General features: G+C 42.2%; 1 protein-coding gene across 2 annotated transcripts; it reads left to right on the plus strand.

Moving 5' to 3' along the window:
- The first annotated feature begins 10,558 nt into the window (after positions 1-10,558).
- GFRA3 (GDNF family receptor alpha 3) lies at positions 10,559-98,579 on the plus strand. Of its 2 annotated transcripts, none has more exons than XM_082254095.1 (8): positions 10,559-11,028; positions 47,399-47,668; positions 54,833-54,916; positions 79,480-79,825; positions 82,451-82,560; positions 87,461-87,595; positions 90,069-90,184; positions 97,967-98,579. In XM_082254095.1, the coding sequence occupies exons 1-8, from the start codon at positions 10,989-10,991 to the stop codon at positions 98,105-98,107; spliced, it is 1,242 nt and encodes a 413-aa protein (XP_082110221.1). In that variant the 5' UTR covers positions 10,559-10,988; the 3' UTR covers positions 98,108-98,579. The 2 variants fall into 2 exon arrangements, with proteins under 2 accessions (XP_082110221.1, XP_082110220.1); XM_082254094.1 differs by having other exon boundaries at positions 10,561-11,028; positions 97,964-98,579.
- The last annotated feature ends 45,600 nt before the right edge of the window (positions 98,580-144,179 follow it).

Here is a 144,179-nt window from a genome sequence, read left to right on the forward strand (position 1 = left end):
TATTTTTGGATAGAGCAAGGGAGGGTTAAAACCCCTGTCAGATTATTTTTCGGCATCTGTGTCCTATTGGGGAGATTTCCCTTCACTTCCTGTTCCGCAGCCAAACAGGAAGTTAGAGGAAATCCTTGCCAATAAAGGAAATTTCTTGGGGACCCCCAGGTCACCAGAACTAGTGTCCTCGTTGAAAGATTTCCCCTCTATTACTTTTCTGGAGACAACCCAAAATTCTAGATTTTCTTTTACTTTCACTTTGAATGATAATGGTAAACAGGAAAAATAGAGAGGATGAATCTCTCTATCCGGGACCGGGAGCACAGACAGCAATAAAAACCTATAAATATAAAAAATGGAATATCTGCGCTTAGACAAACTTAGAGGTCAAAGGGTTAATCAAGGCCGCCAGCTAGGTAAGTGGATTACAAACTTATATTCATAAAAAAAGGGGTAAAAGCAGCGCCAAGATAAAAGTGTGTGGAACAAAAAGTCCCAAACAATGCAGTCCACAATAGTCCAATATAGAGGAGAAAACCAAAGGCCAGAAGATAGTCCCGGACACCAGTGCCGAAGTCGAGATCAATAGACACCCAGTAGTGATGACAATCCAAACCGTTTACCAGATAACAGGCAAATTGGGCATAAATCACTCTCAGAGAACCCGCACAGGGAAAGCTGGATCAAGGACTGGAGGATGATCAGACCCGGACTTAATGGCTCCTTAAGACACTCCCACACAAACGAATATAGGTGTAATGGACACCTCAAGAGATGGAAAAGACCAATCTACTGCACAAAAACGTTTATTATACTAAAAGAACAATACTCACATTTTCGCAAAAGTGAATAGACATTTCATAAAAACCGTGGCGTAACATGGCGTGCTGGACGTCTGCGTTGCCTTACGCGTGTCGTCAAATGGTTGACATCATCAGAGGCAGGAAATAAATAAAAAAAGCAATAAAAAACTGACAAGCCTTCTAATCCCTCTCCCCTCTATCCAAATAAAAAAAAAGTTTTGCCTTTAGTTACACTTTAATGTGCAAAGATTGAGAATTAAAGCCAGCAGAGGCTGCTTATGATCTCTGTTTCAACTCCTCCATATAACGGAGGACCCTTATATGAGGAGTCTGATGTTAGGGGGACTCTGATGGGGACCCAAATGTAAGGAAGGAATCTGATGGTGGTTTTATTCAACCCACAAATATTTGTAAAATAGACGATGTGGCCCTCATACTGGAGACTCCTGATATAAACAGTGGCAGATACACTTAGCGGCCTCTTTATTAGGTACAACTTGCTAGTACTGGGTTGGACCCCCTTTTGCCTTCAGAACTGCCTTATGTCTTCGTGGCATAGATTCAACAAGGTATTGGAGACATTTCTCAGAGATTTTGGTCCATATTGACATAAACGCAATAACCTTTGCGCAAACCAATCAAAATACGCTTTTTGCGATTTTATTTACCAAACATATGTAGAATAAAACAAATTGGCTGAAAATGTTAAAAAATTTTGATTTTTAAATTTTTTTGGGGGAATTTCATATAAAAAAAGTGAAAAATATTGTTATTTTTGCAAAATTGACGCTCTTTTTTTGTTTATAGCGCATGATCAAAAAATCGCACAGGTGATCAAATACCACCAAAAGAAAGCTCTGTTTGTGGGAAAAAAAGGACGTCAAATTCGTTTAGGTACAGCGTCGCACGACCGCGCAATTGTCCGTTAAAATCATGCAGTGCCGAATCGCAAAATAGGCCCTGGTCAGGAAGGGGGTAAAATCTTCCGGTGCTTAAGTGGTTAAAATCTATAGATTAAAAAATAGACCAATATTAATCAACACCACATCAAAGCATTTTCCTAATTGCCTTTTGAGTAATGCTTTTGTATGTTTCTCCAGTATGCTCTGTGTTATCATAAAGCCAAGTGTATAGTGTGTTCAGTAGGGTGCCAAGTAAAGAATAATGGCTGGTACAATAATTGTTAACAGCCCAGGGTGGAGTCAGAGACTGTTCTATCAATCTGACAACTTAAAAAAGCATTGTTAAAGTGAGGCAATCACAGGGCATAATGGCCATAGAAAAGTCTTTTTTTGTTATTTTACTTCTTTGTTTTACTTTTTTCTGAGCTATGTCTTTTCAAAGTGTAAATGAGAATGAGGGACAATGACCAAACTAACATGGCTTCGAGAAACAACTGACTTTTAAACAGTTTCTGCTGGAAGTGTACCACTGAACTTAATCACTAACACTGAACAATCTGAAGTGTGACATAGAATATATTACCTGTGCAAAACAATGAACATTAACCAGTAGCTTCTGGCCACCAATAACCTAACATGAACCTTTTCTTGTATGAGCACCCTTTAAATCTGAACTACACTAAAATATAAACATATCAGTTAAGGCACTGATATATTTATTAAAATATAAGTACATTTATGTTTTAACTACTTATACCCGATACAGGGCATTTCCACCCCCTTCCTGCCCAGGCCAATTTTCAGCTTTCAGCGCTGTCACACTTTGTTTGACAATTGCACGGTCATGTAACGTTGTACCCAAACTAAATTTTTATTATTTTTTTTCACACAATAGAGCTTTCTTTTGGTGGTATTTAATCACTGTTGTTTTTTTTTTATTTTTTGCTCAACAAATGAAAAAAGACTGAAAATGTTTCTGTTATAAAATTTTGTAAATAAGTAACTTTTCTCCTTCACTAATGTGTGCTGATAAGGCTGCACTGACGGGCACTGATAGGTGGCACTGATAGGCACTAATGAGGTGGCACGGATAGGCACTGATTAGGAGGCACTAATATGCAGCACAGATGGGCACTGATAGGCGGCACAGATATGCAGCACTGATAGGCGCCACTGATGGGCAGCATTTATGGGCACTGATGGGCAGCATTGATGTACACTGATAAGCAGCACTGATGGGGGGAACTGATAGGCGGAACTGCTGAGGAGGCACTGATGGGCACAGACAGGCATCACTGATGGGAACTGAAAGGCAGCACTGATGGGCACTGATTGGCTCCACTGGCAGGCATCAATGGTGGGCATCACTGATGGGGCTGCACTGATAATCATTACACTGATTATCAGAGCAGAAGTCCCCACTAAGAAAAGCTGCTTGTCGGCTCTCCTCTCCTCACACACTGTCAGTGGGAGGAAAGGAATGCCGATAACTGACATTTCCTATTTACACTGTGATCAGCTATGATTGGACATAGCTGATCACATGATAAAGAGCCTAAGGGAAATCAAATTCCTCCTCGGTAGTGGCGCTGTCCCTACACTGCAAGGGTTAAATGCTCTAGGGTCTAGAGTACCAGAAAAAAAACACTTTTACCTACCAAATCTTTCATTCTCATAGAACCCCTCCCCCACTGCTAGACTGAATCCTGCAGCATCTTCTCCACTATGCTGCGGCAGTCGCAGGTCCACTGACCTCATTGAGTATAAAGCAGTGCTCATGGCTGTGCACTGGCCAAGAGCACTGAAGGACAGTCCACAGGCAGAAGCATAAGGGTGATGAGGAGAGCACCCACTACTGGGGCAGCCTGTGAGTGAAACTGCTTTTTTCTGTACCCTAGAGCAGGGGTCTCCAAACAACAAATGACCAGATTACTGCCCTTCAGACTTTAGGGGGGGGGGGGGGGGGGCAGATTGTGGCCAGTGGGAGTAAAAGAGCCGTGGTGTCAATGGGAGTAAACAATGCCTCTGGCTCAGTGGTGAGTGGGGGAAACCGTGTTCCAACATTGGTGTCAGTGTGAGGAATTATACCCCACTGTTCTTGCCAGTCGAAGGAATGGTACCTTATTGTTGGTATCAGTGGGAGAAATAGTGTTCCATCATTGGTGTCAGTGGAAGGAATAGTACCTGATTGTTGGTATCGGTGGAAGGAACAGTGCCTCATTGTTGGTGTCAGTGGGTGTCAGTGGAAGTAATTATTTCCATCTGTTCTTGCCAGTGGAAGGAATGGTGCCTTGTTGTTGGTATCAGTGGGAGAAATAGTGTTCCATCATTGGTGTCAGTGAAAGAATTAGTACCCGATTGTTGGTATCAGTGGAATGAACAGTGCCTCATTGTTGGTGTCAGTGGAAGGAACAGTGCCTCATTGTTGGTGTCAGTGGAATGAATAGTGCCCTATTGTTGGTGTCAGTGGAAGGAATAGTGCCCTATTGTTGGTATCAGTGGAAGGAATAGTGTCCTATTGTTGGTATCAGTGCAATGAACAGTGCCTCATTGTTGGTGTCAGTGGAATGAATAGTGCCCTATTGTTGGTGTCAGTGGAAGGAATAGTGCCCTATTGTTGGTATCAGTGGAAGGAACAGTGCCCTATTGTTGGTATCAGTGGAAGGAACAGTGCCTCATTGTTGGTGTCAGTGGGAGGAATGGTGCCTCATTGTTGGTGTCAGTGGGAGGAATGGTGCCTCATTGTTGGTGTCAGTAGGAGGAATGGTGCCTTATTGTTGGTGTCAGTGGGAGGAATTATACCCTACTGTTCTTGCAAGTGGAAGGAATGGTGCCTTATTGTTGACGTCAGTAGGAGGAATAGTGCCTCGTACCAGTGGGGCCACTGGGCCACAGTTTGAAGACCACTGCTCTAGAACGATTATTTAACTCTTGCAGTGTGGGGGCAGCCCCACTGCAAGGGAGGATTCTTTTTTTCAACTCGAGATAGGTTTTAAACAGTTTAGCAGTTTAGTTAAATAATAAACCTGTTTTCATAGCATTGTATAATCTTCTTAGAAGACAGGTGAAGACGTGCCAGCACTACCCTTGTTAGGTTCTGTTTCATCCTACATGTGCTGACAGCAGGAGAGAGCAAAGTGAGCAGAAAAATCATTTATCAATGTGGTATTACCTTTTCATTGTCTATATATCAGTCTAAATTGTTTTTGACAAACTGTTTAGCTCATGCAGTAATGGTGGTGGAGGACCCATCTGTGCAGTTTTTTTGGGGTGCCTGGATCACAAGGCTGTCTAAAGAAGAGCACTGTGAAATCTGCACTCCCTAATTTAAACATATACATATTTTAAAGCAATGACTTCTAAAGCCCCGTACACACGTACCGATCGTCGGCCAAACGATCGGCCGTCTTTTGTCCAGGGCTGTCGGTGTCTGTTGAAAAGTGCAAAAGACTGCACAAGAATTTTGTCCGCCGACTACAGCCGACTGCAGAAGTGATGTCATGTAATGGTTAACTTTCCCTGTGTTTTTCCTTTTCTGAGCATGCCCAGTCTTGCAAATCTGCTGTCTGTCGGCCGAATTCTGTACTGACTGGCGAACAATCGGCCGTTCTGGTGTCGGCATACAAAAATTTTCATGCTTGCATGACAGATTCTTTTCGGCCGAAAGTGCGCTGTCGGCTGTCGGAAGCATCATACTAACAAGCCGAAAATCGGCCGATCGTTCGGCGGCCGAACATTTTCGGCCGACAATCGGTACGTGTGTACGGGCCTTAAGAATGCTTATATTTCTGAAGTGTTTCCTGTTCTGCGGTGAATCTTAGGACTGGCTGAACATAATTATAAATCATTTTGCAGATGAAACTTAAAGAAATGCTTTATATTTATTATATTACCTTCTCCAAAGTTTAAAATCAGGAATGCACCTCCCAGGTGACCTAAAGGCAGATTCCACTGCATATTCTGCTGTCCTTAGCCCTTTGTACAATATTTCTCTGTCTGAGAGTGAACACAGAGCTAAACACTGAGCCTGCACAAGTATAGGTGACAGTTGAAAAGAAAACAGAATAGAATATAGGAAATGTATTTAACCTGCCCACGTAAGGCATATGTGGTGTGGCAAAGTGGGTGGCCTTTAACACCCACAAGCAGCACATCAGTGTCCATGGACAGCAGAGCTTTCCATTCTGAGAGCGTGCTCACTGTGTGCTCTCACTACAGTGACTGAGCTGACATTGACAGCACTCAATCTCCAAAAAAAAAAAAAAGATTGGAAGCCAGCAGGACCGACTCCTAATAATGTGGCAGCCAATCACAGTAGTCAGATTATTGGCCAATCGCCCCCAGCCGTAATAACCCTGGTAAAGGGCAGCAAGAGGTTAAGAAAAATAAAACTTACACCAGTTTTTTGGGATGGTGGTCCTGGGCATTTAGACATTGAACAGAGTAGGACCTACAGCATAGGCGTGTGCACAGGGTGTGCCAGATGTGCCTGGGCACACCCTAATCACCTTTTGTGGCGCTGAGTCCCCTGATATTTCACTCCAAACAGAACAAGAACACCCAATACTCTCAGTGACTAATTCTTGAAGGACAAACCCAGATGGGAAGAGTCAAGAAATATTAACCACTTTACCACCGGAGGATTTTGCTGTCTTCCGTCCAGGCCACTTTTTGCGATTCGGCACTGTGCGAATTTAACTGACAATTGCGCGGTCGTGCGACGCCGTACCCAAACGAAATTTACGTCCTTTTTTTCCAACAAACAGAGCTTTCTTTTGTTGGTATTTGATCACCTGTGCGATTTTTACTTTTTGCGCTATAAACAAAAAAAGAGCGTTTATTTTGAAAAAATAACAATATTTTTCACATTTTTTTTATATGAAATTCCCCCCCAAAAAAATGTAAAAATCAAATTTTTTTAAAATTTTTGGCCAATTTGTTTTCTGCTACCTATGTTTAGTAAAAAAAATCGCAATAAGCGTATTTTGATTGGTTTGCGCAAAAGTTATTGCATTTACTAACTAAGGGAAAGATTTTTGTCATTTTTGGTGTTTTTTTTTTTAACGCGTAATGGCGGTGATCTGCGATTTTTTTTGCGGGACTGCGACATTGCGGCGGACAGATCGGACCCTTGACTGACATTTTTGACATTTTTGGGGGTACCAGTGACATTTCTACAGTAATCAGTGCTATATATATGCACTGTTACTGTAAAAATGACACTGGCAGGGAAGGGGTTAATTTTATTGGAGAGGGAGGGGTTAATGTATGCCTGGTGCTTACTGACGTGTGGGGGGGGAGGTGACTGTGTGACAGAAGGACAGATCGGATGTCCAGCTATGCTGAACACTCCGATCTGTCAGTCCCTGTCACTATGGAGATCCGCCCGCTCTGTTTACACACAGCGGGCGGATCTCCAGACTCGATCCCCGACGATCGGGGCAGAGCAGCGGCAATCGCCACTGCTCCTCCGCTGGCCCGACTCCCGCTGTGAATGAACGGGGCGGAGTCCAGCGACGTAGGTCTACGTCGCTGGACGGGATCGCGGCACTTTGCCGCAGTAGCCTCCATGTGAGCGGAGGTAAAGTGGTTAATGTCCAGTTTTCATTCTTTTTTTTTTTTTTTTTTTTTTTACTTCACAGAAATGGTTTAACTGCTGAGAAATTTCAAGAACTAACATGTTTTACATAAGCATGGAGCTCTCTCAGTGGTGGAAAAATGTACTATTTCGATTAAAAATGGAACTTCACAATAAAAACTGGCATCTTTGTAAAAAAAAAAAAAAAAAACAAGAGGCGAACATAAGCATATGTTTATGCATTTTAGTCAGGTTTAAAGCATAACTCCACTTTTGTTAAGAAAAAAGCATTCCTCTCTGGGTGATCTATGTACATTACAAGAATTTTAACAAACTTTGTTGCAGATTCCTACCTTTTGTTATTCTGAAGAAATCCCTGTGTGCTTGTTTGTGGGAAAGTGAGTCTAATGGGAGTAGTTTCATAATTATCAATCAGCCGCAGCACCTGCAGGGCACTAATGAGGAAAGCTGCTGGGCCTGCATACCTTTAGACATGATTTACTATTGGGAGTATCTCCCCAAAAATGACATTTTTGTTGCAGGGGATGCCTGAAATCTGACTTTTATCTTAGTGCAGACTTCTGGGAAAATCAGTGAGCCAATCACACAAGCAGGAAATGATGTTTCTGGGGTATGGTCAGTACACATTTTGTGTACAGAACACCTCCAGGTAGCCATATTGCATTGCATTTTCAGAAAATTACAGTGACTGCAGATTGAAAAGGAAAGGTAATGTTTGATAACATCCAATTACAATATGATTTGTGTTGCAGTTGTATACGCTATATTATTATTTTCGCTATTTGCTCCCCCTGCCCCCACAAAAGTGGAGTTACCCTTAAAATAAAAAGTGAACAATAAAGTGATTTCTAAAAATAAATAAATTAAAAATTAAAAAATAGCTTCTGTCCCTTTGGGGCTCATTCATATAGATATAGAGGGCTGTACACTGATAAATGTCAGAATAAAAGAGAGAGGGAGAATGACAAAGAGTCTGAGAGTCAATGAACAAGAGAAGGAGAAACAAGAAAAATGAGAGCCAAGGAGTGTAAGTGTGGGAGAGGAGAGGAGAATAAAAGACAAAATGATGAGAGAATAACAATGAGATAGACAGGAAAACAATAAAAGAAAGAGAGGGAGAAAACGTTAAAAGAGAAGGAGATAAAAGGGTAGATGAGTGGAGAAAAAGAAGAGAGGAGAGAGGAGAAAAACCAAAATGAGGAGAGAGAAAGAATGAGATAGACAAGGGGACAATGATAGAAAAAAGAAAGAGAGAGAGAAGGATAGAAAGGGTAGAAAAAAAAAATAAGGCAAAGGAGAAAGGATAAAAAAAAACAGAATGAGGAGAGAGAAAGAATGGATAGACAAGGGAACAATGATAGAAAAAAAAGAAATAGAGAGAGAGAGAAGAATAAAAAGGGTAGAAAAAAAGAAGAGAAGGGAGAAGAGAAAAGATTAAAAAGACAGAATGAGGAGAGAGAAAGAATAAAATAGAATAAGATAGACAGACAATGAAAGAGAGATAAAGAGAAGGAGAGAAAGGTTGGAAAAGGGAAGGGGAGAGAAGGGGAGAAAAATAATGAAATAGACAAGTAAAGAAAAAAAATGAGAAGAGAAAGGGTGGAAGAGAGCAAGAGAAATAGAGGAGAAAAGAAATGAAGGAAGAGCTGAGAAAAGGACAGAATGAGGAGATAGAAAGAAATAGATACACAGGGAAACAAGGTGAGAGACAATGGGATATAAAAAGGGAATGAGAGAGAAGGATAGAAAAAGTGGAATAGGGGAAAATAAAATAAAATAGAAAATAAAAGAAAATATGAGAGAAGGAAAAAGAAGAACAAGGAGAGAAAAAGAGTGAGATAGGCAGACAGATAATAAAAGAGAGATAAAGAGAAGGAGAGAAAGGGTGGAAAATAGGAAGAGGAGAGGGGGGGGGGGGGGGAAGAAAGAAATATGAAATAGACAAGTAAAGAAAAAAAGATAGAAGAGAAAAAAGGAGGAGAAAAGAAATGAAGGATGAGCTGAGAAAAAGACAGAATGGGAAGATAGAAAGGGAGACAGGGAAACAGAGAGAGAGAGGGAGACATAAAAAGTATAAACGACAGAATGAGGAATTAGAAAGAGATAGACTGGGAAACAAAGAGAGAGAGGGAGATTAAACAAAAGGACACGAGAGAGGATAGAAAGAGGGGAATAGGGGGAAAATAAAAGAAGAGAAGGAATAAGGAGAATGAGGGAAAAATGAATGAGATAGACAGACAATGAAAGATAAATCAAGAGAAGGAGAGAAAGGGTGAAAAAAAGAAGAGAAGGGAGAGGAGAAAGGATAAAAAGAGGAGAGAGAAAGAATGAGATAGACAGACAATGAAAGAGAGATAAAGAGAAGGAGAGAAATGGTAGAAAAGGGGAAGAATGGAGGAGGGAAGAGAAATAAGGAAAAAGACAAGTAAAGAAGAAAAAAGAGAAAGGGTGGAAGAAATCAGGAGGAAAGAAATGAAGGAAGAGCTGAGAAAATGACAGAATGGGAAGATAGAAAGGGAGACAGGGAAACAAAGAGAGAGAGGGAGACAAAAAAGGGAATGAGAGAGAAGGACAGAAAGAGTGGAGTAGGGGAGGATAAGATAAGGGAGAAGAGAAAGGAGAATGAGGAGAGAAAAAGAATGAGATAAACAGTGAGACAATGAAAGAGAGAAAAAAGCAAATGAGAGAGGAGGAGAGAAAGGGGGATACAGAAGGTTTAACTGAGAAAGAAGAGAAACTGCCAGCATAGTATAGGCACTCTAGTGAGGGAGAGGAAAAAAGAAAGAGACAGGTTGAATGAAAGTAGAATAAGAGTGAATGAATACAGAAAAGGAGAGGGATGGACAGACACAAAAATAGAGATACAAAATGTAAGATATAGAGAAGAGAGAAATAAGTGGGGGGAAAAAGAACAAGGCAGTGGAAGACTGTAGAAATGTATAAATGTAGAAATAGACTGTTAACAGTTCCTTTCAATGCTTCGCAGCACAGTTCTTTACCAAAGAAACACATAAAAGCATGAATCTGAACCATCTCTTATTTACTAACAGAGATCAAGCCAAGTTACTAATACTAATCACACACACTAAGAACAATGGTCCACTATTCACATTTATTTGCTACCCCCACACTCCACCTTTCCAAAAAAATAGCAATCAACAGGGGGAAAAAAATCCCTATTGTGTGTGGGAGTTGAGGAGATCATGGTATAACAAAGCTGTCAGGAGTGAAGGCAGCCAAGTCAGGGCTGGGAGGAGCACACAGGGAGTGGAGAAGAGAACACTACTCCCAGTCCTCACCAAACACTGGGACTGCCAACTACAGCGTGCGATCACTGGACTGAGCACAGCACTGAGCACAGCACTGAGCACAGCACTGCTCCCATTCTCATACATCGCTACTCATCACAGCCTGACACTGACAGCAAACTATCGGGGACTGACAGCTCCCTCACACCTACCTTGGATCATTTTTTACCATTACAGATCTGTTGGTCTAAAGCACGGTATATAGTCTTACCATTACTTTGGATTTCTACAGATATCTAGCCTGGATTACTGGGCTTTCCTGTCCTCTCCTACCTCCTAGGAGGACCCCCTGGGACTAAAATCACCTACCAATTCATTGGGGATGAATGATGATCTGCTTGGTGTAACCTGCAAACTATAGAAAACTTACCAGGTACTTCCCATCATGCTCCAAGTGGGGATCATCCTGCTCCTTTCACATGCTGGTAATTCTGTTTTTTATTATTATGAATATTATTATTGTTGTTGTTATTATCCATATAATCCCAGAGTAAACTAAACTGGGTAAAACACTTTTGCATATGACAGTCATGACAGGTGATGATGAACCTGCATAACCTGATCTGCTGGAGTAAAGCCATGGACATGTAATTGAATAAAGGACATTGTAAAGTGGTAATGAGAATTGGGATCTTTATTGTTAATGGGTTTCCAGCATCCTGTGGGGTCTGGTGATTCTGGTTAATCCTCTTAAAACACTCATAAAGGACACCTGTGTATAAGGGAAGCCTTGCTGGGACAATTTGTAGGTTTTATTTTATAACTTAAAGGACTTAAATGCTACTGTTAACTTCAGTGTATGCTAAGATCAATGTACTTGTGTTATTTTTGCTAGGCTCTATGTGTTTGTGTTATTTTTGCTAGGCTCTATGTGTTTGTGTTATTTTTGCCAAGCTCCTGGAGTACACACATATTCTGGGTAAAGGGCCATACACACTATAAGATTTTCTGAAGACTTTTTCCTTCAGATTTACCTTTTCTATGTAGTGCAAGGGCCTGCCAGATTGCATACAATTTGAAAGTGTTTAGGTTTGACCTCATATTATATGGTTTTGGTAAATCTAAAGGAAAAAGTCTTCAGAAAATCTTATAGTGTGTATGGCTCATTAGAGAGACTTGTCAGTCACATTGTATCCCCAGGACTGATCTTCAGTCCTGTAAGTACTGGGATTGACGATTCAATTTATCATACTCAGCACTAAAGGCTGTAAAAAGCCCCCTTGTTTACTTTTCTAATAGGTAAATCCATGCATAATTATGTTCTTGTCTTGTGTATAATTACTGCAAACTTTGGCAAGTCTCCTTAGCACTGCTTTCATCATCAGCTACAAGAAAGTCCTAAAATGTAGAAGGTAGTAATAAACTGACTTTTAGAAACCGGTCACTTTAGGTGTATGGAGACAATGGTTTTTGAATATGATGTCATAGGGCACCTGTTACTGCTATTGTTACAGACCTCACAGATGTATTCTGGCGTTACAGATTTTTTAGGTAATGAGGCTGTCCAGACAGCTTCTAGTTCCTTTTGTGTGAGGCTGATTTCCAATTAATTAAAAATATAATTACAAAAATTAGTCAGAGGTATAGTTCAGTGGTGCCCTTTCTACTCATATAAATACAATGAAGAATTTTGGAATAGTAATTCAATAAATATAAAATAATAAATATACATAGGAATCTTATAAAATAAAAGGTCTCGTTATAAAGGCAGTGAAAAGAGATATGGTGATGTGCAAATGAATCTGCCAAGGTTCAATTCGCAGGAGGGTCATCTAATCCTGCTTGAAGCCCACGAAACCCAAACTTCCAAATGAAGACCACTGAAGCCTATGGGGTGTGAATCTTGATACTACAATCTGGCCATTTTTCAAAAAGGGTATAGTGAGCTAGGCACTGCCATAGGAGACATTTAACAAAGAAAAAAAAAAGGAAATGGTAAAAATACCATACAGCAGAAAGAGGGTCCTCCTTTTGATGTGACTTTGAGTGTGACATGAGATAAACACCAGTCCTTTCAAAAAAACATGGTTAAGAGATGCTTAGGTTGTATGTAGTGTTATGGAACAGTACGATTTTCATTACATTTCATTTCCGTGACATTAAATTCTGGCGCCACATATTTTGGATGTGTAATAGATTTTTTAAACTGCTGTTACTTTACATTTAGCATGGACCTAATTTTTTTAAAGTCATAATAGGCCTCAATTGAATAGTGTAAGTAGTAGCCTCAACAGATCTCAAAGCTATACGTGAGTTTACTTTTATATGTTAGTCCTACACTTAAAATAGCTCCCAACATTGTAGAAATTGGCCTGTAGTACAAACGGCAAATGGTATACTTTGTGAGATTTGTTTATTTTTATTTTTGCATTGTTTTAAAAATGTATTAATATGTCAAATCAAAGTATACAAAAACACTTTAGAATCACAGCCCCACAATCTCAGAATTCCCTTTCATCTATGTATTTAGGGCTCTTTCACACGGCCGCTCCGCTTGTCCGCAAATCAGCCTATTTTTTTGCGGATGATTTGCGGACATAATGCAAGTCTATGGCATTGCGGATGTCAGCGGAATACCATCCGCTGACATCCGATTTTCTTCCTTTCAGTTCTGTTCCGTTTTTTGGAGAAAAGCAGCGGCTGTCTGAAAGAGCCCTAGACTTCACTTTGTGTTTGGTAGAAATTATCTAGATTCAGGACAGTACATGAGCACAGAATAGTATGAATGGATAAGAGACCATGCAGATGTTAACTTGCAATAAAATTAGAGTGTATTATGTGAGACAATACCCAAAACATACTGTTCAGTGGCTGGACAGAATGAAAGCATATTGATTAGGCTGCAATATAAGAGGGAGAGACTAGGCAGGTTTTATCTTGAAATATCTATTATAGTGTATTGTTTGATAGACCATTGCCACATATATTGTACAATGGGTTAACGACATAACAATGCAGCTCCAGATGGAGCTGCAAAAAAAGCTACACTATAATCTCCCCCAAGTTTGACATTCTGAGCCCTACTTTGTCCAAGCTATTTGTGGTGCAACCCTTCCCACAAATTTTAGAGGAAATTTTCTAGCCTGGGTTCAACTAGAGTGGCCGATTTCTAGCCATAAATTCCATTGTTGTTTTTGGTTTTATATTTAGTTGCATATGTATTTACATTTTTTCTATTCTTTTCTATAGTTTGGTATTGGTGTGGGGGTTGGGCTGCTGACATCTGAAGTGAGACATGTCAGCAATTTCTCAGTTTTTCCAGCATAATCTTTTTTTTTTTTTTTTTTCTGGGTATTCAGCATTCAGTTTTTTTTTTTTTTATATTTATTTATTCTGTTATAGTCAGGACACTAGAGCTAAAACTGCAGGGGGAAAGCCTGCAGCCATAGGCTTCCCTACCTTCCACAATGTAGAGGGAATGGCAGACAGCTGCAAACAGAAGGGGGAATTCTATGACCAGTGGCAGCAACAAACTTTGAATGCAGAATCTTGTGTCCAAAATAAAAAAATATCTCCAAAAAAGGACTGTCCCAAAAAAAGTATACAAAAATAAAGGCAAACATAAAAGAAGAGCTAGATCTGCTGTCACATAAAGGTAGAGCTTTTGTAATGTGACCTTTTCCTCCTCCCCTTCCTCTTTTCCTCCATCACCCCTCCATATCCCTTTGCTCCTCCTCCTCTTCCCCTTTCAGAGTGATAATATTAAAAGGAGATGCTCTGGGGAGCCTGTTTTTTTTTTTCACCCCAAAAATGAGGATGAACTGAACAGCAGGTAACGAAGTGACTGAAAAAGCCTTTCTCTTGACTCCTGCCAGGCGTAAAGCAACCACCCACCTGCTGCTAGTGAACCCTTTTTTCTTCTTCTCCTTCTGTACTCCTCAAGGGTGCAGAGTGGTCACTCGCATGCAAGGGTTGCTAGTGTGTCCCTTTTCCTCCTCCACCTGCTTTTCAAAGGTGTAGAGCAGCCCTTTTCCTGCAGGTCCTACACTCTTTTCCTCCTCTCCTCCTCTTCTGCTAATCCCATCATAGTCCTAAATCAAACTCTGTACACAGGACCTGGCCAGCACTGTAAATAAAAACTCTGTTCACAGGACCTGGCCAGGGCTTCCTATATGCCAGAGGCAAACTGCGCCAGAGGAAATATGCGCTTTATACACTAGTCCACTCATTTCAGACCTTTACCAGCACAGGACCTATTACTCCCCAGATCCTGGCTGCCATCTACAATCAGCAGGCCAATAGAGGAAGTTCCTACAAATAACTTCCTACACACCATTCTGCATGAGACCACATTAGCCTGTATTAGATAAAAGGATATTCCTCTCATCAGATAGAGGCTGGCATGATCCCATGGACAGCGCCATACTAAGAGCTAGTAATGTAAGACTTTTCTTAATGCTCAATGCTCAATGATTGCTGATTGCAGCCAGGAGCCAGTACGTAGCGTGACTCACAAGAATAGAGGCCTGCATTGGGAGAAAAAAATTGAAATATTAAACCACAAAAGGCTAGTAACATACTGAAATTGTATATTTGGGGTTTATTATTTCACCTGTTTTTTTTTTGCTGTAGCTTAGACCCTAAACCACATGACTGTGAAAATTAGGGTGTTGTTCAATAGTGTTTTTTTTCTTCTGTTTGTGGAGAGGACCCATTGATGACCCCCTGCCTATGAATGTGCTAGCTGCCTATCTTTTATACTAGTCCACTAGCTCCACTTTAAACACTTAGTAGACTCAAACCCGAACCTTGTCCCTAAAAACCTATAACAGGAGTATGCAAACTTTTTAAACAAAGGGCCAGTTTAAATTCCTTCAAACTTTAAGAGGGCAAGACTGTGGCCAGCGGGAGTAGAAAATGTCCTGGTATCAGTGGGAGTAAATCATGTTCCCATTGTTGGTGTCAGTGGGAGGAACAATGCCCCATCTTTGGTGTCAGTGAGAGGAATTGTGCCCCCATCATTGATGTTCTGTGGGAGGACTTGTGCCCCATCATTGGTGTCAGTGGGGGGAAATAATGCCACAAGGGCTGGATAAAACCAAGCAAAGGGCCACATCCAGCCCCCAGGCCGCAGTTTGGAGACCACTGACCTATAGCAACCAAATCATGCTGAGAAACAAGCACAATCCAAGATGGTGGCTGCTGTGGGTAAATGCACATTATGTTGAACAATTTGCTTTATGTGCAAAGCCTGAATAGTTAAAGAGGAAGTAAACTCAGCCCACAGAATCCACATTTATCATTGAATCAATACTTGCAAACATTACAAAGCACACCGTAATGTCAATTCTCCTGTTCATGTCAGGTTTTTTGTACAATTTTCTTACTTTCTCTGTCTGTCTCCCGACATGAGCCCGCACCATGTCAGCTTCTGGTATCCTGTTCCAGAGCAGAGTATATTTCCGCCCTTCCTGCCGTAATCCCGTGCATATGCGGTATGCCTTATCATTCTGGCCAGACCCAGTGTGTGCATGGCCTGCAAGTGCCTGAGCTTACCCAGGATTAAAATGGATGCTGCCCAGTGCTGATGATGTTGGCACGGCACCTTTGTGAAGGGTTTGACAGCCCACTGAGTGTGCCGTAAATAAGAGCGGAATGGTGCATGCGCAAATGACGTCACTGCAGGGGACAGAGGTTGATTTCTCACAAAGGGTGCAGCTGTAGGGAATATAAAACAGAGCTATGTGTAAGTTAACGCAGTATGCTTTGAATGTAGAAAAGTACTGTAGGAGAGTTTACAACCACTTAAGACATAAGTACACAAAAAATAGCTAATTGTTTCAAAGTTATTCCAACAAGCAAAACAGTTCATTATAGTTTGAACATAGGTGTGCGCAGCCCATTGCATTAGGGTGTGCACCCCAAAGCTCAAATTCACATGCCTGTGTGTGTGTGTGTGTGTATGTATTTGATGTCAGTAGAGCAGTGGATAATATATGTCAGTAGGGCAGAGGTTGGTGTCAGTAGAGCAGTGGATATGTCAGTAGGGAAAAAGTTGGTGTCAGTAGGACATTGGATAGTATCAGTAGGGCATTGGATGGTGTCAGTAGAGCAGTGGATATGTCAGTAGGGCAGAGGTTGGTGTCAGTAGGACATTGGATAGTATCAGTAGGGCATTGGATGGTGTCAGTAGAGCAGTCGATATGTCAGTAGGGCAGAGGTTGGTGTCAGTAGAGCAGTGGATATGTCAGTAGGGCAGAGGTTGGTGTCAGTAGGACATTGGATAGTATCAGTAGGGCATTGGATGGTGTCAGTAGAGCAGTGGATATGTCAGTAGGGCAGAGGTTGGTTTCAGTAGAGCAGTGGATATATCAGTAGGGCAGAGGTTTGTGTCAGTAGGACATTGGATGGTATCAGTAGGGCATTGAATGGTGTAAGTAAAGTAGTGGACATGTCAGTAGCACAGTGGATGGTATCACTAGCGCAGAAGATGGTGTCACTAGGGCAGAGGACGGTGTCAGTAGAGCAGAGATTGGTTGGCAGTAGGGCAATGAATGGTGTCAGTAGTTTTTTATTTTTTAATATTTTATTATTTTTTTACATTTTTTTTTTAATTTTCTGGGGGTTGGCAAAGAAGAATCGCAGTCTACCTGTCCCCTGCCCATGACTGAAGGGTAAATCGTGATCAACGGGTTGTCGAACCCCGGATTAGGGTGTGCCCAGGTACACCCGGCAAACCCTGTGCGCACGCCTATGAGTTTGAATATGTTTGTCTTTAGCCTCTGCAATAAACTACTGAGATTCTTTCTAATGTTTTAGATATTACAGGTATACAGGGCTATTTGCTGAGGAAAAATCTCTGGATCATGGCAAGGTAAGTATTATGCTAGGCTGCATGCACAGCACTGCACAGAGTGATGGGATGGCTGTAATAAAGAAAAATCCTACTAAATGTGAAGTTGCACTTTAAGACTAACATATGCTTTGCCCCTTCAGGACATAGCAAGAGCTTCACTTTAATGGCAGTATATGTAGCTGATTGGTCTAGCATTAAAGTGAACCTGTTTCCTTGACATGGGCAAAACACAGATTAACTTTAGGGTGCCATTGAGCAGCCATGATATAAAGATTCAACATTTTAGCCAGAGTGTGTTTACTACAGACACTTAGTCAGTCTAAAGGAAAAATAAAGTAAACCTCTTACTGAAAATGACTTATTAACATTTATAGACAAAGCTGACAGCAGGCACTGCAAGATGTGTGTACATATCTAGCTCCATTTGAAGCAAATACAGGTTGTTTTCTATGATAAATCTTCCATTCCATTTCTCGCCATTCCAACCATTTTTTTTTTTTTTGCGTTGGGTAAAAAGATTTAAACCTCTATCATGTTTTTTTTTTTTGTTAATTGCCATCTGTGTCTTGTTGGGAAAATTTTCTTTTACTATTGTCACTGAGATAGAAAATAGGGAGAAATCCAAATATCACATTTGTCATCAAAACAGGAGAGTCCTCTCTGTAGAAACATCTGTACTGCTGACAGAGTTTGATTTTTATTATTTTTTTTTTTTTTGTACCTTTAGGAAGGATTCTTTTCAGTTCCTTTCATGTTTCTGGGGGCAAAAAGTAAAGATAAACCTCAACAATGGAATCAGACAGAAATAAAAATATGATAGGTGGAGCTTCCAATCTTTCTATTCCATTCTATTCTTAATCTGGTACATAGAATCACAAATTTCTTCTTTTACTTCAAACTGCATATAAAAACATAAAAGCTCTCCAATCCTTGATTGAACATTTTTAACGTGGGTTTATGAGGCTGGAATAAAACTTTCACCCTCTAGTAAACCTCAGTCTATGTATTATACATACAGTTACCAGAAGCATACTGGATAAGAATAGTACTGACTGTAATTATCTTTACCACCTTGACTTTTCAATGACTGTCTGATGTTAATATGAAGAAAGAATTCATATCACATACTAAATGACATCATCACCTATTAAACATGAAGGGCAAAGTAAAATGTTCTTGGAAAAACCACTTTGCATCCTCATAGTGCTGGATAATGTAATATTGATGATTGTTTGCAGCATATGTACCATTATGATTAGCTTACCAGACAAAGAACGCAAAATTTTCACAGCAGTTAAAAAAAACGACAAAGCTGGATGCTACATGACCTGCTTTACCATGAATTCTCATCCAAGTTCATTAATCAAACCATTATAATAAAATTGGTATATATAAATATCATTTGCCAGTGGTAATAGGCTATAGTGATTGTATGTTTTCCGTTTTGAGGTGTTTTCCCCCATCCACTGTGAGCGTATCTTTGTTTCATCGGTTTAATGTGTGTACATTGGCATCACAGCAATACTGATAATAGCCTCAAAACATGGATCACTGTGCTGGGTAGATCAGTGATGTGCAGAAAGTTACATTTTGGGATGGCTAAATAGCCTGCAGTAAAAACATTTTGCATATCAGTTCAAATATTAAGAAACAGGCAAAATGTTCACTTACATTTTCCACTCCCCAGAGCCAAATACGTCACCCAATCACTAAAGGCATTCCACTGCATGTAACTGAACGGTTCGGCTTGCTTTTGCGCTTTTCCACTGCATGGTACCGCATGGTACGGTGTTGGAACGGTTCGGTACAGTACGGTACGGCAGCGCTTTTCCACTACATGGAACCGAACGGTACGGCTCGCTTAAACAGTACCACCTCGGTTGTGGTTCCAAGAGGGCCATACCGGTATCATATCCCACAATCCTTTGCATGCAGCATTGACTGCATTGACTCACTAGCCACTGATTGGTCAGAGAATCGTTGTTATCCCACCCACTTACTACTTAAGTGGAAAAGCAAACCGTACCAAACCGTACCGAACCGTTCCATCTCAGTACCATGCGGTACCATGCAGTGGAAAACCAAACCGAGCCAAGCAGGGCCGAGTGGAGCCGAGCCGGTACTTGCAGTGGAAAAGTGCCATAAGAACCAGAGCTGTTATATGGAAGAGAGGTGAATGAGTCACATGCTTCCCAATATTTGGAAGTACCAATTTTTTCTGTTCATTCCTGGTGGTTAAATGGAACAACATGGTAAGAAATGAAGGTGCTGATTCGTGGTGAGTGAAGATAATCCTGCTTAGGAGGAAAGTTAGATTTTTAGATTTGAGTAAGTGCTGACTTTAGCGCAAAACGCTTTACCTTTTATGTTCCTGTCATACATGTGATGTGATTTTAATACTTCAATAAAGTTACCAAGGAGTGCAGCAATATTCCAGATTTTTGAATGTCTAGGAGGAAAGTTACGTGAACCTGTTGTTTTGTCCTGTGTGGCCAGTTTGCTTTAAGGAGTAGTAAGCAAAAAAGGAAGCAATGCTCTCAATTTGAGCATCATTTGTGGTAATAGGTTTTTTTTGCTCATGTTTTGTGGGGTGATATCAAGCATCTTTGGTGGTTGTAGGCACTCATCACACATGGAGATTTTCCAACTCTTCTGTAAAGCAAAGGAAAGAATCAAGGGACCACTGAGTGCTGCTGACAATGGGTCTTAAACACAATGGGGTAATTAGCTAACAAAAAAAATAAATACATAATCTGGTGTAGCTGTGCATAATAACCAATTAGCTTCAAGTTTTTTTTTTTTTTGTTTTCCAAATAACAATTTTATTAATCATTTTTTGTTAAGAACAAAGAAAAAGACATTTGAGGACATAATCACTATGTTCATAATGGGTAGAAAACACTCAAAAATATAGTAAAAACAGTTGAAACAGCCAAAACAGTGGCTACCATCATAAATTAATATAATAAGTTTCAGAGAGAAAGGAAAAGAAAAAGAAGAAAAAAAGAAAAAGAAGAAGAAAAGAAAAGTCAGATTAACGGGTTCTCAGAACTCCTCTCTCTCTCTCTCATCCTCCCTCCCATAAACCACTAGGGCTATATAGTGCCAGATATCTTCGTTAAAAGAAGAAGTGATAATACTCAGAGAAGAACATAAAAGGAAAGAATTAAATGAAAAGAACTATAGAGAAAGGGGAAAAAGAAAGAAGAGGAAAAAAAGAAGGGAAAATTAGGGGCCATCGCAACAGCTCGAGAGAAGGGGGGGAAGGGGTCTCAGGGTGGGTCCTCCTGAAGATGCCATAGTTCCCAAACACAGTTGTGAATTTCCAGTCTGTCCTGTATTCTAGCAGTCAGTTTCTCCATTGGTTCCACATCCTTGATCCTGGCAAAGCATCGGGGGAAGGGGGAGAATGCTTTTTCCAATTAAGGGCTATAAGGCAGCATGCAGCCCTAAGAATATGGCGCAGCAGCGTCTTATAGGGTTTTGAGATTTTTAGGGGGGATAGACCCAAAAGGAAACATTTTGGTGTCAGTGGAATAGGTATACAAAAAGGCGTCCCAGCAGTTGTACTGAGGTCCCAATGTACTGTATATGGAAGAGGGTTCCTTTATCCTTGTAGCAACGCCAACAGTGGTCAGTGGTCAGAGCTAGTAGGATAGATGGCGTGGAGCACGTTCAGTGTCAGGTACCAAAAGTAGAGAATTTTTTAAGTATTTTACCTATAGAGGGTACATAGGGAACTTTTTAGCTGCCTGAGACCAGACTGTCTGCCACGTCTTGAGAGGAATTTCCTTACCGAGGATTCTCTCCCATTGGAGCATGAAGGAGTGTTTACCTTGATCTTGAATGTAACATAAATTCAGTATACAGTGAATGTCGAAGATCAGGCCTCTCCGCGCAGTGCCTTCCAGGATCAAGTGTTCAAAGGGGGAAAGAGAGGAGAATTGCAGAGTTGGAGTTATGGTTTGAACATAGTGGCAAATCTGCAGATATCCAAAAAAACTCCTGGTGGGGCAGATCAAATTTATTCTGAAGTTCATTAAATGGCAATAATTTACAAGTGGCCAAAATGGAATAGGTTCCTTGAAGCCCAAGGAGAGGACATCGGAAACGTAAGGCTGTACGGCACCTTGGGGTTATAGAGGAAGGAGGTCATGAATGATGCTTCAGACCTAAGGGGTATTGGCAAAATAATGCACGCCAAATCGTCCTAAGCTGGGACATGGCCCCTAGCAGTCGTCTTGGATCTACCTTCACATTCGCATTCCAAAAAAGATTATTAGGGTGCATAGGTGCTAGCCAAAGTTTTTCTATTTCAGTCCATAGCAGGAGTGCTGAGTGAACCAAGAGGCAACCCTGCATAACTGGGCTGCTTGGTAGTATTTTATACGTTTAGGAAAGGCTAGACTGCCATCTGTTCACGAGGCCATCAGTACCGAGCGGGGATTTCTATGCCGTTTGTAGTTCCAAACAAATTGCAGAAGATCTGCTTGCAATTTTCTAATGTGTGCAGGCGGAAAAGGAATAGGTAGCATTTGGAACAGGTACAGAAGCTTGGGGAGAATGGACATCTTAATCGAAGCGATACGTCCCAGTAGGGAGATATGATGTTTCTTCTACTGCTGTGTTGTTAATCTGATCTGTTGATAAAGAGGGGTAAAGTTTTCTTTATACAGTGTAGCGAAAGTTGGGGTAATGTGAACCCCCAAATATTTTAGGGCAGTGGATTTCCAAGAGTAAGGGAAACAGGATGCTAAGTGTCCAATTTCATCCCCAGAGATGTTAACGGGGAGGGCCTCAGACTTTGCATTTATTTTGTATCCTGACAGGGCTCAATAGCAATCTAGTTCAGCATGCAGATTTAGTAGGGATGTCCTAGGGTGGGTCAGTGTAAGGATAATGTCACTTGCAAACAGTGAGGTTTTCTAATTCCCTCCTTCTGATTGATATGTCCCGAATGTCTACGGATAGATGCAAATAGGTGTTCGACACATATTGCAAATAATAAAGGAGAAAGCGGGCATGCACTGTCGGGTGCCATTAGTTACTTGTAATGAGGAGGAGAGGGCGTAAGGGGTTTCCACCTGAGACTTTGGGCTGCAATATAGATGTTTAATTACTTGTAAGGAGGCCCATTTAAATCCAATTTGACATAATGTAGTGAACAGGAAGGGCCAGCCAAGGCGACCAAAGGCCTTTTCTGCGTCCAAACTAAGTAAGCTTCAAGGTTTTATTTTCAAAGCTTAATTGTACAAGCTGAAGTTAGAAGCTGATTGGTTACTATACATATTGATCTATACACAGCTGCACCAGATTCTGTGTGCACTGCTTTTAGTGTATCTCCCCCACTGCCCTTTACCCAAGAAAAGGCTAGACTCTGCCAAGTGTGACAGCAGTTATGCCCAGTAATATGTGTTGTGTAATTTAGTTTTAGCCACTGGTTTCCTTTTTAATTTCATACCAAAATACATTTTAAATAGAAGTACATGTACACAACAGCAGAGAAATTTAAAACCAGACTTTTGACATTGATTTTGAAAATGAGTTAAACATCTGGTCCACAAAGCATCCTTGTACCATTATTCAATACTGAAATAAGAATCAGATCCAACAAATGATAGAGTTCATGTTATACAAGAGAGGCATTGAGAAGCACAAGAAGTCTCACAAGAAGTCTTCAATGTGTCGGAATCAGATTACTTTACCCGGTTTGACCAAGCTTACAGTGATTGTCTTGTTTTGACTTGTACATTTTTTAGGCTTTCATGATGTTTGTGAATTTTAGCTTTAATACATGAGAAGATTGTAATGAAGTGAGTGGGAGTAGCAAGCCAGAAGACCTGACCTTGGCAAATGCATGTACCAAATAAATATTGGAAAAGCGGAATGGCAAGCAACTCACTGGACAAGAAGATTCCTTAGGAATGGCTAACATCACAAAGAATGCCTTCATTGAAGCAACATCTTTTAATAAGGAACTGAGGCCATGTGTTTCGGGGATGAGAACCCCTATTTTCAGGACTATTGCCAGTTGGAACTCTCTAGACCTCCATGAGTTCACTATTTATGTCCAATGAGGCAGCATAATAAAACTTTTACTGTCAAATCTCCATATTGCTTTATCCCCAGATAGCAAGCAATTGAGCTGCAAGTTTAAAAACGACTTGCTAGACTTGCCAAGTTCCACAAGTTTGTTGCACAATTTCAGCAAATCTGCATTGCATGACTCCAGATAAACTATATTTGCAAACATTCTGCTGCAAGTTCTGGTTCAGTTATGTTGTGCAATAGTCATCCCACCACAGGGGTCACTGTGACTTGTAGAGCTCTTGCTGTAGACTCACCACTGCAACTTTGCTCTTGCTAGAGACTTTCCATGCAAATTTGCCACAAATTGGAAATGTGTCAACTAGAACTTGTGCTTCAAGTGTTCTGCAAGTGTACAACTTGCCAGTAAAAATGTGCAGCAAGTTAACAAGACCTACAATTCAACTGCCAACAATTTGTGGCTAGTTATCATCGCTATTTGGGTCTCTGTTGCCAAAAAAAGCCCTGAGGAAGGGGGTGCTCCCCTCAACATGAGTTGGCTGAGTTCTTATTAAAGAATTTCGTTTCTACAGATGCTGTTTTTTTGACTTCTTACACCCTTCCTAAACAACTTCATTGTCTAGTAGGGCGCTTACCATTGTAATTTTCCTCTATGGATTAGAGAGACTTTGTTCATTTTGACCTTATTTGTATGACTTCAAGTCTAAACTGATTCACAAGCCTGGTGTCTCAACAAACTGTTTAAACAAGTTTTCAAGTGTACCCAAGACAATTTTTTAGTTTTGTATAGAGTGGGAAAGGAATAGAACTGCAATCAGAGGATATATTAAAGAAATTCCTTAACTTACTGTATGGTAAAAAGGTTGTCCCATGGAAAAATAGTGAGAGTAAACCTTTCTAACAGCTGCACAAGAAAGTAAAAACTTTGTTTTTTTTCTATTAAATTAAAGCGGAATTCCAGTCTGCTGTAGAAAAAATAAAAGTCAGCAGCTACAAAAACTGCCACTCACCTGTCCCACGATCCAGCCGTGTGTTCACGTTAGTCATTCTCACCTGCTGTCTTCTTTCCTCTGAGCCGGCATCTTCACTATGGGTGACAGCTTGTGGCTTCACAGCCAGGTGTCCACTGCACATGCGCAAGCAGTGCTGCGCATAATAAATGGTGGATGCAGTCGTCTGGGACCTGTTACATCTCCCAGAAGACTGCAGAGGGGAAGGGAGGGAGGCAAACTTCTGCTCCGATCGCCTAGCCTCAAAACTGCCAATTGTTTAAGAGGAGTGGGGGGTGAGTCCTTAAAGCGGAACTTCCCTTTGTGGGTAGAGTTATGCTTTAAGCAGGAGAATGCTAGAAATTCTGTCAACTTTGTATTGTTGTCTGTTTCCCTCTTGCTGATTTTTCCCTCACTCCCTGTCTGGTAGTAGATTGTCCCCAGAAGAAAAAATGAGGGGAAATCCCTCTATCGGGGCAGAGGTTCTGACCTTTCCCTATTGTATCCAAAACAAAAAAAAGTATTGGGTATACATACACTTTAATAACCTTTCTTTCTGAACAATATGTCTATAGTTCTCTGCATAGGATCTTGATGTCACCAGCTTAAGCTATTAAGAAGAACACCTCTCGACAGTTTATACATGAAGAGTAACAGTCAGGGCTTATTGACTTATTTTTTGCATAGTGGCATGTAAACTCGATGTAATATAATGTATAGGCTATCATTGTGTTCTTTGTTTCGCTGTGAAATACTTTTGTACTGTTTAACAATGTTTACATTTGGCCCAAAGATGACAAATGTATTCCTGTATATTGTCCATCATTTATACTAATAGTACTTGCAAGATGGAGAACTTAAAATGGTTGCAAAGGCTAAAGGTTTTTTTTTTCAACTTAATGCATTCTCTACATTAAGGGAAAATACCTTTTAGGTGCAGCTCCCTCCACGCCCCCCCCCCTCCCCCAAAATTTTAACTTGAGCCCAATCTCAATCAAATGCTGTGCTCAAGAGCAGAAGCACTGCTCAACCCCTCTCCCTCCTCACTGAAGTCAGTGAGAGTAGCGAGAGTCATTGGCTCCTGCTGCTGTCAATCAAAAATCCAGTAACGAGGGAGCAGGGGGCCGAGCCACACTGTGTCAATAGATGCATGCAGCGTGGCTTGGGATCAAGCCCACACAAAAACCCCCCTTCTCTAGCAAGTGGCTTGATGGGGGAGTACTTAGAGGGCAGGAGGAGCCATGAGCACCTGCAGGGGACCCCAGAAGAGGAGGATCTAGGCTGTAAAACCATTGAACAGAGCAGGTGAGTATACCATGTTTGTTATTAGAAAGAGAGAAAACAACGATCCTTTAGGCTCCGTTCACATCTAGGCGTTTTGGGGCGTTTTTGGGGCGTTTTTCTGCTCTAGGATCAGCTCTCAAAACGCCCAACAAGACAAATCCTATTCATTTCAATGGCCCCTGTTCACATCTGAGCGTTTTGACGCTGTATACAAAACGCCCAACGCTCAAAAAAGTACATGAGCTTCTTTTTGGGCAGATTACAGGCATTTTCCATTGATCTCTATTCAATCTAAAAACGCCTGCACAAAAATCGCGGTAAAATCGCGGTAAAAAACGCCGCAAAAATCGCGGTAAAATCGCGGTAAAAACGCGCGAAAAACGCTATGCTCAGGTGTGAATGTAGCCTTACATTCAGAAGATGATTTAATCACTTACTGAGTATGCAGCTTCTTTATCTTTTAATCCTTGCCTATATTCCAGTTAGGGTGATACAATGACAACAGCCCAAGGTTTCCTGTTTTAGGGTGACTTCTTTCACTTGCAGCATCCTTCAGAGTCACCCTTGCTTACAGGGACTAGAGTTGTGTCTCCCCATTGTGTGCATCAATAGAAACACACAACCGCATAGCATAGGATGGTAAGGCACTGCCCTACTCCTAACTCCTCTGTGCACATTCCTTCTCCAATTTAACAGACTGGCTGGAGACTGCACTGTCTACTGTTAACTCTTTCCTATATAGACCAGGAGTTCAGGGAAGTAGCACGAAGAGCTGGAGCCCACAGCGTTGAAAGTTGTAAACGATAAGTGCTTGGGTAGGAATTTTAACAGATAGTTTACTGGGAAATGTTTATTTTCTTGTCCTCAACGTGTTAAGCTAAAAAAAAACATTGTGGGTTTAATACTACTTTAAAATAGTTCCAAAGGCATGAATTCTCTGAGTGCAGCCCCCCTAAGCTCTCCCTTATATTTACCTAGGTCCCATTTCGATCCAGCGATGTGCGCAAGAGCAACAGCTCTCTCGGCTCTGTCCCCACTCAAAGGCTCAGACATAGAAGAAGGAGCCATTGGGGAGAAAGCGGGGGGCGGGGCAGAGCCAGGCTCTCTGTGTCAATGGACACACAGAGCGTAGTTTAGGAGTGAGCCCACAAGAGTGCCTTCCATAGCAAGTGGTCTGCTGTGGGGACACTCAGCAGGGGGAACGAGCCATAAATGCAGGCGGGGGACCTAGAAAGAGGAGGACAGGACTGCTCTGTGCAAAGCCATTGCACGTAGCAGGTAAGTATAACATGTTTGTAAACCCTGATTTTTTTATTTTTTTTAATAGTGATCGTTTTAGGCTAGTCAAGAAAATAATTGCTAACACACTACATCGTGAAGGACTGAAATACTGCAGCGCCCGCATTGTCCCTCTGCTCAAGAAAGCAAATGTACAGGCCCGTCTAAAGCTTGCTAATGAATATCTGAATGATTCAGAGGACAACTGGGCGAAAGTGTTTTGGTCAGATGAGACCAAAATCAAGCTCTTTGGCATCAACCTAACTAGCCGTCTTTGGAGGAGGAATGCTGCCTATGACCCCAAGAACACCATCCCCACCGTCAAACACGGAGGTGGAAACATTATGCTTTGGGGGTGTTTTTCTGCTAAGAGGACAGAACAACTTCACCGCATCAATTGAGCCATGTACAGTCAAATCTTGGGTGAGAACCTCCTTACCTCAGCCAGGGCATTAAAAATGGGTCATGGATGGGTATTCCAGCATGACAATGACCCAAAACACACAGCCAAGGCAGCAAAGGAGTGTCTCAAGAATAAACACATTAGGGTCCTGGAGTGGCCTAGCCAGTCTCCAGACCTTAAAGCGGAGTTCCACCCTGGTTATACATTTTTTTACAAAAATACCCCCGGGACAGTCAGGGCTAGCACATTCCACAATGGCTAGCCTCTGATCTGTCCCGGGTTGCACTTACCTTTCAGGAGAAATACTTACCTTGAAATTGTCTTCTCCAGCGCTGCCATCTCAGGTGTGAGCAGCTTGAAGCCAGCACGATCCTCTTCCGCGTCCTCTTCGGTCCTCTTCCTCCTTCTTCGGTCCCACGATGCACTGCACCGGCCCCGACGTCACTTCCGGGTCGCGCGCGTCATCCCTCCACAGCTTCTGGGCATGCCCAGAAGCTGTTTAGAAGGGAATGACGCGCGCGCCCCGGAACTGACGTCGGGGCCGGTGCAGGCGCAATGATTCCTGGGAGCGATGACGTTCAGCTCCCAGGAATCATTGCAAAAGCCAGGAAGTGACGAATCGCCGTGGCCGCCGAGGGGAGGAAGAAGGAAGTAAGGTGAGTATATTTTCTCTAAAAGGTAAGTGAAAAAAAAAAAAAAATTGCGATTATCCATTTGTTTTTCAGGTGACCGGGAGCGAGAAGATGGAGGTAAGTATAAATTTCGGGTGGAACTCCGCTTTAATCCCATAGAAAGTATGTGAAGGGAGCTGAAAGTTCGATTTAACCTCCCTGGCGGTATGATTCTTTTGGATTTTAGGTGCTAAAAGCGGTACCATTATTTTGCATGTAATTCTTGTGAATGAGCAGCCCAAACCAACTGTATACATTTATTATATATATTATATATATATATATGTATGTATACATATATTATGTATACATATATTATATATATATACGTATATATATATATATATATATATATATATATACGTAATTCTTGTGAATGAGCAGCCCAAACCAACTGTATACATTATATACATATATATATATATATATATATATATATATATATATACGTGTGTATATATATATATATATATATATATATGTATATATATATATATATATGTATACATATATATGTATATGTATGTGTATATATATATATATATACAGTGGGTACGGAAAGTATTCAGACCCCCTTAAATTTTTCACTCTTTGTTATATTGCAGCCATTTGCTAAAATCATTTAAGTTCATTCTTCTTCCTCATGAATGTACACATAGCACCCCATACTGACAGAAAAACACAGAATTGTTGACATTGTTGCAGATTTATTAAAAAAGAAAAACTGAAATATCACATGGTCCTAAGTATTCAGACCCTTTGCTGTGACACTCATATATTTAACTCAGGTGCTTTCCATTTCTTCTGATCATCCTTGAGATGGTTCTACACCTTCATTTGAGTCCAGCTGTGTTTGATTATACTGATTGGACTTGATTAGGAAAGCCACACACCTGTCTATATAAGACCTTCCAGATCACAATGCATGTCAGAGCAAATGAGAATCATGAGGTCAAAGGAACTGCCTGAAGAGCTCAGAGACAGAATTGTGGCAAGGCACAGATCTGGCCAAGGTTACAAAAAGATTTCTGCTGCACTTAAGGTTCCTAAGAGCACAGTGGCCTCCATAATTCTCAAATGGAAGACGTTTGGGACAACCAGAACCCTTCCTAGAGCTGGCCGTCCGGCCAAACTGAGCTATCGGGGGAGAAGAGCCTTGGTGAGAGAGGTAAAGAAGAACCCAAAGATCACTGTGGCTGAGCTCCAGAGATGCAGTCAGGAGATGGGAGAAAGTTGTAGAAAGTCAACCATCACTGCAGCCCTCCACCAGTCGGGGCTTTATGGCAGAGTGGCCAGACGGAAGCCTCTCCTCAGTGTAAGACACATGAAAGCCCGCATGGAGTTTGCTAAAAAACACCTGAAGGACTCCAAGATGGTGAGAAATAAGATTCTCTGGTCTGATGAGACCAAAATAGAACTTTTTGGCCTTAATTCTAAGCGGTATGTGTGGAGAAAACCAGGCACTGCTCATCACCTGTCCAATACAGTCCCAACAGTGAAGCATGGTGGTGGCAGCATCATGCTGTGGGGGTGTTTTTCAGCTGCAGGGACAGGACAACTGGTTGCAATCGAGGGAAAGATGAATGCGGCCAAGTACAGGGATATCCTGGACAAAAACCTTCTCCAAAGTGCTCTGGACCTCAGACTGGGCCGAAGGTTTACCTTCCAACAAGACAATGACCCTAAGCACACAGCTAAAATAACGAAGGAGTGGCTTCACAACAACTCCGTGACTGTTCTTGAATGGCCCAGCCAGAGCCCTGACTTAAACCCAATTGAGCATCTCTGGAGAGACCTAAAAATGGCTGTCCACCAACGTTTACCATCCAACCTGACAGAACTGGAGAGGATCTGCAAGGAGGAATGGCAGAGGATCCCAAAATCCAGGTGTGAAAGACTTGTTGCATCTTTCCCAAAAAGACTCCTGGCTGTATTAGATCAAAAGGGGGCTTCTACTAAATACTGAGCAAAGGGTCTGAATACTTAGGACCATGTGATATTTCAGTTTTTCTTTTTTAATAAATCTGCAACAATGTCAACAATTCTGTGTTTTTCTGTCAGTATGGGGTGCTATGTGTACATTCATGAGGAAGAAGAATGAACCTAAATGATTTTAGCAAATGGCTGCAATATAACAAAGAGTGAAAAATGTAAGGGGGTCTGAATACTTTCCGTACCCACTGTATATATACTGTATATGTATATATATATATATATATATGTATATATATATATATATACATATATTTACATAAAAAGTACAGTAAAACTGCAGGAAAGGGCACTGGGTGGCAATGTAATGTGATTTTATTTTATTTTGAACGGTATCAGTGTGTTTGGTGCATTTTACATTTGAATTTGCCGCCGGTTCCACCCCCCGGCGGACGTCACGTCGCCGGAGACGGAAGCCGGGGCTCGCAGACGATCGGGAGGAAGCTCCGCCGCCGCACACCGCTCGCAGTCTTCGCTGGATCCCGGAGAAAAGGTAAGTAAAACCTCCTCCAGCATCCAGCGATCTTCTTAGCGCTACCCCGAGTGTGACTCGGGGTTACCGCTTTTGGCACTAAAATCTTACTCCGAGTCACACTCGGGAATACCGCTAGGAAGGTTAACAAATGTTAGTCTCGAAACCTTAATGACTTGGAGAGGATCTGCAAAAGGGAGCGGGACAAAATCCCTCCTGAGATGCGTGAAAGCTTGGTGGCCAACTACAAGAAACGTCTGACCTCTGTGATTGCCAACAAGAGTTTTGCCACCGAGTACTAAGTCATGTTTTGCAAAGGGTCAAATATTTATTTCACCCATTAAAATGCAAATCAATTTATAACTTTTTTTGAAATGCATTTTTCTGGATTTTTGTTGTTATTCTGTCTCTCACTGTTAAAATAAACCTACCATTAAAATTATAGCCTGGTCAAACGTAAAAAATCAGAAGGGGATCTAATACTTTTTTCCCCTCACTGTATATACTAAAACTTGTTTTGTTCATAACTCAGATTTAGTAAAACCTGTTTTGCTGATAACTTACCATTTATACCTGAGATAAGTTTGTATAAAGAATACTAAATGTGGGTATATTTTCTACATTTAAGGGATACTTCCAACAGATTCTTCTAGTGGTAGGGAATGCTGTATACTAGCTAACATGGAGAGCTTTACATACCGGTGTAATACAGGTCCTTCTCAAAAAATCAGCATATTGTGATAAAGTTCATTATTTTCTGTAATGTACTGATAAACATTAGACTTTCATATATTTTAGATTCATTACACACAACTGAAGTAGTGCAAGCCTTTTATTGTTTTAATATTGATGATTTTGGCATAAAGCTCATGAAAAACTAAAATTCCTATCTCAAAAAATTAGCATATCATGAAAAGGTTCTCTAAACGAGCTATTAACCTAATCATCTGAATCAACTAATTAACTCTAAACACCTGCAAAAGATTCCTGAGGCTTTTAAAAACTCCCAGCCTGGTTCATTACTCAAAACCGCAATCATGGGTAAGACTGCCGACCTGACTGCTGTCCAGAAGGCCATCATTGACACCCTCAAGCAAGAGGGTAAGTCACAGAAAAAAATTTGTGAACGAATAGGCTGTTCCCAGAGTGCTGTATCAAGGCACCTCAGTGGGAAGTCTGTGGGAAGGAAAAAGTGTGGCAGAAAATGCTGCACAACGAGAAGAGGTGACCGGACCCTGAGGAAGATTGTGGAGAAGGACCAATTCCAGACCTTGGGGGACCTGCGGAAGCAGTGGACTGAGTCTGGAGTAGAAACATCTAGAGCCACCGTGTACAGGCGTGTGCAGGAAATGGGCTACAGGTGCCGCATTCCCCAGGTCAAGCCACTTTTGAACCAGAAACAGCGGCAGAAGCGCCTGACCTGGCCTACAGAGAAGCAGCACTGGACTGTTGCTCAGTGGTCCAAAGTACTTTTTTGGATGAAAGCAAATTTTGCATGTCATTCGGAAATCAAGGTGCCAGAGTCTGGAGGAAGACTGGGGAGAGGGAAATGCCAAAATGCCTGAAGTCCAGTGTCAAGTACCCACAGTCAGTGATGGTCTGGGGTGCCATGTCAGCTGCTGGTGTTGGTCCACTGTGTTTTATCAAGGGCAGGGTCAATGCAGCTAGCTATCAGGAGATTTTTGGAGCACTTCATGCTTCCATCTGCTGAAAAGCTTTATGGAGATGAAGATTTAATTTTTCAGCACGACCTGGCACCTGCTCACAGTGCCAAAACCACTGGTAAAAGGTTTACTGACCATGGTATTACTGTGCTCAATTGGCCTGCCAACTCTCCTGACCTGAACCCCATAGAGAATCTGTGGGATGTTGTGAAGAGAAAGTTGAGAGACGCAAGACCCAACACTCTGGATGAGCTCAGGGCCGCTATCGAAGCATCCTGGGCCTCCATAACACCTCAGCGCAGTGCCACAGGCTGATTGCCTCCATGCCACGCCGCATTGAAGCAGTCATTTCTGCAAAAGGATTCACGACCAAGTATTGAGTGCATAACTGAACATAATTATTTGAAGGTTGACTTTTTTTGTATTAAAAACACTTTTTTTATTGGTCGGATGAAATATGCTAATTTTTTGAGATAGGAATTTTGGTTTTTCATGAGCTGTATGCCAAAATCATCAATATTAAAACAATAAAAGGCTTGCACTACTTCAGTTGTGTGTAATGAATCTAAAATATATGAAAGTCTAATGTTTATCAGTACATTACAGAAAATAATGAACTTTATCACAATATGCTAATTTTTTGAGAAGGACCTGTATGATCGATTAAAAGAGGTTCTGGGATTTTCCATCTTTGACTGTTTCAAAAAGATCGAGAAGTTCTTTGATTTGACAATGGTGGAAATGAGATATTATATTCCTTTTCCCTTTTTACAAAAAGCATTTGACTTTTTAGACAGATTGCAAACAACATTGTAACAGATGGAAATTGTTTTTTTATTTGTTGAACAGATAGGTTAGCCAAACAAGGAATAGACGCTTCTGAGCATGTATACTGTAGTATATTTTTAGTTTTTTTTTTTTTTGTTATTGCAATTGTAAAAAAGGAAAGTGTTGAAATAAAAGTGTGCTTAAAGTGCATGTCTGGTCCTTTTAAAGACCATGCTAGTACAAAAAAATACTGATTGCTCTGCCAGAAATAGACTCTGCTTCTATGGACTCAGCTTCTAAGTCCTGTATGATCCTTTTGTGAACAGAGTAGTGTCAGCTCTGGCTAAAGTTGAATAATGCCCTTGCTATAGGTGTAGGCCATTTACATACTTACCAAAACCTGGCTGGAATACTCTCAGGCTCCTCCCTCCCTGCCCAGTTGTCTTTTGCTAAACTACTCAAACACCCCAACTGTCCTAATCTCTAAAACATAGAAACAAACTATTCTGTAGTTCAATATTATAGCTAGGAGGGCTAATTAGATTCAATGAGATAGCACAGAAACACTGGAAAGCTCTGAGTTTCTAACAAGATCAACAGGTATTTTTTGCACTTATAAACCAGGTGTAAAGAAATGTTTTTATTGGTATATTTAACATACCAAAACTGAGCATATTAGAGATGTTCATTGCTAGGGGTTTCATACACTTTCAAGCTTTTTTGGCCATACTTCTTCTTGTGAGTCACAGAGTGCACTTCTTTTTGTTCTCCAGTGACCCAGAATCAGCTGACATCAAGCTATAGCCCGCTATCAGCTGACATGGCATAGCTGCTCTAGATTTTATCAGGATCCACCCAGCTTCCTGATTGACAGATGGCTCTCAATGCATGGCTGAGAGCCAAAGCCAGCTGCACCCCCCTCCTCTGCTGCTTGGCGCTACCCGTATAGTCACTGCAATCTGCTCTGAGCACATTGAGCACTGAGTGATCAATGGTCATGTGATTGCTCGTTTCTCAGTCTGGGACTGGTGCAGCATCACTACTAATGCCGCAGCCTAGAAGTTAGTATACAGTATATGTTTATTTTTTATGCTGACTCAGACCTCTCCTTTAAACTATTAATATATATAAATCATGTGTTAAGTTGCTAAGTGAGGTCTAGTTGTTACTGTTCACCTCCACCATCACAGGAGAGAGCTTTTTCTCTGATTCAAACCCCTTCACATGTTCTTTTTTCTCCCATGATTAGGTAGTTCTGAGCTCAGCATTTGAGAGCTCACTCCTGTGCTCTACTACCTGGAAGTGTTAAACTTACAGATTACTTTGCAGGCATGTACTTAACATGAAAAACTGTATATGACAGCCCTCATTTTTCCACTCACCTGCTCGCATTTTGCGAGTGGAAAATTATGTAGGGCGAGCTCCGGGAGCCGCTCAGGGGAAGAGAGGAGAGGAAAGCCGGCCAGCCGACGGATTGGATAATGTCAGAGCAGCGGATCATCCCACTGTAAGAGCTTTAAAAAAAAAACATTGTTATTAATATTTATTTTTGTAACTTCTGCATTAATGCAAAAACATGTAACAGTGTAATTTTATGAGATAATTTATGAGGGCGTGTTTAGGGGCGGAATTAGGGTGATGGGGCAGGGTAGGAGTTGGGTGGGGCAACTGGTGGCGAGTAACCCTTAAGGCCTGGCTAGTAGCTCAGGACTTTAAATTTTGAGCCCTGGTATATGATGATCGGTCCACTTTAAATCCTGTGGGTATCCTATGCAAACCCATGAACTGTCAGCCCAAGTCAGATAAGTAACACCCCCTTTTCTTGGTTTAGTGCCATGCTGCCCAACTGCTTTGTCCTCTGATAGTGCTTGGCAAGGCTCAATTGGACATAAATACATAAAAATATTCTTTGATCCAACCACAAATCTGAACTTTGAAAGTTATCTTATGTCTGTAGTCACCTTTACACTTTAACAACATTGTGATCACATCATCTACTGCTCCTCCAAAGTCTGTGCATACCTTTGTATCAACTGAGAATGTGTAATAACGAGAATGGGTGCAGCTATAACATGGCTGGCATCACAGCTGCAAACTGAAACATTTGAAATGTGAGATTTATCATCTGAACTACTTTTATTTTCTAGAACCTAATGATAATCTTAAGGTTTTAAGGGACATATGGGGTGATTGGCTAGGATCTCTAGATTCATAAGGTTGGTAGCTTCTTAATGCCAAAGGACTTCCACTGTCTCCTTGAATTTTAACTGAAGGTACCTTAGGTTGAAGCATCATAAAAAAATATAGTTGTCCAGACAGATTTATTCCAAGGCATGATTAAATAAACTAAGGGTTTCGGGCTCAACACTCCCCCTTCGATGAGGCTTAAAGTGGTTGTAAAGGACCACCTCGTAAAATAACCCATTCAGTTTAAAATTAAAATGAAAGGCCAACATTTGTGTATATGCAAGATGGGTCACATATTCTGGTGAGAATCCATCTGCAAGAGGTTTCAGCACAGTGGTGGTTGTGGAGTGGATTTGCATAAGCACATGTAGCACTATTTTGGGAGCACTGTGTTTATGAGTAATGGCCGCTTGTTTTCCCCTGACTTTATGGTAGAACACTCTTGGAGTTTACATCTGATTGGAGTAGATCGCCAGTGGGGAGCATAAGTTATATGAGAGTGCATCGCTCAACATATCCTATATGCGCTTTATATTCTTGAGTCTGGTGAGTAGGAATTTTATCTGATGGTGGTGGAAGAGAGAACCAACCATGAATTATTGTATAGAGGAAACAGAGAAGATCTCTAAAAATTCCAATCTTTGCACATTTTGGAGCACCTTTGGTGTAATATGGACAATTTGCTCTTGTGTTATTTTTAAAGGGAACACGATTTTTATATTGTTTATTTACACATTTTAGGTTTGCATTGCCTTAGCTGCTTTACAATCAAAATATAATTCAATAAATTATTTTATAATTAATATTTTCACAAGTATTGGTTTATTTGAGTTTGAATAAAATGGTGAGTTAATTCATTTTATTTTTGTTGGATTCATCCAGAGTGCGCAGGTAGAGGGTAAAGTCATACTCCCTTTTTTATTGTTAAAATTGAAGGCCATTAACTGACTCAGAGCACTTCAATCTCAATCTTCAGTGCACTCATTGGTTGGTGTTGTTAGCCACATCTCAATCTAACAGACAAGCACCATTGTCTTTAGAAATGCCTCTATGGTGCTTGATGTTATTTATCAATCACTATCTGCAGTATTTAACCAACCTTTTAATGATTTACAACCATACTAATTAACATAATGGTATGACTTGCACATTGACCTCTCTGCCTAAATAACCTTTTGAATAATTATGAAGCAATAGTACCTGCTTTTTCATGTTCATATTAGGGGTATGTCATATATTCTGCCTAAACTACTGAGTTCTTGGGCAGGCTTTTCATCATTTCCCCTCTCATATTTGTCTATCAAATGCCACGGCAACTGGTCTGGACTGAGATTTGGCAGAGTTGGAACTGAAATCAGCCGATATTTAGCCTTGACAAATAATACCCTGTTTACATGTGTTTTCACAGTTTACCTCTTTTTGAAACACAGCTATTATTATTATTGGCTATTGAAGCCAAAAGGGTTGAACATGTCTGAAAGGAGAATGCCTGCTCTAACGACAGCAAGTATTCAAATTCTTTGTTTCATACAATTGATACATAAGGAAAGTTGAGATAAAATTGCTGAATATGATTCATACTGACTAGAAGAAGGGAGCTGGTAAAAAAAAAGTATAGAGAACATAATGTCCCTGTTTGGATAACCATAAATTTGCCTGTCCAAACAACCTGATTATCCACACTGGTTACAGATGTGTAACATCCTGGCCAGTAAAGATAACTGTGTAGAAACATAAAACTAAACAGCGGGAAGAACATTTGCTTTGTTTTGAATAGAGTGAGAAAAGTTGGATCCCCTATCAGGTTTTTTTTTTTCTGCCCATGTCTCCTGTTGGAGGATTTCCTCCCGTGAATAGAAATCCCTCCACATTGAGGGGGGAATTCCACCCCAATTGAAGCCCCAGCTTACCCTCCTGTTATGATGTCAACTGTCAAACTGCAGATTTGCCCCCTTCTATCTTGGTGCCAGCTTTACCTAGGACAGGATGAGGGGTTGACTCTCCCTAATGTGGACACACCGCAATAAAGACCATCAGAAGTTCTAACTCTTTTCCGGTCTATTCATAATTAAATATAAAACAGCTTTGAATTCCATGTTAATTCTACTACATTTACCCATAGACATCACGTGATAACCTTCAAAGTCAACTGTTTTTGTCCCAAATCAAACAATATTATCATGTCTGTGGAGTGAGACAGACACCAATTCTATTGGAGGAACATTGATTAGATACATGAACATGGCTCCATTCCTACTGCTGACCTCCAGTTTAAGTAGAGCAAGCAGAATTTACATGAGGTGACATGTTGTAGACAGATATTGCCTGTGTTTTCGACTACAGTCTAGTGTCCATGGGCCAATTCATAGATCCAATTTTCATACAACTGAATCTAAAGCTGAATATATCTCCATCATAGGAAATATACAGGACCTGCCATTACTAACTTTCTTCTGAAAAATACTTGTTGCTTACCTATTATTTTGACCCACTAGTTTCTGAGTCAGTTACTCCGAACAATTATGCCGACTAGGAATCAGGCCAAGTTAAAGGGAAGCTGGTGTTTTTCCCTTGCGTGGTCAAAGCATAGCCTAGCAAGCATAGGTTCTCTTTAAGTAGGTCTTGGTACTGACTGTTTTTGGACCTTTTGCATTAGCCAGGTGTGTGTGTGCGTGTGCATGTGTGTGTGTGAATAGAGGAAAGAAATCAAAATGACTGTAGCCATCACATCTAGGAATTGGTATAATAAATGTTTGCTTATGAGTTTAGTACTGCTTTAACTCTTCCCTACTCCATTCAAAACTGGAATTAGGTTTCAAACTAAAATATACAGACTAAAATCACAAACATCAATACCTATTTGTATTCATCATCTAGTGCTGATGTGCAACAAACCCTATGTGAAGGCATTGATTGAGGAAACAAACTATAATGTATAAGGAGCAGGGGAGGACTGGGCTACAGGACAATTGACCCTGTGCCTGTACTAGTAAGATACTGTATGATAGGGTAGTAGGCCTGAGTAGAGATACTTCACCATTTAGACACCAATCAGAGTGGAACCAGCAGTTAGTGACCCGTACTTAGCATTATATAACTACCTACTTCCTGTTCAGGACTGCAATCGCAGCTTCTAGCAGAGGGAAGCCTCCAGCACCAACTTCCTTTGAGGCTTTTAGAAGTCATATGACCAAATGATGAGAGACACAAAGGAAGTTGATGAGTGATGATGAGTGAAAAGATGTGTGCTGTAAACCATGTCCTTTACAATTACCTAGCCATTAAGAGAAATCCAGCACACAGTTGATTCTAAAGCAAGATTTACTGATGGTCCTATATCAGCAAAAAAGTTACACCTTTTTCAAAGGTGACTAACAAAGCCTTTTGCATTCTGGCCACGGACATTCTGTGGATCGCAATGTAACAAGTCATAGAGCTAAAGGATAACCTGTTACACAGAAATCCATGGGAATGTCCACAGCCAGGACCCTGGTGGTATTTCAGCACTCTTTCAGCATTCCATTACTTATGATGCTTCACAGCTGTCAGCCGTTTCACACATACTGTGTACCTTGTCGTAGACATGTGCAATTAATTTTGGTCCGAGTATAAATTCGGACATCTTTTTGGTTATTGGGAGATTCAGATGTATTCGAAACTCTCAATGAAATAGTAATGAACCCCCACACCCCCCCCCCCCACCCCGGAAGAATTTTTGTTTTAATCTGATATTTGGATGTATCTAAATCTCTGAATGAAACAGTAACCCCCCCCTGCCTGAAAGCACCCCCACGTTGAGGGCATGTGGCCCGGTATGGTTCCGGAGGGGGGGCACTCGCTCGTCCCCCTCTTTCTTGGCCTGCTGGGTTGCATGCTCACATAAGGGTTTGGTATGGATTTTGGGGGGGACCCCATGCCCTTTTTGTTTTTTTGGCATGGTGTTCCCCTCAAAATCTATACCAGGATTGTGGGGGGGGGGGCCACGCTGTTTTTTTCAACCTTTTGTTTACATTCAGCTGTCAGTGGGGAAGCCACTAACAGCTGATGAGTCATCGGTTGCTAAGGACGCAGTGGCCGGCTTCCCGGTCAGCTCCTTAACAACCAGCTATTCTTCACACAGAATTCAAATTGGTCTATCATTTTTCGACTGATCCAAATTCGAATCATTCAGAAAATTTGGAATTCATTAGCAAATGAATAAATGATACAAAATTAAAGGAAACAAAATGAATTCTGAAAAAAAAATTAACCACTTGCCGACCGCTCACTAAAGCTCTACTGCGGCAAAGTGGTTAGTTCCCGTCCAGCGACGTAGACCTACGTCGCTGGACTCCTCCCCTTGTGGGTGGCGCACGCGTGCCGCCGGAGGCTCTCTCCCGCTGTATTCAGTCACAGCGGGAGTCGGGCCAGGGGAGGAGCAGCGGTGATCACCACCGCTCCTCCCCGATCGTCGGGGAATCGAGTTTGGAGATCCGCCCGCTTGTGTAAACAAAGCGGGCAGATCTCCAAAGTGACAGACAGTGACAGATTGCAGGGTTCAGCATAGCTGAACCTGCGATCTGTCCCTTTGTCACTCAGTCACCTCTCCCCACACACGTTTGTAAGCACCAGGCATACATTAACCCCTCCCTCTCCAATAAAATTAACCCCTTCCCTGCCAGTGTCATTTTTACAGTAACAGTGCATATTTATAGCACTGATTACTGTAGTAATGTCACTGGTACCCCCAAAAGTGTCAAAAATGTCAGTCAAGGGTCCGATCTGTCCGCCGCAATGTCGCAGTCCCGCAAATAAAATCGCAGATCGCCGCCATTACAAAAATCTTTCCCTTAGTTAGTAAACGCAATAACTTTTGCGCAAACCAATCAAAATACGCTTATTGTGATTTTTTTTTTTTTTTACCAAACAAATTGGCCAAAAATTTAAAAAAATTTGGTTTTTACATTTTTTTTGGGGGGGGGGGGGGATTTCATATAAAAAAATGTGAAAAATATTGTTATTTTTTCAAAATTTACGCTCTTTTTTTGTTTATAGCGCAAAAAGTAAAAATCGCACAGGTGATCAAATACCACCAAAAGAAAGCTCTGTTTGTGGGAAAAAAAGACATAAATTTCATTTGGGTACGGCGTCGCACAACCGCGCAATTGTCAGTTAAAGTTGCACAGTGCCGAATCGCAAAAAGTGGCCTGGACGTAAGACAGCAAAATCCTCCGGTGGTAAAGTGGTTAAAGAAACAAAATTATTTACTCACCAAATCTATCCAAAACGAAACAAATTTTTTCGTTCTGCACATGTCTACCTTGTAGGACTACAGATCGACGTTTCTAGCTTCACTGATGCCGAGACTTGAGTGAGTCAATGTTGTGCTTTTGTTGACAGTATTACACATATGGTTTATTACCTACATTCTGTTCATTTGTATTTTGTGCAAGTGCTACCTGAGGTTTATTCATTCTGATTGTTGGAGTCCCTTGGAGGATTTAGGCTTTTTTAGGTCAGCTGCTGCCCAGATTTGTATTCTTTACTCTCCTGAGTTGCACCATTGGACTTGGTTGTTTAGTTTACAAAAAATGAAATCCTCCATTCAGAATTAGACAGGAACAGAGAACTGATACTCTGCAGATGTTCATGCATAAAAACGCAACACAGAAATATAGATGTAATATAAGTTGTGTATAAAAAAAAATTCAACAGTTCACCAATCCTTAATTATCCTGTACACAATACATAAGAATGTGTACATTGGCTAGTGAATGTTTTGAATAAAGATGAGCATTTAAAAGTACATTGGAACAGCTTGACAAACAATGAAGTAAAAAAAAAAAAACATTAAAATATCTCTTAATAAAAAGAATAAGAACCACCTGGAGATTTTATATTAACCTTAACATTTCTGATGAACAGCTGCAGTCAAATTTGTGCAAACAAGAGGCTTGTTATACAATAAGCAATCTTTTCTATTTTTGTCAGATGAATGAAAAACGAGCACAAGTTAAATAAACTCTATAGCTCAGCAGTTAACACTTTGGCAACAGCAGACATTTGGATCAGAAATACAAACTGTCACCTGGTGTTAAAATGGCAATATCAGCAAAGGTCACTTTTCACAGAATAGTGGACAAATATGTACAAGACACCGATCGCAGGTTATAAATTAACCCTATTGTTTCCTGATAAGGGCAGTTTAACTATGGCATTATGTAAACAAATGCTTTTCCATCTGGAGTGAATATATGGGGAACGATTCTTCCATATGGCCTTCTATGTGTGAGGTTGATGGTTGGAAAGAGCAATGTGCTGTATAGTATAGGGCAGGTGTGTTGTGAGTCAACCAGAATGCAGATGAGAGATTATCTGATTTAAAACTGAGCTCCAAGCAAACCGCTAAACACACAGATGAAGTACATATACCTGCCGAATGATTTGTATTGCTCTCCATCCATTCCTGATATTTGAAAAGCACTGTCCGGAGTGGCAGGGCAGGATACCGGGTTGTTTCTGCTGCAGTAACTTTTACAGGGTTTTTGACTGAACAGTGAAAGAAGAAGCAGCAGACTGTACCTCTCCCTGTTACATTGCTCTCTCTTTCTTTCAGCATGTTCCTTGTTGGCACATAAACACTGCAGAACTAATTAGCCCCTTAAGCTGGCCATACATGCATCGAAATTCAGCTGGACTGGCCAAGATTCAATCCTTCTATGAGCAGGCTGATTGTACCCAGGTCGATCGATGTATCGACTTGGGTACAACCAGCCTGTCGGATTTTTTACATGTGATTACTGCCGTTGGATATAGCTGTCAGCAGTAATCATTGTGTTCTGCTGGCCAGGAAGGCTCCCCGTAAATATCCCACACTATTATGTTTAGCTGGTTAGTTGGCATGGAGGAGGAGGGAGTGAGTACCCTGTCATTTACCACTGTGTATACACCCACATTTGTGACCCTATAGTCACGTGGGCTGCTCAGATGTGATAGGGAGGAATTGCTCAGCACTGAAAACTGAGCATGTGCAGAGCTGCAAAATACCTAGCTGCACTGGGGACTTGGACACAAGGGGGAGATAGAGACCAGGATCAACCAGGCTTTTTGCAGAATACAGAAAACTAATTTTATAGAGTATGAACAGCAGGTAATACAGTATTTATTGATAGTTTTTTTTATATGGGTTTAGTGACATTTTAATTGGCTTTTTTTATCTTATGTGGAGGAGGGGAGGTGGGGCTTTCTCAGCTATGCTTATCCTCTTTCTTGCATGCCTGAGCTAAGGAAAGATGGATATCAGGAAGTAAATACTACATGAATCATCTGTTCCTGCTCAAGATGGCTTCAGCTAGAAATTCTAGGGGGGTGTTTTTCAAACTGATTTATCAACAAAATAAACCATGGAGACATGGATGGATGGGTGATTTTGCTTTGAATATTAAAAATAAATTAAATTAAGTTTTCAGTTCCTGGTGCTCAGATACTATTAGTTCTGCTTTCATTTGTGCATTTTACAACTGTCTAGAATGCAACTTTAACCACTTTACCACCGGAGGATTTTGCTGTCTTCCGTCCAGGCCACTTTTTGCGATTCGGCGCTGTGCGACTTCAACTGACAATTGCGCGGTCGTGCGATGCCGTACCCAAACGAAATTTACGTCCTTTTTTTCCCACAAACAGAGCTTTCTTTTGGTGGTATTTGATCACCTGTACGATTTTTACTTTTTGCGCTATAAACAAAAAAAGAGCGTTTATTTTGAAAAAATAACAATATTTTTAACATTTTTTTATATGAAATTCCCCCCAAAAAAGATGTAAAAACCAATTTTTTAAAAAATTTTTGGCCAATTTGTTTTCTGCTACCTATGTTTGGTAAAAAAAATCACAATAAGCGTATTTTGATTGGTTTGCGCAAAAGTTATTGCGTTTACTAACAAAGGGAAAGATTTCTGTCACTTTTGGTGTTTTTTTTTTTAACGCGTAATGGCGGCGATCTGCGATTTTTTTTGTGGGACTGCGACATTGCGGCGGACAGATCGGACCCTTGACTGACATTTTTGACACTTTTGGGGTTACCAGTGACATTACTGCAGTAATCAGTGCTATATATATGCACTGTTACTGTAAAAATGACACTGGCAGGGAAGGGGTTAATTTTATTGGAGAGGGAGGGGTTAATGTATGCCTGGTGCTTACTGACGTGTAGGGGGGGAGGTGACTGAGTGAGCCAGGGACAGATCGGATGTCCAGCTATGCTGAACAGTCCGATCTGTCACTCCCTGTCACTATGGAGATCCGCCCGCTGTGTTTACACACAGCGGGCGGATCTCCACACTAGATCCCCGGCGATCGGGGCAGAGCAGCGGCGATCGCCGCTGCTCCTCCCCTGGCCCGACTCCCGCTGTGAATGAAAACAGCGGGAGCGAGCCTCCGGCGGCGCGCAGGCGCCGCCCAGAAGGGGGAGTGTCTGACGACGTTAATACTACGTCGTCAGACGATAACGAACCACTTTGCCGCAGTACTATTACCGTACTCGGTCGGCAAGTGGTTAATACTTTCCTGATTTAAAGTCACATCACCACTGTTTATTTGTCTGCTGACATACTGTAAAGATTAAATATTTGGTACATTGTAAAAAATATTTTGGGGGTAGTGGATCTGGTGCTGCTCTTTAATTGTGGTGGGTATGTATTTCAAATTGTATTGTAGGTGCTGTACTTTGCGCTACCTTGTGAACAACACATTCACTTTATTAAATACAAATGCAATCAACAAAGGTATGAAAAAAATATAAAGTGACTGGTGTGCTAATACCCAAAAAGTATAATCAACACTTTCAAATGATTGAAATGTCTAATGCGCTATTAAGCCAAAAATACAAATAAAAACATGAATACTTGAATAAAATATGTAATCATTAAAATGACAGGTGAACAATAGGCACTGTAGTGATAAATGAAGCCTTATGTGAACAATCGAGTCCTTGTATCAATAAACAATCCATATGTGCTAAAAAAAAATCAAAATTCAAAATTCAAAAATTGAAGTGACAGGTGCTGTTCTATCTGTGCTTGTGAACAGATATATACTGGTGCAGGTGCTCCACTCTTTGCTCCCCTTGTGTTATTGCACTCACCAGAGAGCTTTACCCTCAGAGGGATATTAGGCATTCACAGCTATGCTGTTGTATGGCAGGATTCAGAATCACGTAGTTGCAAAACCTTTCTCCTTCACACAGATAGCCCCTTCATATCAGTAGTCTGCAATGCCATAGGGGCCGTACTGTAGGGTACAGAGATGGGAGGTGTCAGGGGCGCACCTGGGACTCCTCACCATATAACAACCAGGTGCACCCCTGACACTTCCCAATGTGGAGGTGGAGTCAGCAGCTCTTACGATAGCATATCATATAACCATCTGTGTACAAAGAAGGGGTGGAGGGCGGGACTTTAAATGAGGTGCCCGGTGGGAATTGCCGTGCGCCTCCATCCCTAACTTCAATTGAAAAATAAAAAGAGTATTGAATGATATCATTTACTTAAGTGGCGAACCTAGTCCATGAAACGCGTCAGTCTAAGGATGTTATGATATCATTCAATACTTTGTTACTATTGTCTCATTGCCATGCTGGTTCTTCTGAATCTGGTTTGGGGGTCATATGTCTGTTTTTATCATTCTATTTTAAACCAACTATACAATATGTTTGGATTTTTAATATCATGTATACTCCCTTTTTTTGCATGTATAAATAAATGTGATATTTTTTTATTGTACCAGCCTTGTCATGTCATGTCTCTCATTCAAAGTCCCAAACTCTTTTTATTTTCAATAACCATCTGTGTAAAACACTCCCAAATATTTCTCTGATTTGGTACATTGTACATATCTTTTTCTAATGTGAAAAATACTCATTTGATTTTTACATTATTGCATTATAAATTGTTTTTCAGGTTCAATTGAAATTAATAAATCGGTTTAGATCTTAAAAAGTGTTTACCCCATTTAAACATTTTTACTCTATACCTAGGGGTTATTTCCAAAAAACTTTGCATACAAGGCATAGACATGCAATCACACATGCACGTCTATTCCCACTAGAGTTTCACTAATTTTTTATTCCAAAGATGGTATGGAATGTATGTTATTTTGAGGTTTTTGTTACATATATACTGTATATACATTTCCAAAAGCTGTTAGCCTTTTTTGGAAGGCGGATTGGAGTTTAAAATACTACCCTTTCAAACAAGGGGGTACTCTATTACAAACATATCCCCAATGGGAACCCAGATCTATGAATTAATTTATGGGTCCCATAAAAAACCTAACTAGTACTTCCAGTAGTACCCTGTTGCTATAGAACTATAGTTCTTGTCCTGCTTATATGACGATCATACTAACTTGCTAGATAGAAAATATTCTTTCATATTATCTCAACTAGCAGTCAAATGTCTTATAATAGAATGTCCTATTGTGGCCTCCAATTATATTCCTCACTATGCATATGTTCCTCAATATCTTTCTCCATGAATCCATTTATGGGTCCCATAAAGAACCTAACTAGGGCTTCCAGTGATATTCCACTCAATTTCTGTAGAACTATAGACCTTGTCTTGCTTAAATGAGGATCATACTGACTTGCTAGTGATACAAAATATTCCTTCATACAACCTCAACTAGCTGTCACATGTCTCATAACAGAATCCCCCTTCTAGCCTCCAATTTTAAAGTCCTCACTAAGGGTAGGTTTTTTTAACGTTGTATATTTACCCCTAGTCACTCCTGAGCTAGCGTGTACCATAGCTAGGACAGAAGGGTATGCAGGGTTAGGTTAGCTAGTACAGAAGGGTATGCAGGGCTAGGTTAGCTAGGACAGATGGGTATGCAGGGTTAGATTAGCTAGGACAGAAGGGTATGCAGGGTTAGATTAGCTAGGACAGAAGGGTATGCAGGGTTAGGTTAGCTAGGACAGAAGGGTATGCATGGTTAGGTTAGCTAAGACAGAAGGGTATGCAGGGTTAGGTTAGCTAGGACAGAAGGGTATGCATGGTTTGGTTAGCTAGGACAGAAGGGTATGCATGGTTAGGTTAGCTAGGACAGAAGGGTATGCAGGGTTAGGTTAGCTAGGACAGAAGGGTATGCATGGTTTGGTTAGCTAGGACAGAAGGGTATGCATGGTTAGGTTAGCTAGGACAGAAGTGTATGCATGGTTAGGTTAGCTAAGACAGAAGGGTATGCAGGGTTAGGTTAGCTAGGACAGAAGGGTATGCAGGGTTAGGTTAGCTAGGACAGAAGGGTATGCAGGGTTAGGTTAGCTAGGACAGAAGGGTATGCAGGGTTAGGTTAGCTAGGACAGAAGGGTATGCAGGGTTAGGTTAGCTAGGACAGAAGGGTATGCAGGGTTAGGTTAGCTAGAACAGAAGGGTATGCAGGGTTAGGTTAGCTAGGACAGAAGGGTATGCAGGGTTAGGTTAGCTAGGACAGAAGGGTATGCAGGGTTAGGTTAGCTAGGACAGAAGGGTATGCAGGGCTAGGTTAGCTAGACAGAAGGGTATGCAGGGTTAGGTTAGCTAGGACAGAAGGGTATGCAGGGTTAGGTTAGCTAGGACAGAAGGGTATGCAGGGTTAGGTTATCTAGGACAGAAGGGTATGCAGGGTTAGGTTAGCTAGGACAGAAGGGTATGCACATTAGAGGGCAGTCAGATGTATAAGTATGGTCTGGTGAATTTTTGGCTAGTATAATTTCTAGGCTACTTTCCATAAACATGCACACTATTACCAGGCAAGTTTATGATACAGAGAGGGAAAGGGCAGCTGTTAACAGCCATCAGTGGCAACTTATTAAGAAGGAAACAACAATTATATTTCCTAATGCAACACATGCTTTTTCCCCAAGGTTTGTTGAGTGGTGGTGTCTGGAAGTACCCATTAGCATAAACACGATACCAGATCCAAACAAAACAATCACTTTAGTCTTAAAATAAGAGGTTTTTGAAACATCCATATTGGTATTATTACTCTGGTACTCCGATGCCTACCCAAGATCCTCTTTTGTGCCTGGAGTAATATTAGAGTCGGTTGCAGATTCAGCCAAAAGCAACAAGATTGGGTAACTGTCTTCTATTGTGCACATATGGTAACTCTGCGATATGCTTATTACAAAGACATTGTAAACAAAACATTCGATTCTAGGCGATGCAGTTTTTACTAACCTGACCGTTTACAGGTAGCTAAGTATATGACCATGAATCATTTTTTTGACAGTTGACTTCCTATCTGCAAACTCTGTGGAACCCATTGATTGCATAATAGCTGAAGAGAAATGTTTGAAAGATTCTCAATGCAGAGCCAGCTACTATGATTACAAGAACTGTTCTGGAACAGATGTGATGGACCAAGTCAATTCTGTAAAGTGTAAAGATGCAGCTGAGGTTCTTTCCCAGAACTCTGTAATGCAATGCAAGTGTCAACGAACGAAGAAGGAAGAGCATTGTTTGATTATTTACTGGGCTCTTCACCCAAATTATGTTCATGGTGAGTCTCTGTTTCATTCAATTTAAGGTGGCAATATATTGTGTTTTTATTAATTAGCAAATCTGTTCAGCAAAGTTAAAGGCTTACATTATGATTATGCAATTAATAATTATTTCATTATAATACAAGATAAATGGTGCACAAATCCCTGTTTTTATTAATACTAGAGCAGCAATTACAACAGTAAATCTGAAAAAAGGTACAACTGTATCAAACATATACACTGGGCAATATGTGAAGCAACTAAAATTCCCAGTATTGAACACAAATATATTAGTCAGTTATTCCAGTATGCAATTCACTTAAGGGTAAGTCCATTTTCCTGGGGGGAAAAAAATAGCAAATAAAGAAAAAACAATATACAATTGCGATACAAATCATATTGTAATTGAATGTTATTAAAATTACCTTTCCTTTTCAATCTGCAGCCGCTGTAATTTTTAGAAAATGCAATGCAATATGGCTACCTGAAGTTGTTTTGTACGCAGAATGTATACTGGCCACACCCCAGAAACATCATTTTCTGCTTGTGTGATTGGCTCACCAATTTTCCCAGAAGTCTGCCTAACCTACAATTTAGGTTTCAGGCATCCCCTGTAACAAAAATGTCATTTTTGGTGAGATACTCCCAATAGGAACAAGTCTAAAGGGATATAGGCCCAGCAAATTTCCTCATTAGTGCTCTGCAGTTGCACAGCTGAATGATAATTATGAAACCACTCCCATTAGACCCACTCAGAACAGGGGCACAGAGAAACAAAACAAACCGAGATTTCTTGAGAATAACAAAAGGTAGGAATTTGCAACAAAGGTTGTTATAATCCTTGCAATGTACATTGATTACCCAGAGGGGAATGTTTTTTTCTCAACAAAAGTGGAGTTACTCTTTAATACTGTGTTGTCAAACCTCAGAAACATCCCAACAGGTAAGACAAAAAGATAGTCAGGTAGATCCTTGGTATGTTTCCTTGTAAGAGCCAGCTTGCTGCTACATCCAATAATATTGTTGCTGGTGTGTATCAGGAGTATTTACATGCATTACACCTCATAACATTATATCTAATGACACCTGCTTTGTACCCCCCCAACGGGGAGGACTGGGCCAGGGGGCAGGGGGGCAATTGCCCCCTGGGCCACTCTGATGTCCTGTAAAAAGGCTGCATCGCTTCTGCCACAGACATGCCCAAAGGATTCATGGTGAAGAGAAGTAAAAATTCCTCGTCACTGACCTACTGAGTGCGGGTTGAAGACAAGGACAGCGCAGACCTTTAGATGGTTTAAACTGTCTGAGCAGAGGCCGGATCCATGCCCCACTGGAGACTCTCCTCCCCTGGCCAGCCCCAACTCAACTGTCCCAGCTCCCCCCAACCACCCTCTGCTGGCCAGGTTGGGAACTTGGATTCAGGATTGAGTAGAGAGTACCTGGAGTAGGGTTTCAGCCTGGAATGGGGGGGGGGGGTCAGGAGGAGGGAGGAGGACGTGAAGAGGAAGAGTGGGAAGGAGGGCGAGATGCTGCACCATGGGCCTTTGGTTTGTACTTTCCCCCTGGGCTGAAAGTTGCCAGTCTGCCCCTGCCCCCCCCCCCCCCCAAAGACAGGAATACCATGTGGAGATACCAAGGCTACCTAACACAAGTCTATGCTGTCTAAAATAAGGGTAAAGTGACTTTAGATGTTGGTCAATAGGCTCCAACACAGCAAATTTCCAAGAAGCACATAATGTATTTTGTTGCTGATTGCTATTAGTGACTGTTTTGCTGAAGTCAGCCAGCAAAGTAATTGGCCACAGGGTTACCATTTTTAAAGCCTCAAATGTTTGTTGTAGAGAGCAGCTAGGGAAGATAGATACCCATGATATACATTGAAATGTCAGAGATTGCAAGAATCCTTGGAGTTCTCTTCGTGATCTGCCCATTACAGTCTTCAGTGGTGGCTGCCCATGAAGTAGACCAATATATCAGAGATCAAACTACAAGCTTCCTTTGTACTAATGCAAGTTCTCTATGCGTTTTCCCCAGAAACATATAATACATGTGGCAATGTACAGGCCTTAAATGTCACACTGGAAAGAACCACATATGAACTGTATGTGTTTTGGAGGACAACACTGCTATAAAGCATACCTATGGCATGGCATTACAACTTTTTAGACAGCAGGGGCAGGCATTTTATGTCTAGGCTTTGAAGAATCGTTAGTGGAATATTAAAGTGTATCTAAACGAAACAAAAAACACGTATTGCTGCTCACTAGTCCTTAGATGCAGTAGCCGCACTATTATTTTTTATTATTTTCACCTGGTATTGGTGCAAATAACACACTCCCGGGTAGCTATATTTTCTCATCAACTTTATCCATGGAGAAAAGCCATGGTTGTCATCCAGAATGGACTGCAAAAATGTCTTCCTTTCTCTTTTACAGAAGCAAAGCTTACAGAAGATAGCAAAGACACTTCATTTCTGGAATAACCAACAGATATTTTCTGTACTTGCTGAAAATCTAAGGACTGGCAAGCTGCAATATATTACATTTTTGTTCTTGGGAAAAGATATTCTTTAATAGTTACAGCCTAATTCAGCACCATATTTTATCAGCCCCGGTAGATAAAGTATGGTAAGATTATACTGTAGTGATGTTTGATTGAAAAAACAACTCTTTTCAACATCAACTTATCCCCAGAATTACTGTTAAATCTGGTTAAACCCAGACACACTATCACTTAATCTTATCACCTTATCACTTTCCTTATTGCAGATGCAAATCTGTTTTTCCTGAAATACTGGAATTAATCATAATCTTTCTGCATTGCTAAACAGATTAGCGAAGTTCATTTTGAATCACTGCCTGTGCCCTACTTTCTGAAATAAAGATGGACATATTTTAGCACACAGTGAAGTTGGTTTCCTAAAACTGAAGAGTGCAAAATCTGATGCAGCTGTACGTGGCAGCCAATTAGCTTCTAAGGCCAGCCATACATGGAGCAAATTTACAAATTTTATTTCCTGCAACCAAGGGTTGCAAGAAAGACATTTGCATGATTCCCCTCAACACAGACAGCACTGACAGAGGAATCAGCAATTTTCTTCTCCTGGCAGGGGGAGCCTTCCACGCCGGGAGAAGACAATGATTATCGATAGGGGCTATTGCAACCTCTAGCAATAATCGGAAGAGAATTTGGCAGGCTGGTTGCACCCAACTTGATTGCGCGTTCAACTTGGTACATTCAGTCTGCCCGTTAATGGTTTGATTCTCGGCCAGTTCCTGCTGAACCGACCAGTATTCGAACCATGTACTTCAGCTTTTTCAATTAAGCTTTGACAAAAAAAAAAAAACTAGAAGCTGATTGGTTTCTATGTAGAGCTGCACCAGATTTTGTACTCTCCAGTTTTTGTAAATCAACCCCAGTATGTGGGCAAAGGACACATCCCTGCCTTGGCCACTGTTATATGTACCACAAAGATCTAATATGCAGAAAATGATTGGCTAAACCACACAAGTGGATTTTTTACCTCTGAATTGGCTTTTCAAAATAACAAATGCAGTAATAAAGAGCTTGGATAAAAAGTTTAGTGCAGCATAACACCTTTGGTAGTAAAATTTTGCATAGAGATATAGAGTCAGACCAAAAAGAGGAACAAACGTGTAGTTTGTTGTTTTCTTGGATTATCAATAAAGGTTACATTTTAAGTAGAGTGATCCTTAGGTTATCATATAATTTGAAATCATGATGCTCATGCTGAAGCCTGATGAACATGCACTCTATTTTAAATGTTTGAAAAATTAAAAATTTTATTTAACCACTTGCCGGCCAACGATATACCGTGCGTTGCTGAACTTCAAGTGGTTATGCTGTGATGATGCCTGAAGCTTCAGGCTTTATCCCGGTACCTTTTTTAGAGCTGTGGGTTGGCTGGCTTGTAAAAACAATCCTAGCTGCTAACTAGCTGCTGGATTGCTTTTACATGCAGCAGGAGGGGCCTTACCACAGCTTTACCAGGAGCTACTGTCCCATTGGGAATCCTGATGGGCCAGCCGGTGCTTCTGCTGGTTGATCATAGAGCCCAGTAAGGACCTCATCTCCTTTGTTGGACTGCGCAATTTTAAAGCATGACATGTACTCGATGTAACATCATCTTTTATATTTTACAAAAAGTTGTGTTTTTTTGCATTGAAATTCAAACAAGTGTATTTTTTCTAAACAAATTACATTTGAAAAACCACTGCGCAAAGACCATGTGACATAAAAAAAATTGCAAAACCCACCATTTCATTCTCTAGGGCCTCTGCTTTTAAAAAATCTATAATGTTTTGGGGTTCTAACTAATTTTCTAGCAAAAAATACTGTAAACACAGCCGTCTGTCATTCTCACTAAAGTAATCACAGAGGCTTTGTGATCCTGCTATGTAGGATTGTTTGTCCCCCCCACAGTTAGAATCATGCCCCTAGGGACATACTTAACCCCTTGATAACCAGTAAAGTTAACCCCTTCCCTGCCAGTGTCATTTTTACAGTAACAGTGCATAATTATAGCACTGATTACTGTAGTAATGTCACTGGTATCCCAAAACGTGTCAAAAATGTCAGTCAGGGGTCCGATCTGTCCACCGGAAAGTTGCAGTCCCGCAAAAAAAAAACGCAGATCGCCGCCATTACTAGTTAAAAAAAAAAAACAATAAAAATGACATAAATCTTTCCCGTGGATAGTAAACGCAATAACTTTTGCGCAAACCAATCAAAATACACTTATTGCAATTTTTTTTACCAAAAATATGTAGCAGAAAACAAATTGGCCTATAATGTTAAAAAATTTAGATTTTTACATTTTTTTGGAGAATTTCATATAAAAAAAATGTGAAAAATATAGTTATTTTTTCAAAATTGTCACTCTTTTTTTGTTTATAGCGCAAAAAATAAAAATCGCACAGGTGATCAAATACCACCAAGAGAAAGCTCTGTTTGTGGGAAAAAAGGACGTCAATTTAATTTGGGTACAGCGTCGCACGACCGCGCAATTGTCCATTAAAATCATTAAAATCCATTAAAATTCACTATGTAAACAAGGCAGATCGCCATTCTGTCAGTAGGGAAGGCATGGATCTTGTGTTCCTGCAAAGAAGGGGCAAGGATCCATCTCTTCCCCTAGTAAAAGCACCTCCCCCACAGTACACAAGCACTGACTAGGCTCACAGTTGACCCTTTGATCGTCCCCGATGTTTAACCCCTTCCCAACCAGTGTCATTAGTACAGTGACAGTGCATCTTTTTGCACTGATCACTGTATTGGTGTCACTGGTCCCCAAAAAGTGTCAAAAGTGTCAGTTAGTGTCCGACTGTCCACCTCAATATTGCAGTCCTGCTATAAATTGCTGATCGCTGCCATTACTAGTTATAAAAAGAAAAATTCCATAAATATATCCCATAGTTTGTAGACGCTATAACATTCACATAAACCAATCAATATACGCTTATTGGGATTTTTTTTAATCAAACATATGCAGCAGAATACATACTGGCCTAAATTAATTAAGAAATTCGATTTATAAAAAAAATTATTGGACATGTTTTATAGCAGAAAGTAAAAAATGTTTTTTTTTTTTTCCAAATTGTCAGTCTTTTTTTGTGTATAGCACAAAAAATAAAAAGCAGGGTGATTAAAAACCACCAAAAGAAAGCTCTACTTGTGGGGAAAAAAGGACATACATTTTATTTGGGTACAACATCACACACAACATCACACAACCCCGCAATTGTCAGGTAACGCAGGGCTGTATCACAAAAAATGGCCTTGTCATGATAGGGGGTAAATCTGACCTTGTCATCACAAGGTCACTTTTAAAAGATAGGTCATCTGTAAAAGAAGCATTTATATACTTTTTTGGAGGCCCATGTATGGACTTCCCTGCTCCTCAGCTATTGCAGGTATTCTATATTTCTGAGCATGTAGAATACTTGCTTTTTCTCTGGCCGCCGTGGTTCCTCCTGCTGGCTTATAAAGGACATCTATTGGCGCTTTTCCACTGCATGGAACCGAGCGGTTTGGCTCGCTTTTGCGCTTTTCCACTCACTTAAACAGTACCACCTCGGTTGTGGTTCCAAGAGGGCCGTACTGGTACCATATCCCACAATCCTTTGCATGCAGCCTTGACTGTTTGTCACTACTAGCCACTGATTGGTCAGAGAATCGTTGTTATCCCACTCACTTACTATTAGTGGAAAAGCAAACCATACCAAACCGTACCGAACCGTTCCAACACCGTACCATGTGGTACCATGCAGTTGAAAACCAAACCGAGCCAAGCAGGGCCAAGCAGGGCCAAGTGGAGCCGAGCCGGTACTTGCAGTGGAAAAGTGCCATAAGCCAGAAGGAGGAGCCACAGTGGCTGCCAGTGGAAGCAAGTTTCGACTCATCTAATTTTATTTTTAATGTCAGCACTGCTGTAATTGTTACTATTGTCCACCATAATCCAAACAGCCACCATTCCTGTGTGAGTTGTCTGCCTCATCTGGGGTCCTTAGTGCTGGTAGATGTGCCATTGAACATCCATTGAACACGAGTAGACTGTGCTTCTCCCATTCAACCACTAGATAGTGCTGTGTATAAAACAAATTTATGATCAGCAGCACCAATAGCAGAATACCATTTTAAAGAGCCATGCCCCCCCCCTCCTTTTTCTTCTGAGAGCCCGCATTGACTATACAGACAACTAATTATTGCGGTTGTTTTTTTTTTTTGGTTTTTTTTTCCTGGGGCGTTCACTTTCATTTCTAGGACTTTATGGATCTTTACAGGTACAAAACATTTTTAGTATTATTTATTTGCAGATAATTACTACATGGTCACGCAAATATATTTTGTACTTTTGGTTGAATCAGGAGTTCCTTTATAAACCAGCGCACTGTTGCCTAATTTAAAATGTTTGTCCTTTGCTTTTAATTAGCCATCTGTTATTTTAGGAAGAGAAATGTAAAAAAGCACATTTTGAAGAAAATTAGACTCAGAAGAACCGAATGGATACAATTAGGATTGTGTGAAATGGGAGACATGTTTATTCTAACAATAGAAAGATTTAACAGTAGAGAAATATATTTTAAAATTTTTATTAAGCTTGTTGCAAAATGCTATGTGCAGATTAGAGCCTGTGCTAAACTTTTGTTTCCTCTATGCAGGTTACATGGAATCGTATGACTCTCCATATTTAGATGAGAAAGTAGAAAAAAAGGGGGCAAATGAACATGCTCGCCTGGCCGCTGGTATATTTCATCTTTTTTTCTTTATGACAGTTTCAGTGTGTTTCTTTATTTGAATATTGGTGAATATTTTCATGTATATATATACAGTATATTCAACTAGGCTTGTTCATTAATTATAATCCAAAAAGACATGTAACAAAACTAAAACCATTGAGAACAAATCAGAGGTCATCTTATGACAAACTTAAAGCAGTATTAAACCGAAGACCAAAAATGTAATATATTGCAGCTTAGCAATCATTAGATGTGATGGCTGCATTGGGTTTTTTAGGCTTTTTTCCCTCTGTTTTCACCTGGTGATCTGGACAGTAACGCACCTCCTGTATTAAAGTTCCCCCACTCTGAAAAGTAAGGAAGGTTTTTATCTTAACACATTCTATGCATTAAGATAAAAAAAAAACCTTCTGTGGGCAGCAGCCCCCCTAATACTTACCTGAGCCAATCTTTATCCAGCGATGTTGCAGGGATGTCTCAGCTGCCCAGGACTCCCCTTCTTATTGGTTAAGACAGCAGCGCGGCACAATTGGCTCTAGCTGCTGTCAATCAAAGTCAGTCAGCCAATCAGGAGACAGAGAGGGCGGGGCCTGGTCGTGGCTCCGTGTCTGAATGGACACGGGGATCTGTGATTTGGCTCGGGTGCCCCCACAGCAAGCAGCTTGCTGTGGGGGGCACTCAATAGGAGGGAGGAGCCAGGAGCACAGAAGAGGGACCTGAGAAGAGGAGGATCCAGGCCACTCAGTGCAAAACCAACTGCACTGAGCAGGTAAGTATAACATGTTTGTTATTAACCGCTTGCCGACCGCCGAAAGTACATATACTGCGGCGGTCAGCCCCGGCCAGGCAAAGTGACGTATGGGTACGTCACTAGCCTGTGAGCCAATAGCGGGTGAGCGCGTGCCCCGGCTCGTTCCCTAACAAGTCCGCACGTGTGACCGGCGGACCCGATGTCCGCCGGTCACTCGCGATCGTCCGCTGTGAAGGAAGAAAGGCAGGCGTCTAATGTAAACAAAGCCGCCTGTCATTCTTCCCTGTGTAACAGCAGAGATCTAACGGTCCTGCTATGTAGGACCGTAGATCTCTGCTGTTACATGTAAAGCCACATCCCTGCACAGTTAGAAACACGCCCCTAGGGACACACTTAACCCCTCCTTCCCCAATAAAGTTAACCCCTTCACTGCCAGTGTCATTTTTACAGTAACAGTGCATATGTATAGCACTGATTACTGTAGTAATGTCACTGGTAACCCCAAAAGTGTCAAAAATGTCAGTCAAGGGTCCGATCTGTCGGCCGAAATGTCGCAGTCCCGCAAAAAAAATCGCAGATCGCCGCCATTATTCGTTAAAACAACAAAAATGACAAAAATCTTTCCCTTAGTTAGTAAAAGCAAACCAATCAAAATGCGCTTTTTGCGATTTTTTTTACCAAACATATGTAGCATAAAACAAATTGGCCTAAAATGTTAAAAAATTTTGATTTTTAAATTTTTCTTTGGGGAATTTCATATAAAAAATTTAAAAAATATTGTTATAATTGCAAAATTGACGCTCTTTTTTTGTTTATAGCGCATGATCAAAAAATCGCACAGGTGATAAATACCACCAAAAGAAAGCTCTGTTTGTGGGAAAAAAAGGACGACAAATTCATTTAGGTACAGCATCGCACGACCGCGCAATTGTCCGATAAAGTCACGCAGTGCCGAATCGCAAAATAGGCCCTGGTCAGGAAGGGGGTAAAATCTTCCGGGGCTTAAGTGGTTAAACTTTACAATCACTTTAAGGAGCACAGGTGCACATTTGGACAGCAGCGCTGTCTGGGGGGAGGGGAGTGTTAGACGTACTAGCAGATTTAATTGCACTAACAAATTGAAGCAAAACTCCAGCTCACATTTTACAAGCAATTATAACAAACAGTTTTTATTTTCCTTTTGGGATAAAAGTTTTACAGAAATAAATAAAAGCTGACTGTTATATGCACTCCTGTCAGTGTTAAAGACGATGGGGTAAATTCACAAAGGTTTACCGCATGTGGTAAGGATAGAATTTCACTAATTTGCATAAACTATCGCAGGTGGTAAATAAAGTCCAATTCATTAAAAAAAAAAATAGCGATTTTGCGGTAAACAACGAAAAAAAATATTATCGGTAAATATCGCAAAAAATCATGCGGTAATCTGTTAAATCCAATTCACAAACAAAACAAAAACTAAAAAAAAGGTCCCACAGAAAGTTGACACTATTCCATCAGAAGTGGACACACAAAAATGTGGCATTATACATAACAAGAACACAAGTATTTTTTTGTTTTATTAAATCAAAAAGGCATAACATGCAGTGCAAATTAAATACAAACACTGGCTGGAATTTAATATCAAAAACTTTTTTTTTTTTTTAAATTATCATTTATTTTTTAAAGTAAATGTATACAAACGTGCAACAATGGAGTATGTCAACCATGACAATTACTCCATCTAGAAGTGACCTTTTGAAGTGGCCACTGTAATACTTTTGGCTTTATACACCATTACAACAAGTTAAACTTGGATAAGAACATGAAAAATAAATAAAAATGTTTAAAAAAAAATATTTAAAAAATATAGTCAAGTTTTCTTTAGTTTCCACAATATAAACATAGGCAGCAGCCCAGAACTGGACCAATGCCATAGAATAATCTAGTAATGAGCACTTTCAACAGCTCTAGTAGGCCATATAAAAACACATTTTTTGAATGTATGGCATGATGGATATAGTAAAAGAGCGCACCACAGTTTAACAGCTATTTCAGGCAATAGAGTTCCACATGGATTACTATGCATAAGGAGACATAAGTTTGAGATGGGAGTTCAAATTTTAATTCCTCCAAATACAAATTACTGTAAAAAAATTGTTTTTGCAAAAGAAAAATAACAAGCATGCTAAAACATAAAATGTTATAAAAAAAATTACCTTAACCTCCCTAGCGGTATTCCCGAGTGTGGCTCGGGGTTAAATTTCAGTGCCAAAAGCGGTGACCCCGAGCCACACTCGGGGTACCGCCAGAAGCATCGCTGGATCCTGTAAGAGAGGTTACTTACCTTGTCCCCGGGATCCAGCGATGTATCCCGGCGGTGTGTGGCGGCGGATCTTCCTCCCCAGGTCTGTGCCCCGGCTTCCGTCTCCTGCGACGTGACGCTCGCAGGGGGGTGGAACCGGCGGCAAATTCAAATGTAAAACACACCAAACACACTGATACAATGCAAAATAAAATACATTCGCATTAGTTTGCCCCCCCCCCCCTGTGCCCTTTCCTGCAGTTTTACTGTACTTTTTATGTATATATATCTATATATAGATATATATATATATACATACAGTATATATATATATATACACATACATACATACTTTAACTTATTTATAGTTATTATATTATAATTTATGATTTTGTGTTTCAAACTTTATCATACCCGAGATATTATAAAGAAGAACGCCCAGTAAAAAAAAAATGATATGTAAATAGTTGGTTTGAGCTGCTCGTTCTTAAAGCGGAGTTCCAGCCATTCACTCACCTGTCCAACGGTCCAGCAATGCGGCCGCCCGAAGCCTCGATCCTCTCCCTCGGCGCCGGCATCACTGCTGTGGGCACCCGGCTGTGATAGTTTACGGCTTCACAGCCGGGTACCCACTGCGCATGCGCGAGTCGCGCTGCGCATCGTGATTGGCCGGCAATCTTCTGGGACCTCTGACGTGTCCCAGAAGATTGCAGGGAGGGAGGGGGAGAGGAGAACTTCAGTTCAGGGCGCCGCGGCGCTCCGAGCGGAAGTGGGAGCGGGTACCTGTCAAAACTAGGTACCCGCTCCCCCCCCCAAAAAAATGACATGCCAAATGTGGCATGTCAGGGGGTCAGGACTCCCTAAAACGGAAGTTCAACTTTTGGGTGGAACTCCGCTTTAAGAATAAGGGTCCTTTCACACGGCCGCTCCGCTTGTCCACAAATCATCCTATTTTTTTGCGGATGATTTGCGGACATAATGTAAGTCAATGGCATTGCGGATGTCAGCGGAATACCATCCGCTGACATCCGATTTTCTTCCTTTCAGTTCTGTTCCGTTTTTTGGAACGGAACAGAACCCTATTTTTTCATCCGTTGAAAAAACGGAAAGGAAGGAAAATCGGATGTCAGCGGTGTCATCCGCTGACATCCGCAATGCCATAGACTTACATTATGTCCGCATATCATCCGCAAACGGATGGGATGATATGCGGGCATACGGAGCGGCCGTGTGAAAGAAGCCTTACTAGTAAATAATGGTACCGCTTTCAGCACCTAAAACCGGAAAGAATCATACCGCCAGGGAGGTTAAACAACCCATAACCACCGACACATGCGTTAAATTACTGCATGAGAAAATGTGGTAGTTATTGAACAATCGAAAAAAATACCGCATTTGGTATTTAACGCTAAATTCTTAGTAAATTTAACTTTTTTAGCTGATTTACCACATGCGTTATTTTACCGCATTTTATTTACCGTTATTGAACTCTTAGTGAATTGACCCTTTTGTTTCAACCTTCCAACTGCTACATCTGCAGGACAGTTTGGTATGTTGGAAAGCAGCAGACTTACTGGCCAGATCACCAGATGAAAATAAAGGAAAGAAACCCTAACAAGAAAACGAATGCAGCCACCACATCTAAGAAAATTAGTAAGCTGCGATATAATAAATGTTTGCTTTTGGATTTAATACCGCTTAAACTAGCATAGCCAAAAATGTCATTGGTTGCTATAGATTACTGCATTTTACATCGTATTGGCATTCTGCTATTCTGATTCAGTAACCCAGCCATCTTTAATTTATCCGATGACACCAGACTGTTTTTTTTTTTTTAAGCAAATGCTTATTGTCCTCGTACATATTGAATGACTCCAAATATTTAATGAATTTGAAAATTATATAATACATAAAGGCCCTTTACATTCATACATACAGTTAATATAGTTGTCCTGCAGTGAGGTTATTTGGAAAGCAATGTGCTTGTTGATACAGGCTTAGTCAAATGATCCCAATGGATTAATAGACAACTGTTGTAAAATATATTGAATTCTGGTAAAGTAGATATAAACATATAATGTTATAGTCACATTGTAAAGTGCTGCGCAAACTGTTGGCGCTATATAAATCCTGTATAATAATAACAATAATAATAGACATTTTCTAATACAGTTACGGTATAACTATGCAAACACCATAATTGCTTTTTTCTTAGTTTCAAAAGGGATCTTCCTTACCTTTTTAACAAGGTTAAAATAATTCTGTCATGTGACCATGCATCTCTTCTTGCTAATAGTGAAGGGCGGGGTTACAGGACACTGTACGGTCACACAGTGTGTCTATATTTCATAGTCTGTTCAGCTTCAGACAAGGTGCAGGTTGTGCTTGAGCAGGGGGTGTGTTCAAGAGGCAGGTTATGATTGGGAGGGGGTGTATATCAGAGGCACACTGTGATTGGTCAAGGGGGTGTGGTGGCTGAACGAACTACCCAATACAGGCATGCTGTGTGTCTTCACAGTGCCCTGCACCTTTAAAAGGCCAGCCATAGGATAAAAACTGACCATGCTAGCACAGATCAGCTTCTTTGTTTTGTGCGGTCAGTTTACAGCACGGAAGAAAGGTGACTGACAGGATCAACCACATACTTGAGATGGAAGAAGTACATGAAAATGATAGGCATTTGCGGTGCATATATTTTGATTCAGTTTCCTCAAGAGCCACACCTTATGGTTTCTATGCTGCACTACATTCCTCACAGGTTGAAACGTTATGAACTGTTAGGAGAAGGTAGTTCTTGAATATATTAAAGAGGAGCTCCGGGCTCCCCCCCAAGAAAAAATAAGTCAGCAGCAACAAATACTGTAGCTGCTGAATTTTAATACTGGGGCACTTACCTATCCAGGCATCCAGCGGTGTCCTCACCTGAGCTGATTCTTCAATCGGCTATCTGGTGCTGGGGTTACCATCTTCACTAAAGGAAACCGGCAGTGAAGACTGCGCATGTTAAGCGTGCTGCGCTTTATGAATGGGCTGCAGTCTCCTGGGACCCGTGAAGTGCCCTATAAGGCTGCGGGTGAAGGAGGGGGGCCGAACTTCCATTCTAGTTTGCCATGGCAAACTGAGCTGGAAGCAGGAGTGGGTACCTGTCAAATACAGAAAACCATTCCCCCCCAAAAGGGGCCAAATGTGGCAGTGGAGGGAGGAGGAGGCAGACAAGCAGAGCTTCCCCCTTTAAGGTGGAGCTCCACTTTAAGCTAAATAGATAATTCCTGTATGATTCTGTTTCTTTAATGCCAAGAACCATAAATGAAGATTTCTGTGCTGTCATCATAAATAAATCACAAATAATTGAAGTAGTGTTATTTACAGTGTAGTAAACACATGTCAGAAAACCTGACCTGTGAATAAGGAAGATATCTACATATACATTCTGATTTTCACAACTGACCTGTTGAGGTTACTGTGTAATATCTCTTTCACACCCCAATGCACACACAAATACATGAGCCAGTGTAAGTGTCAACCTTAGGTAAATATAGTGTACAAATAATTAATGTAAGCAATGTTGGAAAAAATATGTCAGCGCAAATTTGTACTCCCCTCAGTAGGTGAATAATATTGTCCTTTCATCTAAAGTGCTAATGCATCACAGTGCATCATGAATCTTTTTCAAAACTCATATCCAAAAACAGAAAATATAAGCTTTTTCAAAAAAGTGCTAGTGCAACAAAATCTGTACCGTGCAATCAAAATGAATAATATAAATATATATATATATATATATATATATATATATATATATATATACAGTGCCTTGCGAAAGTATTCGGCCCCCCTGAACTTTTCGACCTTTTGCTAAATTTCAGGCTTCAAACATAAAGATATAAAACTGTAATTTTTTGTGAAGAATCAACAATAAGTGGGACACAATCATGAAGAGGAACGAAATTTATTGGATATTTCAAACGTTTTTAACAAATAAAATACTGAAAAATTGGGTGTGCAAAATTATTCAGCCCCCTTAAGTTAATACTTTGTAGCACCACCTTTTGCTGCGATTACAGCTGTAAGTCGCTTGGGGTATGTCTCTATCAGTTTTGCACATCGAGGGACTGAAATTTTTGCCCATTCCTCCTTGCAAAACAGTTTGAGCTCAGTGAGGTTGGATGGAGAGCATTTGTGAACAGCAGTTTTCAGTTCTTTCCACAGATTCTCAATTGGATTCAGGTCTGGACTTTGACTTGGCCATTCTAACACCTGGATATGTTTATTTGTGAACCATTCCATTGTAGATTTTGCTTTATGTTTTGGATCATTGTCTTGTTGGAAGACAAATCTCCATCCCAGTCTAAGGTCTTTTGCAGACTCCATCAGGTTTTCTTCCAGAATGGTCCTGTCTTTGGCTCCATCCATCTTCCCATCAATTTTAACCATCTTTCCTGTCCCTGCTGAATAAAAGCAGGCCCAAACCATGATGCTGCCACCACCATGTTTGACAGTGGGGATGGTGTGTTCAGGGTGATGAGCTGTGTTGCTTTTACGCCAAACATAACGTTTTGCATTGTTGCCATAAAGTTCGATTTTGGTTTCATCTGACCAGAGCACCTTCTTCCACATGTTTGGTGTGTCTCCCAGGTGGCTCGTGGCAAACTTTAACCGCTTCCATACAGAGCAGTTAGACCCCCTTCCTGCCCAGACCAATTTTCAGCTTTCAGCACTCTCACACTTTGAATGACAATTGCTCAGTCATGCTACACTGTAACCAAACAAAATTTTTATAATTTTTTTCACACAAATAGAGCTTTCTTTTGGTGGTATTTGATCACAACTGGGGTTTTTTTTTTTCGTGATATAAGCAAAAAAAGAGCAAAAATTTTGAAAAAAAAACACTTTTTTTTAGTTTCAATTATAAAATTTTGCAAAAAATTAATTTTTCTTCATACATTTAGGCCAAAATGTATACTGCTACATGTCTCTGGTAAAATTAACCCAAATTAGTGTATATTATTTAGTCTGTGTGAAAGTTATTGAGTCTAGAAGCTATGGTACCAATTACTGAAAATTGATCACACCAGATGTACTGACGGCCTATCTCCTTTCTTGAGGCCCTGAAATGTCAGGACAGTACAAATACCGCCCAAATGACCCCTTTTTGTAAAATAGACAGTCCAAGGTATTTAGTAAGAGGCATGGTGGGTTTTTTGAAGTTGTAATTTTTTTCCCACAATTCTTGGGAAAATGAAGAAAAAATTTTTTTTTACTTTTTTTTCCCACAAAGTTGTCAATTTATAAGCTATTTCTAACACATAGCATGTACACAGCAAAAATTACACCCAAAAATACATTCTGCTACTCCTTCCGAGTATGGCGATACCACATGTGTGAGACTTTTACACAGCCTGGCCACAAAAAGAGACTCCACGTCCAAGAAGCACATTCAGGCGTTCTAGGAGCATAAATACACATAAAACTTTCTTACTACCTATCACACTTTTCAAGGCCCTAGAGCACCAATACAATGGAAAAGTTAACAAAATGACCCCATTTTGGAAAGCAAACACTCCAACGTATATTCTATGAGGCATTATGGGTCGTTTGAACGTGTCATTTTTTTCCATAAGCTTTTGGAAAATGTGGGAAACAAATGAAAACCTTTTTTTTTTACACAAAGTTGTCGATTTATAGGATATTTCTAACACATAGCATGGAAATAGCAAAAATTACACCCCAAAATACATTCTGCTACTCCTTCCGAGTATGGCAATACCACATGTGTGAGACTTTTACACAGCCTGGCCACAAAAAGAGACTCCACGTCCAAGAAGCACATTCAGGCGTTCTAGGAGCATAAATACACATAAAACTTTCTTACTACCTATCACACTTTTCAAGGCCCTAGAGCACCAATACAATGGAAAAGTTAACAAAATGACCCCATTTTGGAAAGCAAACACTCCAACGTATATTCTATGAGGCATTATGGGTCGTTTGAACGTGTCATTTTTTTCCATAAGCTTTTGGAAAATGTGGGAAACAAATGAAAACCTTTTTTTTTTACACAAAGTTGTCGATTTATAGGATATTTCTAACACATAGCATGGAAATAGCAAAAATTACACCCCAAAATACATTCTGCTACTCCTTCCGAGTATGGCGATACCACATGTGTGAGACTTTTACACAGCCTGGCCACAAAAAGAGACTCCACGTCCAAGAAGCACATTCAGGCGTTCTAGGAGCATAAATACACATAAAACTTTCTTACTACCTGTCACACTTTTCAAGGCCCTAGAGCACCAATACAATGGAAAAGTTCACAAAATGACCCCATTTTGGAAAGCAAACACTCCAACGTATATTCTATGAGGCATTATGGGTCGTTTGAACGTGTCATTTTTTTCCATAAGCTTTTGGAAAATGTGGGAAACAAATGAAAACCTTTTTTTTTTACACAAAGTTGTCGATTTATAGGATATTTCTAACACATAGCATGGAAATAGCAAAAATTACACCCCAAAATACATTCTGCTACTCCTTCCGAGTATGGCAATACCACATGTGTGAGACTTTTACACAGCCTGGCCACAAAAAGAGACTCCACGTCCAAGAAGCACATTCAGGCGTTCTAGGAGCATAAATACACATAAAACTTTCTTACTACCTATCACACTTTTCAAGGCCCTAGAGCACCAATACAATGGAAAAGTTAACAAAATGACCCCATTTTGGAAAGCAAACACTCCAACGTATATTCTATGAGGCATTATGGGTCGTTTGAACGTGTCATTTTTTTCCATAAGCTTTTGGAAAATGTGGGAAACAAATGAAAACCTTTTTTTTTTTTACACAAAGTTGTCGATTTATAGGATATTTCTAACACATAGCATGGAAATAGCAAAAATTACACCCCAAAATACATTCTGCTACTCCTCTTGAGTATGGCGATACCACATGTGTGAGACTTTTACACAGCCTGGCCACATAAAGAGACTCCACATTCAAGAAGCACCTTCAGGCGTTCTAGGAGCATAAATTACACACATCATTTTCGGACTACCTATCACACTTCTGAAGGCCCTAGAGCACCAAGACAATGGAAACGCCCACAAAATGACCCCATTTTGGAAAGCAAACACTCCAACATATATTCTATGAGGCATTATGGGTCTTTTGAACGTGTCATTTTTTTCCACAAGTTTTTGGAAAATGTGGGAAAAAAATGAAAACCTTTTTTTTTTACACAAAGTTGTCAATTTATAGGATATTTCTAACACATAGCATGGAAATAGCAAAAATTACACCCCAAAATACATTCTGCTACTCCTCCTGAGTATGGCGATACCACATGTGTGAGACTTTTACACAGCCTGGCCACATAAAGAGACTCCACATTCAAGAAGAACCTTCAGGCGTTCTAGGAGCATAAATGACACACATCATTTTCGGACTACCTATCACACTTCTGAAGGCCCTAGAGCACCAAGACAATGGAAACGCCCACAAAATGACCCCATTTTGGAAAGCAAACACTCCAACGTATATTTTATGAGGCATTATGGGTCTTTTGAACGTGTCATTTTTTTCCACAAGTTTTTGGAAAATGTGGGAAAAAAATTAAAACCTTTTTTTTTTTACACAAAGTTGTCGATTTATTGGATATTCCTAACACATAGCATGTATACAGCAAAAATGACACCCCAAAATACATTCTGCCACTCCTCCTGAGTATGGCGATACTACATGTGTGAGACTTTTTCACAGCCTAGCCATATAGAGGGACCCAACATCCAAGGAGCCCCATCATGCATCCTAGCCACTTGCCTAGGCCTATTTTTGACATTTGGTGTTTACAAGCTAAAATCAGTTGTTTTTACTAGAAAACTACTTAGAACCCCCAAACATTATATATTTTTTTTTAGCAGAGACCCTAGAGAATAAAATAGAGATTATTGCAATATTTTTTATCACACCGTATTTGCGCAGCGGTCTTCCAAACGCAATTTTTTTTAAAAAAAATCACTTTTTTAAATCAAAAAATAAGAAACCAGTAAAATTAGCCCAATTTTTTTCCATAATGTGAAAGATAATGTTACGCCGAGAAAATAGATACCCAACATGTCATGCTTAAAAATTGCGCACGCTCACGGAATGGCGACAAACTTTGGTACTTAAAAATCCCCATAGGCGACATTTTAAAAATTTCTACAGGTTGCCATCTTAGAGTTACAGAGGAGGTCTAGGGCTCAAATTATTGCTCTTGCTCTAACGATCGCGGCGATACCTCACATGTGTGGTTTGAACACCGTTTACATATGTGGGCGGGGTTTCCGTATGCGTCCGCTTCTGCGCGCGAGCTAACGGGGACAGGGTGCTTTAATTTTTTTTTTTTATACTATTTATTTTATTTATTATTTTTTATTTTTACACCGTTTAAAAAAAAAAAAAAATTGATCATTTTTATTTCTATTACAAGGAATGTAAACATTTCTTGTAATAGAAATAGGCACGACAGGACCTCTTTTTTGTAAGATCTGGGGTCAAAAAGTCCTCAGATCTCACAAGTACACTAAAAGATAGAAAAAAAAAATAAATAAATAAATAAATAAATAAAATAAAATGAAAAAAAAAAAAGGGACCTTTAAACTGGTTGCTAGGCAACAACGTTTGCCGTAGCTCCGGTCCTCCAAGACCATAGAGTCGAGTGACGGCAAGCTTGCCCTCACTCAACATCCTGTCCATGAGGATCTGGGACCGGATCGTTTTCCCCGCTGCCGGCGGGTCCGGTTAGCGGGGAAAAGGACCGGGACGCGGCGGGAGGGGGGGGGGGTCACCTCTTCCGCCATCCCGGAAGGGTGATCCCGCGGCGAATCCGCCGCTGGGACCACCCTTATCGGAAAGCCAACTGTCCACCGTTTAAAAAAATACCAGGGTTATGGCAGCTATCTGCTGCCATAACACTGGTTTTTAGGTTTAAACGGAGAACGTATATATACATTGGCCGGTTGGCAAGTGGCTAGGGACATAAATCACACACATAAATTCCTGACAACCTATCACATTGTTGAAGGCCCCTAACACATAGCATAATACATACCAAAATACATTCTGCTGAGCAAAGGATAAACAAAAAAATACCTGTGGTTTTAGCAGTGCAGTGGTTCAGGCAGCAGGCAGGAACGTAGACAGCGACAGTGAAAGGATTGTCCAGGCAGCAGGCAGGAATACTGTCCATAGTCAGTAAAGGCAGCAGGCACAGATATTGTCGGCACAGCCAAATCATTGGTCGAGGTAGCAGGCAGGTCAGCAGCAGAAAAAGGATTGTCCATGCAGCAGGCAGGAATACTGTCCATAATTAGTACAGGCAGCAGGCAGAGATATGGTCAGTACAGCCCAAGTATTGGTTCAGGCAACAGGCACATGTTCCATAAAATGTCCTGGGTCAGTGCAGGCAGGGATATGATCAGCACAGCCAAAGTATTGGTCCAGGCAGCAGGCAGGACCATCAAGCTTAGGGCCTCGGTCGGCAAAGAATGGGGACAGGGGTAGAGGCTTCTCCCACCCAAATCGCTTTGAAGCCTCCGGACTCCAGACCCTGTTCTGAGTTTACAAACCCAGAGAAATCCAAAAACTGGTTTTCTCATATCAGAACGCTATATTCTGAAGCCCCTCACAAAAGTGAGACCCCTGTGTCATTTTGAATCCCACTACTACAGTAGCAGGGCGAAGGATCAGTCTAAGTGGCAGGCAAAAAACATGGTCGTAACAGGCCGAGGTCAGTGCAGGTAAAAGGCAGAAATAGACGGTAGGCTAAGGCAAAATCCATTAACAATCCAGGGTCAGTTCACTTGAAAGGCAGAAACATGGCGGATAAACAATGCAGACGGCAGGCAGAGGCATCGTCGATAAACAGTCCAGGGTCAGTTCACTTGAAAGGCAGAAACATGGTGGATAAACAATGCAGACTGCAGGCAGAGACATAGTCGATATACAGGCCAGGGTCGGTTCACAAGGAAGGCAGTGATATGGTTGGTTGAGGCAGCAGGAAAATATTCAGCAGTGAAATATGGGCTAAAAGTTTAGGGCAGTGTGAAATATTTTGAAGCATTCTCCAATGCAAAGGCCAGGTTGGGAGGGACAATCGGGACAATGGAAACTGGTGTCTTTCCTAATTCCTCTTTTGCCACACACCCGACATCTTTTTTGGCGTCTTCTTCCGGTTTGTGATGGTGGGATATGGAAAGGGAAATGGCGCTCATGAAGTCTGCTGACACAATCCGAACGAATGATTTCTGGGGGGGATCCTTGCTGGTAAATCAGGGCAGTGGCAATATCCTCAATAAACTGGAGGAAGGGGATTGGTGTTGTTGTGGACTTTTTATAGGTGACAAAGGCATTGTACATGGCCAAATGGAAAAAGTACACTGCAACTTTTTTGTACCAAAAGAGGGTCTTTCGTGTCGGTAGATAGGGCTGCAACATTTGATCGTTTAAATCCACCCCCCCCATGTACTTATTGTACTCGTGGATACAAGCAGGCTTTCGAATGGAACTTCTAACGGGACCGCGCCGTCTTCGAATTTCCACTGCGGTGTCATCGTGGATGGTGGACATGAGGTAGACGTCCTTACTATCCCTCCACTTCAAAGCCATTACCTCCTCGTTCCTAAGGCTTGCGGATTCCCCAATTTGTAATTGAGTGGTGACAAGACTCTGCGGGAAGCCCTTCCGGTTTTTCCTTACTGTACCACAGGCCAAGGTTTTCTTCAGGTACAGGTGGCGGAAAAGGGGCAAACTGGTATAATAGTTGTCCATATAAATATGGTACCCCTTTTGCAGCAATGGGAAGGCTAGGTCCCAGACAATCTTCCCACTTACTCCCATGTACGTTGGGCACTCAGGGGGCTGGAGCTGGGAGTCTCTGCCTTCGTACACGCGAAAGGCGTACACATATCCCGTTTGGCTTTCACAGAGCTTGTTTAGTTTTAAGCCGTACTTCGCCCTCTTGCTGGGAATATACTGCTTAAATCCCAGCCGGCCTGTGAAGTGGACCAGTGATTCGTCCACAGCGATCTTTTGGTCAGGGACATAGACTTCGGGGAACCGTCCAGAAAAGTAATCAATTAGGGGGCGAATTTTGTAGAGTTTATCGTAATTGGGATCATCTCGGGGAGGGCACTGGGAATTATCGTTGAAATGCAGGAAGCGCATTATAGCATCATAGCGGGACCTGGGCATGACTGATGAATAAATTGGCATGTGGTGGATGGGTTTGGTGGACCAATAAGAGTGCAGCTCATTTTTTTTTGTAACCCCCATATTGATTGTAAGGCCCAAAAAAACTTTGAACTCTTCTACTGTTATGGGTCTCCATTCAAAAGGACGGGAATGATATGAGATGGGGTTGTTCTCGATAAACTGTTGGGCAAAAAGATTTGTTTGGTCCACGATGTTTTGAAGGAACTCCAAAGGGAAAAATAAATTAAAAAAATCAATCAGAATAAAATTTTCGGTGTTGACCTGCAAACCTGGCTGTGCTGTGAAGGGGGGGGATTGTAGCTGACCCAGAGCTAGAAGGCAGCCACAATGGGTTTGCCAAGGCATCCGGAAGCTGCATTTGGGCTCTTCTTCTTTGGGGCTGGTGTGAAATCCCAGTACTTGTACTGGGCATTTCCTCCTGGGGTCCTGCGCCGTTGGCGTTTGCCGATTGGCCATTGGCGCTGCTGGTGTCTGCCTGATTTTCAGTGCGGCGTCTTTTAGGCCGAACTTCTTCCTCCTCCTCCGATTCAGTGCCGGATGTAAAGCCTTCAAAGGGCTCAAATTCTGAACCGGATTCAGAAATTGTTTCAGCGTCGGAAGGTGAGAGCTCCCTGTCACTCATCATGGATATTATTTCACAGGCCTCTTCGGCAGTGAAAACCCTTTTGGACTGTGACATGGTGGCTGTATGAAGGGTGACAGGTAATCGGGTACTTTGCTGGGCAGGTGACAGGTACTGATGAGCAGGTGGCAGGTACTCGGGTACTCCAATAGGCAGGTGACAGGCAGGTGATAGGTACTGATGGGTACTGATGAGTAGTACTGATTCTGATAGGTGTTACTGATGGGTACTGATGATCAGTACTGATACTGATAGGTACTGATGGGTACTGATGAGCAGGCGGGTACTTCAGGCGTCAGGTACTCTGATGAGCAGTTGGAAGGTACTCGGGTACTCTGATGGGTATGTGGAAGGTACTCGGGTACTCTGATGGGTAGGTGGAAGGTACTCGGGTACTCTGATGGGTAGGTGGAAGGTACTCGGGTATGCTGATGGGTAGGTGACAGGTACTCGGGTACCTTGATGGGCAGGGAAAAGGTACTCAGGTACGCTGATGGGCAGGTGACAGGTACTCAGATGGGCAGGTGACAGGTACTCAGATGGGCAGGTCCTCTTTATTTGATGGGGGCAATCAGGCAATCAGGGCACAGTAATAGTAATGGTACTCTCACTGGTAACTCACTGTTTGCTGATCTCCTCACACTGGATCGGTGTGTGAGGAGAAGAGCCTGGTAACAGTGAGTTACCCTCATCTTTGTTGACATTTGTGACCGGCTGTGATTGGACACAGCCGGTCACGTGGTAAAGAGCCAATTTCATTGGCTCTTTACCAAGATTGGGGATTGGCTCTGTCCGAGGGACGAGCCTCGTCCCCGATCGCTGCTCTGCGCGCCCCCGGGGGCGCGCATTGCAGAGAGAACGAGCGGCTCGCGCTTGAGCCGCTCATGTGATCGGCTGTGATTGACACAGCCGATCATGTGGTAAACAGCCAATTTCTATTGGCTGTTTACCTTGATCAGGGATGGGCTATGTCCAAGGGACGAGCCCCATCCCTGATCGCGGCGCTGCGCGCCGCCGGGGGCGCGCACTGCCAGCTAGAACGGGCCGACGTCATATGACGGCGGCCCGGATCGAGAAAGGAATCATGCCGACGTCATTTTACATGGCGCGGTATGGAATGGGTTAAACAACACTTTTTATGGATATCTTTAAGAAATGGCTTTCTTCTTGCCACTCTTCCATAAAGGCCAGATTTGTGCAGTATACGACTGATTGTTGTCCTATGGACAGAGTCTCCCACCTCAGCTGTAGATCTCTGCAGTTCATCCAGAGTGATCATGGGCCTCTTGGCTGCATCTCTGATCAGTCTTCTCCTTGTATGAGCTGAAAGTTTAGACGGCCAGGTCTTCGTAGATTTGCAGTGGTCTGATACTCCTTCCATTTCAATATTATCGCTTGCACAGTGCTCCTTGGGATGTTTAAAGCTTGGGAAATCTTTTTGGATCCAAATCCGGCTTTAAACTTCTCCACAACAGTATCTCGGACCTGCCTGGTGTGTTCCTTGTTCTTCATGATGCTCTCTGCGCTTTAAACGGACCTCTGAGACTATCACAGTGCAGGTGCATTTATACAGAGGCTTGATTACACACAGGTGGATTCTATTTATCATCATTAGTCATTAAGTCAACATTGGATCATTCAGAGATCCTCACTGAACTTCTGGAGAGAGTTTGCTGCACTGAAAGTAAAGGGGCTGAATAATTTTGCATGCCCAATTTTTCAGTTTTTTATTTGTTAACAAAGTTTGAAATATCCAATAAATTTCGTGCCCACTTCATGATTGTGTCCCACTTGTTGTTGATTCTTCACAAAAAATTACAGTTTTAATTCTTTATGTTTGAAGCCTGAAATGTGGCAAAAGGTCGCAAAGTTCAAGGGGGCCGAATACTTTTGCAAGGCACTGTATATATATATATATATATATATATATATATATATATATATATATATATATATATATATATATATATATATATATATAACAATACCTAATCAATTCATCAAAAAGTGCTAGTGCAAAAATGTGAAAGTCAAAAAATTATCTGTGCAGTGCAATTGGAACAAATAAAAATATATAAAATATATGTGTATAAAAAAATGCCTAATCAACCACATAAAAATGAAAATAAAACAATTATTTTCAAAATAAATGTTTTTTTTAAAAACAATATTCAATCTTCCTTGAAGTCCCAAGTGAATATTAAAAAGTGCAAAAAAGTGTCTATCACATGGTACAATTTCTTCTGTGAAAAAAAAAAAAATGTGCAAAACACCCAACGTGGTCTTTCTACCATATCCCCCAAACTGACTCACCAGATGGGGTAGCTGGTCAAATTAAAAACCAGCAAATGCATATATTTTTTTTCTACTTTTGATTTGGGATCACCTGCAGTTAATTAGCAGCAGTTTATCCAGACCCCTTTGGCCCCTTTCACACGGGCGATCTGATCCGATACGCCTGTCAGTTTTTCAGGCGGATCAGATGCTCCATGCATCCCTATGGGGCAGCGGATGTCAGCGGAGACATCCCCGCTGAAACCCGCTGCTATCCGATTACGATCCTGTCCGTGAAATCCGGATGGATGGAAACCCTATTTTCCATCCGTCTGGCCGATCGGATGAGAATGGACAGGCGGTCCGTTCTCATCCGATCTCCGCATAGGGGAAAGCGGGGATCTGACAGCTCCGTCTCCGCACAAAGAGCGGAGACAGAGCTGTCATCTGCCTGCTCAGTGGGGATCGGCGGATCGATCCCCCCCGCTGAGCAGAACAGACTCGCTTCCGTGTGAAAGGACCCTTTCTGTGGTTTTTTTTCTATTGATTACCTGGGTGCCTTATTCCAAATCTATTCAGTCTTTATTCTTTGTTTTCAAACTTATATAGGCAAGCAAGTGGGCATCTATAATATGGACTTTTAACCAAAAGAAACATTACACGTTTACAAAAGAAGTATACATTTTTAGCATATTCATAAGTCACTAATAACTTATCTAAAACGCTAGCTATAGTTCTAGCTGTTATTGTGGGAAATTGTGCTTTTATCAGAAGTTAGTTGCGTTCCCACAACATGACATGGTTACTATCTAGTTGCATTTATTAAGGACAAAAGCTCAAGCAGAACAGAGAAAGATGCTGGGAAACAGACAAAGAGACAGAGACTCTATCACAGACTAAGAAACAAACAAAGAAGCCTAAAGGGTAACTCTATCAGTACTGTATGTGCACAATGCACCCTAATGTGTGCCCACTGATGTGAACGGGCCCTTAGAAAAAAAACATCACCTCACTACTCACTGGATTATATAAATAAAAACAGAGCATTTTCACAAACTTTAGGTTTCAAGGTAGGATAGTTTTATTGCAGAAGACACGCTGCATGTTTCTTCATTAAAAAGTCTGCCTGTTCACAATTTTCTACCTTTAGTTCAACTTAAAGATGACTTGTCCCTGTGACAATAAATGTTGGGGATAGTTCTTGACACTTATTTGAATTGAAGAAGCCACTTGGATGAGTGGTGAAGCATCTTCAATATTAGAAACCAGGTCAAGTGGAATGCTTTTAGCTACTTTTAGTTATTGCTATGTTTACAGATGACACAAAGCTCTGTAGTGTAATATAATCCATAGAAGATGTTTCCAGCTGATTTTGACTCACTGGTTGCGGGTGTTTGGGCAAGCAAATGGCAAATGAGGTTCGGTGTAAATAAATGTAAGGTTACACATTCTAGGGCTATGAGGTTCCGTGTAAATAAATGTAAGACTACACATTCTAGGACTATGAGGTTCCGTGTAAATAAATGTAAGACTACACATACTAGGGCTATGAGGTTCCGTGTAAATAAATGTAAGACTACACATTCTAGGGCTATGAGGTTCTGTGTAAATAAATGTAAGACTACACATTCTAGGACTATGAGGTTCCGTGTAAATAAATGTAAGACTACACATTCTAGGGCTATAAGGTTCAGTGTAAATAAATGTAAGACTACACATTCTATGACTATGAGGTTCCGTGTAAATAAATGTAAGGTTACACATTCTAGGGCTATGAGGTTCCGTGTAAATAAATGTAAGACTACACATTCTAGGGCTATGAGGTTCCGTGTAAATAAATGTAAGACTACACATTCTAGGACTATGAGGTTCTGTGTAAATAAACGTAAGACTACACATTCTAGGGCTCTGAGGTTCCGTGTAAATAAATGTAAGATTACACATTCTAGGGCTATGAGGTTCTGTGTAAATGTAAGACTACACATTCTATGACTATGAGGTTCCGTGTAAATAAATGTAAGGTTACACATTCTAGGGCTATGAGATTCCGTGTAAATAAATGTAAGGTTACACATTCTAGGGCTATGAGATTCCGTGTAAATAAATGTAAGGTTACACATTCTATGGCTATGAGATTCCGTGTAAATAAATGTAAGATTACACATTCTAGGGCTATGAGGTTCCGTGTCAATGTAAGACTACACATTCTATTACTATGAGGTTCCGTGTAAATAAATGTAAGGTTACATATTCAAGGGCTATGAGATTCCGTGTAAATAAATGTAAGGTTACACACTCTAGGGCAGGCATGTCCAACCTGCGGCCCAGGGGCCACATGCGGCCCGGAACCCCAGGCAATGCGGCCCACTGCCCCCTGACAATTTTTTCTTTCCTGGGGAGGAAGGAAGTTGGGTCGGGGGCATGGCCACAGCAGCTTCCAACTAACGGTAGGCAGAGGCTGTCTCAGAGGGGAGGGGGGGGATGTGAGCATGTGCAGTGTTTCTTACTCCTACCACCATGACCACTTCAAATCACTGAAGTGGTCATGGTGGTTAGAGTGTTCCTTTAATATCTCTCAGAAGAAGTAAACCTCCGTATACTGATTCCATTTCATTTGATCATCCTCTAGTTGTGTTAAATTAGTGCGGGGGGTGCGGCCGCGTGGGAAGGGTGCATTTTATTACTTATATACCTTAACTATAGTATATATTTTATATGCGGCCCGAGAAAATTTCTCTACACTCAATGTGGCCCAGAGAAGCCAAAAGGTTGGACACCCATGCTCTAGGGCTATGAGATTCCGTGTAAATAAATGTAAGGGTACACATTCTAGGGCTATGAGGTTCCGTGTAAATGTAAGACTACACATTCTATGACTATGAGGTTCCGTGTAAATAAATGTAAGGTTACACATTCTAGGGCTATGAGGTTCCGTGTAAATGTAAGACTACACATTCTATGACTATGAGGTTCCGTGTAAATAAATGTAAGGTTACACATTCTAGGGCTATGAGGTTCCGTATAAATAAATGTAAGGTTACACATTCTAGGGCTATGAGATTCCGTGTAAATAAATGTAAGGTTACACACTCTAGGGCTATGAGATTCTATGTAAATAAATGTAAGGTTACACATTCTGGAGCCAAATATTTGATGGAGAAGGATGTTGATGTATGTGCAGATCTTAGACTTACTGTAAATGCCATTATGCCAACATGGCACATCTCATGATACTGAGATACATTTTTGTATATAAAAGAGTAGACTCAAGTCATGGACATTCTTTAGCACCTTTACAAAATATTGGCGTGGCCTCTTCTCGTAAATTTGGTTTACCTTTGGGCACTGGTTTACATAAAGGATGCTTTGGAATTGGAAAGTGTACATAGAAGGGAAACCAAATTAATAAAAACTATGACTTCAGTTGTGACCTAAGGCTAATATAATATATATTAAGACTAATATATATTTATATAAATATAAAAATTGCTCATAAAAAGGTAGTAAAAAATGGTTAATTCTAAGGTTATCTCCAAAAGACAGCTAGAGGAAAAAAAGGGTTATGTCAATCTATCGTTTGTTTTAGTTTAGAACTATCAAAATGGGGAAAAGTCTTCCAGAGACAATGGTTCGAGATATTCCAGTTGATTGGTTTAAAAACTGGAGTGGAAGATTTCTCAGATGAATGACTTTTTAGTCCATGTGTAATTATAAATAGCATTTTTGCTATTTTCCAACCAACACATTACTTTGCTTCATAATTTTTTTCTACTTTGTATTGTGTCCTTAAACGTCCACCCACTTTTTTGTCTAGTTCTTCTCTGCTTCTTTCTGCAAGAGTACGTATCTTCATACATTTTTTTTTAAGTATGAGAGCCAAATCCTATAGAGTTACAAATATTTGTGGACTAAATAAACAGTTTTTAAAATGAATGAATACAATTCAGATGAATGAATAAGTCCCCCTTACATCCGGGAGTGGGCAGCAGAGTCCTCCCTTACATCCAGGAGTGCCTGGCTGGCTGTTAATGCAGTTCTCTGTATTATGACACACAGACAGGTGCATCCATTGCAGCCAGCCAAGGTTGCTGCAGGCTGCATAAAATCTTGTACAGTAGTTGCCCATAGTTTGGAGACCCCTGTGCTCAGGGCTTTTTTTCAGCGGGAATGCGGGGGAACGCAGTTCCGGCACCTCCAGCACTGACTGTATGTAATGGCAAGGGGTTCAAGGTCTATAAATGCTAGCTGTTGGGGGGATCTATTGTTGCTGGAGGAGATCTACTTTTGTGGGGTGGGGAGGGGCGTCTACTGTTGCTCAGGAGGTCTATTGTTGTTGGTGGGGGTTCCACTGTTGCTGGGAGTCACGTGTTGCTGGGAGGGATCTAGTGATGCTGGCTGCAGGGAAATCTGTTGTTGCTGCTGGGGGTCTATTGTTGCTGGCGCTTGTGATCTAGTTTACTGTTTTTCTTGTTAATTATTAACAAATTCCATACAAATTACTTAGTACCACAATTGTTACCTGGTTCTGTATTCTCTAAAAGGAGCAGTACTTAGGGGGTGGAACTAAGGAATGGTGCAGGAGGTGGGTAGGGGGGCGGAGACAAGGGGTGACTGGGAAAAGGGAGTTCCTGCACCTATTGTCTGAGAAAAAAAAGCCCTGCCTGTGCTAGAGAAAGGAAATAAAAGCAGAGAAGGTGACATCACAAAAGGGAAGATGCAGGTAGGGACTGGAAGGAGCTACAATATTCTATGCAGCACCATTCACTGCACATTTTGCAGGGAGCTGAATGTTCTGCACAGAGGAGGGCAGACAAAGCCCCATCCTAGGCAGTTAGAACAGATAGAGAGAAGAGATGAGGCAGAGATCAGCGCAATTCCAGGGTTCCTATTAATGCATCTGCACACCCCCTGACACATTTATGTCATTAAAAAACATTGAAACAAATATTATGATATTACAGTATATAAATGGAAAGTTCATATAGTTTAAGTGCTGGTTCACACTGCCGCTACCACTAAAGTAGCGTCGCTTCCAGCGCGACTTTGACGCGATTTTGACGCGACTTTGGCGCGACTTTGACGCGACTTTGGCGCGACTTAGCGCGACTTTGACGCGACCTAATCGCGAGGCAACTTTTTATTTGGCCAATCACAATCTGATGTCTTGTGACCTAATTTCCTTTTCCTGTGTTTTTTTTTTTACATATTTCCTTTTTCCCATGTGTGCAGTGTTGTGTGTCTCACATAGCTTTGTTTGTCTGTCCAGAAACATAAAAAAAAAAAAAGAGCTTTTTTCCTATAATTTTTAAGAAGCACATGCCTCCAAAGACACCCAAAAAATGCCCGTAAAATGTCTGCAAGAAAAAAAGCCAGCCGCAGAGAAGCCGTATTCCTGAAAATATAGTAAAAATGCTGTTTTTTAGGGGTTCTGGACATGCTACAGAGCTGAAAATTGACAGGTACACTTTTTAGACCCCCCAGACACTAAATAAAAAAAATGACATGCCTGCCTAAAAAAATGCCCGCTAAATGCCTGCAAGAAAAAAAGACAGCTGGTAAGACACTACAAAAAATTATAAGAAAAATGATTTTTTTTAGGGGTTCTGGACATGCTACATAGCTGAAACTTGACAGGGACACTTTTTTGACCCCCCAGACACTAAATCCAGAAAATGACATGCCTGCCTAAAAAAATGCCCGCTAAATGCCTGCAAGAAAAAAAGCCAGCCGCAGAGAAGCCGTATTCCTGAAAATATAGTAAAAATGCTGTTTTTTAGGGGTTCTGGACATGCTACAGAGCTGAAAATTGACAGGTACACTTTTTAGACCCCCCAGACACTAAATAAAAAAAATGACATGCCTGCCTAAAAAAATGCCCGCTAAATGCCTGCAAGAAAAAAAGACAGCTGGTAAGACACTACAAAAAATTAAAAGAAAAATGATTTTTTTTAGGGGTTCTGGACATGCTACATAGCTGAAACTTGACAGGGACACTTTTTTGACCCCCCAGACACTAAATCCAGAAAATGACATGCCTGCCTAAAAAAATGCCCGCTAAATGCCTGCAAGAAAAAAAGCCAGCCGCAGAGAAGCCGTATTCCTGAAAATATAGTAAAAATGCTGTTTTTTAGGGGTTCTGGACATGCTACAGAGCTGAAACTTGACAGGGACACTTTGTAGACCCCCCAGAAACGAAATCCAAAAAATGACATGCCTGCCTAAAAAAATGACCGCTGATGAATGCCTGCAAGTATAAAAGACAGCTGGTAAAGACACTACAAAAAATTAAAAGAAAAATGTTTTTTTTTTAGGGGTTCTGGACATGCTACAGAGCTGAAACTTGACAGGGACACTTTTTAGACCCCCCAGAAACGAAATCCAAAAAATGACATGCCTGCCTAAAAAAATGCCCGCTAAATGCCTGCAAGAAAAAAAGCCAGCCGCAGAGAAGCCGTATTCCTGAAAATATAGTAAAAATGCTGTTTTTTAGGGGTTCTGGACATGCTACAGAGCTGAAACTTGACAGGGACACTTTTTAGACCCCCCAGAAACGAAATCCCAAAAATGACATGCCTGCTTAAAAAAATGCCCGCTAAATGCCTGCAAGAAAAAAAGACAGCTGGTAAGACACTACAAAAAATTAAAAGAAAAATGATTTTTTTTAGGGGTTCTGGACATGCTACAGAGCTGAAACTTGACAGGGACACTTTGTAGACCCCCCAGAAACAAAATCCAAAAAATGACATGCCTGCCTAAAAAAATGACCGCTGATGAATGCCTGCAAGTATAAAAGACAGCTGGTAAAGACACTACAAAAAATTAAAAGAAAAATGTTTTTTTTTTTAGGGGTTCTGGACATGCTACAGAGCTGAAACTTGACAGGGACACTTTTTAGACCCCCCAGAAACGAAATCCAAAAAATGACATGCCTGCCTAAAAAAATGACCGCTAATGCCTGCAAGAAAATTATGCTCTTTTCTTGTTCACTGCCATTTTTTAGCAAAGTCGGATGACAAGTCGGATTACAGGTCGCTTCAATTAAGATAAGGAGGCGACTCCCATTGAAGTATATGGGACAGGTCGGATCACTGGTCGCCTGAAAGTAGTACAGGACCCTTTTCTGAAGTCGGAGCGACCTTAATAGCGGCAATTAAGACGGCACTGATTCATTTACATTGGTTTGGTCATGTCAAGCGACCTGGGGCGACCTGGGGCGACACAAGTCGCCTCGTGAGTCGCCCTAGTGTGAATGGGGGCTAAAATGTTTGCTGTTATAGTTTTGTTTTTTTCTTACACAAATTTTTAAATGAATCTTTGCTGCTTTTAGTATCGTCTTCTCATCCATAATGGTCTACAGCGCTTTTCCCTCTCTCTCTTTCCAGAGTCTGACAAAAACAGCGAGACAAATGATTGTTTAAAAGAAGCAAATATTTGCAGCTCCCATGACAGGTGCTCCAGATACAGGAGTGACTATGTAATGCACTGTGCTAGCATGCATCCTAATGGCTCGTGTGACCAACAAAAATGTCACCATTATCTCAGAGAATTCTTCAAAAAAGTGTCCATGGAATTTACAAAGAGGATTTTATTTTGCCAGTGTAACCAGGAAAGTAGTAACTGTGCAGAACGCAGGCGAAAAAATATTGTACCTAAATGTTCTTTTGAGGAAAAAGTCAAGAAAAATTGCCTGGAGCTCCGTGACACCTGTCTGAGAAATACTTTATGCAAGTAAGTTGAGCATTATATTATTAAAAAACAAATTTCATCCTTAGAACATCTTGTACATTGGAAGCCGGTTGATCGAACTTGAAGGGAGTAGGAAACTTGGGCTTCTACACAAGGACACCTAGAGCCCAGGGCGAACATGCCAAACTGCCCCCCCCCCCCAAGATGTATGAGCATTATGTGCCAGCAAAAAAAGGCACTAATCTGCATGATTACCCCTTAAGCACAAATACTCCCTCCCTACCAGTACAAATCTGCCCCAGTGCTGAATCCCCCCCAGCACAAATCTCTGCCCCCTCCATCCCTCAAATCCCCCCAGCACAAATCCCCCGCCCCCCAAAAAAAGAATCACCCCCCTAGCACAAATCCTCCACCCCTCAAATTTCTCCTCTGAGTGTATACTCTCCCCCCTACTCCAAATCCCCATCCTAGCACAAATATTCCACCTCATTCCACCTCCTAGCACAAACACCCCCCCCCCCAATCATCCCTACTAGCACAAATTTTCCCCCTCCCCAAACAAAAAAAAAAAAATCTCCTTCTAACACAAATCCCCTCCCCCTTATGTCATATCCCCTCTTCTAGCACAAACCCCCAAATCGACTCTCTTAGCACAAATCCTTTTATCCCGTTCCCCTTCCAACATAAATCACCACTCCTAGCACACAGCCCCAAATTTTCCTTCCTAGAACAACTCTTACCCTCTGCTGCCCCCCAAATTCCTTCTTCAAACACAATTCCCCCCCTGAATCTCCTTGTAGTGTCCCCCCCACCTCACATGATACCACAGTGCCCAGGGCAGTCATCCCTCCTGCCCACCCCTTGTCCTGGCCCTGCCTCTCTACACAACTTACTGTCATTCTTCCCTATCAGGTGAGCTCTGGAATCATTCTACACAGACGCTAGTATATTGCGCAAGTGTGCATAATCCTTATAATATACAGACACCCCAAATTTCACTATTGTCCTCGGAGAGCAATGGTAATGAATTGTAAAAATCCAGACTGCCAACTGAATTCCTGCATTTCAGTAGGTGTACTGTTTATTGCCATGTGGCTGATTTTAGCCCGATCGGGTGATCATTTGGCATTTAAATGGTTCCTGAAGGAAATATCTAGTCATTTTTCATACTTTTTAGGTAAACATGTAGGAGAGATCAGTTCAGTGTATATAATCTTATTAAGGTGAATTTATTAAAAAAAAAAGCATGTTCCCATTTGTATATGCTATATATATGTTTATAGGGACGGTTATATTTGCAAATTTTTTTAAAATCCAAACTCTTTTTTATTATTATCAAAAAGCGCCTGTACAACAAAAAACATATCAATCAGTACAAAATACATGTAGTGTACAGAAATCGGATAAGAACCAGTCATGTCACACACAACACACAAAAGAACAGTTGTGAACAGAAATGACACAAGTCAACCAGAGCTCGTTGTTTAGCATCTTACACAGGGAATCATTTCTTTTCTGTTTCCAGAAAAAAATATAGACCACAAGCTCAAAACAAAAGAAAAAACGCTAAAACAGTTGGTGGGATGAGAGACTTGGTCCCCTAGAAAAGGGAGCCAACTAAACTTTGAGAGTTGTAAAAGTCTATCCATGACTAACTGCGGGAGAGCAAGGCCGGGATTGTCCAGCCAGCTCTGCCAGATAAGGTTAAACTTCCGCAATGCATTTTGGTGTTGTTCTCTAAGTAAGAGAGAATTAACATATTCAACCCACTGTGTTCTTGTAAGCACTGTAGATAAAATTCAGAATCGCTTTCTAGCTAAGTATAATTAACTGGTGATTATAATGTAAACACCCAGTGGGTACAAATTTAAAATCTACTGCTCCAAGTAGACACACTAATGAAGTCAGAGGTACGGGTACTTGAGCTAGAGAAGAAATAGTCTGTAGGACCTCAGTCCAATCTCGTGTGAGTTTTGGGCATCGCTAGATCGTTGGATTTGCTTATTACTCGGTAACAATGGTTGTGGCTTACTGCTGCTTCTCCCAATACAAGTTTATGAGTCAATTGACTTTGTGAAAGCAAAGAACTATGGTACTAAAAGTGGATCTCAGCAGTCAATAAAGTCGCCAGTCCTCATCTAGTCGCCAGTCCTCAGAAGGGATGTATTGGAGCTTGAGAGAGTACAGAGAAGGGCAACAAAACTTATTAGGGGATTAGAGGACCTTAATTAGGAAGAGCGTTTAGAAGCACTAGATTTATTCTCCCTGGAGAAGAGACGCGTGAGAGGGGACATGATAGCGATTTACAAATACTATTCAAAACAGCGCAGCTGTATTAAGAAAAATGGTTGTAAATGTGTTTTTTTAGGACCGCACAAATGAAGCCCAATCTGCATGTAATACACAAATAGGATGAGAACATTTGTAAAATGGAAACATCTCACACATTACATTAAGGTAAACATTGCAATAATAGCTCCATATATGTGCACACTGAAATTACACAATTTCCACCTAAATCACACAGACTTGGAAGAATTTAGCTGTCTTCAGATTTTTTGTGTACAACTAGCAAGGCATACCGTTGTATTGTCATCTTTTCTGTTGGATACTTTATGTAAGATACAGCTGACATTTCTATATATTCTTCACTTAACTCTTTTTCAGATCACGTTTTATTGACTACCAAAAGCGCTGTCAGCTCTTTAACAAAAAGAATGACAGATGCCCTCAAGAAAATCACAGTCAATGCATACAGTCTTACATCAGAATGATAGGTGAGATAATATTATATTTGCTAAAATATTTTTTTATTTCAGGTGTCATATAATTACCTGTCATAACTGTTATTATTCCTCTTTTGTCAGATGGCTTTTTCTGTCATTTAGAGGATGCATAATTAAAAAGGGGGTCCAAAGAACAGTCTACTAAGGCCCCATGCACACGGGGCGTTTTTAACGCCGCTGTAAGCAGCGTCAGGCATTTTCTTTTTGCAGCCTAAAAACGCCCCTCCATGTTATTCTATGGCCTCATGCACACTCAGACGTTTTTGAGCTGTAAGTGGCCTAGGCGTTTTTAAGCTGCAACAAGAACCCACGACCTGCGCGTTCTGAGGAGCAGCGTTAGAGCGTTAAAAACGCCTGACGCTGCTAAAAGCTGAGAGAACACAAGAAGAGCGGACAGCAAAAGAGCAGAAGACCCCCGAGAGGAGAAGACCCCGGAGAGGAGAAGACAAGAAGAGTTGGATGAAGATTTTTAATAAACTTTCCAAAACGTCTCCTGTCCTTATTTCCATACACTGCCTTTTATGTGGTGAATGAGTAGGGGTACAGTGTACCCCATACCCATTCACATAGGGAGGGGGTCCGGGATCTGGGGGGCCCCCTTGTTAAAGGGGGCTTCCAGATTCAGATGAGCCCCCTGCCCGCAGACCCCCACAACCACCGGCCAGGGTTGTGGGGATGAGGCCCTTGTCCTCATCAACATGGGGGCAAGGTGCTTTGAGGTGGGGGGTGCAGAGCTCCCCCTGCCCCAAAGCACCAACATCCCCCCATGTTGAGGGCATGTGGCCTGGTGTGGTCCAAGGGGGGTGGGGCCGCTCGCTCGTCCCCTCCCCTTTCCTGGCCTGCCGGGCTGCATGCTCGGATAAGGGTCTGGTATGGATTCTGGGGGGAACCCCACGCCGTTTTTTCGGCATGGGGCTACCCTCAAATTCCATACCAGACCCGAAGGGCCTGGTTTGGAACCTTGGGGGGGACCCCCACGCCGTTTTTTTCCCATTTTGGCGTGGAGTTCCCCCTCAAGATTCTCACAGCGCAAGTCGCCACGCAAGGCGGATCCGACTTGCGGTGTTGCGGTGCGACCTCTATTCAAATCAATAGGCTTCCATAGGGAACCATTGATTTTGAATGGAAGAAAAAAAAACGCTGCTAAAAGCAACGTGGCAAAACGTGCAATAACGCCAATGGAAAAAGCTACTGAAAGCACGTTTTTACAGCTGCTTTTTCCGGCGTCAGAACTAACTTTGACGTACGTTTTTTCTAACGCCCCGTGTGCATGGGGCCTAATACTTAATTTACCTTCTTTGAATTCTTACTTTTTGTTATTTTTCTTATTTGTTTCCAGTTTTTTTTTTTTTATTCCATAACTGTCATTTCATTATTATATTGAATAATCAAAATAACTATAAATTAATATTTGCATCAAAGTATTACATAGTTTTTGTATGTTTACACACAGGCCCCGACAGTATTGACACTATTGTAATATTAGGTCTTTTCTTTTTAATTTAATACATTTTTATTGGTTTATTAAAGGACATTTTGTTTAAAAAAAACAAAAAAAATGGTAAACATACAGTATATAGTATAGTACAAAGCAGGAGAATTTGTACACAATACGTTTTATACTGTAACAATTATGGAGATGGAATGGTCTTAGGTAGCCCATACATTAGCCAATAAAAGAAACTAACCCTATTCCCCCATCCACACGTACAAGGTGGATGGGGGAATTACTCCCGCTGAGCTATTGTGTCAGAATACACTGATCAGCGCTCTTGAGTATAGTCTGCAGGGCTGATCAAATCGAGAAATACTGGCAGGGAGGTTGTATAGAACTTGATTAGTAGATCAACTTCTTTACAACCTCTCTGCCCATACAGGAATCAAAATTTGGCTGGTCTCTGCTGAACTAGCCGAATTTTGATCCATGTATGGCTGGCCTTAAAAAGAAGTTTCTAGACTAAGTGGTTCCTACCACAAATTTTTGGAAAAAGGGATAATGTATGGCAATGGAAGGGAGGGAATAGGGGTTGACATGCTAAGTATGGGTCTTCCTTATCCCAGAGGAGGGTGAAAGTAAAAAACAAAAGGGAGGGGGGGCAATAGAGAAAAATAGGGAAAGGGTGGGCTTCCTTTTTTCCTTGAGGAGGGTAGAATAGGGAAAGGGTGAGGGAACCTAAGTGGTTGGAAGGCCACGATATTCAGTAAATGGAACTCAATCCATGGTTCCTTCTGTACGTCTTCCAAAATGTTGCCATTGTATCTTTTTGTATAACGTTTTTGTATTATGTCGTTTTTTGGGAATTGGGAATTGTGAGACCCAATGCGATAAAAGGGACAAGCTTGGTTTTCACACATGATCAATTACTTTTTTTGCCAGACCCGGATCCAAAACCTTTTCACTTTCAGGCAATTCCATCATTAGATATGAGCCGATGGTTCGTCAGGAGCCAAAAATCATATGCAGAACCGGCATTTCTGCAGCTTCTAAATATGACAGCTTCCCGCTTTTCCTGGTTTCTAAGGAAGCTGTGGGTGCTTGCACCTGTGGTGCCCCTAGGACCCACTGATGTCACAGAGAATCCCCACCAATTGAGAAAAGGGGCCCTAGCCATATTTGGTGATGTGACCACCATCCCTGCTTCTTTTTTTATTAAGCTGATGACAGTTGGGGAGCTGTTTCAGCTGTAAGTACTGTCTGAATCAGTTGTGCGTGCTGTGTGGTCATTTTTTTTTTGGACAAATCGGCAGGTGGCGTGCATCGTGACGCATGATGGATTTAAAACAAGGGACATTTTTTAGGATTTTTATGTACTCCATACTCACTTAAATGGGGGAAGGGGGGGAGGGGGGGGGGTGGCTAGTGGGGATAAGGCTCTTGTCCTAATTAACATGGGGACAAATGCTTTGCAGAGGGGTCCCACCTGGCAAGGCATTCCACAATGTTGAAGGCATGTGGCTTTGCATGCAGAAGGAGTAAAGTGTTACTAAACCCAGGACCCTGCATTCACTAGATCTGGTCTCCCACAATACACATAACACAGAAATGCAAATATTTTAGGAAATATAAACAGCTAAATACCTATTCTCATCAGCAGTTAGAGCAGTCTTATGACTTCTATCGGTGTCTGGTTAAAGCTTGTAGGAGGAGTTTTCATTCTCCCTTGATTGTCCTATGAGGCTGCAGGACCCCTGACCTTCTGTCTGGGCAGTGCTGATTGGCCCTGTGCTGATCACATGCACTCTCCCAAAAAAAAAAAAAAAGAAAAACTCTTTATCAATACACACCAAACTGAGCAGGTACAGCTTGCCTCCAAAGCTCTGCTCAATCAGGAGATAGATTGGGGGCAGTGGAAGAAGGGGAGGTTAAGAGAAGACTGAATCCAGCAGCCTTTTTTAAACAATGCAGAGGATTGTAACAAGCATGCTTTACTGCATATACATATTTTTATGTTTTGCATGAGGTACCCCATTAAAATACATACCAGGTTTAAAGGGTCTGGTATTTGTTCCCATTCTTGCTGCAGGATGTGCTACAGAAAAAGTGACATTTACAAAGAAAAAAAATGATACAGTTCATGGCAAGCTTTTTTTTCCCTTTTTTTAAAAAAAAAAAAAACAGCACACAAACCCCTCTGAAGGTCCCGCTAATATATACCAGGCCCTTGGAGGAGTCCGTGTGCTGTTTTTGTTTGTTTTTTCTGAAAGAAACTGTCAGTGACATGTCTTTTCTCGCAAATTTTAAACGCATTTATTCTTTCTAAATGTCAGTGTTGCTGTAGCACTTTCTGTACGTCACAGGGACGTGTCCATTCACAGGCAGGAATAGAGTATCGCCAATCATGTTTTTAAAGGAATTGAACAATATATGTTTCACTTTTAACATTTAGAAAAAAAAATCATTGCTTCTGGCCAAATAAAATTTTAAAAACTTTTTTAAAACTTTTCTTTTTTTTTGCTTTGGTACATGTTCCCCAGAGAATACCCCTTCCTCCCTGCCACCAGTCAGCATCCAAACACCTTCATCAAAACACATGAATACCCATTGGCTGCAGTCAGTGAAAAGGGGGGCACAGGTTGCTCCTGTAGGAAGCAGGCTCTGCCGAGCGCTGGCTGCCTTCACATGCCACAATGTTGGGGTTCAACAAGTGAGGAAGTTGTCCCAATTCACTGAAAACAGGGCTTCAAGGTAGCTGTGATCACCATTCAGTGTTACAAGACAGGTACAAAATCCCATAGTTCTGGGTACACTACAGCTATGGAAGATCACTGAACTACAGTTCACTGATCTCCTCTGCACACAGTGAACCCAGAAGTGCTCTGTGCTGAGAACTTGCGGGTTCTACACTCGAGCACAGAAGAGCATTTTTCAAATCCTGCAGCAGCAGTAGAAGTGGGGAAAGAGCAGATGGGAGAATGTAGTTAGTATCATGGGCTTGGGTAATAAAAGGAAAACGGGTGCCAGGGGGATGGGTGCCAGGTATTAGAATGATAGGAAAGGTGAAAAGATAGTGGTGAACAGGAGGTAGGCTGGGCATTGTTCTGTATGTTTGGTTGGCAGGGAAAACATCTCTGGACTGGACCAGTTAACTAAATTGTTCAGAGCTGTGAGCAATTACAATAATTCTTAGAATGTGGAAGATCAGCCTGTAGGAGCATTAGGTACTCAGGGACTGGGTCTGACCACTGGCTACAATTGACAGTCAGCAGTTCTTGCAACAGACATCAGTCAAACCTACAACAGCCACCAGAACCTAGTGTCATTTTATAACAGTCCTGTGGATGAGAAGAGATACTATACTACTGTTATGTGGCAGAACTTGAAAGAAAGAGGTTAAGTGTTCAAGTACCTTTCAACAATAGCATTACTGACTTTGTTTTATGTTCGGCACAGGTACTGTAATGACCCCAAACTTTATTAATAACTCGACTATGGAGACATCCCTGTGGTGCACTTGTGAAGGAAGTGGAGACCAGGAAGATGACTGCAAAAACATTCTCTCAATGTTCACATCTAACAAGTGTCTTAGTAAGTGCAAAGGCCAAATGCTGCCCCAATAGCTATACTAAGTAGTTTTACATTTTAGTAATTGTATTTTATAAAGACTTTTTGATTAACAAAATAAATAGGTACCAGGTATTGCAGTTGGCTGGATGAGGACCATGTTGTTTCCCTATAGAAGTCTGGGGTTTTCAATGCATTCCTGTGCTTGAATGCCTTTGGTCTGCCTCTACTATGATTAAAGATTAAAAATCTATTTTTCTTAAAGCGGTAGTATACTAAAAAAAAAAAAAAAAAAAAAATCCTGCAAGACAAAGGCATAATGAGCTAGTATGCATCGCATACTAGCTCATTATGAAATACTTACCTTAGAATGAAGCCCCGACATGGACCCTCGGACACCTCTGTGGGAGCTGACATGATCCCTCGGCGTCTCTTCCGGGTTCGGCGGCTCCGGCGCTGTGAGTGGCCGGAGCCGCGATGACGTCACTTTCCGTCACTTCCCGGCAAGGAACTCTGAAGGTCCCCCCGGACCTTCAGAGCGCATTCGCCGCTCGCGTCAGCGGCTGCATGCAGTGCAAATATCTCCTAAACCGTGCAGGTTTAGGAGATATTAATTGTACCTACAGGTAAGCCTTATTATAAGCTTACCTGTAGTTAAAAGTCACAAAAAGCGGTATACTACCGCTTTAAACTTCAAATGTGGAAACATGTCATACTTAAAGGGCTGGTGAAACCTGGTAAAAGCTTAAAGTGCGTTAGAAAGGAGTAAAGGGGGGGGGGGGGGATCCCTGTAGACCTCTCTTGTCATGACCAGAGGGACTTCAACTAGAGCAGGGTTCCTCAAACTACGGCCCTCCAGCTTTTGCGGAACTACACATCCCATGAGGCATTGTAAAACTCTGACATTCACAGATATGACTAGGCATAATGGGAATTGTAGTTCCTGAACAGCTGGAGGGCCATAGTTTGAAGACCCCTGAATTAGAGAATATTCTTAGGTGCTGAAAACACGTATGCAGTTAGATATTGGCTTACCTCTAAGAAGCACCAGTGTAGCTGTTTTGTGTATTTCATTTTTCATCCTGTCATGTCTTTCACCTCTGTATTATTTTCTGTGGATCCATTTAAACAAAAACAATATAATCCAGCCAATAAAAAATAAAAAATCGGACTGCTCCGTAGGTCTAAAGATAGCCTTTGGGCTGAACAAAAATATCTGACAGATTCCTCTATCCACAATCAACGACACCTCCAACTGTCAAAATATCAACTAATTGGATGCAGGTTCTGTTCGGTTGACAATTATCTACATGGCTCCTTCGGGATTGTGCTGAACGAGACACCAACAGAGTAAATTGTGGCCGGTTCATCAATAACTGTCTGAAATTAGCTCTGCGTATGGCTAGCTTAAGGTAGCCAGCCTTAAGCCCCGTACACACGATCAGATTATCGAACGATCTGTCGTCCGTTTTTTGTGGCATGCTAGTCTGATGTGGAAAGTGAAGAGGTTATTTTCATACGAATTTTCCCGTACGACAGAATTCTACTTCAGAAGTGATGTCATGTGCTGGATTGCTTTGTATGTGTTCTTTCGTCTCCGAGCATGCCTAGTCTTGCTCTTAAGATTTTTTTCCGTCAAAATCTGTACTAATGAGATGAAAATCGGACGTTGTATTACGGACGACAAAAATTTTATAGCCTGCACATCAGGATTTTGTCAGCTGAAAAGTCGGAGTTGGCTGTCGAAGCACCATACTAACAATCCGAAAATCGACAGATCGGTCGTCGGACGAATTTTCCCTACAGATTTTCTTATTGTGTGTACGGGCCTTTACACTGCACCAACTTAAGTCCACCTATGACTTAAAACACCTATCATTTACTATAATTAAACCTGATTTTCTTATACAATGCATTCATGGAGAATACAAAAAATAAAACAAAATCACCTGAAAAAGCAAAACTCTCCAGCAAGATATCTTGCTGTTTAAATTGAAGCAAGACAATTGTTTTCCTAATTAAAGCGTATTCCTAAAAAAAATACAAAGGTATACATTCAAAAGTACCATATTGCATGACAATTGGCATTGCAATTAAATCTTTTAACAAGTCAGTTTCTTGAATATTACCATTTAATAAAGTCAAAGTTACAAAATTCAAACCAGATATGTGTCGCTTATTGGTTGGAGTTAAGCTTTAGTCATGTCTGATAATAATGAGTTCATGTATGGATGCAATGCACTGCTCAGGGCTGATAGATATGTGCTTAGCCAGCAAATGGCTTGCATGGTAAATGTACTCATATAATTATCCATATCTGAAATTATATGCGGCTGCTATATTGTCAAAAACATTTCCATGTCAAACATTCGGCTGCAGTTGCCTGAGCCATTTAATCACCTAAATTTTAAAAAATATTTCTAAGTCCAGAGAAAGCAATGATGCTTGCAAAAAACCTAAATGAAAGTGATATATTTTTTTCTGCATCTTCTCTTAGAAAGCGCAATTAGGATGGAGATTAACAACAACAATGCAATAGATATGGATTCTGAGCTGGCAAATCCTTTCACAGATAAGAATTCCGGTCTGCCAGTTTTTTCGTCAGTTAATGAGGTGAGCAATAATTTTTGCATAAAAACTGTTTCTTATTTTGAGTATTATTTATAAGATGTTGCCACTTTTTATTATTATAAAGGGATTACAAATGCGGCATTATACATTTTATTTTAGAACTTTCATCGCTCTAAGTAGGGTTGTCAGGGTGCCTTTCTATGTCACCCTGGGTTATATGCAGCTAGCTGTAGGCAATTGGACACACAAAAAAGCTGTTGGGATATCGCCCATAAAACTCATCTTACCCCCATCTAGTCTCTCTTTTTGGCTAGTATCATTTAGTGATGGATCTTTGGCTAGTATCATTGGGTGATTGATCTTTTCTCTTTACTGAGAAAATCTTAACTTCTTATATGGGTTTTTTTATTTATTTCCATGGATCTTTTTCCATGGTGAATATTCTATCCAGACTTGCCTGCGCCATAGCCACTGCAGCTTTTCTGCGGCTTTCAGATTGGTTGAATGCATGGCATTGTCTTGGGGGACTGCATGGGGATCCTGCCACATGGAAGACATAGGGCTGGACTGTAATGTTGCTTTCAAAAATGGATCCTGTTGTGGGCCAGGGTGCTCTACAGGTTCAGAATCATAGTCTGCCTGGTGCAGAGCCCAGTCTCTGAGTACTTATGCTGAGGTATGCTCATCATAGAGGTGGAATCCAGGAAAAGGGCAAATCCCCCTTGTTTCTGTGGCTGACTAGTGAGTACATGGTGGAAGCTCTTTAAACATTCATACCAGGATGCCCCAATTGTTTTTTCACTTAGGGGTATTCTCACTGCTGTTCCCTTGTGGAATGCAGTGAGCTCGGGATTACAAGGATCAATATTTAGGCACCTTTTAGGCAACCATGTCGTACTTTAGTGCACCTGCAGATTGCAATGTTGAGCCTAATTCTGTTATACTAAGTGGCGCTTTACTGCACCCATACAGCAAGGCATTATGGCACCTGCATGGCATGTTTTGCATACTGAAACTGTACAGCGTCTCAGGTTTGAGGCAGGTTTGGCACCTGCATGGCTCTTCGCTACTACTTTGAACTTCAGGTGCCAACCAATATACATCTCCTGGTCTTCTTGGTCACAGTATTTGCTGTGATCCTTTGTATTCCTGGGTTACGGCCTACATGTGCTTGCTTTGAGGCATCACCTCTTTCAACCCCACTACTGTGGAAGATTGTAAGTAGCCCTTTGGAAACGACTTAATACCAGGCACAGTGGATCACAGGGACAAGGAGTCTGATGGCCTCTTTAGCTCAAGCTCAGCCATTAGCTCTCTGGGGGGATATAAGAACAGTGGTTCAGTGTCAAGATGCCCTATACTCTGCCTTCCTCCTTGGCCTTTAGCCATGCCAGACTCTTCAGGGTGTCCAGTATGGCATTTTTAAAAATAATGGTCCATTCACTTTTTGAGCTTGTCCTGTGTGAGCACTGGCCTCGCCCTGAGAACATTTTCTTTCCTCCAAAGCTTTTCTCACAACAGTAACTTATTCAACGTAAGTGGGAACTTTCTGTGGTAAATTCTGCCATTTTGTGCCCTAATAAAAAAAAAGCAGTTCTCCCTAGCGGTGGGGCTCACACTGCAAGAGTTAAATGTTCATTTAGGTTTAGGGGACAGGAAAAGCAGTTTTACTTTCCCGATCCTCTACTTCCCCGGCAGACAGGGCTTCCCTGTGTTTCTCTGAGTCTTCTTGTCCAATGCAAGGCTATGGGTTCTGCATCAGTCGTAATGTTGCCAAAGGGCATCTGACCACCAGAGTATGGAGGAGAAGAGTCTGGACGAACTCATACACTGTCTGCAGGAATAGAGGATGAGGTAAGTAAGGTCCTCTAGACATTATTAACAAACTTTTAACCTTTGCGGTACGGAGGCTGCTCCACTGCAAGGGAGGATTTTACTTTCCTGGAGTTCAGTTATAAAGCTATTTTCCCTTAGGTGGATTAGAGAGATTATTGTACAAGTCTATAGTCTGAATTATAGGGTTCCCCCTTCCTTGTTAAGGCACATTCTTCCATGTCTGTTAGTGCTTTATTGGCTTTTCTGCCTAAGGCATCTGTTTCTCAGATTTACAAGGTTGCCACCTAGACTTCTGTTCACACATGTGTTAAATTCTACCTGGTGAATGTTTAAGCCTCTCCTGGCACCAGTTCAGCATAAGGTACTGCTCTCTGAGTTTTTGAGACTTCTTTAACTGCTAATCATCATGTAGTCCTGTTGATGTCATTGGATTGTTGTCCACCCCTCACTTGGACTGTTTTTGGACATCCCAGTTGTAAGCATTAAAGAAATAAAAGAAATATGTTTTTTGACATACTAGTAAAATCTTTTCCTGGTGCCTCCATGGCAGCATACTAGTGATAGAGCTCCGCCTCAACTCCACCTTTAGGATCAGTCAATAGCATAAATTAAAAGGCATAGCCCCCCCCCCCCCCATTATTCTCCTTTTTTTCCTCATACCTCTTGAACAGTGAAGAAGCGCACACTATTGAGTTGATCTGGGGGCCCTAACGACGGTTGCATTTGGAAGAAGAGTTGTTTGAGCAGCAATGTCTTTGTCCAATTAAAGTTTGTTTCTTGATTAGCATTATCCCACCCGCGTAAGCTAGTTATTTATCACTAGTATGCTGCCATGGAGGCACCAGGAAAACGGAAAATTGTATCATACTTACCGTAATTTTCCTTTCCTGGTGCCTATCCATGGCAGCATACGCTCCCTCCCTCAGTTTTCCTATTTTCGGAGAATGATGGGGGGGGGGGGGGGGGGCTATGCCTTTTAATTTATGCTATTCACTGATCCTGAAGGTGGAGTCGAGGCGGAGCTCTATCACTAGTATGCTGCCATGGAGGCACCAGGAAAGGAAAATTACGTTAAGTATGATACAATTTTCCATTTTTCCTAGAGTATAGGACACAGGACCCATCCATCTGTTATTATGATCTCCCTATTTCTTGCTACAAAACTAACAGGGAGTGGAAACAGTTATATGGGGGATGTCCCAGCAGCTTTTTTTGCCAGTGTTCAATCACCTGAAGGTAGCTGCATATAACCCAGTTGTAAGAAATTAAGAAGCTCTGTTTTTTATTGCTTTTTTTTGTCCCCCTAGTTATACCTGGTGATCTTAAGGCCCCTTTCACACAGGCTTTCCGATCTGGTCCGCCTGCCAGTTTTTCAGGCGGACCTGATCGGATGCTCCATGTACCTGGATGGAGCCGCGGATGTCAGCGGTGACATCTCTGCTGACACCTCCGCTGACACCCCCTGCTATCCGATCCTGTCCGTGAAATCCGTACAGATGGAAACCCTATTTTCCATCCGTCTGGAGGATCGGATAGGATTGAATCATAATTGGACAGGCGGTCCGTTTTCATCCAATCTCCCATAGAGGAGAGCGGGGCTCTGACAGCTCCATCTCAGCAAAGTAAGCCTATGTGAGAGGGGCCTAACGGTAGCACACATAGGTGGGGATTTACTAAAACTGGAGAGCGCAAAATCTGGTGCAGCTCTGCCACGAAACCAATCAGCTTTTAGCCCTCGTTCACATTGAACATTGCTTTGAAATCATGCGACTTCATCTGAACTCGCATGATTTCAAAGCTGCATTTCGGTGCTACTTGAAAGATATCTGTGCAGCTTTATGCACAGATGTCTATTAAAGTCGCACCCAAAGCTGCCAAAAGTAGTGGAGTTCTTTTAGGAACTACTTTTAGAAATCAGTGCAACGCCACAAAGTCGGCGTCGCATCGATTAGGACGGTGCCATTGCCGGCATTAGGCTGCGATTTGTCATGCGATTTGACCTGTCAATTCACATGACAAAAATCGCTACAATGTGAAAGAGGGCTTGCTTTAACCACTTTAATACAGGGCACTTCCCTCCCTTCCTGCCCAGGCCAATTTTCCCCTTTTAGCGCTGTTGCATTTTGAATGAGAATTGCGCGGTCACACTGTACCTACACCAAATTTATGTCATTTTCCCCCCACAAATAGAGCTTTCTTTTGGTGGTATTTGATCACCTGTGCGATTTTTACTTTTTGCTAAACAAATAAAAAAAGACCGAAAAGTTTGAGAAAAAAAAAGTTTTTTGTTTATGTTATACAATTTTGTAAATAAATAAGTTTTTTCCTGCACTGATGAGCACTGATGAGACTGCACTGACAGGCACTGATGAGGAGGCACTGTTGGGGTGGCACTGATGGGGTGGAACTCATAGGCGGCACTGATAGGCGGCACTGATATGCGGCACTGATAGGCACTGATATGTGGCACTGATAGGTAGCACAGATATGCAGCATTGGTGGGCACTGATAGGCGGCACCGCTGGGCACTGATAGGCGGCATTGATGGACACTAATAGGTGGCACTGACGGGCACTGATAGGTGGCACTGACGGGCACTAATGGGCACTAATTGGCGGCACTGGTGGACACTGATGGGCGGCACTGATCGGCACTGATGGGCACTAATGGGCACTGATAGGCGACACGTGTGGGCAATAATGGGCACTGGTGGGCGACACTAAAGGATGGCAATGATGGGCACTTGTGGGCAGCACTGATAGGGAGGACACTGGTGGGCATCACTGATGGGGAGGGCAATGGGGGGCTCCCTGAGCCCTGATTGCCATCCCTGGTGGCCATAGTGGGCATCCCTGGGGTCATAGTGGGCATCCCTGGGGTCATAGTGGGCATCCCTGGTGGATCTAGTGGCATCCCCCCCCGAGGGTCTGCACTGGTAATCAATGATCTGATTACCAGTGCCGACCCCCCCCCCCCTGTCAGGGGAGCCGCCGATCGGCGCTCCTTTACTCGTGCCTGTCAGGCACAAACTAAGGAAAGCCGATCAACGGCTGTTCCTGTTTACGATGTGACCAGCCGTGATTGGACACGGCTGATCACATGGTAAAGAGCTACGTCAGTAGTCTCTTTACCGAGATCGGAGGTGCAGGGTGTCAGGCTGACACCTCGCATCACCGATCGCCGCTCTGCGCGCCCCCGGGGGGCGCCCAGAGCTGTGTTATCCTGCCGCCGTCATAAGACGTCCGGTCAGGATAACACAACCACATTCCCGCCGTCATTCTGTTATAGGGCGGGCGGGAAGTGGTTAAAAGCTTAATTAAACAAGCTGAAGTTAGAAGCTGATTGGCTACCAGACACACCAGATTCTGAGTGCTCCAGTTTCAGTAAATCTCCCCCATAGTGTCCTAGGGTGACAGTGCTCACTTGCTGCACAGTATATGGAGTAGCAGTGTTGTCTCCATAGGCTTCTATCCTGATTTGTACTACATACATCTCCACCTCTCCAAATCTTCCTTGCATAGGAAGGACATGTCCAGTAGTTCACAGAGGCCAGCTAGGAAAGTTGGTAAGATAGTTTGATATTTGAATTCAGAGCACAGAAAGTAACAAGGACAAATAATTTCTGGCAAAAAGGAATATTTATATAATTGCATAAAATGTTCTTGGATTAAAAAAAGAAAACAAATGCAGCCACGACATCTAAGGACTAGTAAACTGCAAAATATAACATTTTTGTTGTTGATTCTGGATGTATTTTAATCCCATGTTATTTACTGCATTGTAGGGTAGCAGACTAAATTCAATTGTGCTAAATACTTTTTTGCCTGGCAGTTACTGTATTTGCAGTAACGCTTTAACAATATAAAATACACTGCTCAAAAAAAAAATTAAAGGAACACTTAGAAAACACATCAGATATCAATGGGGAAAAATATCATGTTGGATATCAATGCTGATATGGACTGGGTAATGTGTTAGGAACGAAATGATGTAACATTGTTGGATGGAAATTAAAATTATCAACCTACAAATGGCTGAATTCAAAGACCAAAAATCAAAGTGAAAAATTATGTGGCAGGCTAGTCCATTTTGCTGAAATTTCATTGCAGCAACTCAAAATGGTTCTCAGTAGTTTGTATGGCCCCCACATGCTTGTACGCATGCCTGGCAACGTTGGGGCATGCTCCTAATGAGAGCGCGGTTGGTGTCCTGGGAAATTTCCTCCCAGAACTGGACCAGGATATCATTGAGCTCCTGAATGGACTGAGATGCAACCTGACAGCGTCGGATGGACTGAAACGTAATGTCCCAGAGGTGTTCTATTGGATTTAGGTCAGGCGAGTGTGGGGCCATTCAACGGTATAAATGCCTTCATCCTCCAGGAACTGGCTGCATGCTCTCACCACATGAGGCCAAGCATTGTCATGCACCAGGAGGAACCAAAGAACTACTGCACAAGTGTAGGGTCTAACAATGGGTCCAAGGATTTCATCCCGATACCTAATGGCAGTCAGGGTGCCATTGTCTAGACTGTAATGGTCTGTGAGTCCCTCGATGGATATGCCTCCCCAGACCATCACTGACCCATCACCAAACCGGTCATGCTGAACAATGTTACAGGCAGCATAACACTCTTCATGGCTTCTCCAGACACTTTCACATCTGTCACATGTGCTCAGGGTGAAACTGCTCTCATCTGTCAAAAGCACAGGGCGCCAGTGTTGGAGCTGCCAATTCTGGGGTTCAATGGCAATTGCCAATCGAGCTCCACGGTGTCGGGCAGTGAGAACAGGGACCACTAGAGGATGTCAGGACCTCAGGCCACTCTCATGAAGTCTGTTTCTTATTGTTTGGTCAGAGACATTCATACCAGTGGCCTGCTAGAAGTTATTTTGTAGGGCTCTGGCAGTGCTCATTGTGTTCTTCCTTGCAAAAAGGAGCAGATACCAGTCCTGCTGATGGGTTAAGGACCTTCTACGGCCCTGTCCAGCTCTCCTAGAGTAATTGCCTGTCTCCTGGAATCTCATCAATGCTCTTGAGACTGTGCTGGGAAATGGCACGTATTGATGTGCCATCCTGGAGGAGTTGGACTGCCTGTGCAACCTCTATAGGGTCCAGGTATTGCCTCATGCTACTAGCAGTGAAACTGACCCTAGCCAAATGCAAAACGAGTGAAAAACACTCAGGTAGGAAAAAAAAATGCCAGTGACATCCACCCGTAAAACCATTCCTGTTTTGGAGGTCGTCTCATTGTTGCCCATCTAGTGCACCTGTGTTAATTTTATGAACACCAAAGCAGATGAAACTGATTACCAACCCCCTCTGCTACTTAACTGACCAGATCAATATCCCAGGAGTTTATTTAACATAATGCTATACTCTGATTAAAAAGTGTTCCTTTAATTTTTTTGAGTAGTGTATTTTTTACAGTCTATTTTTATTCTTATTTCCATATGCACATTAGTTAACCTTTAGCTATCCTCATTTTTGCACCCTTGCTATTTCTATTATATAGGCAGAAAAAGCAGAAAATTGTCCCTGTCTCAGGAGCTGCTGAGGGCTTAACAATTGCTTATGCTATATTGAATATGACAATGACTGCATATGACTATAGCGTAATTCCCTACTTTTTGAGATGGAAACGAGGGACACCTATTAGCAAAAGTATGTAAGCATAGGACACACCCCCCTGCCATGTCCCCTTAAAGAAGAATTCTACAAAAAATTATTTTTACCACTACTATTTCTTTATACTGGCTTAGAAATTTGATGAAAGGTTTAGCATCGGGAAACACTTTTTGAAAGATAAATAGTGCATTTTATATACGACTAGATCAGATCGAAAAGAGGGACAAAAGAGGAGGACGGAGGGACTTCCTGTTCCAAATCAGGGACAGTTCCTCAAAATCAGGGACAGTTGGGAGCTATGCTATAGTGATGCTTGTGATGATAAGGTATATTATTTTTTTGTATTGTACCATTCAGCAGGTGGATGAAGGACGCACCATGCAAGTCCTTCCTGTCAAGACAAAAGAGGCATCAAATGCAGCATCTGGAGGATCATCTCTGAATACAGCTTTGACACTGCTGAGTACAACACTGTTTTTGAAAGTTATGTTATCTATATGAGCTCAGAGACACTGCATCTATGATGAATGCTACAGAACAATCATTATGGACATGTTGGTTTTGGCATATGGCATCTGGGTTAGAAAGAAACACCTGGAAAATTCATCAGTATATGAGCTGTGTTTTTCAACCTTGTACTAAATGACTGCAGACGATTTTCAAGACATGGAGATCAACTGGCTTGTGTCAACAGCTAACGGCCACCCACGTCAAAGACTTGTGAAAAGTAAGACATCTAGAGAAGGTGTGGAGTGGCCATATATTAATTGTACCCTACTGTAGCCAGTACGCTGCTAGAACTGGCAGCTTGTTTTACATTCACACTGTGACTGGTAATTCTTCTAGAAGGAAGGTAATGCAACAGGAAAATTTATGGACATTGTGTTGATCTAAAAAAGAGCTGAATTATGTTCTGCTTTTGTAATTTCAAGCTATACTTCCTAATAATATTATTCATATAACCTGTAGGCAATTATCAATTGTAAAAACTGAGACAAAAACATACGTGTAATTTTCCTACATCACACTAGAAGGCTAAAAATTATGTGAATTTTAGGGTTGGGTTCACATCTGTGCAGTGTACTTGTACACGTATGTTGCCATATGCTTAACTGATGAGGCGCATACACCTAGGATAACCAACTTAACATATGAAACTCCCTTGTCCTCTCCCCAGTAGAAAACACCACACTTACAACAGTTGAGTTGGAAAGGGCAAGGCCACAGCTTCATTTTATTTTCAACACAGAACAAGCTAACACTTTAAACCAGTGCTGTTCACAGTTGTACTTTAAGCATGTGTAACAATCAATTCCAAATGGGGCCTGTCCTTACCATGAGGGCTGGACAGACTAACTCCAACTTCAAGTCAAGGGCATAACCCAATTACCAAGTTTTAATGCTGGCAAGGTCAAAAAACTGCCGCTAAAGCTATGACATACCATCAAAAAAGGGGGTGGGAGGGTGGGCAGCTCTTTCATCCACCCGTTGCATCCAAAAGACCCAGCATTCCATGGGGGAAATAACTTTCAGTGAGCCCAGGCCTGACCCCCCATCCTGCTGACCAATCTACTGTGACCACCTCACACAATGACTCCCCCCCCCCCCCCCAAGGGCTGAACTTTCCTGGCCATGCCCCATCAGTCAAGGCTCTCTTTCCCAAGAGGACCAAGAGGCCCTTCTTTACATGTGTTATCATGCATTAGGGCAGCACATACATCTGAATGGGTTGCCTACCATATCTAAAACACACCTAGGAAGGGGATGACTTTTTTTTTTTTAAATTGCTCCATACCAAAACACATGATACTTTGTTACCATACATTTTGTCACACAGTTGCTTCAGCAAGGTGCGTTGTGGTGCCATTAAAATGCTTGCGATTTTGGGCCTGTTCATGCATCGCACAAATGTGAACAGAGTCTAAATATATCCAAGACAGTGTTAGTTATCTTTTGACAAATTGCAGTAATATTTATTTTCTGCTCTGGAAAGGAACTATAGGTGGCTACAGACCTCAGATGACACCTTGCTGTGCATGTAGGATCTGGTTGATAAACATTTTTTCTTCTACAAACAGTTTTTAATTTTAAAAACATTTGATAAACTTGTAGGTTTGACCTGCGAAGGACAGAGAGATACCACTTGTGTGCCGCTTATCTCTGAAAAAAGCAATCAGCAGTAAAAATCTTACTTAGCTGATCGCTTTATACCCGGAGAATTATTGATCCAGGTATGTTTGCTGGGGTGAATGATGGCATACAGACAAAAGATTGTTGTCACATACCTGCAGCATCCTCTAATATCCTAAATTTGCTGTTGCCCTTCTCACAAGCAAAGCTGTGAATCGTTTCTATTAGCCCATCACTATAATGGGTTGCCTTACTGGCAAATGGAAATGTGCAGCAGATAAAAAAGGGGCAGGCTTCTGAAAGTGCAAAAAAATGTACCTAGTAAATGGCACAACCTTCAAACACAAAAAAAGAGTATTAGAGGCTGTTTCAGGTTTCTGCCAGTACCTCTAAATGCCTGCATGGTACCCCTACAGTTTTTATGACAGATTACTTTTAAAGTGTATGCAAACCCTAAATGTATTTTTCAATATGCTTGGCATCATATCACATGAAATACAGTTTTCATAAGCAAATATTTTTTTGTTGATCCGTTTTTATGGATATCCTGCCAGCATCAGCACTTCGTGTTGCAGGCTTACATTGCTAAAGCTGGCTATATATTTGTTTGAATTTTTTATTTCAATTTTATGGTAGTTAGTTGGTTCAAACAATATTCAGTTAAAAAAAAAAAAAAAAAAAAACAATATTCAGTTTTGATCACAGTGACAAGAAAGTTTGAAGGAGCAGAATGAAATTTTTTTTTTCGAATTAACAAATTGTTACCACTGTACATGGTTTTAATGTGATAAGATCCATTCGTTCCAAATTCAAATGTTAAAAACAAATTCAATTTTGAATTACTCCTGAATTATATTTGTCAAGTCATCGAATGTACTGAGAATTTTTTGTAAACGTCTTCGTACAAACATGTGATGAAAATCTGCTAGTATATGGATAGCTTTAGCTATTGTCTTACAATTAGCAGCAGCGTTGTCAGCCTGTTGGCCTAGTTGGCCCTTTGGCTGCCTAACAAGTTTATTAAATACAGGTAATAAACTTTGCAACAAATTTACAAAAAAAAATTGCGTAAGAAAGCTGTATACAGTGAGGTTTTTTTTTTTTGAAGGGGGGGTACCTACACTTTAATCCTCATAAAATGCACAATTTGTGGGTGCTGTCGGCATTATGTATTCTATTTGATGTTAACATTCAAATATCTGCTAAATTCACAGAGTAGGTTTAAGTACTGTTCAAAATATTAGATTGCTTAAAAAAATTACAGAAAACAACATAGTGGAAGCAAGTGTTTGCTTCATTTATAAGTGTTTAAAACTGGAGCTGTTTCACTCAATATTACCCAATCAGATTTAAACTTGCAGCAAAGGCAAGCACAGGATACGCTGATTGGCTAAGAGACTTCGAGAACAATTTTCATTTCAGATACAGTGATAAAGGAGCTCTTATGTATTACCATACTGCGATATGATACTGACTTTACTTGCTGTTATCTGTCTACAGATTGCTTTGTAACACCTTAAAAGCTTCATTTTACATGGAGTGGATATATTTCCTAAAATGCATAGTTTATTTTGATTATTGTCACACAAATCCTATACTATGAAATCTTTCTGTTTTAACACACTTACATGTTAAATATGGTAATATTTGCTTCTTATTATATAGAAGTAATATGTGCAATAACCTATTGTATATGTAAATGATAATGTATGTGTAATATCAATATGCGTAAAAGGAAAAAAAAATTACATATTCTTCAGTATAAATGATATTGTGCTTTCAGTTGCTGAAACCTAAATAAAATATGTATATTTAGTTATAGCAGTGTTTGGAGATATGTTATGGGGGAAAACCCTTGCCATGTTGCTAAAAAACAAATAAAATTCAACAGTTTAAGCCATTCAATATAAACCAGTAGATAAAAATCTATGTATATATATATATATATATATATATATATATATATATATACAGTAGATAGAGTATATTTATATAGATAGATAGTGTTAATTCACATTACATTAAAAATCTTTTTCATTTCTAAAGTAAATCATTTTTCATATAGTCAAGAGGTTTAAGGTATTAAATCATACCCAATACCCATGGGCCTGTTATGCCTCGTTTTCCACTGAGCGGAACAGTTCGGGTCAGTTCAGTTTGGAAGGGTTAGAATGGTCCGGCCTATTCAGGTGAGCATTTCCACTGCAAGTCGGACCGGCAGGAGCCATGCGGGGTTTACACCAAATGCCTAGAGTGGCGTCACACTAGTGCGACAACAAACGTGACACTACAAACAACAACAATGGAGGTCGTCCAGCAGCTCGTCTTTGCTCTACTTAGCTTTTGGTTCTTTGTAATTAAAATACATGCCACACTTTATAAGGCTATCGCCAATTATAGTTAGGAAAGTGAATAGTTCCTGAGCCGACCAGACCTTGCTGTTGTTTTCAGGCATCCTTCTCCTATTATCTGGACTGAACGGCGACGTGGTGTTTGTTTTGTGCTTTCGTTTGACGTGAGCATTGACGTTTTCCTGTCCGCCAATCACTGGAATGTATCGTGTGATGCCAGTAGCTGTAACGCTCCTGCGTTTTTATAGTAAGCTGGATTTGCAGCTGCAGAATCTCCACTCAGTAGTCATGTAGAGATGTGTTGGAATACCAGATCCAACTCTCCAGACTCATCACTGTGGGCCTGTCAGCTTCAGCATACAGATATACACACACTCAATAAGATGTTCCTGGAGTGATAGGATGTATATGATAGTATGGAGGTGAGGTGCTGAAGGGACAGGTGTGAGCAGTGACAGTAATGGTAAGCACTTGATAGTAATGTTCAGGAGAGTATTGGATGGTAATAGGTAGAATGCAGATAGGTTAGTAATTATGTATGGTAACAGGTGGTAAGGACAGCAGATGACATATACAGGATAGACTAACCCAGTGCAAGGATAGATGGTAGTAGACTCAAGAGCTAGCAATCTATGTAACAGTGCAGATGATAGAATTAGTATGCATAGATAGTAACAGTCCTTAATGTGCAGAAGATGATAGTGTAAGTTAGTTATGGAGGATTCCCCTGTGGGGTACTTATCACTAGTAAGGTTTAGTAAGTAGAGGAGTCCAGTAGTGAGGGAGTGATCCGGTAGCGAGATATGGGATCAGTAGCGAGGTTCCAGTCTGTTGCAGGTAAAGGCAAATAGCTGGAGGTTCCTGCAGCAAGACGAGGCTTGTAAGCATGTAGGCACATTGAACGAACAACGTGAGAGAGAAAGCCGGCGATTGAAATAGCCGCTCTGCGGCGCTCAGCGATGACGTCATCCGACTTAAAGGTGTACGCGTTCCACCTAACTAGAAAGGTGGGACGCAATATTGAAAGGAAAATGGCAAATAAGGGTACCAAAGGTACCAGAATCTTACAGTAGCTCCGTCCTAACCGTACCGTACCATTTCCTATGGCCCTACATCTGAAGGAGGACCAGGAATAATGCGTTTTGGTTCGGTTGTATGGTCCGCTATCATAATGGAAATGCACAAAATAGCGTACCGTACTGAACTGACCTGAACCGATCCGCTCAGTGGAAACGAGGTAATAGTGTTGTTTAAAACTGACTTTAGAACAGATAATATTGGTCATCTTTAATCTTATTCCATTGGTGTTTATTTGCATACATTATTCCAAACAATCAGATATTTAGAAGACAAAATGCACATAATGAGATAGTAGTACCATTAGTACGATTTACAGATTATGGACATTGTACAGGTTTGGTATGAGATGCCGTTTTTTCAGTCCATGGGAACAGTTTTTAGATATCTTCTCGTAAACTTTTTGCCATACCAAGTGCTCCAACCAATGTAGCCTCAAAGTGTATTTAAATCCAAACCTTTATTTTAGCTTTGGATATAGTGGCTAAGGATTACAACATATTTCAGGTTTTTATTGCTGTCTTTGTCACCAATAAGGAGATCTAACCTCTGTATTTGTCCTGGTAAACTTTATTACTAAGAGTGAAGGTGAGAGAAAATCCCAAATTTTTAGTTCCTACTTGCATTTAGGGCACTAGTTTTGATGACCACTGTGCTCTTACTATGGAGAGATTTCCTTGCATGTCCTGTCCTGGCTATAAAACAGGAAGTGAAGGTAACTCCTGAATGTGATCTGGATGGTAAACAGAAATCTAACAAGGGTTAAACCCTCCCCTAAAATGTTTTGGTTTTAGTTATACTTTAAGCCAGAAACCTACACAAATCAGAAAGTGTCCCTACAACCACAAGGTCTTTTACAGTTGAATACAGAGATATTTGTAGTTGTAATATGTAGTGACCTGTGGCAGCACTGGTGGCTGTGTGCTGGTGTTCATGGAGGTTACTTATCATAAATGCCCCTTTTTATAAGGTTTAGGGCACTAAAGGGCCAAAGGGGAATATTCAATGCTTGCCAAGATATCCCTGGTGCATTAAAGATTAATCAATTATTTGTATTAATTAGAAAAGTGATAGCATTGCTTCATGCTCCAAAGGCTTAAAACAATGGTGGGTGTGGTGAACAGCACTGCGGCTGCTTTTTTCTTTTGCTACCAGGAGCAGACTCCGCACTTACAGACATTTCAAATCATGGTAAATTATAAAAGTAACTAAACAATTTTTATAGTTAAGCCATTGCAAAAAAATTGTCATTTGTGCAGCCAGTTCCTGGAGGATGAAGGGATTGATACTATTGAATGGCCCCCATGCTCGCCTGACCTAAATCCAATAGAACACCTCTGGGACATTGTTTCGGTGCATCTGATGCCGCCAGGTTGGTACTACTGAGTACCATTTTGAGTTACTACAATTACATTTCAGCAAAATGGAATAGCCTTGTTGCATCATTTTTTCACTTTGATTTTCGGGGTGTCTTTAAATTCAGCCCTCTGTAAGTTGATAATTTTTCATTTCCATCAAACGATGTAGCATCCTTTCGTTCCTAACACATCACACAGTCCATATTAGTATAGATATTCAGCATGATATTTTTCCACATTGAGATCTGATGTGTTTTCAAATTGTTCCTTTAATTTTTTTGAGCAGTTTATTTGAGGGCTGCATTGGTGAGTGTATGAGACTACTTTTAAATGTTTTGTTTCTACTGTACCCTGCACTATATAAACTGCTGATATCAGCCAAGATTGCCCATCTGTCAGATTTTGTCATCGGAGATTAAGATCAGTACTTACACTAGCTGCAATTAAAAATACACTTCATTATTTTGTAATATCTACACAACTGTATTAATTTGAGATTTTTGTACCTGCCTGGAAGCCAGCTTTAAAGAGAATCAAACCATGCACAGCCTCTTTTCTCCAAATGGTGCCACATATCTGAATGTCAAAAGACATGAGAGACTGGAACAAAATTGTCTGAAGGCATTTGTGATTGTATGTGGCCTTCAAATGATGTATTTTTACTGTATGCTGCACAATATGAACTACTGGTATTTGTGAAGATTCCACATACCTGTCAATTTTTGGCATCATTAGGGAAGATCAAGCTGCCCCATCTTTGGGAACCTGTGAGCCCTAGGTTGGTACATTAATGAAAAAAGCAAAGGAAATGCAATCAAAACTGAAAATCTTACCCATATCAACCAAAACATTGCTCATCCCATTTTATCCCAACTTTTTCTTCCAGTTTCCCAGGCTACAGATTTCATTAGTCACCCCAGTGTATGGGAAACAGAGTAATGTTCTTATATGCTTGTAATGTGTTTTCAATTTAACATTTGTCCCACTCCAAAAAAAAAAGAAATAAATGTATATTGCTAAGCCAAGTAATATTGCAGTTTTGGGACATTCTTAGTCTTTCCAATTTTCACATTGAAATAATAATTGTAATATTCAATGCCAGGGTTTATTTATTACAGCTGAATATTTTATTATTATTGATGTGGATAACAAAGCTGTTCTTTTCTTTAAAGCCTAATTCATCCCATACTGCTTTAATGTTCAATCCCTATATACAGTATGTGTTTGTATTTAATTTAACGAGAAAGCTGCTTAAGATGTAATGTGTCATAATTGCCAGTGGAGTCCAGGAAATGGTTTCAATTTTATTTTATTTTTTTACAAAACATGAAGTTTGCACACAGGTCAGTCTACCCAGCGAGCTTGTATCCATTGCCTCCTGAGTCTGACCCCCACATCCTTTCCATTTACAGCTGATCCCCATGCATTATCTACCAAGAGAAGAAGGAGATGGTCAAGAATAGTTAAGTGCATTAATCAGACTAACAGCTCAGAGCTAATTCTCTTTGTAATGTACTCCTAGATTCCCGGTAAACAACTGCTTGCTTTCCCTTTACAGGGAGCCAAGCCAAAAGCTATCCATTAGTGATGCAGAGATAAGGCTCTTAGAGAAATTGTGTCCTTTGGAAGATTTTAATGACATTAAAGTGTGCGCTAAATAACGAGAGGATGAGAGCTCTTTTTAAATTAATGACATATTTGATAATTAAAGGAGAAAAGACAAGAATGGACAACTTGATTTAACTGATTGTGTCTGCGCCAGCTGTTTTTCGTTCAGGTTCTATTTTGTTCCCACTCGTAGGCTAAAAATATGCTATGTCTTGGCAATCATTGCTTATGTTTTTGGAATACTTATTTAATTGCAGTTTATATGCACAAAGAGACTCATGGTAAGCAAATATGCATGACAGTGTCCAAAAACAGGCAAATGGCACTGAACGCCAGGCAAACAGCAGCTAAATAAAAAGTTGGAGTGCATTTATGGGTACTGCTTTACTTGCCAAAGGAATAATATTTCTGTTAATCTAATTCTAAGATTTATACAGCTCTGCCACATATTACAGCCAGGTTGGCGTTCTAACCTTCCACTACTGCAGTTAACGTGTATGTTGGATACTGAAGATTCTTCAGGCAGCTGTGTCCTTATAATATAACATAGATCAGCAGTGCATTAGGAAAGTATGAATTCTTTGCAGGGAGGTCTGACAAAAAAAAAAAATTTCGGGAAGAATGGAGAGTATTACTGTACAAAGTGCCACCCTCATTTTTCCAACATTCACAAGTTGGCACCAAAAATGATAAAATAAATTAGTCTGTGGTGGGCAATCAGACACATTTAATAAAGCCCCTTTGCAAAACACAGCCAGGGTAAGGCAGACTCTTCAAAAGTCTCCTAATGAAATTGTGTTGTATATAGCCAGTCATAAATCTTCTAGTGAGCAATACACATCTGCAAGTCCGGGTTTTCAACAGAAACTGAACTTTCATATATCCAAAGCTCCAATCTCTGGTTCATATTCAAGAACTCCTTTTGTCTTGGAATTACCTTAATAAAAATGTGGTGTATGAGGAAGATGCAGATCAATTGGACACCAAACCATCATACAGTATACTTCAAGAGTCTTCAAACTCTCTACACAAAGGGACAGTTTACTGTCTGTCCTTTAGACTTAAGAGGGGGCCGGACTGTGCCCATTGGGAGTCAAAATTGTCTTGGTGATAGTGGGGGAGTGAACATTGCATTTCTGGCATGGGGGGTGGGGGAAAGAATTGTGCACCATCGTTGGTGTCAATGGGAGGAATATTGCCTCATCATCATTGGTGTCAGTGGGGGGGGGGGGAATAGTGCCCCATCATTGGTGTCAGTGGTAGGCATAGTGCCCCATCATTGATGTCAGTGGAAGAATAGTGCCCCATCATTGGTTTCGGAGGGAGGAATAGTGCCCCATCATTGGTTTCGGAGGGAGGAATAGTGCCCCATCATTGGTGTCAGTGGAAGAATAGTGCCCCATTGTTGATATCAGTGGGAGGAGTAAAATAGTGTCCTATCATTGGTGTCAGTGGGAGGAATTGTGCCCCATTGTTGGTGTCAGTGGAAGACCGGTGCCTTATTGTTAGCGTCAGTGGGAGGAATAGTGTCCCATCATTGGTGTCAGTGGGAGGCACAGTGCCTCATCATCAGTGTCAGTGGGAGTATTAGTTCCTCATCATTGGTGTCAATGTGAGAAATAGTGCCCCATTGTTGGTGTCAGTGTGAGGAACAGTATCCCATTATTGATATCAGTGGGAGAAATAGTGCCTGTGTTTGATGTCAGTAACAGGAAATATACCCCATTGTTGGTCTCAAAGGGAGGAATACTGCCTTGCATCAGTGGGAGGAAAAGTTCCCAAAGGGCCAGATAAAGGCAAGCAAAGGGCCACATCTGGCTCTAGGGGTGCAGTTTAGAGACCACTGCTATAGTTTAAGGTCCAGAAGGCAAAAAAAACAACTCCTAAGAGAGACATACATATAATATTTGGTCTCTAATAATTTATAATTTAATTCTAAATCTGTTAAATAATATGTTGGTTATTGTATTGTAAAACCTGGTCAAATGAAAATATACAGTAAATATGTTTAGAATAGGTGACATTAAGGGTGTCTATGCTGAGCATAATAAACTACTTCAGCACACTTATTGACACACCCCTCAGACCCTTTGATTGGGTACCATTAGATCTATGACACCCTCTCAATGGACAAGAAAATGCTGTTGAATTTGGCAACTGTAGCTCTTGTTTACCTTAGAAACAATGAAATTAATTTATTACAGCAATGACTCCGATACATCAGATTGGACTTTATTTTGCAAGCAAAATATAGCAGCTGCTTGCGATAATTGGAAGCGACTTCGAAAGGCTGGTTGTACCCAAGTTGATTGATCGATTAGTTTGGTACATTCAGCCTGCCCACTAATGGTTCGAATCTTGGCCAATTCCACCTGAACTGGACAAGATTCGAACCATGTATGGCCCGTCTTCAGCTCTGCATGGAACCAAAGACCAAGTGAACATAACTTAAAGTGGAACTAAACTGAATCAACATCAACTATTTTTTTAATCCTATTGCTACTAGCCTTAGTAAATAGATAGGAAGTTATATTTACATTTACTTCTTAAAACTTTTTTTTATTTCTTCATCTGTTTCCTGGTTTCTTGCCTAGGTCAGAATGATGTCTTACATCTCAGGAGTCTTTATGGTTATTATTTTTATTTCATCTGGAGGAGGCAGTAAGGGGCTTTCTCAGCTAAGCACCCCCTCCTGCCTGCATGCCTGAGCTAAGGGCAGATGGAGTCCGAAAGTAAATTCTACATTATTCATCTGCCCTTATTCAAGATGGCCGTAGCTAGAAATGTTAGGGGTACGATCCGAGTGGATTCGCCTGGTCAACAGCATTATGGCAGCGGAAGAATGGGTTGCGAAATGCAGGGACCGCTATGAGCAATTTCATAGTATTTGGAACACCTGGATTCACTACACCTCAGCTAAGGTATCCGAGCAGTCGTGTAGATGTGCTCCGGAAATGCCATTTACTTCCAATTAGTGGACCCTAGGCCTATACTGGATGAGTCCTTATAGTCTAAGTAAAATTGAATATCATTACGTCCTATATTACTATTTTTGTATCTTAGTGTATAGTAGATCTATAGGGGGAAAATTTGGTATACTCTGCCGTTTCCTGCTGGTGACGTTCTATGACGTTCTATTATCGTTTTTTTTTTTTTGTGTGTGTGTGTGTTCTCAAGTAGTACTCTTTTATTTGGCTGGTTTGTCTAACTTAGAGGAACCGAGCTATATTAAAGTGGAGGTTACCTTAGGTGGGCCATTGTATTTTTCTCTATATGCTTAGTATGTGGGCTTATATTTAATGGCTACCCTATGCACCGTTTTCCTAATGTGATTAAATTGGTTAGTATCTTAGTTGGTTAGTGTCTTGTTGGTAGGGCCATGGGTTTAATTTTTTTTTTTCTCTGCCCTGCACGCCCAGCTTATTTGGTTGTATTAATAGAGATTTATGTTTTGTCTTTTTTTTTGTAATCTGTGTTATTTGTTTCTATGTAGGAAAAGAATGAAAATAAATAAATAAAGATTAAAAAAAAAAAAAATGTTCTCAACAAAATAAAGCATGGAGACATGGATGGATGGGGGAGTTTGCTTTCACTATTAAAAATAAATTAAACAGCGTTGTCAGTTTGTGGTGTTCAGATTAGTGATCGACCGATATCGTTTTTTTACCGCCGATACCGATTTTTTGGTCATCGGATATCAGTATCAGCTGATATTGGCCGATATTTTCGGACATTAAATTTTTTTTTTTTTTTATGTCTACGAGTTCTGTGGTGGAGGGATCTAGGGGCCCCAAACCCCTCCTCTGCACTTAAAAGCATTCAAAATGCCAAGTTTGGCTGTTTTGAATGCTGTAAGTTTTTGAATTCAGCGCCGCCAGTACCTGGAAGTGATGTCAATGACATCACTTCCAGGTACTCGGCGGCACCAAATTCAAAAAGGCGGTGAAGGTAGGATGCCCGGGTCTCCCGGTGGGACAGGAGACCCGGGCGAGCCGCGGAAGGCGGCGGGAGGGGGGAACGTCCCCTCCCGCTCCTTGGAATGACAGCCGAGTGGCTTCTCAGCCGCATCGGATGTCATTACAAGACAACCGACCGTCGGCTAAGGACACTGGTACCAGGGTGATGCCTCTAGCTGCAGGCATCACCCCGGTACATGCACTTTCCCGAAATATCGGCAATATCGGTAAATCAAAAGGCCAATTCCGATATATCGGGGACAGTGCATATCAGCCCTCGATATATCGACTTTGCCGATAATCGGTCGGTCTCTAGTTCAGATACAGTTAAGTTCTGCTGTTTTTTACTTTCAATCAAACACATACTGTATTTAGCTATTCCTTCTCTCTGTTGTACCATTTTTTTCTTCTTTTTATTAACATTAAAACAATACAGTATTTAAAAACTATTTGGCTGAATCTCTGTATGTGCGAATTAGAAGTTAAATAATTATTGCCTCTTTAAATAAGCTACTGTACTGTAAACTCTGTTACATTCCTGTCCGGGCATGGCAGCAAGTGATAGTCATTTCTTTTAAAAGATCAGAATTGCAACAGTGGATGCTGGGAATGGTGCTTGTTTCCGTTAACACATGACATTGTGGTGGCCGATGCTGTGTATGTGTGTAAAGGGTTAGCTGCATAGTTAACATGCCCCAGTAACAATCACTCTCAGTCTTCTGGTGCTTAAATTGTTGTCCATGAGGTGGGAAATGTCTGCACTGGATGGGATCTTAGAGTGTTTTTCATATTTATTATAGTGACAAGGTCACTATAAAACATGAGGGAATGCAAAACAGATTACCTATTAGGTAAAGCAGATGTTTATGAAAGAAAAATGTAGAACTGTTTCCACACACAATGTTTCTACACTTGGAAGATGTTAATAACATCAATCATACGCTGGAGTTGTGCTCACCCTTGACACAATTGACTTCAAACCAATTTAGCTTTTTTAGATTATGGAAACCACACCAGCTTTTTCAAACCATTACATGAACAAATCCAAAGAAGTAAACAAATTATCCCAGTATAATACCAACATTAGAACTGAAAATTGCTAGGTTAGTTATTTTAATGGCAGCTAAACTCAAGAATGAATATTTAATCAGCAACTCTGTGTTTGCAGCATTACTCCATCTAATACCGCCTATACTTTCTTGAGATGCTACAAATGTTTCAGCATATTAAAGTAGCCAAGCATGATACAGTTTGCTTTGCCCAGCAATTGTATATGAAAGGCTTGAGGCACCATTGGGCAAAGGGCACCATGTGGAGAGCTAAACTAGCCATGGCAAATGGTAGGTGTGGCCAAATTGCACTAACAATAGAAGGGACCTAAAAGGACATGCTTTTATAGAACCTGAGCCTACTCCCTGTCTACATGGCACACATATTCCATCTTCTTATTATCCAGTATATGCTTTAATTACTGTGTCACTCACACACACACACATAAAACTCAGCAAATCATTCTTAAAAAAAAAAAACAGAAATGCTTCCATTACATATGCTTTTGAGGACAAAGAATATAAACTAAAGCAGACCATAGCCGGTGTAAATTTCTTTCCTGTAACCACGGGTTGCAACAAAGAAGTTTGCACAATTCCCCCATCAACAAAGACAGTTCTGAAACGGGAATCCCTCCTGCCAAGACATTGTATTTTCCCAATGGGGGTACTTGGTATGTTCAGCCTGCCCATACATGATTTGAATATCAGCCAGTTCCTTCTGAACCAGCCAAGATTCGAACCGTCTATGGCCAGCCTAACACTTGCTCTGAGCCTACCTTAATAAATAATTTCATTACTCATTCCTAGCAAACAGCAACTGTTAGAGACAAAGAATATGTTGGCCATATGCATATGTATTGCAGAAAGTGCAGAGGTCATAGTATGCAATGTAAGTGTGCAGAGCTATGACATATACAGTATACAGTACAACACTGCGTATGGCAGTCAGGGGTGTGTATCACTCAGCACCTAATACAGTGTATGGCAGTTAGGGGTATGTAAAATACACTGCACATTATATATATCTGGGAATATGTGGAAGTGCGCTGATAATTATTGACGTGTAAAGCTGCAACCAAGAAGCTGTACCTAGCAAAATAATATGTGAAAAATGGGTTGGTGCGCTAAACAAAATGTGTAGGACAACAAATATGTTGATATACACTACATAAAAGGTGTGTGAAATGTGACAAAATCAAAATAAACAATTCCAAACAGCTGAAGAGACTAAAATGTCCAAAACTGTGATTCACAACAAAATCAAAGTCCATCAGGTGATAACAAATGAATTGAGGTATCTTGACATGTGGGTGCTTGAAATATTCAAAGGAAGGTGATGTTAAAGTGATAAAGGATCCCACCACCAGCTGACAATCCTGCTTACCAGATAGATAAATTTCTCAGGCATTAACTCTATGCAATGGCATGCACAGTTCACCCTGGTGTCACACACAGTGGAGCCTCTTACCAGATGTCTCTAATAACTTGCGTATCTGAGATAATTCCCCTGGTTAAATTGGATAATGATGTTGGTATCCTCCTGAGTGTTCCCCAGACTATCAGTTTATTCACTTTTCCATTGATATAGCTCAGCTTGTAGCTCCAGTGCATACCATGTAATGAAACAAATGAACCGCCCGTAGTGTATTATCCTTGGTTTATTAGGAAAACATAGGCAAATGTACTTACAGGAAACAGGTCTTGGTATTGGCATGTAAATGTGGAGCCTTTCAGTATCCTGTGTCCGGCTGCAGCACAGACACCTCGGATGACGTGGGTGGCAGGCGCGACACGCCTCCTCTCCAACGCGTTTCCTCTGAAAAGACTTCTACTGGGATAGGAGGGGAATCTGAAACGGGAATCCCTCCTGCCAAGACATTGTATTTTCCCAATGGGGGTACTTGGTATGTTCAGCCTGCCCATACATGATTTGAATATCAGCCAGTTCCTTCTGAACCAGCCAAGATTCGAACTGTCTATGGCCAGCCTAACACTTGCTCTGAGCCTACCTTAATAAATAATTTCATTACTCATTCCTAGCAAACAGCAACTGCTTGAGACACAGAATATGTTGGTCATATGCATATGTATTGCAGAAAGTGCAGAGGTCATAGTATGCAATGTAAGTGTGCAGAGCTATGAAATATACAGTATACAGTAAAACACTGCGTATGGCAGTCAGGGGTGTGTATCACTCAGCACCTAATACAGTGTATGGCAGTTAGGGGTATGTAAAATACACTGCACATTATATATATCTGACTACTAAACTCTGAATTCTGTGTTTTACGTTGTGTACTATTGACTGCTGTACTCACTAGGCAGTGGGATCAGTTTTAAGTATGAGAGATGCTACTTTACCAATGGATTCAACTTCCAAGAGAAGAACGGAATAATTGGCAACTAGTAATTCTACCGAAAATTGCTCTTGCAGTATGTAATCAAACTGGTGGTATCTCTGCAAAGGACATACTGAAAACTTAGTAAGGCATTGCTTTTACTACCCGGGATTGCCCACTGGGTTTAACAGGCACTTAGAGACTGTGATGTCTGTGCAATACACCAAGGCAAAGGAGAAAGGACAGTACTACTTACCAATGGGGGAATATTTCGAATTACTGACCATGGACTTTGTCACCTATAAGGCTGTCACTTCAGACACCGTTATGCCTTGGTTTTTATTGACTTTTTCTAAGTTTGCTCTGGTCATCACCCAGAGATATGACTGCTTTCCCCACTGCCGGAGATCTCTGGAACTATATAATGAGTCCTTGCAGCTGCCCAAGATGGGTTCACCCGGCCAGGGCCCAATATTTGGATCGCTTGTGCTGAACTGTGCCATGTGTGTGGAATTATCAAATCACATACCAAGCCTTATCACACCCAGGGTAATGTAGTTTGTGAATAACTTAACAGAACCTTATTAAACATGCTGCAATCCTCAAGAGAGAAACAATAGGAAAATAGCCTGGAGATTGTAAGCGATGTGGTATGGGCCCTAAATTATGCCATCCATAGCCCGCCAGGGAAAACATCCTTTTTCTTGTTCTTTGGGCATCACGGACTATGGATTTAATAATAGAAAAATCAGAAGCAATGACCACGAGGACTGTAGACAAATTGATAGTGGAACACTGGTGCCAGCTAGAATGGGTCAAGAATGTAGTGCGACATGGGCAATGACTTAAGCAATGAAAGGGAGGTCAAACAACCACCTTTATAACTTGGAGACAGTACTTGTTTTAGATGTACGTGGAGGGAAACTGGAACCCAAATGAGAACAAGTACCTTAAGTTGTAGTGGGTCAGCCATGTTCTAAACTTTCAGTATATAATGTTGCATGTAAAAAATCAGAAGCTGCTGCTGCCGCTGTTGCGGAGATGGACCAACCAGATGAATAGTATATACGTCCTACTGTTCCTCTGCAATAAGACCTAAATGGACATTCATATCTCTTCAGATACTATTATTTCACAGTATCATAATGTTGAACATAGTCATTTCCTGCATTAAGCACTCTGAACCTTATGCCCTTAAATTAAATGAATAATGAGACAGTGAAATATGTCATCTAACATTACAGGTCAGTTTACAAATGACTCATTACATTACTAGCCAGTGAAAAATTGCTAGCTTGCATTGGTGGTCCATGTACTGTAGGTGCATTGGGCCACCAAAGGGCCTGGTAAATATTTTGGGGGGACCCAACGCTGTTTTTTTTTTTAATTCTGTCATAGGGTTCCCCTTAACCACTTAAATACAGGGCACTTTCACCCCTTCCTGCCCAGACCAATTTTCAGCTTTCAGTACTCATTAGCATCTATGGGAAACATTGGTCAGCTTGGCATGGCACTGCTCCCCATCTTTAACATTGGTGTCTATGTGAAATATTGCTCCGCTTGATATGGCACTGCTCCCTGTCTTTAACAGTGGCATCTATGGGAAATATAGGTGAGCTTGGCATGGCACTGCTCTCCATCTTTAACATTGGAGTCTATGGGAAATCTTGGTCAACTTGGCATGGCACTGTTTCTGAACTATAAGTGACAGGGAAACCAAACTTGGGGGACTGAACACACTATCCATTAACTACCTGCCTAACCTCTATTATTATACACTATATATAAAATAAATGACTATTCAGCGCTGAACTTAAAATTATACTAAAAATGTAGACTAGCGGCTGGACACTCAAGGGCAACCTCAAAAAACCTCCTGTATAAATGTAATAGTATAGTGCAGCGCAGTCCTACAAACAATCAATGGTAGCCACCAATATGTGCTTTCCTCGGTGCTCACAACTCCAACCACCAAGCAATCTTTGCCTCTCACCTTATAACACCGACCCTATGGGGTCAAACAGCATATCACCTCCTTTGACCAAATGTACAATCCCGGATGGTCCTCCATCTATCCATTAGAATTCATGTGCTCTCACTGTGGAGACTCTTTAAAGAAGTGCAGCAGAATTAAGTCAAAGTACTCAAGTGAACATGGCAAGACCGTTACACTGATGGGAGGCACTCCAGAATTGTACATTTGGTCAATGAAGGTGATATACAGATTGACCCCGCTGGGTCTGCCTGTTGACTACCTGGGAAGTTGTGTCTCACGATAGAGGACTTATGCTGTTTGACCCCGTAGGGTCAGTGTTATAAGGTGAGAGGCAAAGATTGCTTGGTGGTGGGAGTTGTGAGCATAGAGGAAAGCACATAGAATAGAATTCTTCACCAAATCTGCTTTGGGTCTCCTTTTTCCATCACCTGCAAGAAAAGGACTCTTTCCTTCTTTTACTATTTCCAACTGGACTTTTGTATATATATATTTTTTACATACACTATATATGGCTAACCATGTAAGCAGCAGCCTTATATAACGTGGGGCGTGGACTTAGCCCCTGAGCCATGATTGGCCAAATGCACCCTGCCTTTGGCCAATTATGGCTCTGACAGGACATTGTGCTGTGATTGGCCAAAGCATACAGGTCAGGTGCATGCTTTGGCCAATCATCAGCAATCAATGCACTGCAACAGCGCAGTGCATTATGGGGTGCTCATCGGCAGGAGAACTTCCCGTCGAGCGCCCCATTTTTCTTTTCAATGATTTTTATTGAAAGTTTTCAGCATACAAACGTGTGTTATAACAAAACAGCAATAATTGAAAAACGGTACGAAACCGTATAACAGTCCCAGTGGTCAGGTAGTACAGTCCGGGATAGACAAGCATAAAAATACAGTAGGAAACTTATTTCCCAGGAGGGAGACCTTGCGAAGTGAGGGCTCAAGGACTCCCACACACGTGGAGATATAGAGACGTCCCCCCGCAATGCGTCAGAACTCCAACAAACAATATCAGCCTTCGCTAATTGATAAACATATAGGCTACTGCTAGATAGCTGGGCTGAAACCAACCTAGAAGATTAAACCACAGCCGATGACCACCGAGAAATCCTCAGCAAAAAAATAAAATAAAAGAAAAAGGCTGCTGAGAGACAAATATAGCGGATAAAGGAAATGGAGAAGAAAGAAGAAATGGAAAGAAAAGGCGAGAGAAAGAGGAAGAAATGGACCCAACCCCACCCACCGGACCCCCACCTCCAGACCCAAGCGGACTACTTATTCGTTCCCAGTAAGATAATTGAGCCAGGGTTCCCACACTTTGTCGAATATGTGCATCTTATCATCCAGTTGAGCCGACAGCCTCTCATTCAGCATTATCCAGGATAGTTTGTGTCTAAGTTGCTCAAACCGCAGGACAGGAGACCTCCAAGATCTAGCAATCGTAATTTTGGCCGCTGTAAAAATAAATGTTATAAGTTTCCTTTGCGCCCTGGTTGCCGTGTCCACCTTTCTGCCCAGTAGGGCCTGCTGCGGTGACTTAGTCAGGTTTATCTGTGTAAGAGAGTATATAGAGTTATACACTCTGATCCAGAAACGTCTTACTTTGGGGCATTGCCACCAAATGTGGAACATAGAACCAACCTGGCCACAGCCTCGGAAACACTGAGGAGACGCCCCGGGCACAAAGGATGCTATCCTGGTCGGCACCATGTACCAACGCAGCAGTACCTTATAATTAGCTTCTATGATTGAGGTGTTAATTAGGGATCTGGAGGCCTCCTGAGCCATGGCATGCCAGTCTGCCAAATCAATGGTTTCCTGGACGTCTGCCTCCCAACGCTCCATGTATGGGAGTTTCAGAGGAGAGTCCGTCAACATATTGTAAATCATTGAAATATAGCCCCGCAATTTGTCGTGTTTGCGACACAAAAATTCCATAGAAGTCATGGTGGTCAGGTCAGAGAGGTTAGAGAGAGAACGCAGAAAATGATCAATTTGAGTGAACCTAAAATATTCCGAGGCAGGCAACGTATATTTATCAATCAACTGTTGTTTCTTAAGAATACCTCTATGGTCACAAAAGTCTGCAATACGGAGTAGTCCCTTGTTTGTCCACCACTGGAACGATTTGGGTGAGAGACCCGGGGGGAACCCGCTATTATTGAGGATCGGGGCCAGGGGAGCATGCGGGGAGCGAAAGCCATGCAATTTAGACAATCGGTCCCAGAGGGCTAGGGAGTGAGACAAGGCCGGGCAAAGAATAGGGGGGCGATCTCTGGGTGGCAACCACATAATGTTGGAGATCTCTCGGTCCAAGACGGAGCTAGCCTCCATTCTCATCCAGATTGCAGGGGGTTGATGGGTATGAAATTTCGCTAATTGGGCTAATTGTGCAGCGTAATAATATTTCAGCAAGTCTGGCACTCCCAGACCGCCCCTGATTTTAGGTGTGTAAAGCGTTCTTTTGTTCACCCTGGGTCTCTTATTCCCCCAGATAAATGCGAGAACCTGGCTCTGAAATCGAAGCACCTCCGACCTCTTTAGTGCAACTGGTAGCGTGCGAAACAAATACAACACCCTCGGAAGGACATTCATTTTGACTGAGTGCAGTCGACCAAACCATGAGGGAGGGTGTAATGACCACCGTTCCATGTCCACCTTCAAACGGGCAAATAATGACGGATAATTTTTGGAGTATAATGTGTGCAGGGAAGGAGTCAAATTGATACCTAAGTAAGGCAGGGAATCGGAGTGCCAGACAAATTTAAATGTGTTCTGAAGCAATGTTACTGTCCGTGCTTCAAGGGTAATGTTCATAGCCTGCGATTTTGCTTGGTTCACATGCAGTCCCGATATGCGCGAGAAGGTTTCTAACAGTGCAAACAAATTGGGCAAGGAGCGCCCCATTTTTTGGTGTGTTCTGCGAACACATGAACAGCTTATGTTCGAGTCGAACTTACATTCGACTCAAACACAGAGCCCATCCCTAGTTAGAAACATGACAGAGATTATTGCTGTCTATGTCCTTGCTAGAGAGATGCACCCTTTTGGTTTGTCCTTGAGACTATTATCTCTGGGAGAAAAAGTGATAGGAGATTTAACATTTTATAGTTGTCACCAGAACAGAAGGTGGTGTTGAAATCTTCCAATGAAGACACCTGTTTCAGCAATAACTAAGAGTAGATTTGCCCTATTTTTTTTTCATCTTACTTCCTGCTGTGTTTCTGAAGGTAATTCAATTCAATGGGATACAGACTATTGGGTTTTAACCACCACTTAGGTCGTCCATACACGGTGCAAATTTCTTTCCTGCAGGAAAGAAATTCACACAAATTCCTCATCAACACAGACAGTGCTGACTGGGAAATCAGCAATTGTCTTCTCCCGGTGGGGAGGGGGGCAGGCAGGGGAAGCCATCCCTGCCAGGGGAAGACAGTAATTATCACTAGCGGCTATAGCACCCGCTAGTGATAATCACAAGAGAATCCGGCAGGCTAGTTGTACATTCAGCCTGCCCAATAACGGCTCGTATCTCGGCTGGTTCCTGCTGAACCGGCCAAGATTCGAACTGTGTATGGCCGGCCTCACTCGCAAATGTTATGCCTATAGATACATGTTAAAGGATTTAGTGAACTCTATTCAAAATTGTTGAGTTTGGATATGTAAGAAGGCGAATGTCATCTCCAGAAGGGGCTGAACATGAATAGAAGAATTAAAAGCATGTCAGCTCCAATTATCTATCTGCCTCTCAAATTATGAAGGTCAATTATTTTAATAGAGTAATAACCCTTTCTACTCATTGTTCAAGGGACATAGGTAGTGGCTGGGGAACGTTGTTTAATATCAGCTACTCATTTGACTCTGCAATTAATAATCTTTATGAAAGTACGCCTCACCAAGGAGACACTTGCATCAGAAAGTGACTTTAAATAGGTCAATTTACCTTCACTTACCATATTCAAAGCACGGCTTTTTATTCTGGTTGGAAGTTATAGCTTTAACACAATGTTGTAATCCATTTAAATCTTAAATAACCATTTTGACGTATCAGTCTAGAGTAGGAATTTAAGACTGTCGGTTGGAAAACTTCTAAAAAAGTAGTAACTACAATATTTCTATAATTCTTATTTTTAGAAATCTACAGCTTATTCAGTTTAGTCATCGTTTATTTATTCCATATACATTAGATTGTTGTTTTCCCATATGCAATAGTGTTTGAACAGCAATGCAGACAAACAGCTACAGTAGCTGTTGACAAAGTCAAAAGTCATTTACAAAACAAATCTTCCCCGTGACCTCAAACTACCACCAGAGGTTATAGCTGTCTGCAGCTAAGTTTATTGCTGTTTTCTTATTAGTTGATTTCCATTGTACAATAGCGCACTAGAAACCTGCCAGTCTTCAGCATGGATTTATGTGGAGTGCTGACCCTTTTTGAGCAATAATTTATGTATGTTGTCTGCATGTCCTTTTAAGAGGTGAATGTTTCCTGCATTGTGAAAACCAGTAGCTCAATGCAAACAGAGGAAACCATGACCTTATGACTTTCTAAATTTTCCTGTGCAATGGCAACTGGGATGGATAATTTACAACTTCTGAGGATGGAGAAATCACCCATAGCCCATGTAAGGATGGCATCAACACTATCTGATGAGCACAGCACTTTAGATTAGTAAAGATAGTAAGATAGTAAAGAATATTGAATGCCTAAGATAATCCACATATAAGTGGTACCCACTTCCAGACAATAGACAATATCGAAGAAAATGGGATAAGAGAGACCTCAAGCTCCCCAAATGTAGAGGTACTCACTAGGGATGTAACGATCTCGAAGATATCGCGATATCGTACCGTCGTGGTCGTCTCGATATCGTCGTGGTCGTGTCTCGATATCGTCGTGGTTGGGTTACAATATTAAAAGGACAGGTGTCCGTCAAAAAGCAAGAGGAATAAACACAGTCCCGCGGAACAAATCATTGTTAACTACATAGACCAGAGTTTAAGGATTTTTTTTTTCTGTTTTTTTTTTTTCTTGCAATGTAGATATTTTGATCTTTCTGATGAAAAACGTGAACATAAGCTAAATGATAGGTCAGTGTTTTTTTTAAAGGCTTTTTGACTGACTATTTTATTTAAGTTTAAGTTATGTTCCTAAATGCCAGTTTTAAAAGGCTGCCTTTATTTGCCTTGCACATTTAAACCTGACTTAACTTGATCTTTGTTTGCACTTAAAGGGAATTGCCTATTGTTTGTTTACAATTGTTCTAGCTGCTTCTTAACTTGAACATTGCACAGAAGAATCAGTTATGCAACCAAATATTACTATACAGAATATTGATGTTCCTGACTACAACTTGCACTTTAAAAGCACTATGTGATCAGTGTTTTATGTTGTCATGGATCCATAAATACAACAATAAATTGCCTGTTGACTGGCAAAAGCAGAATAAATGTTGGTATTTTTTCGCTATTATCATCACAAACACTATCATGAGCTATTTAACAATACCATGAGCTTTTCCACAATATCGCAATAAATATCGTACCGTGAGGTCAATATCGAAATTGTATCGTACCGTGAGATTTTGATATCGTTACATCCCTAGTACTCACTGGGAAAGGGGGAACTGGATTGGGAGGAATAAACTGGATTTTTCTTCGACTTTAGATGTAAAGGCAACAGAATACATTTGCAGCTCATACAGTGCCAGTATTTCCACGTACTCTTGGAGCTCTAACACTCCACAAGAAATTGATGCACAAGAAGAGGGGTTTTTATGGATAAAGGCTAGGAATGATCCAGTGTTACATGCTTACTGTAAGTGCCGGTTCACACTAATACGACTTGTCAGGCGACTTGGTCAGCCTGGCAAGTCGCGCACCGTCGCGGTCCATTGTGTAGTACAGGACCGGTTCTAATAGGAGCGACACAAGTCGCTCCGACTTAGAAAAAGGGTCCTGTGCTACTTCGGGGCGGCCCTGGAGCGACTTGCATAGACATTAATTTTATGAAGTCCGTGCAGGTCGCGCCAAAGTCGCGGTGCACGCGACTTCACAGGTCGCCCCCGAAGTCGTGCCGGTTCAGTGTGAACCGGCACTAAAGGTAAACTGTAAGGGTCACTATACACTTTTCATTCTGGCCCTGCAATATTTGTACAATCAACTTTAGATTTACCAAAACTATGTAATATGAGCTGGATTATACAAAATATTAACCGCGCTAATGGAAATGAAAAACAGCAGCAACTTCAAGTGTGACCACACCCTAAACAGAATCTATATAATAAGTCGCGCTAGTTTGAATGATGGAAAATAAAGTCCATAAAAGTCCATATGTATTAGGATCACAGTGTTCAGACAGGCTCCCTATGGACATACGCTTACCAGAAATGGTAAATCAAAAGACAGGTTCTCTAGGTTAATCTCGTCCCCTTGATAGCAGACTGGAACCAATAATCTCGCGTTGATTCAAGGGTATTGGATAAAAAATAGAAACGCAATAGCGTAAAACCCAACACAAATGGTAAAATATCTTGAACACCAATGTGAGTGATAAACTGGATATAAGTGTGTGAAACTCCACCAGTGTAAAAACTCAAAACAATCAAAGGAAATAAAGAAAGAAAAAATGAAAAATTCCTCTTAGGTGGGACACCTATAGGTACCCCTTACCAGAAATAAGTGGAAATATGTGCAAAATCATATAGGTGAAGTGCAATCCTAAATCGGCTGGTGTCACCTCTTACCAAAAACAGAAGAGAAAAACGCCAAAGTGAATGAGAAATCCTAATAAAGGTATCCTCTGTGTAGAAAACCTCCACCAGTAAAGCTCGCCTCTTACCAGATATTAATAAGATTAAGCCAGGTTACAATAGACCAAAGGAATCACGCAAGATGAGATGCCAGCCTTCACCAGTGAGATTTGCCTCTTACCCAATGGGAATGATCAAATCGCCTGTAAGGATGATGAACCTCAAGGGGACCTGCAGTGGAATCCTGATCGAATAACCAGTGCGCATGCAAATGAAGCCTATGTAATATGAGCATCAACCAATTAATTTGTCGGCTGCTGGTTTTTCAGCACGCACCTCCGACAGAGGGCCGGCTACAGTTTGACTGGCTGGCAAACACACAGGTCAAATGTAGGCCAGGTTTGTTTTTAATCGCCAAATGTCAGCTAGCATTCGGTCCGTGTGCACAGGGCTTAAAGTGATTGTAAAGCTTTAATTTTTTTTAAATTAAAATAATAAATGTTATACTTACCTGCTGTGTACAGTGGTTTTGCACAGAGTGGCCCGTATTCTCCTCTTTTTGGGTCCCACAATGGCACTCCTGGCTCCTCCCTTCTGTCAGTTGCTCCCACAGCAAGAAGCTTGCTACGGGGGCATCCAAGCCGAGCTGCTGCTCTGCGTGTCCATTCACAAACAGAGCCGCGGTTCAGCCAGCCCCCTTCATCTCCGGATTGGCTTACTGACTTTCATTGACAGAGGCTGCCAATAGCCTATCTGGAGTGTGAGTCCCCAGAGGGGCAAGGCTCTCGTGGTCATCACTGGATCGAGAGGGGCTCAGGTAGGTATTAGGGGGGCTAGGGGGGCTACTGCAAATAGAAGGTTTTCTATTTTCATGCATAGAATGTATGAATGTAAAAAACCTTGTGTCTTTACAACACCTTTAAAGGAGATTGTGCAATCAGATTGTGGGGTAAGCTTCAAGTGGGATTTAAGACAACAATAAAAAACCATTGACAAGTAGAGTTTTTATGGCATAAAAGACCCTAGTTGTCTCTTCTGTCATAAATGCTGCTCCCGGGTAGTCAATGGCAATGTACACTGAGCCGTGCATATGCGTGGGAGTGACATCTTTTTATAGTCTTTATTTATTTTAACCTCTTACCTTTAACTCAGAAAAAGTACTCAATTTCATCTCTTTAATATCTCATCTTAATTAAAGCTGAACTCCAGATAAGGCTTTTTATTACATAGTTATATTGGTCCAGCTTGGACCAATGTAGGTTTACATATTCTGTAGCTGCAGGACCGCTGTGGAAATAGAGAATCATTGTAGTAGTTGGTACTACTATGGTGATCATTGCTGTCTTCTGAGTCCTGTGCCAAAATGGCTGCATTATGAACACAGGGGGTCACTCACTCGGCACAGCTGTCTTTTATTCAATAAATACAAAGCGTTCTCTAATCAGAAGAGGTGGAAAGTTGGGGCAGTAATCTCCACCTGGCTCAGTCAGAGACAGTCTTGTATTCATTGAAAAAATACAAGGCCTTCTGTGAATGTGAACCATAGCACAGGACCCGGAAGACTGCAGAGATTAGTGTAGTAGCGCCAACTACTACAGTGATTCCCTGCTTTCACAGAGGTACCACAGGTATGGAACATGTATACTTTCATTGGTCAAATGTAACTATGCATTTAAAACCATAACTGGAATTCAACTTTAAAACGTAACTCGAGGCAGATGTAAAAGGCAACAATTATCACAGCTCTGCATTGATATATATGTATATATTTTTTTAACCACTTAAGCCCCGGAAGATTTTACCCCCTTCCTGACCAGGGCCTATTTTGCGATTCGGCACTGCGTGACTTTAACGGACAATTGCACGGTCGTGCGACGCTGTACCTAAACGAATTTGACATCATTTTTTTCCCACAAACAGAGCTTTCCTTTGGTGGTATTTGATCACCTGTGCGATTTTTACTTTTTGCGCTATAAACAAAAAAAGAGCGTCAATTTTGTAAAAATAACAATATTTTTCACATTTTTTTATATGAAATTCCCCAAAAAAATGTAAAAATCAAAATTTTTTAACCTTTTAGGCCAATTTGTTTTATGCTACATATTTTTGGTAAATAAAATCGCAAAAAGCTAATTTTGATTGGTTTGTGCAAAAGTTATTGCGTTTACTAACTAAGGGAAAGATTTTTGTCATTTTTGTTGTTTTTTTTTAACGCGTAATGGCGGCGATCTGCGATTTTTTTTGCGGGACTGCAACATTGCGGCGGACAGATCGGACCCTTGACTGACATTTCTGACACTTTTGGGGTTACCAGTGACATTACTGCAGTAATCAGTGCTATACATATGCACTGTTACTGTAAAATGACACTGGCAGTGAAGGGGTTAACTTTTTTTGAGAGGGAGGGGTTGTGTGTGTCCCTAGGGGCGTGATTCTAACTGTGATTGGCTGTGGCTTGAGGTGTAGGAACAGTGATCAACGGTCCTACATAGTAGAACCGTATGATCACTGTTCATACACAGGGGCTTGTTTACATCAGCCGCCTGCCTTTCTCCCGCTCTAACGGATGATCGCGAGTGCCCGGCGGACATCGGGTCCGCCGGGCACACGCTCGGGGGGGTCCGTGACCGAGCGGGAGCGCGCCTCCGGCGGCGCGCGCTCGCCCCCTAGAGCCTCACAGGCTAGTGACGTACCCATACGTCACTTTGCCTGTGAGGGGCTGACCGCCGCAGTATATGTACTTGCGGTGGTCGGCAAGTGGTTAAGCAAAGAGTGAAAGAAGCTGCCTTTGGCTTGGTATGGGCCTCTTGCAGTCCATGTACAAGATAATTCCTACTGGGGAAGGGATAAGTAGTACAGGGATTTGCAGTACAGTTATCTGCAGGGCAACAAACATGCTGATTGGAGGAGAGAGCAGGTTGAGAGAGGTGAGCTTATCAGTCTACTTCTTCTCCTTTCACTGTAGGTGTTGTTCACATTAACTCTACCCCCCGTAGGAGTTGCTGAAGTCAGGTTCCCCACTGATGCACAGTCAGTCACACAGCATATCCTTTTTTCATCCGGACACAGATATGAGTCTTTGGCTTGTTTTTGTAGTTTTATTAGAGGATGAGAACTTGGATAGGGTAAGGAATTATAGGATACCTATTGTGACAACAACAACAAATCAGGGACACTTCCTATTTACAGACTCTGCTTCTTCCTTCCACCTGCACAAGATTGGTTCCTCTTTGTACGGCTTCTGCTGGCTCACTCCTGATGGAACTAACAGTCTATTGGTAGTTCAGCGAAATCCCATTACAGGCAGGATTTCTGAGTCCCTTGGCAAAGTAGCAAGAATGGAGTAAATATCATATCACATCTCATCCTGTTTCCCTGTGGCCACTAATCCCTGTTCCAGTGCTTGCAGGAAATGCTGGCCCACTTGGCTGCCACCAGCTGCACCTGGCTGCTTTTCTCTTCCTCCTGACTGACATGCACATGGAGATTCCCCAGGGCAAGGTTTGATGAAGGCTTGGCACACCGCTGTCTTCAAGAGAGCACTGCTACAGCTGTCAGTCTCTCCTCTTGTCTGTCCCTGCACCTTGCTGATCTACTCCTTTCTCTCTCTGCTGCCTCTCCGATTAGGGTCCCTCCAACTGTCTCCTGTGGTGGGATCCTTCTAGGCCAGGCCTCCCGAGCTTTAGCCTGAGGTAAACCCCCTCCACCAGCCAGGGGTCCCTCAAGGGCCACCAACAGCCTCTCCTTAGCACTGCTTCTCCATTTCCCACCCGACTTCCCTGCTGGCATGGCTCACATCTATTTAAAGGCTCTTTAGTTCCCTGCCAGGCCCCCAATCTGGGGATTGGCTAAAGGCCCTAATCATTCAATGCAACCCCTGCAAGCGTCCTCCCACTATTTTCCAGAGCGTTCTCCAACATTCTAGAAACAGGGGGAGGCACCAGAAAACTGCTAGGATGAGTCATCCAGCCCTGGCCTCTAATAACCCTGACCCAGATTCAGTTACTTAGGTTATCCCGTGACAAACCATAGTTTGCCTACTCTCACATGTGCAGCAATGGGACAATAAAACCAGGTGGTTGAGCCGCTGTTTTTTAGCCCCCTGACTGCCAGCATGACCCCTGAAATGCAGATGCTCATGGCTTCTACATGCCACGGCCGCAGCATAAACAGCATGTTGCTTTCAGGAGCCGTTGCTGCCCTTAAAAGTGACTAATGCATGGGTATGGGTGCTGCCACTGCGAACAATGAATATGCTTGCAGTGCACTGGTGTAGCAGTTATAGGGCTAAATCAGGCGGTACAAGGCACCGCCTCCTCACCGCCTGGCAAATGCTCTCTGAAAAACAATCCACCGCAGTTCACTCTTTAGAGGGCACTACTTGTGTGAGCGAGTCCAAAGAGGTTGAACTGTGCAATTTGGTTGTGTAAATCTTAGATTTTGATGGGCAGAAATGCAAAGCTTTTGGTAGAGAAAACAGATCCCTTATATATATTTGATCTATTTAGTTGTTTGCCTAGAGTTCAGTAGATAGACAGAGATAAATCCTTGTTACTAATATATATATATATACATTTTTTTTTAAACAAAGCAAAATGATCACAACAAAGTAATAACAATTAAAATACAGGATGGTTTCCAACATTACCAAGGACAAAGAAACATCAATACATACAATTTGCTGGAAGAAAAACGCTATAAACCTAATACCACAGGACAAGCTCTCTTAAATTCCCCCCTCCTGTTCCAGAAACTCATCTAAAATGATTCATTACTTTATAATCCCTCTAGCCATACCAAAGAGGGACATCTTTTATCACACATTATGTAGGCAAAGGGCACGTTCCTGCCATGGCCCGGTTACTTGGACTACAAAGATCTAATATGCACAAAATGATGGCTTAACAACACAAGTACTTTTTTGACCTCTACTTTTCCTTTATATTGGCTTTTAAAAATAACAAATGCAGTTACAGTATTTAGAGGTTGGATAAAAAGTTTAGCGCATCAGATCAAAAAGACAGACAACGTATGTCTGGTACACATGTTGAGATTTTCAGATGAATGATCATCAATTTTTTTGAATGCTAGTCTCATATTGAAAAATAAGAGTTTACTAAAGCTATGAAAATTTTCGAACGACAGAATAAAAATTAGAAAGTCATGTAATTATTATTATTATACAGGATTTATATAGCGCCAACAGTTTGCGCAGCGCTTTACAATTTGAGGGAAGACAATACAGTTACAGTACAGTTCAAAACAGGAGGAACTAGAGGGCCCTGCTCGGTAGAGCTTACAATCTAGAAGGGAGGGTCAAGTGAAACAAAAGGTAATAACCGCGGGGGATAAGTTGATGGAGAAAATGGAGGTACATTTGTTAGGGGTTGGTAGGATAGGCTTCTTTGAAAAGGAGGGTTTTCAGAGATCGCCTAAAAGCTAATAGAGTAGGAGATAATCGGACAGATAAGGGTAAGGAGTTCCATAGGATTGGAGAGGCTCTGGAAAAGTCCTGGAGGCGAGCGTGGGAGGAGGTGACAAGGGGGCTAGAGAGCAGGAGGATTTGAGAGGAACGAAGAGAGCGATTAGGTTGGTATTTTGAGACGAGGCTAGTGATGTAGTTGGGGGCTAAGCTGTGGATGGCTTTGTAAGATGATGTTAGTATTTTGAATTTAATTTGTTGGTTGAGCGGAAGCCAGTGGAGGGCTTGACAGAGAGGAGCAGCGGACACTGAGCGATTGGTGAGGTGGATGAGTCTGGCGGCAGCATTCATGATGGATTGAAGGGGGGATAGCCTGTGTAGAGGTATGCCAATGAGAAGGGAATTGCAGAAGTCGAGGCGCGAGATGACCAGGGAGAGAACTAGGAGTTTTGTTGTGTCTTTGGTTAGAAAGGGGCGTATTTTGGAGATGTTGCAGAGGCTGAGGCGGCAAGATTTGGAAAGCGATTGGATGTGGGGTTTGAAGGAGAGTTCAGAGTCCAGGACAACACCTAGGACCTTGGCATGCGGGGATGTGCTGATAGAAATGCCATCGATATTGACGGAGAGATCAGGGGAAGGAGCACGTGGCGGAGGAAAAATTATAAGCTCGGTTTTGGATGGATTGAGTTTGAGGAAGTGGTGAGACATCCAGACCGATATATCTGATAGTAAATTAGTGATACGCGGGGAGACTGAGGGGTGGATAAATAGATTTGGGTATCGTCAGCGTAGAGATGGTATTGGAAGCCGTGGGAGGCTATCAACTGACCCAGAGAGGAGGTGTAGATTGAAAATAGGAGGGGTCCGAGAACAGAGCCTTGGGGGACCCCAACAGAGAAGGGAAGAGGAGAGGAGGAAGTAGAATTGTAAGTAACGCTAAAGGTGCGGTTGGATAAATAGGAGGATAACCTGTGAAGAGTACAGTCACAGAGACCAAAGGCGTGGAGTTTTTTGAGAAGAAGGGGATGGTCAACCGTATTAAAGGCAGCAGAAAGGTCCAGAAGTAGGAGTACAGAATAGTGTCCATTGGTTTTGGCCGTTAGTAGATCGTTTGTCAGTTTTAGGAGAGCACTTTCAGTGGAGTGTTGAGGCCGAAATCCAGACTGAAGTGGATCAAGGAGGCTATTCTCGGCAAGGTGGTCACACAGTCTGTTGTAGACCAGACATTCAAGGAGTTTGGATAAAAAGGGGAGCAAGGAAATAGGACGTACTGTATGTTGTTCAGATCGGTTGGGTCCAGTGAGGGCTTTTTAAGTATGGGGCTGACTAGTGCATGTTTTAGAGAGTTGGGGAAGATGCCAGAAGAGAGGGAACCTGGACTCTTCCTAAGCGATCACCATAGGCGGCTCTCTAATTAGGCAAATTAGGTGGTTGCCTAAGGCCTCGCACCTACAGGGGCCTTGCGGCCAATAGCGGAGCGACAACATTTAGAAGGGCGCGGTCAGGGAAATCTCCCAAGTAAAAGATTGTTTTAAATCCTCGGATATAAAAGTTGCAGCAGTGTGCTGCAGTCCCTTCACTGTGGCTGCCAGGTGTCTGTTGTCCGCTGACACTTACCCTGCCTTCTCTGCCTGGGGATTGGCTGTCTGATCATGTAATCCTAAAATGTGGAGGAATTGGTGGGCGTGTACCTGCATCAGTAGGAAGTGACTGCCCGGTCAGCTCACTCTACTATCATTGGTTGTTGCTCTGGGAGGAGAGCTCTGCCCTGGCCCAGAAACATAGAGGTAACCAGGCCCCAACTTGTCACTCTGCAGGCTGGTCATAGATTTGTGGTGTCTACTACGCAAAGGGGGTGAGTAGTCCCAGGGAAGTTGAAAGAGTCTTAGAATGGTTGGTAGAGGAGGAGGAGAAGAAGAAGAATGCCCTGGGTGGCCTGGGCAGGAGAGGGTGGCTGGAAGAGAAGGAAAGGGTCCCTGGGTGGCTAGGGGAAAAGGAGAGGGTCCCTGGGTGGCTAGGGAAAAAGGAGAGGGCCCCTGGGTGGCTAGTGGAAAAGGAGAGGGCCCCTGGGTGGCTGAAGGAGAAGGAGAGTGCCCCTGGGTGGCTTAGGGAGAAGGAGAGGGCCCCTGGGTGGCTGAGGGAGGAGGAGATGGCCCCTGGGTGGCTGGGGGAGAAGGAGATGGCCCCTGGGTGGCTGGGGGAGAAGGAGATGGCCCCTGGGTGGCTGGGGGAGAAGGAGATGGCCCCTGGGTGGCTGGGGGAGAAGGAGATGGCCCCTGGGTGGCTGGGGAAGAAGGAGATTGCCCCTGGGTGGCTGGGGGAGAAGGAGATGGCCCTTGGGTGGCTGAGGGAGAAGAAGATGGCCCCTGGGTGGCTGGGGGAGAAGGAGAGGGCCTCTGGGTGGCTGGGGAGAAGGAGAGGGCCCCTGGGTGGCTGGGGGAGGAGAGGGCCCCTGGGTGGCTGGAGGAGAAGGAGAGGGACCCTGGGTGGCTGCGGGAGAAGGAGAGGGCCACTAGGTGGCTGGGGGAGAAGGAGAGGGCCCCTGGGTGGCTGGGGGAGGAGGAGAATGTCCTTAGGTGGCTGGGGGAGAAGGAATGGCCCCTGGGTGGCTGGGGGAGAAGGAGAATGCCCCTGGGTGGCTGGGGGAGAAGGAGATGGTCCCTGAGTGGCTGGGGGAGAAGGAGAGGGCCCCTGGGTGGCTGGGGAAGAAGGAGAGGGCCCCTGGGTGGCTGGAGGAGAAGGAGGAGAGGGACCCTGGGTGGCTGGAGGAGGAGAGGGACCCTGGGTGGCTGGAGGAGGAGAGGGACCCTGGGTGACTGGAGGAGGAGGAGAGGGACCATGGGTGGCTAGAGGAAAAAGAGAAGGCACCTGGGTGGCTAGGGGAAAAGTAGAGGGCCCCTGGGTGGCTGGGGGAAAAGGAGAGGGTCCATTGGTGGCTAGGGGAGAAAGAGAGAGCCCCTGGGTGGCTGGGGGGAGAAGGAGAGGGCTCCTTGGTGGCTAGGGGAAAAGGAGAGGGCCCATGGGTGGCTGAGGTCGAAGGAGTGGGCCCCTGTGTGGCTGATGGAGAAGAAGAGGGCCTCTGGGTGGCTGGGGGAGAAGGAGAAGGCCTTTGGGTGGGTGGGGGGGAGAAGGAGAGGGCCCCTGGGTGGCTGGGGGAGGCGGAGCGGGCCCCTGGGTGGCTGGGGGAGAAGGAGATGGCCCCTGGGTGGCTGAGGGAGAAGGAGATGGCCCCCGGTTGGCTGGGGGAGAAGAAGATGGCCCCTGGGTGGCTGGGGGAGAAGAAGTGGGCCCCTGGGTGGCTGGGGGAGAAGGAGAGGGCCTCTTGGTGGCTGGGGAGAAGGAGAGGGCCCCTGGGTGGCTGGGGGAGGATAGGGCCCCTGGGTGGCTGCGGGAGAAGGAGAGGGCCAATAGGTGGCTGGGGGAGGAGGAGAGGGCCCCTGGGTGGCTGGGGGAGAAGGAGATGGCCCCTGGGTGGCTGGGGGAGAAGGAGATGGTCCCTGAGTGGCTGGGGGAGAAGGAGAGAGCCCCTGTGTGGCTGGGGAAGTAGGAGAGGGCCCCTGGATGGCTGGGGAAGAAGGAGAGGGCCCCTGGGTGGCTGGAGGAGGAGAGGGACCCTGGGTGGCTGGAGGAGAAGGAGGAGAGGGACCCTGGGTGGCTAGAGGAAAAAGAGAGGGCCCCTGGGTGGCTAGGGGAAAATGAGAGGGCCCCTGGGTGGCTGGGGGAAAAGAAGAGGGTCCATTGGTGGCTAGGGGAGAAAGAGAGAGCCCCTGGGTGGCTGAGGGAGAAAGAGAGGGCCCCTGGGTGGCTGGGGAGAAGGAGAGGGCCCCTTGGTGGCTAGGGGAAAATGAGAGGGCCCCTAGGTGGCTGGGGGAGAAGGAGAGGGCCCCTGGGTGGCTGGTGGGAGAAGGAGAGGGCTCCTTGGTGGCTAGGGGAAAAGGAGAGGGCTCATGGGTGGCTGAGGGTGAAGGAGAGGGCCCCTGGGTGGCTGATGGAGAAGAAGAGGGCCTCTGGGTGGCTGGGGGAGAAGGAGAGGGCCCTTGGGTGGCTGGAGGAGAAGGAGAGGGCCAATGGGTGGCTGGGGGAGAAGAAGAGGGCCCCTGGGTGGCTGGGGTAGAAGGAGAGGGCCCCTGGGTGGCTGGAGGAGAAGAAGGAAAGGGCCCTTGGGTGGCTGGAGGAGCAGGAGCGAGCCCCTGGGTGGCTGGGGAAAGGGCCCCTGGGTGGATGGGGGAGAGGGAGAGGGCCCCTGGGTGGCTGGGGGAGAAGGAGAGGGCCTCTGGGTGGCTGGGGGAGAAGGAGAGGGCCCCTGGGTGGCTGGGGGAGAAGGAGAGGGCCCATGGGTGGCTGGGGGAGAAGGACCCTCGGTGGCTGGGAGAGAAGGTGAGGGCCCCTGGGTGGCTGGAGGAGAAGGTAAGGGACCATGGGTGGCTGGAGGAGGAGAAGGAGAGGGACCCTGGGTGGCTGGAGGAGGAGAAGGAGAGGGACCCTGGGTGGCTGGAGGAGAAGAAGGAGAGGGACCCTGGGTGGCTGGAGGAGAAGAAGGAGAGGGACCCTGGGTGGCTGGAGAAGGAGAGGGACCCTGGGTGCCTGGAGGAGGAGAAGGAGAGGGACCCTGGTGGCTGGAGAAGAAGAAGGAGAGGGCCCCTGGGTGGTTGGAGGAAAATAAGAGGGGCCCCTGGGTGGCTGGAGAAGGAGAGGGCCCCTGAGTGGCTGGGGGGAAGGAGAGGGCCCCTGGGTGGCTGGGGAGGAGGAGAGGCCCCCCTGTGAGTCAGTTGCCAGGGAAGAGAGTGGATCTGAGCCAGTCCTGCATATCTGACATCAAAGCCAAACATGGTGGAGCTGGAGCCCTTTGCCCTACATCAGGGGTGGGGAAACTACGCCTCGGGGGCCATATGCGGCCCTCAAAGTCATTTGGTCTGGCCGACCATGCAGCTGAGTCTTTATCTCTCAGCTGATTTGTCAGAATGGAGCCAATGCTTTCTGTATAGTTCCGGCTCCGTTCTGACAGTCTGAGTGAGTCACAGGCGGAGTGATATCAAATGCACTCCGCCTGTGACCAATACAGGAAACATCGCCTCTTCCTCCAGCGCGGCACCACTGCTAGCCAGCATTTCCCGCCAGCAGCACACACAGCAGTACCAGCCAGAGCCAGCAGTACCAGCCAGAGCCAGCAGTACTCACAGCAGAATGAGCCAGAGCCAGCAGTACCCACAGCAGTATAAGCCAGAGCCAGCAGTACCCACAGCAGTACCAGCCAGAGCCAGCAGTACCCACAGCAGAACCAGCAGTACCCACAGCAGTACCAGCCAGAGCCAGCAGTACGCACAGAAGTACCAGCCAGGGTCAGCAGTACCCACAACAGTACCACCCAGCAGTACCTACAGCACAGTACCAGCCAGCAGTACCCCCAGCAGTACCCACAGCAGTACCAGCCTGAGCCAGCAGTACCAGCCTGAGCCAGCAGTACCCAAGGCAGTACTTACAGCACAGTACCAACCTGAATCAGCAATACCCACAGCAGTACCAGCCTGAGCCAGCAGTACCAGCCAGCAGTACCCACAACACAGTACAAGCCAGCAGTACCAGCCTGAGCCAGCAGTACCCACAGCAGTACCAGCCAGCTGTACCCACCAGCAGTACCAGCCAGCTGTACCCACCAGCATTACCCGGCAGCAGTTCTTTTCAAAACTTACCACCACAAAGTCGACTGCGCTCCAGACTGACCAATGCAAACCTGGAAGGTGAGGGGTAGCAGGGCTGTGACATTATATAGCATATGGACTCATTATTGGTAGTTTTGGTTGGAGTTGTCCTTTAGATGTTTAACTCTGTTATTTCCCCCCCCCCCAGCTGTGAGGGACTGAGGAATGACAGCCCACTATGCTGGGACTTATAGTGCCCTAGAATGTGGAGGACTGAGGAATCCTCAGTCCCTCAAGGGGGGCATTACTAGTTCCAGAATAGCAGGCTGCCATGCCTTAGTCCCCACAGAGGGCACTACAAGTCCAAGCATAGCAGGCTTCCATTCCTCAGGGAGGAATGGCAGTGCACTATACTGGAATTTACAGTCACCTCTGTGGGGACTCAGGTATGGCAGCCTTCTGCAGTGGGACTTGTCATGCCCTAGACTGTGGCGGACTGAGGAAGGGAAGTGTAAGGGGGTCTCTGGAAACTCTGATGCAAGGGGGAGCTTTGGTGACCACAGAGTTCCCTTTTACACCAGAGTCCCCAGCTTTCCCTCTCAAATCAGGGTTCCCAGAACTCTCCTTACATCAGAGTCTCCAGCATTCCTCCTTAAATCGGGGTTCCCAGAACTCCACTTACTTCAGAGTCCCCATCATTCCCCCTAAATCAGGGTTCCCAGAACTCCTCTTACATCAGAGTCTTCAGAGTTCCCTCTTACAGTGTAAGGGGAAAATTCTGGAGACTCTGATGTAAAGGGGGCTCTGTGAAATTTGATTTAAGAGGGGGACTCTAATGTTAAGAGGAATTCTGTGGACTCTGATGTAAGGAGGAGATGCTGGGGGGAATCTGATTTAAAGGAGAACTCTTATGTAAGGGGGGGCACGGAACTCTGATGTAAGGAGGGACTCAGGGAATCATGACCTATAGGGAAATGCTGGGGACTGTGATGTAAGAGCAGACATATATATATATATATATATATATATATATATATATATATATATATACATACATACCCAATGTTTAATGATCTTTGATTATAGAAGAATTGGTTAGAGAAAATTCTAGAAACTGTGAATTCATAGTACAAAGGTGAAGGCTCTGAATATATGGAATTTATACAGTTCATTTTTATTGCTTTAATTATTTTTCCCATTATGGGGGTGAGTGGGGCCTCATGTCCAAGTTTTGCCTTAGGCCTCACACAGCCTAGAGCCGCCTCTGGCGATCACGAGTCTGATTTGATACGTTATAGGAAAAACAGACGTGTGCTTAGTGATGGTTTGTGTGCTGGGATGGTGTGTGGGCTCAGCCTAATGTGTCATTCTGAGTTACTGCAGTGAGTGATGTGTGTGTGTGGCCGTGCCTTGATTAGGTATTTGTGCAAGTGTGAATGTAGTGCTTCACTAGAATTATGGTGGGTGAAAGGTTTGTGTCATCAATACATTAGGTGACAATAGATGTCCTGTAGTCAGATGTTTACTAAGTAAACAAGAAGTTCTACAAACATATAACAGGCAATGAGAAAATGTTGCTAAGTATTCTCCTTTCAGAGCATATTGTGTTTACGCCAATGCATATATATATATATATATATATATATATATATATATATATATATACACGCCGATCAGCCATAGCATTATGACTATCCACCTAATATTGAGTATGGCCCCCTTTTGCCCTGACCGATTGAGACATGGACACCAAAGTAACATCCACATTAATGGCAGGACCCAAGGTTTCCCAGCAGGACATTGCCCAAAGCATCACACTGCCTCTGCCGACCTGCCTTCTTATATCCCATCCTGGTGCCATCTCTACCCCAGGTAAGTGAAGCACACGTACCCGGCCATCTGCATCATGTAAAAGAAAATGTGTTTCATCAGACCAGGCGACCTTCTTCCATTGCTCCATTGTCCAGTTCTGATGTGACCACTGTTGAAGCTTTTGGCTGTGGACATGGGTCGCCATGGGCTTTACAGCCCCATACATGTTTACTTGCTGCCTAATATATTCCACCAATTTTCAGATGCCATTGTAACAAGATATTCCCTTTACCTGTCAGTGGTCATAATGGTATGGCTGATTGATAATCTATCTATCTATCTATCTATCTATCTATCTATCTATCTATCTATCTATCTATCTATCTATCTATCTATCTATCTATCTATCTATCTATCTATCTATCTATCTATCTATCTATCTATCTATCTATCTATCTATCTATCTATCTATCTATCTATCTATCTATCTATCTATCTATCTATCTATCTATCTATCTATCTATCTATCTATCTATCTATCTATCTATCTATCTATCTATCTATCTATCTATCTATCTATCTACACATGCAGTGCCAGTGCCAACAAAAATGATTCCCTTGGAAGTTTTCATGTTTTGGTGTCACAGACCATTATTTAGGTTTTTGTAACGTATTTATTTTATGGCATTTTTTTGTGCACTGAACAACAATAAGCTCTTTTAAAGCAGACCTTCACACATCAATGCATCTTAGAATCATTGCATTGCTCCACAATTATGTAATGTTTTGGGAGGGGGGGGGGCTGCAAGTGCTTGCTTCCATATCCTCATTTAGGATACATGTGACACATCCCAGTAGGCTTCAGGCCCAGGAGGAAATTTTCTAACAGCAGTTGGCAATTGTGCGCAGCGCAGGCATGCAGGGGTCAGCTGAGTGTTCCAAGATGGCGGCACAGGGAAAAAAAACTGCAAAGATTTTGGGTGCAAGAGGGACAACACTGGCCTCCAAGGGGCTGGTAAGTAAATTTTTTGCTGCTGACTTTTACTATTTGATAGCCCCGTGAAGGTCCTCTTTTAAGGCAATTTGATTTAAAGTGGTTCTAAAGGCAAGACATTTTTTACTCTAATGCATTCCTTGCATTAGGGTAAAATATGTCCCAGTAATTTTATCGCCCTCCCACCTACCTATATATACTATATGTACCCCCTATCTCGATCTAGCACTGTGCCCATTTGCAGGGCGCTGATCTCTAATCCTCTCTTCACAGGACACAGGCGATTGGCTCCTGCTGCTGTCAATCAAATCCTGTGAGGAGGAAGTGAGGGGGGGGCGGGGCTGAGCCATGAGGTGTGTGTCTATGGATGCAGACAGCAGGAATCAAGGGTGTGCCCACACGTGTGACCCCATAGCACACAGCTTGCTATGGGGGCAGACACAAAAAAAGAGGAGCCGAGAGCGCCAGCCAGGGGACCCCAGAAGACGGGGTTTAGGGCCACTCCGTGCAATACCATTCCACAGAGCAGGTAGATACACTACACAATATACTGTATTTAAAGAGGACTAAAGGTCCACAAAGAAATCTTCAGAGAAGATCAACCAGTCAATAAGAAATAGCTTTATTAAAGTATATTTGGTACAAATTGAACATGAAAAATTGCAAAAACCTCCAAAATAACAAAAAGTTAAAAAGACAACGTTGTCAAAACCAGACAAGAAAGCAGCTGCAGACCCCCACACAAACCACACATCCACCACACACTCATCCAATCCGATGGTTTAATCAAAGAGGCACTAGTGCAAGTGGCTGCAGATGGAGTATAATGTGTTTTTACCACAGTTGGCCAGTCCATGGCTTCAAAGGTAGTACATGGTCAGACGTGATATGGAGTATATGAGGGATGGATGGCTGGATCCGCTGAAACAGAGTCAATCAGTGGTGCATTTGCATAGTACAGCCGTAAGTGCAGGTGAAGACTGAATGGGGTCTGCATAACAATGTACTGAATGGTAGCCCAACGGCTAACCTGGCTATGTAAAGCTGGACTGTGGGTGGGTGGACAGATGCAGATAGGAGCGGAGTACGTGCATTATCTTGCTAGGAGGCCGGCTACATGTGGGTGAGTCGGTGTCTTATGGACATTATACACAAAGTAAGTCAGTGCGATCTCACTACTCCCCAGCTGCGCTAAAAGCTCCTAATGCCTCATGGACAGAATCTACATAGAGATAGTTCACCAGAGAACTATTTGTTTGTGCCGCTCTGGGTGTGCAGTGTCAGTCCACAGGTAGATGCTGTGAGTGTGGAAGTCTGCAGGGTCTGGTCTAGAAATGGATGTCACAAGGTTAATGACGCCGTGCTGACATGTTTCCCTCTTAAACACGAGCTTCTTCAAACACTACACTACACAAAGCAAGGTTCATAAAGAAATGGATGAGTGAGTTTGGGGTGGAGGAATTTGACTGGCCCATACAGATTCCTGACCTCAACCCAATAGAACACCTTTGGGATCAATTAGAGTGGAGACTGTGAGCCAGGCCTTCTCGTCCACATCAATGTCTGACCCCACAAATGCGCTTCTAGAAGAATGGTCAAACATTCCCATAGACACTCCTAAACCTTGTGGACAGCCTTCCCAGAAAAGTTGAAGCTGTTATAGCTGCAGTGTTTCCCAACTCAATATTAAACCCTACACACTAAGACTAGGATGCCATTAAACACTTCTGGACCAGAAGGATTTGCCCCCTTAATGACCAGGCCATTTTTAGCGATTTGGCACTTCATTACTTTAACGGACAATTGCGCGGTCATGCGACGCTGTACCTAAAATTGATGTCCTTTTTTTCTGCGATTTTTATTTTTTGCACTATAAACAAAAAAACAGCGACAATTCTGAGCAAAAAAAAAACAATATTTTTTCACATTCTGCTATATAACCTTTCAAAAAAAAATAAATTTAAAAATCAAAATTTTTTAACATTTTAGGCCAATTTGTTTTCTGATACATACTTTTGGTTATAAAAATCGCAATAAGCGTATTTTGATTGGTTTGCACAAAAGTTATCACGTCTACTAACTACGGGAAAGATTTATGTCATTTTTATTGTTCTTTTTTTGTTTTTACTAGTAATGGCCGCGATCTGCGATTTTTTTAGTGGGACTGCGACATTGCGGTGGACAGATCGGACCCCTAACTGACATTTTTGACACTTTTGGGGGGACCAGTGACATTACTACAGTAATCAGTGCTAAAAATATGCACTGTTACTGTAATAATGATACTGGCAGGGAAGGGGTTAACACAGTGGGTGATCAAGGGGTTAAATGTAAGCCTAGGGGAGTGTTTCTAAAGCTGGATACACACTATCCAACTTTTGTGGTTAGATTTCCTTCAGATTTACGTTTTCTTTGTAGTGCAAGGGCCTGCCAGATTGCATACAAATTGAAAGTGTTTAGGTTTGACCTCATATTATATGGTTTTGGTAAGTCTTAAGGAAAAAGTCTTCAGAAAATCTTATAGTGTGTATGGCCCACAACTGTATGGGGGTTGGGCTTGTGAAATGATCACAAAGACCTGTGATCCTATATAGAAGGATCAAAAGTGCTCTGTCAACATTCCAGAGAGAAGAAATACTTAATACACAATAGCTGACCATCCTTCTCTCTCAGCGGGGAGCGATCGCGGGTGCCTGGTAGCAATCGGAGCCGCCGGCCCCGTGCATCAGAGTCCCCACTGTCGAGTAGGGGCCCCCTAGCTGCAGGCACACGACTAACATACAGCTACGTTGGTTCAAGCAGGAGGGCCAGCCTGCCGCAGTAAAACTGCGGTCGTTAAGAGGGCAGGTGTCCCAATACTTTTGGTATTAGAGCGTATAACATGTTTATTATTTTAGGGGAAAAAAAGCCTTTACAACTGCAATAAATTAATCACAGTGAAAACCACATAATAGCTGACAGCAAAAGTATACACCCCCATTAAGTTAGTATTTAGTAGATGCACTTATCACAGGTGTCAAACAGTCTGCATGGGAGAGAAGACACAGATGGGACACAGTATGTAATCTCCAACCACATCACAGAGCTGCTGAAGCTGCAGAAACCAGAGAGAGCCTCACCTGCCTCTAGGAGCCTTGGGACCTGCAGGCCTTCCTGAAGAACACCAGCTCTGGAGATCTGCTGTAGTGGACTCTGCTGTGTATGGATTCTTGCCTGTGCAGGTACGCTGAGTTAGTGATTCATTTAGGAAAAAAATACTGTGCACTTTGTTTTGGAACTGTTGTGCTGAGAGTTTCCAGTTAAGCTTTTAAAACTTTGTCATGCCTGGTCTAAAATTACTTAAAGAGGTGTGTGGTGGTAATGGCGTATGGAAGAACAGGGCCTGTAATGCACACACATGGGGTGAAGTGGTGACATGCTGTTACTAGGGGCAACGAGTACAAGAGACGGATGATATGACAGCCAGACAGCGGGAGAGCGGTACTGGCAGGGGTGATGGGTCTCATGTATAGTGAGGGGAATGGTTTATGGCCTACCTCCCGAGTGAGCAGTGCCCCAGCAACCGAGATCTGACCTACATGGTGGAGACCTTAGGGGCCAAGCCATATGGTACCAATGAGAAAATAGTTGGCTATGTGCGTGCATGGCGACTTTGCTGGTGCCCAGCGGGACCCTATTCTGTCACTGAGAGATAGGTGGCAGGGTCAAGCTGGACTGGTGGAATGGGACACTTCTTCTGTGGTGTCTCCTTCAAAATGTCAGATCCTGAGCAGGTGTATGTAATATGGGACCGGGAGGCACCTGAATAACTGCTTCAGGTTATGATACACCGGGGTGTGCAGGTCGGAGGAAGGAGAAGAGTAAAAGAGAGCAAAAGACCTCATGTGCCCCACGAGGCTACATGGGGGTTGTGAGTGCACAGCATGCATGCTCTGTCTATTCCTACCTGGCTGCCTGTGCATGTTGGGGCATGTAGCATTATCACATCGTCTAAATTCTTGCTCTCGGGAATTGGCACATATGTGTGGCTTCCTAGGACCTTGGAAAGCATTGGAGTCACCTGAAAACTGAGAACCTGGGATAGAAATCTTTTGACCAGCTCAACTAAGAAGTTAAGATTTTAAAGAAGAAGCAGCAGCACATAAGGTGTACACTGAGGTCAGCTGCTGAAATGTAATAAAACCTTTTAGGGTCTATTAATACTTTAAGCCTTTTGTGGATAGTGTTGGCTTTTTGCTTGGAGTCACTGTGTTCCTTTTAGACTAGGCTCAAACCTCTTGCAGGCTGCATTAAGTTTCCCTTCTGGATTTTGCTGCATTCATTCCACCCCCAAAGTCCTCCTGGACTTGCTACCCAAAAGCATCCCCACAAAATGATACTGCCACCCCCATGCTTCACATTGGGGGTGGAGATGGTATAAAAGCTTAGTTGCAGTCTAACCATATAATGGAAGATTTCACAGCTACCTTCAGAGTCTCCTGGCTTCTGGCAAATTGTAGATGAGTATTAGTTACCAGTGTGTAGCACAACTCCCTTGGGAGCTGCTGGTTATGGATTCCCCTGAGTTACTCATAGCAACAACATTACAGTTTAGCATTTTCAAAGTGCTTGGCTCAATCAGAAAACAGTCTAGGGGTTTTGGTTTTTTGTAGTTTTATTTGAGAACTTGGATAGGAGAAGGGATGAGTGGGATACTCCAACTTGAATGAACAATGCACAATTTGCTGGGAAGTCTAGACATAACTGAGTGCGGCAGGGCCGCTGCTCCACCTTGTCACTAGCAGTGAAGAAGAATTTAATGGACTTGAATTGCTCTGTGAATCACTCTTCAGGGCCCAACTAGGCACCCCCTTTATCGCTATTCCTATCCCTATCCGTATTTACGCCACGCTTACAGCTGAGATGGCCGACCCGTTCACCCGTCTTCTTTCCGGGTTCGCATCCTTCAGCTGTCTGATTGGCTGGAGCTGTGATGACTTCACTCCCAAGCATGCGCATGGGAGCCGCCGCTGAAGGAATGGCATGGGCGGCCGTTCCTTCAGGGTGCATGTGCCAGTGATGTCACTGGCTGCATGTAAAGTAAATATCTCCTAAACGGTACATGTTTAGGAGATATTTACAGTACCTATAGGTAAGCCTTATCATAGGCTTACCTATAGGTAAAAGTTACAAAGGGAAGTTTACTTCCTATTTAATACATGGAATGCCTTAAGGTAAAAAATGAAAAGGCATCAGAACCACTTAAAATTTTTGTGGAGTGAAAACTTGGGGAAAAGAGTAACGTGGAGTATATACAGTAACAAAAAACACAGACAACAAAGCAGAGGGACATAACGTGCTTTTACTTGCAGGATATCTAAGTAAGAAACATTGCAACAAATTTACAAAAGATCATTTACAGCAGGCATCACTTAATGGCAGACCGCGGGACAAGTCCGGATCGAGTCAATGTTCTGTCTGGCCCCGCGGCGGTGCGCCATTTAGGATCTGCTTTTTTCCCCTCAGCCGCCGCTGCCTCCTAGCTCAGTTGTCTTTACAGATCTGACATCAGAAGAGCAGCACAGAGATGCACAGTGGGCGGGAGCTGGCCTGGTCAACTGACTGGTTACTAGAACTGCCCTGCATTCTAGCGACCAATCAATTAACTGGGGCAGGTCCCACCCTCCGTCCATCCCTTTGCTGCACTTCCGATGTCAGCTGCTGTGCCCCCTATTGTGCTGTGCCCTCTGTAAGGTAGCACAGGGAAGAGGGCACTGCTGATGTAAAAGGGGAGGACAGAAATGTGAAGGGGGGTGCTATAAGGGGGGTGAGGACAGAAATGTGAAGGGGGTGCTATAAAGGTGGAGAGGACAGGAATGTGAAGAGGGTGTTATAAAGAAGGTGAGGACAGGAATGTGAAGAGGGTGCTATAAAGGGGGTGAGAACAGAAATGTGAAGGGGTGCTATAAAGGGGGTAAGGACAGAAATGTGAAGGGGTGCTATAAAGGGGGTGAGGACAGAAATGTGAAAGGGTGCTATAAAGGGGGTGAGGACAGAAATGTGAAGGGGGTGCTTTAAAGGGGGTAAGGACAGGAATGTGAAGAGGGTGCTATAAAGGGGGAGAGGACAGAAATGGGAAGGGGGGTGCTATAAAATGGATGAGGACCGTTATGTGAAGGGGGGTGCTATAAAGGAGGTGAGGACAGAAATGTGAAGGGGGTGCTATAAAGAGGGTGAGGACAGAAATGTGAAGGGTGTGCTATAAGGGAGGTGAGAACAGAAATGTGAAGGGGTGCTATAAAGGGGGTGAGGACAGAAATGTGAAGAGGGTGCTATAAAATGGGTGAGGACCGTTACGTGAAGAGGGGTGCTATAAAGGAGGTGAGGACAGAAATGTGAAGGGGGTGCTATATGGGGGGTGAGGACAGAAATTTGAAGGGGGTGCTATAACGGGGGAGAGGACAGGAATGTGAAGAGGGTGCTATAAAGAAGGGGAGGACAGAAATGTGAAGGGGGTGCTATAAAGGGGGTGAGGACAGGAATGTGAAGAGGGTGCTATAAAGGGGGAGAGGACAGAAATGTGAAGGAGGGGTGCTATAAAATGGGTGAGGACCGTTATGTGAAGGGGGTGCTATAAAGGAGGTGAGGACAGAAATGTGAAGTGGGTGCTATTAAGGGGGTGAGAACAGAAATGTGAAGTGGGGTGCTATAAAGGGGGTGAGGACAGAAATGTGAAGGGGGTGCTATAAAATGGGTGAGGACCGTTATGTGAAGAGGGGTGCTATAAAGGAGGTGAGGACAGAAATGTGAAGGGGGTGCTATAAAGGGGATGAGGACAGAAATGTGAAGGGGGTGCAGTGCTTTAAAGGGGGTGAGGACAGATATGTGAAGGGGGTGCTATAAAGGGCCTGAGGACAGGAATGTGAAGGGGGTGCTATAAAGGGGGTAAGGACAGGAATGTGAAGGGGGTGCTATAAAGGGGGCGAGGACAGTTATGTGAAGGAGGTGCAATAAAATGGGTGAGGACATAAATGTGATGAGGGGTGCTATAAAGGGGATGAGGACAGAAAAGTTAAGGGGGGTGCTATAAAATGGGTGAGGACTGTTATGTGAAGGGGGGTGGAATAAAGGGGGAGAGGACAGGAATGTGAAGGGGGGTGCTACAAAGGGGGTGAGGACAGGAATGTGAAAGGGGTGCTAAAAAGGGAGTGAGGACAGTTATGTGATAGGGGATGCTATAAAGGGGGTGAGGACAGAAATGTGAAGGGGGGTACTATAAAGGGGGTGAGGACAGAAATGTGAAGGGGGGTACCATAAAGGAGGCGAGGACAGAAATGTGAAGGGAGGGTGATATAAAGGTGGTGAGGACAGGTGAGACAAAACCATTGCCATTGAGAGTCAAACATATGATTCGGACCTCGGCTGGAAGAAAATTTTACTGACTGGACCTTCATGAATTTTAATTCAATACCCCTGATTTAGAGCATACAGTAAGACAAACTTTCTGAAAATTAGATTTTGGGTTTACATACACTTTTACTCAAAGAAATTGCTTATGCGGATATATAATTTCCAAGACCAAAAAGTCATGGCAATGAAAAACAACCTCTTCAAAAATTAAATGAAATTTTAGCATTGCATTTATTCTAGGAAACAAGAAACATAGCTTATAGGCCATTACCAGCTGAAGAAAAGAAAAATTCAGTAAAATGAAGGTCATAACTCTTCTTGACATACAATTAATAAGTAAATAAATTAAAGTTCTATATAGGAATTTAATATTTTCTAGGGTTTACAGTTCACTGGCATTATAGATTAACACTATTTGAAAGAAGTTTACTGTAACCTTTCATTAAAATACTGATAACGAAAATTAATTTTCAGTTGAAGATTAAGAAGAAAACCTCTCAAAGCAATGAAACGAGGTACATTTATCAACCTATGGCAAAGCTAATTAAAAGCTACAATAAATAATGTATCAAATCACTATTCTTCAAAAGGGGTCATATCATACGCATAGTTTCTAAAGCTTTCTAAGCATGCTTTTTCCCCATTTTCTTCTTTTTTTTATTTCAAAAGTCCTTCCTAATGATACACTTTTTC

This window comes from Pelophylax lessonae (assembly GCF_965119305.1).
Source record: "Pelophylax lessonae genome assembly, chromosome: 4".
NCBI classification, from domain to species: domain Eukaryota; kingdom Metazoa; phylum Chordata; class Amphibia; order Anura; family Ranidae; genus Pelophylax; species Pelophylax lessonae.

Bases quoted from the DNA above. Each gene is read 5' to 3' on its own strand.
- GFRA3 (XM_082254094.1), top strand. From the start codon at position 10,989: ATGCTCCAAGTGGGGATCATCCTGCTCCTTTCACATGCTG. The intron at 11,029-47,398 runs GTAATTCTGTTT...TTTTTTTGACAG, and splicing joins CCTGCTCCTTTCACATGCTG to TTGACTTCCTATCTGCAAAC. The intron at 90,185-97,963 runs GTGAGCAATAAT...TGTACCATTCAG, and splicing joins TTTTTTCGTCAGTTAATGAG to CAGGTGGATGAAGGACGCAC.